General features: G+C 52.0%; 8 protein-coding genes across 12 annotated transcripts in view; 2 read left to right on the forward strand and 6 right to left on the reverse strand.

Moving 5' to 3' along the window:
* The first annotated feature begins 1242 nt into the window (after positions 1 to 1242).
* Positions 1243 to 3679, forward strand: RPS19BP1 (ribosomal protein S19 binding protein 1). Its single transcript, XM_074578521.1, has 4 exons — positions 1243 to 1373; positions 1460 to 1600; positions 1912 to 2009; positions 2999 to 3679. Exons 1-4 carry the CDS (start codon positions 1325 to 1327, stop codon positions 3131 to 3133), a joined length of 423 nt encoding a protein of 140 aa, XP_074434622.1. The 5' UTR covers positions 1243 to 1324; the 3' UTR covers positions 3134 to 3679.
* A 9597-nt stretch (positions 3680 to 13276) lies between these two features.
* On the reverse strand, positions 13277 to 16736 carry ATF4 (activating transcription factor 4). Its single transcript, XM_074578531.1, has 3 exons — positions 16227 to 16736; positions 14755 to 15069; positions 13277 to 14217 (listed from the first exon to the last, which is right to left on the reverse strand). Exons 2-3 carry the CDS (start codon positions 14969 to 14971, stop codon positions 13367 to 13369), a joined length of 1068 nt encoding a protein of 355 aa, XP_074434632.1. The 5' UTR covers positions 14972 to 15069; positions 16227 to 16736; the 3' UTR covers positions 13277 to 13366.
* Positions 16737 to 26095: 9359 nt separating this feature from the next.
* MIEF1 (mitochondrial elongation factor 1) lies at positions 26096 to 35713 on the reverse strand. Of its 2 annotated transcripts, none has more exons than XM_074578563.1 (5): positions 35575 to 35713; positions 34239 to 34387; positions 33899 to 34079; positions 31641 to 31903; positions 26096 to 30488 (listed from the first exon to the last, which is right to left on the reverse strand). In XM_074578563.1, the coding sequence occupies exons 2-5, from the start codon at positions 34380 to 34382 to the stop codon at positions 29682 to 29684; spliced, it is 1395 nt and encodes a 464-aa protein (XP_074434664.1). In that variant the 5' UTR covers positions 34383 to 34387; positions 35575 to 35713; the 3' UTR covers positions 26096 to 29681. The 2 variants fall into 2 exon arrangements, with proteins under 2 accessions (XP_074434664.1, XP_074434673.1); XM_074578572.1 differs by lacking the exon at positions 35575 to 35713 and adding an exon at positions 35455 to 35522.
* A 40-nt stretch (positions 35714 to 35753) lies between these two features.
* Positions 35754 to 35966, reverse strand: MIURF (mitochondrial elongation factor 1 upstream open reading frame). Its single transcript, XM_074578588.1, has one exon. It carries the CDS (start codon positions 35964 to 35966, stop codon positions 35754 to 35756), a length of 213 nt encoding a protein of 70 aa, XP_074434689.1.
* Positions 35967 to 41136: 5170 nt separating this feature from the next.
* On the reverse strand, positions 41137 to 54839 carry MGAT3 (beta-1,4-mannosyl-glycoprotein 4-beta-N-acetylglucosaminyltransferase). 3 transcript variants are annotated; one of them, XM_074578551.1, is made up of 4 exons: positions 53789 to 54837; positions 49881 to 51386; positions 42308 to 42508; positions 41137 to 41715 (listed from the first exon to the last, which is right to left on the reverse strand). In XM_074578551.1, the coding sequence occupies exons 1-4, from the start codon at positions 53854 to 53856 to the stop codon at positions 41667 to 41669; spliced, it is 1824 nt and encodes a 607-aa protein (XP_074434652.1). In that variant the 5' UTR covers positions 53857 to 54837; the 3' UTR covers positions 41137 to 41666. The 3 variants fall into 3 exon arrangements, with proteins under 3 accessions (XP_074434652.1, XP_074434645.1, XP_074434646.1); XM_074578544.1 differs by lacking the exon at positions 41137 to 41715 and having other exon boundaries at positions 41747 to 42508; positions 53789 to 54839; XM_074578545.1 differs by lacking the exons at positions 41137 to 41715; positions 53789 to 54837 and adding an exon at positions 52435 to 52699 and having other exon boundaries at positions 41748 to 42508.
* A 37908-nt stretch (positions 54840 to 92747) lies between these two features.
* TAB1 (TGF-beta activated kinase 1 (MAP3K7) binding protein 1) lies at positions 92748 to 101789 on the reverse strand. Its single transcript, XM_074578603.1, has 11 exons — positions 101645 to 101789; positions 100670 to 100806; positions 100324 to 100477; positions 99606 to 99692; positions 98914 to 99052; positions 98329 to 98442; positions 95846 to 95957; positions 95594 to 95738; positions 94979 to 95201; positions 94515 to 94671; positions 92748 to 93447 (listed from the first exon to the last, which is right to left on the reverse strand). Exons 1-11 carry the CDS (start codon positions 101675 to 101677, stop codon positions 93240 to 93242), a joined length of 1509 nt encoding a protein of 502 aa, XP_074434704.1. The 5' UTR covers positions 101678 to 101789; the 3' UTR covers positions 92748 to 93239.
* Positions 101790 to 111066: 9277 nt separating this feature from the next.
* Positions 111067 to 128065, reverse strand: SYNGR1 (synaptogyrin 1). 2 transcript variants are annotated; one of them, XM_074578611.1, is made up of 4 exons: positions 127807 to 128065; positions 115467 to 115704; positions 113840 to 113985; positions 111067 to 111411 (listed from the first exon to the last, which is right to left on the reverse strand). In XM_074578611.1, exons 1-4 carry the CDS (start codon positions 127903 to 127905, stop codon positions 111193 to 111195), a joined length of 702 nt encoding a protein of 233 aa, XP_074434712.1. In that variant the 5' UTR covers positions 127906 to 128065; the 3' UTR covers positions 111067 to 111192. The 2 variants fall into 2 exon arrangements, with proteins under 2 accessions (XP_074434712.1, XP_074434722.1); XM_074578621.1 differs by having other exon boundaries at positions 111067 to 112649.
* A 4868-nt stretch (positions 128066 to 132933) lies between these two features.
* The window catches only part of RPL3 (ribosomal protein L3), an 8485-nt gene continuing 3492 nt past the window's right edge, over positions 132934 to 137926 (forward strand). Inside the window, exons 1-5 of the mRNA XM_074578635.1 lie at positions 132934 to 133055; positions 134380 to 134572; positions 135179 to 135347; positions 136261 to 136396; positions 137634 to 137820. Of these exons, the coding sequence (XP_074434736.1) occupies positions 133053 to 133055; positions 134380 to 134572; positions 135179 to 135347; positions 136261 to 136396; positions 137634 to 137820 (688 nt within the window). The 5' untranslated portion in view covers positions 132934 to 133052. The remainder of the gene's footprint in view (positions 133056 to 134379; positions 134573 to 135178; positions 135348 to 136260; positions 136397 to 137633; positions 137821 to 137926) is intronic.

Raw genomic sequence — 137926 nt, forward strand, 5'->3', positions numbered from 1 at the left:
AATAACGAATCTTCTGCTGACTAAAATGCTCTCTAGTGCTCTCTTCAATGTCAGCAATAGGCTATTAACTCATTGCTCGTTCAGTTTCTGCTTTGCAAAACTCCAATAACCTCCTTGTAACTTCGTTAGCTTTCACATGACTGGAGGGACAACCCTGGCAGGGAACTAAGAGCTGAGCAAGCTCTGTCTTCCACTAGAGACTAACAGAAAACAAGAAAATGGAGAAGTGCTCTGCATTACACACCCGGTGACTGTCCCTCTGAATCAATCAAAAAATGGTTCAGATTACTGTAAAAAGGAAAATTAAGAGTGAGAAGCAACATGCTGAACAAGCGGTAAATGGTTAACGCTCCCCAGCCCTGAAGCCAGGAATGAGCACCTGTCCAGAAAAATGTATTAGCACCATCTCACCAGCACATCCTGACACAGGATGCCAGGAACCATCCAGGGTGGGATTCGGAAGAGAACGAACAATAAAAAAAGACAGTGATTGAGGTGACATCTGCAGAGGCTGGAGAACAATTTACAGAGAATGAATGTCTTTTAATGAACCGAGGTTTAACTGTTATCCGGCCCCGCTAGAGATCATTACTATGAGAAACAATGAGCGCCGCTTGTATCGCTTTCTCCCTGCAGGACATGTCTGAGGGAGAAAAAACCTCCCTCCTTCCTCTCCAGCGTCAGCTTGTTACTGCCAGTGCTGGCTATAATTGAATAAGCTTTATTCAGATGGTAGCTAAATTTAGCAGATATTAGCATCGAGTCTCTAGAGGGGCGAAAAAGGGGGAGAAAAGCTTTAAATAAATAGACTAAATAATACTGAATAACAAATGAAATTTATGGCAGACTGAACCTCTGCGCCAGAGGAGTCTGGCACAGAGTTGCACCTGGGGTTTGGGGCCTTGCCGAGAAAAAACATGAAACCGCTGCTGCAATTCCCTTTCCTCCCGGCCTGTTATTATTATTATCCCTGCGATGGCAGGAGCCCCTCAGGAGCCCTGGCCCCACTGCAACAGCTCCATGCGGGTGTAACACAGAAGGCTTAAGGGCCGGCTGCCGGCCCACAGGCCGCAAAGGCAGGAGAGAAGGGCGATGAGGAAGGGCCACCAGCAAGGAGGCGGCACACCCGCCGGGGGCAACACCAGCTCGGGAGAGCTCTGAGGGTATCTCCTCACAACATGGCGCCACAACCCTTCCCGCCCAATACCCCACGCGGCGCCGGAAGTGCGGCACAGCGGAGGCGGAAGTGGCGTCACGCGCGGGCGGAAGTGTGGCGGCGAGGCAGAAGTTGGCCACCGGCGTTGAGGGGCCGGGGTGCGCGGTCATGTCGGCCTCCCTGCTGCGGCGCGGCCTGGAGCTGCTGGAGGCGCCGGGTGGGCCCGCGGGGACCGGGGGCTGTGGGGGCGGGGGTTATTCCCGGCGTACGGCTTGAGTAACCCCGTCCCTCTTCCCGCTGCAGGCCGGGGAGAGGCCCCGCCGGGGCTCCAGCGGGAGCGGGACGGCCCCGGGGCGGCGGGCGCTGCGAGGCGGAGGAAGGCGGCGCCGCAGGCAGGGAGGAATAAGGCCACGGTCAAGGGCAGAGTCGTGAAGTCGGCGATAGGTGAGGCCCCGCCCGGCTCCGGGGAGAGCGGGGGAAAGCAGCGTTGCCGCTCTCCGGAGCCCTCGCACCGGCTCCTCTTGAAATGTCTCATAGACCCCCTCCCCGGTCACTTGTGTCCATCTTTTCCTGGCCTCCTGGGTGCCCTTCTGGTGTCCCCCGCTTAAACACAGCTTGATCTGTGGAAGCACCCCTATCCCTGGGCTGTAACGGTGTCTCTTTCTTACAGAGCCTTGCTGATCCCCCTTTCTCTCTCCTTGCGTGTTGCTTGGATGAGCCACTGATGTGTTTTCTCCCATTCTGCTCTGACCTAGAGGAGTATCACAAGAAGAAGCCCGTGAATCACTTGACAGCAAACCTGAAGTACATGTTGAAGGGACGATTTGTTGCGAACAAAGCCATCACAGAACAAGTAAGACTCTCACTTTTCTTTCTTTGGGGGTCTGCTTCCACTGAGGAACATGGGTGAATGGGAATTGTCCCTAGGTCTTCCAGCCAAGGTCCTGTGCAAAGGCGTAAAGTCAAGTTTCTATCTGGAAGTGGCCCTGAGGAATTTCTGTGTGCACCAGCAAAGCAACTTACAAAGCTTTAAACTCTTGTTGATATGTTGTCCCCTACTTTGTTCTCTGACATGAGTTAAAATCTCCTGACACCTGTTGGCTTTTCTTAATTACCAAAGATATTTCATAGTTTCAGCTGGCAAAGAAACCCTGGTTCAGACCTTATCCTTACTGTTGATTGATTTGTCCTTCTCTGTAGCTGGAGGCTGTTTAGCAAGGAACCACATGTGCTGCTGGCTCATGTAATAAGAATTTCATAGCATCTTGAATGATGTTTCTCATAACCTGAGAATTTAATGAATGGTCTTCCCCAAAAGGTAGTCCCGTGTCATGATTTGAAGAGGAGAATAGCTGACACTGCTAAAATCTTGGGCTGTTTTTATGAAGTATGGGCTTTTAACTTACATAAACAAACCAAGTGGTTTAGGCCACTGTTTCTTAGGCTGGAGGTTGTGAAAGGAGGTAACAGTGTATAAGAAAATGCTGAGGGAATTCCACCAACTTGGGTTTTCAGGTTGTCTCATGCAGAGACAGGATAAAAGAGGGTCTCAATTTCAGAAATGTCTGAATTGAAATCAGTGTTTCTATCTCTGTGACAGTTACTAGAGAGTTGTCATAGAGATATTTAGCTCCAAATAGTAGGTTGGTGTTTGCTGTTGTCCCAGTGACCTGCTTTGGTTAACATCAGTGATTGCCTCTCACTTTTCTTTGGAGGCATTCCAGGATATAGCAGGGTACCAGCAGAATAGGAGAGATGCTGCAGGTAAGCTTGAAAATCACCATTTTGTGGTTTGGTCTGGATAACAACAACTGTTATTTTTTCCATTTTTGTTGTTTGAAGGTTCTTGCTCAGAACAGAGGCAGGAAGTCCAAAGATCAGCCTCCAAAGAAGGAAGCAAAGAAGAAACCCGAGGGCACTGTCTTTACTGAGGAAGATTTCCGTAAATTTGAGAGAGAATACTTTGGGAGACCGTAAACAACGTGACAGGGATTCTTGCAGCTCCAGTATTTCTGCAGCTGAGTGCTCAGCACGCAGCACTGGCCACTTCCTCGACATGTTTGAGATGGGACACAGGAGGTGTGCCTCTGTCAGCAAGTGCTTTAATGTCACACTTGCATCTGTGCAGAACTTGTTACTGGCCAAATAGAGCCATGAAGGTTCTCTTGGCTCTGAGATGTGTTGTCCTTGTAATTATCTCCCTCCAGCCAGCATGTCTTGCATTCTTAATGTAGAAGGGTGGACAAAGCCAAATATAAATCTTGTTCCCTTTCATCAGGATGTAAAGCTTCTGCTACCTGTGCTATTTGGCAGGGAGCATTTAAAATACTGTATCTGAATGGAGAAATGTTTTGGATGAGCAGTAATGAATCATAGGAAGGGGAGGATGCTTTGAAAGACTGTTAAGCCTGAGTAGCCCTGCAGGTTTTGTTCTTTTTACAGCCTCTGTCAGGTTTCTCAGTTACTGTAAAAACTTTTTATATGTCGTTTGATTAAATAATTGTTGCAGACGCTGCCACTCTTTACCTTTGTAATAGCGATTATTATGACAGGCTACGATTAATGAAGACAGACCGTGTCACTGTTCTGATCCAAGCATCCATCTCTTTAGGATGACTCAGATGTGTGAATGGCCTCTCTCCGATTCATGTTGACACATGTGTTTAATCTTCTCTCTGACATGATCAGGCCTTCAGAGAGCGCAGGTTGGAATGGAGATGACTCCTCTGTTCTGCCTGCTCGCGGTTTCCCCTGTCCAAGGAAGAGCCCTTACGTAGAGAAAGTTGTCTTTTGGATTGCCTGTACCTGAGCCTCACGCTGGGGCTCAGCCACGCCAGGAGGGCTTGGCACTGTCACCTCCTGTAGCCAGGAGGGCTTGTGACCCAGATGTTAGCTTTGGCATAAAGTTAAAAACAAGCCAGAGGCTGTGGTACTGGGTTGAAGGGAAGTTTGTTTGTTTTTTTTTCTATCAGACTACTCCTAAATTCCCGGCTGCAACAAATAGAGGGCCCAGCAGGTGGGAGTGTTGTTCCAGACACCTCCTCACTAAACCACTGTAAATGTCCTCCTGGGGTGCTCCTGCCCTTTACCTAAGAAGATGGGTAGAAAAAAAAAAAAAAAAAAAAGGAGAAGGACTGATGCCAAGCTTTGCTAAGCCTCAGGAGTCGATTACAAGGGGCTTGGCTGACCTGAGCGGTAGCTGCTTAGATGGCAGGACTGGCAGTACCTTTTCCCTGCCCTCTGATTATAATTCCTGGTGCCGTCCTCTTAAGTCTGTGCTTCCTCTGTTGTGTTCTTTCCCTCTTGCCTGCATGGGAGGGAAGGTCACCCAGATGTACAAGGTCCAGACAGGGGAAATAGTGAACATAATGCGGTGTGCGTACTGGAAATTGTGTAATAGCACATGGGAAGGGATTGCTTGTAGTGGGATCAAGTTCAACTATCTGCAGCCAAAAGTGGTAAATATAGAATGGTTCAAAGACCAGTTCCCTTTTTTTTTCAGTTTGCTGTTGCTCCCGAAATAAAAAAAAAAAGTGTTAGCTTCTTAAAAGCATGGAAACACTATTGTTTGAAAAAGCAGTTTGAGCAAAATGTGTATGTAGCACGTGTCTCCTTAAAACGTCTGCACTCAGTGCCTGCTGCAGTGCGTGTGAGCTGGTCTAACACACGCAGCTCTGTGTGGAGCTGTCATGGAGACAATTAACCCTGTGAAAGAGCAGGCTGTGCCACAGCTTGGAGTTTGAAAGAGGTAGATTTCCAGGATGTTACTGTGTTTCAAGCCCTCATCTTCAGTATCTGGCAGTTCCTTTACAGAGGTCCTTCACATCACCCCCTGCACCTCCTCTACCAGTTTCTCCTACGGACCCTTGTTTCTGTGGTGGTTCAGCTCCTGGGCCCTTCTGCAGGCTGAGGAAAGCAAAACCATCCTTTGTTGCTCCAGAAAGGATCACTAGGGTAATGCGGGTCACTCTCTTTGTACAAACCCCGGCTTGTTTGCTTGCAAATGTAAGCAAACAGGGAAGCTGATCTTTCAAAGTTAATGAGGAACTTTAAAGTGGGGCCCAGAGCGGTTTCCTCCAAGGATAATAACACCCAGATCTGTGGACTTTTAAAGTTGGATGGGAGCTGTCATTACTGGCTGGAAAGATTATTAGGGCCAACACAAGTAATCAACATACTTCTTGTGGCTGTATGCAATGATGCGTTGTATTGTTGAAGGGGGTAAAGCTACCTGACTGGATTTACCATCTGAAATCAAACTTGGTTGTACAGCCAACACTATCCTTAAATAAATTAAACTATTTTGCGGGAGGAAGGAAAAGCAAGGAGAAGTGAATGGGTGGCTCTAGATAAAGGGCTTTGCCCTTTGCGAGGGCGAAGATCTGACATGTTCTAGCCTTGATTTCCCCCGCTCTAGCAGAGCAGGAGCTCCTAGAAAGGACAGCAGTGCCACCCGCACACTGGGTAGATAAGGACTGGAGTTGGAAAGTCTTCAAGCTAGGGGGTTAAATAGGTACCAGCCTGTTGCATGTCCCTGGTGGTAACCTAAAGCTAAGCATCTTCTTACACTCACAACTGTCTTATGTTATGGTCTAGTCATGCCTAGAGCTTGCCAGTTCCTTGGTGGTGCTGGGACCCCAGGAGATGACTATCCTGGAGCAACTTGTGCCATCTCTCTGTTTCTTGCAGCCACGCTCTGCTGCTCCACAAAAGAGCGAAGAGGGAGGTGAGGGAAGGAGCAGCTGCTATAGCTGCTTTTCCTACCTTTTCCTCCAACCTCAAGTTCACAGAATCACAGAATGGCAGGGGTTGGAAGAGACCTCTGGAGATCACCTAGTACAACTCCCCCTGCCAGAGCAGGGTCACCTAGAGCAGGTTGCACAGGAAGGCATCCAGGCAGGTTTTGAATGTCTCCAGAGATGGAGACTCCACCACCTCTCTGGGCAGCCTGTTCCAGTGCTCTGTCACCCTCAAAGTAAAGAAGTTCCTCCTCATGTTTAGGTGGAACTTCCTATGCTCAAGTCTGTGCCCATTACCTGTTGTGCTGTCGCTGGGCACCACTGAAAAGAGCCTGGCCCCATCCTCCTGACACCCACCCTTTAAGTATTTATAAGCATTGATAAGATCCCCTCCCAGTCATCTTTTTTCCAGAGTAAAAAGACCCAAGTCCCTCAGCCTTTCTTCATAAGAGAGATATCCCTGTCCCCTAATCATCTTGGTAGCCCTTTGCTGCACCCTTTCCAGCAGTTCCCTGTCCTTCTTGAACTGGGAAGCCCAGAACTGGACACAGTACTCCAGATGCAGCCTCGCCAGGGCAGAGTAGAGGGGGAGGATGACTTCCCTCGATCCGCTCGCCACACTCTTGTTCCCACGCTGGAAGCTGCAGCCCGCAACCCTCGAACCTGCCGGACGGCGTTTCTCTCCCGCGCCGCTGCAAGGGGCGGTGCAGGGAGGTGTCCCGCTGCTGCGGGGCGAGGAACATGTGCTGGCTGAGCTCATCGGGATGCTGGCTCTCTTCCCAGCGCTGCGGCACCGGCTGAGCATCCTGCAGCAGAAAATAGAGGTAGCTGAGCTAAGGGAAGGAGGAGGAGGGTGCCATCTTACAGAGTGTCCCCCACCCACAGGCAGCAGGGAGTCGGAATGGGAGTCAGTGGCGGCAGCTTTAATATAAATGCAAATCAAAGCTCTGGAGTGTCATTAATGTGGTAGAACCTTTCCAGGGAAAGGGTAGAGAGGCGGCAGAATAGTTCCCAGGTGCTCGGTGTTGAGCCAGCTTATTGTGAGTAAGATTCATCAGGCCGGTTAATGGCCTATTGCTCCCTCGTTATGTGAATGGAAAGCAAAGAGGAAAATTTGTTCGGGCGGGCACAAGCTGAGGTAAGCCGACACAGCCTCTGCTGTATCAGCAAGTCTTTACTTCTTCAGCGTAGAAAGAAATAACAGCTAATATCAGTGTTACGCGTGTATCGGGAGAGGGGAGGACTGCAAATATAAACCAAGAAAACGTGTTGGCTCTGGACACTGACCAACTTCTTGCCTCTGAAATGACGTACTAGTAACAAACCTGGCTGCCAATGAACAAAGACAGACTGTAAAACCCACTCAGGCCAACAAGACTTGAAATGCTGGAAAAGCTGTGGGGGAAAACCAGGAGGGGAGGGTCCTAAAAGCCTTTGGGAATCTCAGTGTCTGGTTTCTTTTTCACGCCCAACTTCCATTTCAGTCCTGCTTGACGACCAACATGCTGTGGGCTCCCGAATGCCTTGGGTGAGGGACTGGTTATTGTACAAAAGGCGCACACCCCGAATAACCCACAAAAGAAAAGTTACAGCAAACGGAAGTTTCTCGCTTTGAGGCAAGAAGACCCATCAATTCCATTAAAAATGAGGAGCGTAAAAGACGGCGGGCTGCCTAATGCCTGCTTACAGCTCAAAACATGGAACTCCAGCCAAGCCAGGCTGAAGGGTTAGTAGGTTTGAGACGGATTAAAGGTTTGCGCGTCTATCCATAGTTACACTAAATAGGATTAACAGTGCCGACCACTAACTGGTTGGGGGAAGGAGAGATAAAAAGCATGGAGGTTGCTCTGCAGCTGTCTACAGGGTTACACGCACCTTTTTCTGAACAAATTAGCTGTTGGCAGGGCTAAGCAGTAATCTAGCCAAGCTGGTCTGTCCCGAGCTGCACCGTTTGCGTGCCAGCAAGGTCATTTATGTCCTTTAATGGGAGGCAAAATCTCGGTCTCTTTCTCCGACTGTCCGCACGCTGCGATGGAGATGCAGAGGAGTTACAGACCTGGGAGATTCTCTGCCCTATATAAATTAAGCTGACGCGTCTGCTGCGCTCGGAACTCGCTCCCTGCCATTTTTTAAAAGGGTGTGTACGTGTAAAAGAGAGGAAAAGAACAGCTGAAGGAGAAATGGGAGGCGACTAGCCATTACTCGGAGAACATGCTCCTATGTAATAGGGAAACGGAGCTTGTGGGTAGAGCCAGCTCCATTCGGTGGCTTGTGACACTGCATGACTGCACCGAAAATAATGCAAAGGCAGCATACCTGGGATACCTGAGCAGCCAAAATACCATTGCCCAGGCTGGGGGACCAAAATCCTCTGTTAATTCATGAGGCCCGACTTGTGGGCCTGAAGCATTTCAATGGGAAAGTCAGCAAAGACAGACGAGCTTTTTTTGGCCCAGCAAGGGATGCTCGTGGTGAGACCCCCGGGCCGTCTGTGCACTGGAAATGAAGCGTAACAGGAGTCTGTGTGCCGGGCTGCGAATACAGCAGGAGGACAGAGGGAGGAAGGTTCCAGAACCTACTTGAACAGCATTAAGAAAAAATGAGTATGCACAGGACGGAAATTATGCATACGGGAAGGACAATATAGATCCTGTTGTTTCCGAAGGCCTAAGCCTATGGCAAGATAAAGAAAACTGGTATTATTCTGGCCAAAAATATAGATTTCACACACACACACACACACACACACAAAGGCTTTCTGAATTAGAAACACGTTTAGTAAGTGGAGAAGAAGGGCGGCCACGCAACAGTGAGGGCTGAGAAAGCAAGGGACATCTTATAAGGGAGACCTTATAGCAGCCTTCCAGTACCTAAAGGGGGCCTACGGGAGAGATGGGGAGGGACTCTTTGTGAGGGAGTGCAGTGATAGGACGAGGGGTAATGATTTTAAACTGAAAGAGGGGAAATTTAGATTAGATATTATGAAGAAATTCTTTACTGTGAGGGTGGTGAGACACTGGCACAGGTTGCCCAGAGAGGCTGCGGATGCCCCATCCCTGGAGGTGTTCAAGGCCAGGCTGGATGGGGCTTTGAGCAGCCTGGTCCAGTGGGAGGTGTCCCTGCCCGTGGCAGGGGGGTTGGAACTGATGATCTTTCAGGTCCCTTCCAACCCAAACCATTCCATGATCCCAAAACAGAGAATGTATATGGATATGCCAAGAACAGAAGCTGAACCATACCTGAAAAAAAAAAAAAAGTGAGGCAATACTTACAGGAGGCCGTGGGAAACATGGGCGAGACAAGGGATGTATTTTTTTCCAAGAGGCACGTGACGCCTCTCCGGAGACACCATGGCTTTGGGGACAGGGCAGAGGGGGCTGTGACCGGACCTACCGCTGCGTGAAATTGTTTCGATCAGAATAACCCACATTTTCTTTTCTCCCAGCCCGGCTCTGCAGCGCTGGGGGGAGCATTCCTCTCCCAAAGGACAGCCTGTCCTTGCAGCTATTTCTGGGCTTCCTGCCAGGGCAAAAGCGATTTGGAAGATTTTTATCATCGCTCTTTAGTCATTCTCCAAAGCTGCAGCTGGGGATTTATTTTTGCAGGCGGTGCTGCAAAGGTGCATCTGGTTTCTCCGCACGAAGAAGTTGTCGGGGCGGGGGGTGGGGGTGGTGGTTTCCTCTTCTCGTTTGCAAAGAGAAGTGTGAGCACCTGGGTCTCTCTAAAGGCAGGGCGGAAGGGAAGGCGGTTATAAATACCGTGATAACAGCAGAAACAAGCTCGTGAGAAAGAGCCGCGTGTGTTCCAGAGCGGTTTTGCCAGCAGGGAGTTGTTGGGTTGCGTGTGGGAACGCCACGCTCCTCTCTACCAGGAGGTACAAAACCAGCCCCAAGGGACCGGCAGCCTGGGGGTCATCCGCGCTCTGCCTGGGGAGTCCACTTCCCTGCCCTTCCCTCGGGGGAAAAGTAACCAAGACACAAACCCCACCAGCCCTGCCAACTTCAGATCCAAATAGCTTTTATATATAACATGGATTTGGGGGAATTCTGCTCCTCCGGGGGGGTGGTGGTGGTGGGGGGTGTTAGGTAAAGCCTGCATTTCATGCACCACAATCTATTTCTGGACACAGCATCACGCTGTACGCAAACCGCGAGGATTCGGCTGAAGCACGTCTGTTCTCTGTGAGGAGAAAGAAAAAAAAAAAAAAAAAAAAAGACAGCTCCGGCAGTTTGAAAAATGTAAAAAAAACCAGTCACCAGGCAGGAGGCTGTTGGGCTTTTTCTCCCGCCGGCTGGGGTTTGTAACGCAATGGTGTCCTTGGTGGCCCTCGCCCCCTGCGGCACGCTGGACGAGCTGCTGGGTGTGACGCCAACGCAAGCCTGGAGGAACAAGGCCGAAGGAAAAACGCAGAGGAAGAGGCAGCCCTAATCCCTAGCCAGCCTAAAGCCTTAACTAAGTTACTAATTATGGAAACGCGGCGTCATTGCAGCAGGCGTTGCATAAAGGTTGCCATATTGGCTGCCTCTGCAAAGCTGTGAGCTCGGCGAAGAGTAGCGACGCCAGACGCTCTTTAAGGGCAGGTTTCTGGTTCTCCTGCAAGGAGACCTATAAAACACACACGCATGGACACAGGGCAGGGAGCAAAGGAGCACGGGTGCGTCACGCGTTCCCCGCCTCCCGTGCCAGCTCTGATCCTCCTTCCCTGGAGTGAGTGTAATTTGGTAAATTGGAGCTACATATTCTCCAGGAGAGCCGTGAAAAACAGAATGGTGGATTAACTGGCCAGCACGGCCGCTGCCTCGTCCGCCTGCAGAGCGTGGACTCAGAGGAAAAATACTATTTTAGTCAGGGCTGGCTCAGAGACAGCCTTGCCACGGGATGCGCTGGGGGGCAAAAGGTACTGAGATCTTTCCAGGCTTTGGGTGAGGTGAGTAAGGGCTGTAAATCCAGGCGCTGCCCCCCGCAGCCCGGGCTGCCACCAGGTTTAAGCAGAAGGTTGCAACGGCTGTAAGGGAAGGAGAGGTGGTTGCCTCGTGTTTGGAAAGGGTTTTGAGGAGAGGAGGGGTTTGCCCCGCACAGAGAAGCCACTTGCTCATACCGGTTACCATGCTTCCTGTGGGTCAGGTGAGACCAAGCACATTAAGAGCCACCTCAAGTGCAGATTTGACCCATCCAGGGCAAGACTGTCCTGCTCATTGGGCTTTCCTGCCTCATATCATCCCTGTCGCTAGCCTGGCAGGTCCACCTGATCTGAAAGAAAGCTAGTAGGTTGCTTCAGCTCCCAAAACACAACAGTCCCTCATCCCTGCGGTCACCAGTAAGTTCTGGAGAAGAAAGCAGGAGAGGAACGTGCCTGCCAGTTTGCAGCAGTTCCCGTTTGTGCAGTATATAGTGGTCAGAGCAGTTGGCCCAGGAGGTGTGAGATGAGATTCCCATGAAGGCGAGGAGCCCAGGCTGAGACCACTTAACCAGCAGGCCACTCGCTGTCTCATGAAACCCAAGGTGGGGGTCAGTTACCCCCCCCATCGCTTTCAATGGGGCAGGAGCCTGAACTCCTGACAGGGACACTTTCCCCTGTAATTTAAATAGCATCCACGTCACCCGGGCATCGGCTTCAAGCACAGACAGGTCAAGTCACCACCGAGGGCCTTCACGCAGCACCCATCACTGTGTCATCCATCAGCTAATGGCTTGGGCAACGGATGGGGCTGGAGCACTGCAGCCCGAGCTTGACGCCATGAGGAGCTTCAACAGCAGAAAGCAGGACCCCCACGAGGCTGCAAATCAGACAATTTTCTATTTTAAACAACATTAGGGACTGTCTGGAGCACAGCCACCCAGGCTGGGACATGCAGGTGCCTGGGCTGGGCGGCTCACCAGGTGGTGTAGGTGCAAGCAAGAAGGAACCTGAACTCCTCAGGGAAAGATGTGCAGGTCCACACGCCAAAGCCTGGCTCCAGCAGGCCACGCAGGGATTAGGTGCTGCTAAATCTGGGTATCAGTGGCCAAAAAAAAATAAATGTAAGAATCGCACACCAAATGATTAAAAATGGCTTGTCCTAAATCTTGAAGATTCTGAAGCTTCTGTTAGCAGAGTATGGCCACACCGGATGTGGAACTTCACTGGTGTTCAGAACCTTGTAGAACTAGAACCAACCACCAAAAAAAAAATGTCCTTGCACTGGGTGGCCAGACTATAAATTTACTCACTAACAGAAGGGCACTAATTAATACCTACAGGCAGGACCCACCCTGCTACACAGGCTCCTGCCTTGTCATCTTTGTCTTCTGGTTCTCTGCAGCGTCTCACAGACACCATCCCAGCAGGGCTGGGTTTTCCTTTCCCCGTTGCATCTTTCCTGTTGCCAGGCTCCGGCACCAGCTCATTAACTGGCCCCGCTGAGAAGCACCAGCCCCAGGAGCCCAGCTACAGCTCCATCAACATCCCCCACCCACACTCCAGCACACACCAGTGCTCCAGCACCTCCACCTCACTGGGGCAGGGATGCCTCGGGACTTGGATGATCTTGAAGATCTCTTCCAACCACAACCATTCTATGATTCTGCAATTTTAGGACTGGGGCTGAACCAGCTCTATGGACCAACTCATTTGCCCCCTCAGTAGAAGTCCAATTTATACCTTAAATTTTGCCTCTTCAGGAGGTGTCTGAAGAAACCTCCGAGTTTTTCACACTTTGGTACGCAAGTGTGTTCCACCATTAAGAGCACTAAGAGCAACCCCACCCATTGGGCTCCATTGCCCTACCACCCTGTGAGGGCAGCCCCAACCCCAAACCCACCAGCTTCCCCCAGGAAACACCTGTTCACAATTCAGGTATCTGGGGACCCACAGGGAGACAAGAAACCAGAAACATCAGTTCAACACTGCCGCTACTTGCTCCCGATTTCCTACCAAGCTGCTCATTTCTTAAACCCATGTTCTCAACTGATTTTTCTCCGTGTTTTGTACCCTGAACCCTTTACCTCCTTCAGAAAGGACATCCAGTCTGCCCAGTCTGAACACAAAACTCTCCCACATCAGTCTTTCACCGATCTTCCACATTTTTCACCATCTAGTCTTAGACTTCCATAGACTCTCCAGGTTCAACTCTTTAAATGGGATTATGCCTTTGCTACCAAGACACCTCAATATGACCCTCCTCACTTTAGTGCTTTTATTCACTAGATGTAAATTGTACTGGGTGACAAGCCCCTTGAGTCACCGCATTATTTGACCAGATCCAAAGCACCTTCTCTGCCCTCACCCGTTGGTGCACGACACCGCACTCTCCTCCAACCCAGCAGCTTACGCTGCATTTACGCCCAGGTGTGGTGCAAGTTGAGTTTGTTTTACAGGTACACAGTTACTGCACACCAGAACTGCAAGTTTACTATAAAATAATTTATTAGACAGCAATACACAGCCTTAGCAGCAAGCTTATATACATGCACATAAAAACTGCTGACTACCCTACTCAGGGACTCTAGCTCTTTTGCCCTTGGCCTTGCGGACCTCTTCAATCAGATCTTTTAAGTACTGAATTTCCTTACTAAGGGAATCTGCTTTCTCCTTCAGGGCCTGGTTCTTCTGCTCCAACTCTCTGCACTCCCCAGACAGCGCCTCCTGTTCCGCCCTCTTCTTCTGCCGGTAACGCGTGGCAGCCGTCTTATTCTGCTCCATCTTTTTCAATTTTTTATCTATTTTCTTCTCTCCTTTCATCTTTGCTGACACTACCTTCTCTGCAGGATGATCATAGGGTTTGGCCCGCACAGAGCCACAGCTGGCATCTGCAGGGAACTGGTTGCCATTGGGGGATCCAACTGAATTGGTGGGACTATGCTGGGGTGTTCCCAGGTAGGAGTCTGGGCTCATGCATATTCCACTATCATCGGAATGGTTCTCCTCCTCTTTCTCAGACTTGGTGATCACTACCACAAAGGTGGGGCCCTCCTGTTTTCTTTCTCCTTCCAGAACATCCACTTCACTACCTAATTCTAAACTAAATGAGTGGTCTGGAGTGGAAGTCAGAGACCCTGGGGAGAGGGGAAAAGACCAAAGGGAAGCCAATGGGGCCATTGGATCTGCTCCAATTGGAGATTCGGGGAGATGGGTGATTAGGTCAGTTATCAGTGGAGGTTCTTTGTTGTGAAATTCCTGGATGGTAGGGTTAAATAGGAGATCACACGTGTCTTCCAACGTGGCCATCAGGTCGTCTGGTGAGACGGTGGCTTCCAGATGTTCCATACCTAACAGGGCATCAAAATCAAATTCCTTCAGATCCATCTTCTCCACCATCCACTCCATGCCAGAGAAGGCATCCTCTGCACAATAAAATAAATAGTATTTAAGTAAACCAGCAACCACTGCAACTCAAGCTTCTGAAAACAATCTAGAAACTCATCATTTAATGTCTTCCCTATCTTTTATGTTAGTAGGAAAAAACTTAACCATCAGAAACAAAATCCTGCCATCTAGCTGCAGAAGACTGCAGGGTACAACGTAAGCCATCAGCTGTTCTGACATTCCATCCCTCTGACTCCAAACAACAGAAGAATTCAGGGCCATCTGAAACATATAGCCATGCTTGTTTCTTGGGACCTCTGCCAGGGACTAGTACAATGAACAGCTGGTATGTTATTAGAAGGACAACAGAAGCATCACTTTACCATACACCAGGCCAGTGACCAACTATTCTGTGTTGTGCAAGCAGTGTAGTACACACATTTTTTAAGCAGAGGTACGCGTGGCAGGTTGACTTCACATTTAAGAAAACCTAGCAATTTAATTTTTTAATCAGAATTGTATTAAGTATATTGTGTCCCACTGTAATTGAAGTACTTTATGCAAGTAAGTCTTACCCTGGCTGCTATCTATGGTGTTGCCTAAACTGTCCACAGCAAGCCAATTGGAGGAGACTGCCTTAGCCTTGTCGCTGGAGAACCCATGCGAACTGAGGGGCTCGGCCACCTCCAGGTAGTCATCTAGGAGTCCCAGACTTTCCTCAGCCACCGAACACGGCTGGCTGAAGGGGGATAACGAATCCCCCAACAGCATCTCGTTGTTCAAGAGGCTCATCTTCTTCAGTTTTTAATGCTTTGATGTCAAAGGATGTAGACAAGTAGAGGGTCTTTTTCTCGACTACAGCAATGCTGCTGTGCGGTGCCTTGAAAAACCTGCGAACAGAACTTCAATTCATCAGTATGTGTCCAACCAGCACAGTCGCTTTTTAAAAAGCAGCGCTCCCTCAGAAAGCACGGCAGTGCTCTTACAGATTGGTCTGACCTCGCCATTTTGGGGGCTGCTGCTTGCCTGCAACACCTTTACGCTTTTGGATTTCTTGCCGAAGGCTGGCCAGGGCCGGCCGCGGCTTCCAGGTGCCAGTCTCCCACCCAGGGCCGCCCGACTTCCTCATGCCCAAACATGGCCCCGGCCGCCGCCGGCCCCGCCCACGCCAGCTGCCGCGGCCATTTCGCGATCCCGCCGCCTCCCTCTATCCCCCCACCCCCCCCCCGCTACCACGCCGGCGGCCGCCATTTTGTATCCTGCCACGTTTCCACCGGGCTCCCGGCACTCCCGGGGCTGAGCCGCGGCCAGAACCGAGGGTGCAGCGCTGGAGAGGAGGTGGGGAAGGACCACTACGGACCTCTCCGAAATGAGCTGACTTACAAAACAGGGCGTTTGGGTGAGGAACCGAACCGAGTTTCACACACAGCACCTTTTACGCCCGTTTCCAGCGGGTTATGAAACCCCTCCAGGGGATCAGGGCAGACTTATCGCTACGGTATTAAAAGATTACAGTACTGCTGCCAGCTGATGAACAGCCCCCGTTGATCTACTCGGGACGATACACCGAGTGGTATTTACACCCCCCGAACCCCGATGCCTCCAATACCCCACTTCCCCCCAGCTACAGCAGCTTTTCCCACAGGCGGGGTCAAGAAGCCCCCACGAGGAACGTGCCGCTCTTAACTACCACGAAAACCCCATGAAACGGAAAAAAAAAAAGACCCGTAACTTTTGGGAATCGAGTCTTCCTGAGCGAGGTAAAAGACAGGGATTTCCCGTAACTCCTTGTAGAAATGGCATTTCCTGCCGTTTTTGACACCCGCCGCCCCCAGGGATGTTGAGCTCACACAAGGATGACCCCCCCCCCCCCCCCCCGCACACACACACACCCATCTTATTACCCAGGTATTATATTTTTTTCTCGGGGAGATACCCACCATCACCATGTGATAAACCTACCCCCGAAGCCCATTTAAAAGGGGAGAAGAGGGCGACTAGCCACACACAGGCGAGGGCACGCCTGTCCCTCACACACAATACTCACGCCATGGTTGCAGATGCCGGGGATGTGCTGAGGCCGCCGCCGCTGCTGCTGCCCCTGCTGCACTGGCCGATGCCGCCGCTGGCCCTGCCGCCCTTAAAGAGCCATGGCGGCCAGGGGAGGGGAGGCTGCTCCGGTCCGCGCCGCGCGGGGGAAGGTGCTGCGCACAGAGACCCTCGTACCACCTCACTTCTCTCAGGGACTGACACACAATGAGGTGGCAGCGCCTGCGCGCCGCCTTTATATACGATGCGCCTTAAGCAAAACGAGATCCGGCTCTGAGGTGTCCTTCCGCCAAGCGTTACCTCCCTCTCACCGGCGCCCGCCGGGCTATAGCTTCCCTCTCTTTGGGCTTCCCTCCTTACATTCTCCTACGGGTTAATCGCAGGAGCCGCCGACAAAAGCCACGGCTCCACGACGGAGCAGCGAAGGAGGAAGAGGAGTGGAACTATACAGTGTACGTCCGCTCCGGCCATCTCCCCGCCAGGCGAAGCCGCGTCACGTGACCGGAGCAGCTGAGGACGCTCCCCCCCCCGCGGCGGGGAGCGAATAGCGGGGGGGGGACGCTTTTACCGCCAACAAAGACGGGGCGCTGGCATAGGAGGCATGACGCAGGGCGCCACGTGGGAAGGGGGGGCGCTCATTGGCTGGAGGGGAAGCTGTTCACGTGCAGGGCGAGCTGCCGTTGGCTGGGGCCCGAAGGAGGCCAGATGCTGAGGGGATTGCGGGGGGGAGGCGAGAAGGAGCAGCCGGGCCGGGAAATGGCGGCCGGGGGAGGGAGGGGGAACGGAACGGAACGGTGGCTGCGCCTCTCACCGCAGCCCGGCGCCTTCGCTGGACCCGTCCCTCTCGAAGCACCCTGTGTTTCCCCCCGCGGTTGAATTTCCCACGGCCCTTTTTGTTCTCTACACAAAGTCCTGCCGAGGTCAGGCCTGAGCTGGCGGGTGCTGCTCGGGCTGAGGCGCTGGCATGGCTCCCCTGCAGCGCTGAGGCGGCAGGACGCCATGGCCTGCTACCTCAGATAAGGTGTCAGCCCAGGGCAGTGTCGCCTTCCCTTTCTGCCTGCCCCGCACATGCAGAGCTCAGATTATGGCTGCTTCCGGGCATGGGCTGTGTGTTTACATCAATGATGGCGCCTGCGTCGCTGATCTGAGCCTGCCGGCCTTGCAGTGGCCATGGCGCAGTACCGACCTGGAGTGGTTTGCGTGGGGCTTCGCTGGAGAGCCGCGCTGCTGAGCAGCCAACAGCATGACTCTAATTAGTGCCTTGAACCTATGCAAGAGCTGAAAATGAAGTTGGTTATTCCCCATCTGAAGAATGAGAACTTCCTCTCCCGACCTGCAGTTTCACGCTGACACAGTTGCCTCTCTGTTCTCTGTGCAGGCGTTACTCAGGCTGATGTGAGCATTAATGGATCGCCTACATAGCCTTGCAGCTGCAAAGGGCAGCGTCACCTTGGAAAGTTTTTAAAGTGCAGTTTCACATTATGTTTTATCCGAGCTAAATCGACTTGCTGCTAGGAAAGAAGGCAGCCCTCTTCCCCCACTCTGTTCCTGGCTATACACTTCCACCAGCTGGTCTGGTCCTCAGTAACCCAGCAGGAAACTCACAAGGGTCAACAGTTTTCTGCTGGTTTTAGTCCCTTCATCATTTCACTCAGGTGAGACAAGCGTCAGCCAGCTGTGTGCTTTCCTCACGGTGTCAGGGTTTTCCAGCTTCAAACGGTTGCTTTTCCACGTTGCCAACCTCGCAGGGCGCCATCAGCTCCCAGAGCTGCGGTGGGTCCTTGCTTGTTCAAACACCATCATCCTGCAGGTCAAATTGCTCTCGTCTGCTTCTACAAAAGACTCCACTATTTTCCAGTTAGGGCCTCAGTAGTATTTGTGTAAAGCCACGGCCTTCACCGAGTTTGCCCAGGTGTAACTGCCTGGAACTTATGAAACAACTTGACTGATAATTTGCTAGGACAGGCGCAACCCACTGTCTACTTTTAGCAGTCTGATGTTACCATCATCACTACAAAGCAGAATATATGTCACTCCACATCTGTAAACTGAATATTAGCTGCTGAATGAAAAAGGCAGTTTTCCCTCCATGTTGGTTTGTTGGGGTTTTTCTGTTTTGTTTTGGCTTTTTTTCTAGAAGCGAGCACAGATTTTGGAATGACTCATTAAAATGGAGGAGGCAGAGAAAAGCGTCCTCCAACGCCAGAAAACACCACAGGAGCAGTTGAGCGATCTAAGATTACTGCTTTGATAAACACACCACGGAGCAGGCAGATCTTGCTTCAAAGCAAAATTTAGGAGATGCGACAGCTTTTAAAGAAGCCAAGCGGGCGATTGGCTGGGCGGATGGGTGGACAGCATCTCCATGTCCTTACTGGCTAAAGGAGAGGTCTCGCATCCTCTGCAGTGCCTGCTTGCCCCTCCTTTAAGTGAAAAGGATGATTGCACAACTGTAATCGTAGCTAAATAAACAGAAATGCTATACACACACAATCCTTCATCTTGAAAAGATAATTATAGATTTCTCTGGAAGGACTCTGGGTATGTGTGAGCAAGAATCACGCAAGCAAAAATGAAATATGCAATGAGGAACTTAACCTAGATCTGCCTGTTTCCTAGCTGCCTGGTTTCCATTTTGTGTGGAAATTTATGTGGAAATTTGTCTGCGTTACAAGCTCCAGACAGAAATTTTTTAACGCTCCCCAATCCAAAAATTGAAATCAAGTAACCAGAAGCCAGCCATTTAGTGACCAGCATATTTTTCCCTGTTTCCTGAAGGACTGCGGAATTACTGTCATTACATAATTCCATGAGCTACATCCCCAATTCCTTTATAAATCATCTCTCCACATTTGCACATATTACTTCAGAGGTTTCTCCTTTGTGGCTAGGGTTTTTGACTGAGGTAGAAGGCACTTCTTTAAGCCCAAGTAACAGTTCCTTAGAAATTTTTGTACAAAAGAAATGACAAGTATTTCCCAACCAGAGAACTACTAGGTGCCTGCTCCTAGCTCAAAAGTGTCTAAAAAGCGTTCCTTTCCTGTATCACAGAATACATTTGTGGCTCGGAGATTGAGAAGTCTGTCAGCCCTGAAGAAAATTGAATTTACAGCGCAAAAAGGTGGCTTCTGACTGAAGAGTAATTTGTGTGCATGGTCAATGAACTCCTGCTGACGCGTTAACAGCTTTAGCATGGTGGATGTGATTTTCCTGCCCTGGGTACCAGCACCTCGGCAACAGAGAGCTCCTGTGATAAGTGAGATCCGTCCCCACCCAGAAGTGAGGGGCCAGCCCCCGGCGAAAGGAGCTGCTGGTGCAGAGCTCGCTGCAGGACGGAGGCCACAGTGACCTTGCTGGGGAGTGATGAGCTGCCCTGATAAATACAGCACTGCAGAAAGCCACCTCCGGCCAAAGAGCAGCATCGGGAGGTGGAAAACTAATACTCCTCCGTTCACCCTCCTCCTTCGTTAAGATGGAAGGTCAATATATGTGCGTGCTTGCTTTTTTTATTAATTATTTTTTTAAGTTAACGTTGCAAAGGAAAAGAGGTTTTCTTCTTCCACCAGCAAGTATACAGGAGATAAACACGCAGCATGCTATGTTATTAAGTACACAAAAGACAGTGAGGACGTAAATGTTTCCATGGTGACATCTCCTCGCACAGTCTAGACCGTCATTATAGGATGCTCTCAGGGACTCGGGGGGTGGGGGGGAAGTACTCGTGGGCCCCTGCAGCAAGGGAGCGAGGCGGGGGGGCAAGTACGTGGTGCTGGGGCCAGGAGGGTAACCGACAACAGTAATGGAGATGTTTGCTCCTTCCTGGAGTGCTGGGAGAGCTGCAGCCAGGGAGAAGGGCTGGCAGATGCTGCATCACCACCCCCTTGGTGGCACCGGGCAGGCGGCTTTGGGCCCCCACTGAGGCTCAGTGGCCCGGTGAAGGGTCATATGGGCTTTTGGCTGGCCCTGGGCCCTACTGGGGTGGCTGGGGAGGAGGGGGCATTGCCGGCTTTGCAGAAGGATGAGTGTGAGGGCAAGTCCCCGAGGGGATTCTTGTGATAATTTCTTGTCCTTTGAACCTTCCATCAGAAGGGACAGGAAGCCTTACCCCGGCACTTCAATCAGCAAAGCATTTCCAGAGACCAGCAGGAATTTTTCCTGGAGACAGAGTGCCGAGGGAAGCACAACAGAGGAATGAGGCGAAGCAGCTATACGTTTTGAGCAATTTCGAGGGAGAATTACCTACAGCCTCTATGGCACAGGCTAATTCGCAGTGCTCGGCTGCTTCTCTCCTCATGCGGCACAAACTGATATCTGAAGGATCTTTTCTACCAGATTCTCATCGTAAGCTCTTTAGGAATTGCTTATAGATGTTCCATTTTAAAGCTAGATTGAAAAGCAAATATATGTGATTAAAGACCAGGCTGGGAGGTATTAGCATCCATCTTTTATTACATACAAACAGAAAATAAGTTAGCCATATGCTCTGCCTCATTTGTTTTGGACACTAGCACACCAAATGGAATCTCTAATAAATCATTCATTGCTTACCCACCCCCTCACTGTCTTCTGTTTCCATGCTGTTATGTAAATATCACTGACATTTGAAATGAGACTAATAAAAAAAAGGATTAAATCTGCAATTTACATTTGCAACTTACAGTTCAATTATTTTAGACAGATATGGAAACAATCCTGGTTGTCCACCTACATTTTTCTTACTGAACAAACGTGGGCATGCCAAGCACATGCCGATAGCTCACAAAATATGGCTCTCCAGAGGCTTAGTTACTCAGAAACAGCCAGGCTGTAGCCAGCTGCCACATGTAAAAACATTGTGCAAATCTGGTAAGAGGGAGGTAAGTTTTAACTTGTAACTTGCCCAAGCGTGAATTTCCTGAGCAAAGCTACAACTGGTTGAAAATGATGTTTAGCAAAAAATATGTGTGCAGGGGGGTAGGAGGGGATGCTGACTTTTGTTCAGACCATCGGGGGATTTTTTTTTGGTTTTGTCATTGTCCAGCCTTGTTTTGTTATGACGAAAGTGCTTGGGGGTCAAGAATTATCCCTCGTGTGTATTAGCACATGTGGGAGCAGTTTAGCCCACAAACAAAAGCCTTCCAGTTGTCCAAGCAATAACAGAACAGAAACATGTCTCATGGCAGCTCTTGTTCCTCACGGGGCTGTAGTTAACGTGGCCCCTGCTGCAGACTGTGAGTTCAGTGTCTATCAGAACGTAGGTAGCTGTACCTCACCAGCATTTGCTGGAGTCACACGTACCAGGTGCCTTGTGCCTTCCTGTGCGAAAGGATGAAGATGAGAGTGGCAACGCACATTCCTTCTTTTTCTAGCAGTGCAAAGTTAGCAAGAACCGAGGCCTGAAGAGCGGGTACGGCTTAAGAGACTGCAGCATCTCAGGCAGCCACAGACACCAGTGGGTGAGTTAACAGCCCATCGCTGTTTCAGTGGATTTCTCTTTCACTGTCTCGGTGCCCCTTAGACTTGTCAGAACAAGGACACCTTGCAGCATCAGTCCAACGGCAATTACGCTGCTCTCCTGAACCTGGCATCTAAACTAGCAGCTTTGGCTGAGGCATGTGGAAAAGTTACTTGAGCTTGAGTTATTTCAGCCTCTCTGTTCAGTGAGGGGGGATGCACGATGAAAGGCTCATAATACCAGACTATGCTCTGCGTGCTCCATCTGGGGATTTGTTTTTCACTTCACATAACTTCAGAGTGTCTTGATAAGGCCAGGAAGAGAGACTGTGAATGGGTACACCCTATTAATGAAATCAAACAGGATCCTGGGGATATCTTGTGTGCGTGTGAGATCTCTTTGTCTCTGATGCTGGCAGGCAACTTCAGCAGGAACACTGACAAACCATGTAGTTCAGACGAAGCTCTGAAACTCATTTGGGGATAAATCACCTTTGAGGCTATAGCTCCCCAGGTCCCTGGGGAGGAACACTGCAGACATTATTCAGTAATATTTCTCAGCTCTTTGTAGGCAGCAGCTGCTTGGTGGATGAAATGTACCAGTAGACTTCGATCTGTTTTAATACATACTTGTTTACAGAGGAGGAGAAACTCCTGGCGGTTGTTGACGCAGTAGTGATATCATTCAGTTTATAGCTTTTTCCTGAACGACTGTCATTTTCCCTCCTAAGGTCTCCGTTAGGAGATTTGGCAAAGGATGCCAGATGCTTTCGGAAAAGATGCTTTCAGAGGATGCTTTGAGACTGCTCTGCTCCCTGCACTTGCGCATGGGCTTGCGGGTGGCCTCCAGCAGAGCTTCCTCAGATGTGTTACAGGGGTACCGGCCATTGGCAAGCTGGAGAATAGTCCCCAGAGAGGACTTTGTGGCCAAAGTATCATATTGTGCTGTAGCTTCTCAATCCACTGCGCTCCTTACTGATTCACTGTGGTGCCTGGTGAGGGAGGTTTGCAGTTTTCTTAACAGGAGGAGGTTTCTGTGCTTGACTGCTGAGAGCGCTGGTTTGAGACTAAAGCCAGGTCTGTCTGAGGAACCAGCCACGGCAGCCCACCTCAGCTGGGGAGGTACTACTCCCAGTACAGAGGTACTGGGAGGTATCCCTCAGAGGGTGAGACTTTTTTGACGCCTTGTCCTGGGATTGCAATGACGGTGGACATCTCCTCTGGGTCTGAAGGCAACATAGGCACTGTTAAGGAAGGTACCATTTGAGCCATGCACCTTAGTGGGTGCAGCCATGCTGAGCACTTATCAGAAACAGAGGTCTCCCCCAGGCAGGGCGAGGCTTTTTTGACTACAAAAGGGTGAAGTCTGTCCCAGGCCACAAGGCTTGGGAGTCCAGTCTGCTGGGTGACACCATGTATCTTCATTTGCAGTGCAGAGCGATGCACTGAAGATGGATCACTCTTCTTTTTATTAACTTTCTCTTCTTACATATGAAAGAAATTTTTAAAAAAGAAAGAGGAGAAAGGTTCCTAATCCAAATCACTAGCTCATTGTTCAAGAAAAGACACTGGACTAGATGCTTTCTACTGTCTCTCTGATGGCCACAGGCAGTGATTTGGAAAAGAGAAGGTTTGTGCCTTGGTCACGCGCTTGCCTCAGCAAAAACCAGCCTCCACATGAATGCCAGGCAGCTGGGACCCCTGCCAACGTGCGCTCTAACAAGCAACGTGGGAGCTGCGGCTCTGTGGCCTGTGGGATTACTATGTCTTGTACTACCTTTGCTTCAGCACATCTCAGGCCCTCTGACAGCGTTTCACCACCGCTATAAACAACCAGGAGCTGAACATAATTCAGATTATATTATCTCTATAAGTGGCGGTAGTTATTATGTCCAAGGCCGTAACTATCCTCTGTGCTAAATAAATTCAAGAATCTGAAGGCAAAAATGTCTCTCTGCCATGCTGCTTCCAGGAATGATTGCTTCTCCCCTTTCAAAGGGGGTAAGGAGCCTGCCAGGGCATTACGAGTTTTGAAGTAATGTCTGTCATGGGACAGGTAAAAAGCCAAGGCAGTCCATCATTTGCCATGTGTGCCCTTGTGGCTGTTGCCTGCTAGGGCTCTGTCCTTTGCAATGTTGAGCAGAATGAGACAAGAGACTCTTACATGACAGGGATGATTCCAGCGGGATGTCTGCTGGGACAGTGTATCACCCCCGTGCTTCTGTGGAACAGTGATGATTCCACCACAGTGACAGGCAGGGGAAGGGGTGGGCTTGCGCTCAACCGAGAGAACTCTTGCCTAAAAAAAGGAAAATCCAAAACAAACCCGAAAACTCAAGCAAGCAACTTTTGCCCATTATTTGTATGGAGAAGGCTTTCCATGAAGAATGTGGTTAGAATTGATATATATATATATTTCCCCCGAGAAGCTTAGTGCTGAGTGTTAATAGACAGATCAAAGAACTACTTAACCACTGGAGCCAGGGAAATTGAACCAGGGCAGCAAAATAAAAATCAATCTGACATTTAGTGTGTTTAAAGTGATTTTGTTCAGAACTGACTTCTGCGTGAGTACTTAGGAAAGCTTAAGATCATGAAAAGTTTTGAGTTCTGTGAGCCAAACTCTGTCTCCCACTCTCCTGCTCTTCGTAAAATGACAAGAACGCTTTCTCTGCACTGAATGAGTTCAGCTCTTCCCTGTCTTACCCGTTGGTCCGACCACCTTGCCTTACCATTTGCAAGATAATTTCACAGGATCACACACTATAAAGATATTATTAGGCTGCTCACCACCACATTTCTGTCTCTGTGACTTGTGAATAATGCTGTCCTCCTCTGAGTATGCTAGTAAAACTTTTACGCTGTGCTATCCCTGATTGTGTAGGGGACACATTTACTACATGATAGCTATTTTTAAGAAGGTGTTGAGTCTTAAAAAAAACAAAAAAAGGGAGGGGGAGGATATTTCTTGAATCCCTTAGATCATAAACTCAGATCATAACTTAGCTTGACAAGGATAAAGAAGGTAAAATCCAGGCACGTCCAACAGTTCCCAAGTGTCTAGACTGCAGCAGTCCTCCTAGGGCTGGAAGCCAATCGTGATTTTCACTGGTAGAAGGGAAAATCTCCCATTTCTGGCATCTGTGAGTGAAGCCCAACATTTCAAGATCCAGTCCCAGATCCAGTGAGCCATGCTGGAGCCATTCATGAATCATACCTAGTGTGGGTAGTGGGCCAACATATTTTATCTTATCTGGAAGAGAAACACCTCTTTTGGAAGAGGCTCCTCTTTTTTTTCCTGAGACTAAATTTAAAAAGCAGCAGCTGTTTGCAGCTTTTCTGGAGTTTAGAATATTAAAAATAAACCTTAAAAAAATACAGAGGTGATTAAGTATTTGGGAAAAAAAAAAAGAAACATTCATCATGCCGTTCAACACTTCAGCATGATAATCTCAAATTTGGGGTAGTCATCCTCTCTTCCCCATCTTAAGTGTAGCTACAGAATAGTCAGGCTGGAATTTATTTATTTATTTATTTTAAAAATTAAGGGATGCAGAAATAACTAAGTAAAATGTAAGCTCAGCTATATTCATTTCCAGAACAGGACTGTGGTTGTATAACAAAGCAGGCAAAATATTTTGCTTTTTCCAAAATCCACCTTCCTCCTAAGCTGTTTGCTCCTTAGGCTAAGAACAAAAGAGATGCTGAGTCTTTGCAGCCTGGAGAACCATTTACGCTCCTCTTCTTTGTAGCAACCTTTTCCATGCTTGAAATAATTATCATGACTCCCCAACCCATATCTTTTGATCTTTCCTCCCTATTCATGCTGGGGCAGCTTTTATGGGAAGGTGCAAACCACCACATACATTAAACACTTATTGCGAGCTCTACTTTTCCATGGGGCTCTACTGCAAAGAGCTTTGATAGAGCAGACACAGGCCCCTGCCACAGCAGCTTCCTCACTGCCCCAGGGCTGATGATGGGATAACAGCCGAGTGCATTTGGCAGGGGAGATGACTGGCATGAAGAAACCAAGGTGTGACTGAGCAAGGGTGGGGGAGTCCAAACAAGAAAGTTTTAATATTAAAAGAGGCACGGAAGCCTGTGAAGTCTGGGGAGCCACATGAAAGGCAGGTGCCTGTCCGGGCATGCGGGCTATCGGAGAAAGGATGGGAGGCACAGCGCCATAATTACACATCATCTTGTGACCAGTGCGGACGCTGCCAGGAGCTGGCACGCTGCAGCACCGAGGTGATTGCTCTCTCAAGTTGTAGAGCGCCCAGGGCAGCAAAGGGAAAACGAGTGAATTGGCAAGGGTCGCGTCAGTCCCCAAGCACTGGTGCGGTGCAGAATTATGTCAGCATAAAGGTTGATGCACTGTGACAAAAGCAGAGAGATGCTCCTTTGTTTATAAACACACCAGAGACAGCCAGGTTACTGTGGAAAGTCGTTTTATTTCAGAATTTCACGCACTCTGTCACAGACCATGCACTTAGACTTTCCCCTTTGCAAATCCACAGCCTCCAGGCCTGGGAGAGATGGGGCATCATCTCTTCACTTCTCCCTGCGAGTACCCACATGCTAAGAGCGAATGCCCCGACGGCAGCTCGCCAGGAGGCAGAAAGCAGCCTCTTGTTTCCATAATTGCTTTTAAAAACAAGAAAAGAAATCCATCTGGCTTGGAAGGATTAGCGGTGGAGCTCAGCAGCGGTGAAACCCCACCGCTGAGCAAGTTGGTCCTCGCCCCGTGGTTACAGGGAACAAGACGACAATCTCGTGGGAAGCTCTGGTGAGCTAAGCTATAGCAGAACACACCGAGGCATTCCTGGAGCCCAGGCAGCAACCAACCAAACACACATTCTGGGCCTCTTACAATCAATTTGTCTCTGAGCTGCTCTGCCAGGGAAGGCGGCCGGGAGCTGCCCTTTTCACATTCAGCTTTCGGTCCTCCTGCTCTGTGCTACAGCTTTGACTAGGAAGGAGCCTACCTACAGGTAAGACGGCCCTCCGGGCTGTACATCAGCACATGTACTGCATTTAATACTGAAAGGTGCCAGTTTGAAAGACTCTGCAACAGTCTGTTTGACCCACAGGCTGGGTACAGCATTAGTGTAAACTTCCTGCATATTTACCCTACTTCTTCCCTGCCTCTGTTGCCCCTTATGCCTGACCCTGCTCTTGAAATACTCCTAGTTGCAGTGTCCCTGTGACCCATTACATCTTTGGCCTTTGCCGAGACTGCCACTGCCAGGGCAATCACCTGCTGTGGTGGCTGCCTGTAGGAAGTGAGCATTTGCCTCCCGAGAACGGGCTTGTGGCTAGCTCAGAGGAGGGTGAAATTGAAGGGAAGAAATAATTAAGTGATTCAAGTGAAGTGGAGCAAAGTCTACAGAAAAGGCAAAAAGGCAGCTTCAGTTTCCATTTGATACACAAATTGAGCTCAATAGCAGCAAGAAATGGCCATAAAATATTAATTCATTAGGTTGCCAGGAAGAAGTAAAAACATTCATGTAAATAATTCTACATAGATATGTATGTGGCAACTGTTCTCAAGCCAGCTCAGACAGTGGCTTCCTCCTGTTTACGTCTCACCTTTTTTATATCTATAGTTTTGATCGTTCCAAACCACATTGCTGCTCAATTCTGCGTGAAGACCATGGTACTGGAGTCAGCACCAAGTGAGGGGTGAGATTACACTGAAGAAATGAACTTACGGGGAACTCCTGACAACCCAGATATTTTAATATTTTTGTTGACCTTCAAGTAATTAAAAGAAAGGGGAATTTCCCCCAGTGGCCTATAGGCTCCGAGTCTCACCTGTCAGCTTTTAGGGTAGGGAGGCTGACATCAGAAAGGCAGTGGAGGGCAGGGAAAGGAAGAGGGGAAAAAATCTGGAAACCAGAGTGAAGAGCAATCAACAGCTGACCAACACTGACTGCTGCAAAACTTACAAAACACAAAATCATACAAACGGAATTTCTGTTAACTTTTTATACACTACAGACTTTATATACACACACAAACTTCAATGTACGCACCTGGCAGTCTAGAAAATACCAGTACCCTAAGGATTAAATAATTTAAAATGCAATGTTGCGTTATCACTGTATACGGAATACTATCTGACATGTTGGCTAAAATGGACGGATTGTCTGAGAAAGATGCTCCCTCCCTTATCTCACCAGCACTTGCCTCTAAAAAGAAGACTGAAGACTTCCCTCTGTGGTTCCACTCCTGAAACTCACTTTGAAACTTCTGTCAAAGGTTGTGGGGAGGGCGGGGGGGAAGTCCTGAGAGGAAGGGAGGAGAAAACGATTCCTGCTTCCTCCAAACTCTGCTGCTGCCTCTCCATTGGCTAGACAGGCCGGACAGCAAGTGGGGAAAAGGTGCTAAAGCTAAGAAAAGGCAAGTATGTTTCTGTAACCATAGCTGCACCGGTCTTTTGAGAGACACAGCCCCAGACCCACCCTCCTGTCCCCTTTTTGAAGACAGGAGGCCAGAAGGCTTAATGCAGAGTATACAGAGTCTACGTGGCTAGTTTAGGAGATACACACAGTGCAACAGCTGCCCCCCAAAACCCATACCGCAGTCCAGCAGCAGATGGGAGGGCAGCCAAGGGAGAACGGTCTGACAGTAGTCGCAAAAAAGACTGGGCAGAACTGCATTACCAACAGGTCCAAACTGACAGAATGGGAAGGTGTGCCCTCACCAGCTTTCTGAGAGTAATTGTAAACTGGGAGCACTGGAAAGTCAGCGCATGGGAATGAGGAAGGGCATGGACAGCCTCAGTTCTGAGGTGGGTGGGGAGGGGACTAAAACACACACACAGAGCAGATGGCAAAGCCAACATATCTCTAAATGCCAACTCTGCATATGTACCCTCATATCAGCGTGTGGGACAGAACTTTGCTGATGACACCAGTTCAGTTCTATCACCTTCACGGAGTTAGAGCTGGTGAGAATCTGGCTTACGTGTGCTTATTACAAAGACCTTTGAGGCATGCAGTCTTGCTTCCACCTCCTATAAACCAGAACAGCCATAAGCTCTTGGGGTAAAGAAGAAAAAAAGAAAAAGTAATCCCTGTTCCCCTGTGTGTCTCCCACCCTTCCCCCATAATCAGCCTCTCTTTCTCTAGGCCAGAGACATCTAAGGAGACGCCCTGCTCTCCATTCCCGGGGCCATTCCCACCAGCAACACCCAGCAGATCTGGCTAGGCAGGAATGGCAAGCCCTGGTCCTTTGGCCTCATCACATAGACAGATCACAAAGGTTTTTTCCTCCCCTACGACAGCTTCAGTGAGAATTGCCCATACTGGAGGCTGTGTTCCAGTAGACTGGACAAGCCTCAGCCCTTACTGCTGAACCCAGCTTGCGAAGGATGAGAAGGCTCCGTAGAAGCAGGAGCCATGGGCATTCTCCAAGCTCTACAGCCCTAAATAGTGCTAGTGTAATCATTATCTACTTGGAAATACAAAAAATAACCCTATCCAAAACATCTTGCTCAGTCTGCCCTGCACAACTGGGTCAAAGGGACCAAAAAAAAAAAAAAAGTGAGACTGTAGTACAGCAGAGGAAAAGAAACATGTGGCAAAGACAGACTGGAGGAAAGGAAAGGACCTCAATGCAAGTCTGCTAAAATTGTCACTGGATTTACCAGCCCAGTTCCACCTTCTTCAGACCAAAATGGACTCGCTGCAGTAAGTGTACTACGGGAGAAAGAAGTGCATAGTTTGATTATTTTTTTTTGGTAGACACTTAAACATCAGCAGAATTTATGCACAGATCTTAGAGCTGCAGTTTTAGCCTGTTTTCCCTCGCCAATAGGTACCTGTTGGGGCAGAGATGGTGGAAATGGACCAGTAGCACCAAGAAATTCAGTGGGAGCGCCAACTCCACAGCAGGAAATAATAACAAACCAAAAGGAGACAGAGAGAGAGAGAGAAGTGGAGGAGACACATTTCGCAGTCATCAAAGTCCACCTTGGCTAAACCCTGTCAGCACTTCCCTAGGTAAGGCCCCATTACGTCTGCAGCAAGACCTCTGGCTCTGACAGAGAGCTGTAGAGGGTATAACCCAACTCATCCACTTCTTCGGGGGTGAGCTCTGAAAACAAGTTCACCTTGGGGTTCAGAGCACTAGGGAGGACACCTGCCTCCAAGTAGCGGATCAACCCTTTCAGCGCCTGCAAGAAGCGATCAGCCAGCATGTCCTGGGACCAGTCGGACTCTTCTTGGGCTAGGTGCAGGATGACATTGGTGAGCTGGCTGGCAGTGAGGTGACCCAGGGCCGGGTTTGACTTGCATACCGCTTTGAAGATCTTCAGGCACAAGCAACGGCAGCCGGAATCACACTGGTCCAGGGCCCGGAGGCGAGCTGTTTCTGCTGGCCGCAGGCTCAGTCGCCACAAATTGTCATTCTGGGCCAATCGATGGGGTTTGGCGACAAGGATGATATCACCCAGTGTCAGGGATGGTAGGAAGTCAATAAAAAGACGCCGTTCTGGATCATACTGGACTTCCAGTGTCAAATCTGCTGGGGGAGCTGCTGGACGGATCACATAATCCAAGAGAGACCCAATTGCTGGCCAGTTGATGGAGCCAGCTACAACTTTCTCAAAGGCGTCTGCTACAGCTTTGGGGGAAAGGTAACCTCCCACCACACAGCGGTCCCAGTAGCTGCTCCCACGGGGAAAGTACTCTGGGTTTTCCCGACGCACCAAGTAGAAGCCAGGAATGTTCATGATAGTGTCCTCCCCAGGGATGCATGACCACAGGTTCTGCTCCAGCATCAGAGGCACAATGAGCTGGATGTGGTCAGCTGTCACTACCTTTCACAAGAGAGAAAAGTCGGTAAGAACAAGCTTTCTCTCTCCGCTCTCAGTTTTATTCACCACCTTTAGACAGCCTTCTGTTCAAAGGAACCTGGAATAAGAATTCAGCTGTCTCACTCTCCTCTCTGCGTGGGATTCACAGGCTCCCTTTGTCAAAAGGCATTCTGAAGGACTATTTCCCATAGTCAGTGGGATAACTCCAAGGTATAACCCAAGCTAGTGCTTATACGGTATGCACTATTTAGAGATCTTTAAATACTTCAGGACCTGACATGGACTGCACATAGATGAATCATTCTGCCTCCTACTGCTCTAAGTCCACTCCTTGGAAAAGAGATGCAGCTGGCCCAGGGTACAGCAACACCACATGGTAATTTAAAACAGGAGGCAGAGTATTATGTTTCTAGACAAGCTTAAGCTGCCACGGTTTAATTACCCCATGCTACAACTAGGTACTGCCCTCACCTGGTCTGCCACATTGTTTGGAAAAAGGTCATTAAAGATCCCTTTTCACCAATGTGATAAAGACCCCAGATGTAAGTTTCACTGGAAACTCGACACTCCATTCCAGAGCTCTGACTCAAAAAAAAAAAAAAAAAAAAAAGAGCGTGCCTCTGAATCACTCACTATAGCCATGGGCATCTTGCCATCAAGGAGACATGCAGCAGGGACTGCTGTCCAATCCAGGTCTGTCATGCATTAAAAAAACAAACAAAAAAACAAACAAAAAAAAAAAGAGAGAAAAAGAGCAGGGAAGACCTACATGAATACATAGGAGTTCTAAGGGAATATCATGTGTTTGGAAGGAGACAGAAGGGACAGAGAGAAAACCCAGGTCGACTGGAGAAACAGCAAGAAAAACACAGCTACAGGGAGAGACGGAGGGGAAGGAAAGAAGGGCTGAGATAATCCAGAGAAATAAAGTGACAAAAAGAAATGCTTTGCAGACAACGCCAGAGCAGCCTGGTCATGCCTGTTCAAAGAGTACTGCAGAAATCAACGCCTGGCTTCACAGTGGGAAAGGCGACACCAGGAACCTTATTACAGAGGAATGCTGTGCTGAGCCAGCACTGCCAACAGGGAAGCCTGAAATGCCCCTGCCTAGTCAGCCTTCTGAATTATGACCCATCACGCGGCCCCAGGAATTACCTGCAGATCATCATACAGGCTGCCGCTGAGGTACATGTCACGCAGGGGCATGTCCGGCAGCTTGGCACGTAGGAAGCTGCGTAGCTCAGCACAGATATCCACGGCTGCTTGCTTGGCCCGGGCCTGCTCATCCGCTGGGATAGCTACCTTCCTCCGATAATAAGCAAAGAGCTTTTCTTGCAGAGACAGACGAAGGCGGGATTTTTTCAGCTCCACTTGGCTCCTCTTGGCAGATGGCTTGGGCTTTGTGGGTCGGAAAAAGTCTGCAAGACAGAAGGAAAACTGTTGATCTTCTGCAGTGTTTCACTGTGAACTGATCGGCGGAAGAAAATCTGCATCACTGAAGTGCAGCCTCCTAGGTCTCAAAAAGCTTTCAGCAGACATTTTGCACGCTTCACACAGGTACCAGTCAAAAGGGAGGTGCTGAGAAACTTCAAAAGATAATACTACTAGAATCAAAACGGATGAAAACAAGTTACTAGATTTGGAATTTAGCCAGAACAAGACTAACATCGTGTACAAGGAAGTAATTTTAATGGTTACGTGGGCAGTACCTCAGTTCAATTTCATCAAAAATTCAGCACCGTTACCGGTTCAGAAGCTTTCAACATGATGCCAGACCAGCAGATAAAACGCTCTTGAACAACCATCATGACTTCATTAAGTTTTTAACGTTATGATGGATTTTTACAAATTATTAGCAAAACCCAGCCCTGACTAGGGTGTGAGATCAGAGAAGATCATGCCGCCTGGAAACGAAATAGTTGTTAGGAGTCTGATCAACACCTACCAGGATGGCGAGCTGACAGATCTTGGGGCTAGCAGAACTCAGGCAATCATAGCCCCAGTGAAAACCTCCCTCAGACTTTCATCAACCAAAGAACAGAGAGCACACCCTTAGGCACAGTACAGCAAAACAACGCTTTACGCTGTCTGTGTTATTAAGCAATGTCTAACCTTCACAGATTCTCTAAACCCCGTTCTTTCAAACTGGTTTCCTAAAGAAATAAGTCACTGCTTCCCATCTATCTTCCAGGCTTCTCTTAACAGGCACCAAGAGTTTCAGGAGTTACCAATGAGAATTAAGGAAGAATTACAGAGTCCTTTGGAAAGCCTGTGGTACTTAAGGCAATCAGCTGTTGCACATTTGTTTGGCAACACGCACTTGGACATGAAGCATGTGCAAAACGGCTGACCACGCTGCACACAGACGCATCTCGCCCAACCTCAGCAGCTGCTGCCTCTTGTCCCACAGGGGTCTTTTGGACAGATTTGAGGTTTTGTGTGAAAAGGAAATAGCCTTTAAAACCATAGGGAACTAGACTTCATTGCCTATTCATGAAAAAACTTACTTTCCCATTTTAAGTTTTAATTTATTTTAAGTCTTAATTTATTTTAAGTCAAGAATGCAAAATGCTACCATCAATGGTTTTATTCCTCAAGCCTCATCTTTGGGGACTCCAATCAAATGATCTAGACCCCATTTAACACAGTTGTCTAGTTATTTAACATTTCCTCAGTAGAAAATCCATTGCCATCCTGAAGCTGAGTATTTTTGCAGAGAATCTGGAAATCAAGTTAAAAGCTTGATCCTGATTTTTATTTTAAATCTTCAAGTGTAAATCTCCTGAAGTGACCAGGGACCGAAAGTAAAACCAGTGAGAAAAAACAACCAAACACACATAAAAAACACGGACAGACTCTAAATTACTCATTACCTCACTCAGAAAGACGACTGCACATCGCTTTTTATAGTCTGATGAAGACTAACTCAGTGATAAGCAGCGCTAAACAGGCAAACAGCATTACAGAAACTATTAGGAAAATGGCAGAACTACTACAGGAAATACTGTTATAAATTGCTAGGACATTCCCAATTTGAATATTACCCTCTTAAAAAGGCACAAACAAACTAGAACGGTCCAACGAAGGCAACAAAAAGCTTGAAAGGAATGGAATGGTTATCGGGAAAGACTGCACAGGTAAGTATTCAGCTTGAAAGAGAAAAGACTGAGGGAGAATAAAGCTTAAGACCATGAAGTCATGAGAGGAATGAAGAACGCAAACGGATTACTATTATTCACTAGTTCCCAATCTGACCTCTAATCCTTGAAGTTACCAGTAGACCTTCTTAAAAGAAAAACATCAAAATCCTGGGCTAGACAGACTATTTTCTTTTTTCTGCATTCCTTTAAATGAATACAGGGTTTATGGGCCTGGATGATTCTGTAATACAGGAGTATCACCCTGCTCCTTACCTGTTTCTGTGGCCGAAGGATCAGTGGGAAGGGTCTGCAGGGAACGGCTGAGGCTAGTCTTCATGTCTTGGGTCAATAAGCGTGAGGAGGAGCCCAGCCAGTTCGGCTCTTCCCAGCTTCTCTTTCCTGACTGGCTCAAGCGAGTGGGGCTGCTGGGAGCGCTTATGGCCCGGTCGTACATCTAAAGCGACATCACCAGGCACAGTTTGAGTTGTTAAGGGCCCAACATTTGCATTCTACCCAGCCTAGTGCCAGCATCCCCTTTCTTTTTGTTTCCCACTCTTCCTTTCCAGTGTCCCTGTGCTCAGGTCCCACCCCGCTGTCCCACATGCTCACTCACCCGTTTGACGGCCAGCGTGGCGATGCCCAGCATAGCGGCTCCACCCACGCCCAGCACGAGCCGGGCGTTGGACAGCACAAAGTCGATGGCTGTGCCGATGCCATTGTCATCTTTTTTCCCTTTGCGCTGCCCAGCGGCTGCCATCTCACCTGGAAGAAGCGGGAGCATTAAACAAACAGGTCAAAACATGCAACCGTAACAGTTCTGTCCCTTCTCCTCCACCCCACAACTCACGGCTCTTGGGGTCTAGCACGGAGCCATAGAAAGGGACCACCTAACCCTGCAGCCTCTTTAATTATCTTCCCTCAAGGAGCTGCTTATTCCCAGACATGCCAGAACAGCACTGACCAAGCTCTGCAATCACAGCATTTCTATGCTTCCAGCTGCGTTTATGACCTGAAGAAAAACAGCCCAAATTTGATGTGGGGCTTCTAATCGTTGAAGCAGGTTTAATTGTGCAATCACCTAACGCTTTTTAAAAAAGAAGGTAAGATTTACGTCAGCAATATTTTGCAACAAAATCCTGTATATTGTGTAAAACTCTGTGACCATTCAGGTCTCTTCTGTTTAATTTGTGCTTCTCGACCAAAGCATGGCTTTTTTATACCAATTTATTTTCTTATTGGCTATTTAATGTGTATAATTTTGCTCACAGACAAGGCGATGCAAGGATGGTCAACTGCTTGTCTGTAACAAATCAGAATCTTCCCAAGAGTTGACAGGGAGTCTCAGAGCATCCACTTGCAGACTTAATTTTTGGACAATGGCTGGTCTCAGATACTTCAAAGACGCACAATAATCAACAGCAGAGACCACAATGCACCACAAAGGAAACAACTCCCTTGCTTTCACCAGGCATTTACTCCTGCCCTCAAGGCTGGTGGGTCTGACTCTCATACAAGTCACCTATAACATAAACGTTAGTGTTTTCTTACACATATACTCTGGTTTCCTCCAATTCCCATATAACCTGATCTTAATATTTAAAGAGTCTCCCTGGCCAACTACATGTGTAAAACATACTTTGCCACCACTGTACCTCTAGGTGGACCTCCAGCAAACCTACCTGAAAACAAAAGGAAACTCTTCCAACCTGACTTCAGATCTGTTTTCTATGTCACTTTCAACGGTTCAGAGCCTGCCTGACTTGTGTGGTTTAAAACTGCCCTTAGGTTTTTTTAAAGCCAAGCTACAAACTCAGGAGGAATGTTCCCACCTTGATGAACCAGGAATCCAGTCACTCTTCATCCCGTGGCAGGAAAAAAAGATGTATTTTCACAAAGCTAACTGTAATAGTAGCATGAAGAACATGATTAAATCATTGTAAATGACGTACCTGTGACCTAATGCATTTGTAAAGAGAACAGGAGAGCCCTCCTGGTGTGCCTGTGGAAGCACCTTCTGGCTTTCTTCAAGACAGTGGTGGGCAGGGAGTGTTCATCATCTCTTTTAATTGGCAAGTTGATTTCGGAAAGAGGGAAATACGCGGGGCCAAAAGGAGCTACAGGGGAACCTCTAAACTAAGCCCCCAAGTTTGTTCTGCAGGAAAGCTTGCCCCTTCTCCAACTGTCTTTCCTTGTCCTCCAGCCGCTGCAACCCCAGGTTCTTGCGGAACTCGCGGCGGATGAAAGCGAGGTAGAAATCCTGGTCAGTGTAGCGCAGCCCACGGCCCTGGCGCAGCAGAGCCCGGTAGAGGGTCAGAACAGCCTCCCGGGACCACGCTGCCATGGGGGACAGGTGCGTGGATGGGCAACCTACAGAGAGGTGACAAAGCGTGGGACCCGAGTCAGCTTTTCCTCCCCCGTGGGACGCACCGGCCGCCGCCCCTACCTCCATGCCTGCCCCCACCTCCATGCCCGGCCCCACAAACCGCCGGGAGGGGACGGGACGGCCTCTCTAACGGCGCACCGCGGACAACGGGCTCTCCAAGGGCGCACGGCCGCACGCCCTGTTGCGGAGGAACCAGCGGGCCCCGCGGCCTGGCCTCTCCCATGAGGGGCCGCCCCAGGGTCGCTCGCAGCGCCCGCTCCCCCCCGGCGTCCCGGCTGGAGTCGAGCCCGCGGAGGCCCCGCGGGGACCGACGGCATCGCACTCACCGTGGAGGCGGAAGGGGAGGCGGTCCGGCCCCCTTACGACAACCGCTTCCCTTCAGCGGACCCCGCCGCCACCTCCCTCCCGGCACCGCTCCCGGGGTCACCCGGCAACATGGCCGATCCGCTTCCGGGTCGTGACCCCGGTCCCCCGCCAATCATAGAGCTGGCTCGGCCGGGGCCAAACCGTCCCTTCGGCGGAGGACTTCCGGCCGGCGCCGGGGCGGGGCGGCGGCGTAGCGCTGGCTCCCCCTGCCGGCGGGGCGGGGCGGGAGGGGGATGCGCCGCTCCGCGCCGGGAGGCTGCCCCCTGCCGGCGGGGAGGGGAACTGCCGCCCCCAGTTGCTCCCAGTTGGGGCTGGGACGGGGAGGGCTGGTCTGAGGCGGCCGTGCCCCTCAAGGGGTGACGGCCGCGGCTTCCTCGTCGGGGAGGGCTGCGGGGAAGAGGCTGTGGCAGGGCGGGGGCCGGGGACACCGTGGAGGGCTGCGGGGCAGGGCTGAGGGGAGCAGGGGGTGAGTGGGACCCCCGCGCTGAGGCCTGGAGGGACCCGGGCTGTGCCTGGATGGCCCAGGGTGGAGCAGATGCTTCGCACCTCGGCCTGAGCCGTCACCGTGGCGGACACAGGAGTCTCCCCTTCCTCCTTAGGCCTGCAGCTGCCTTTGAGGCCGGGGTGGGCCCCAGCGCTGAACCCACCCTTGGCTTGTTCCACCGTGGAAGGTCTCATTAGCAGCCTGGGCTTCATCTGATGTGGTAAAACGGGCTGGGCCATTGGCCTCGGCAGCTCCATGTGCCTGCAAATGCACTGCCTACAGCCTAGAGCAGCTGGAGCGCTAATGGGTATTTCCTTTTGTCATTCTGGCTTTGAGGGGCCTAAATGCCATCGGACGGCGGCTTCGTGTGAGAACGGGGAGAGCTGAGCGTGCTGCAGCAAGTCAGCAGCCACGGCGCGGGCTGTCACCGTCACCTGGGGCTGCGCCTGCTGGCTGCCTAGGGTAACGCGGGGGTAAATGGAGGTTTCTCCGGTGCTTCAGGGTAGGCAGAGGGCGGTGGGTTAATGCTTTGTGTCCAAAGGTACCTCTGACTACCCTGATGCTTTTTACAGAATAATTTATCAAGTTCAGGTTCCTGATCTTTATCTCCAAGGAACTCCAGGGCCTAGTCTGGAAGTTTCAAGGGCTCTGGGAGAAGCACAGTGGCTGGCAGCCTCTCTGGGCTCTGCCTGAGGAGATGGAAGAAGCCTCCCAAAGCCAGGACTTTCTACCCCTCTGCCCGGGTGCAAATTCCCCTTTTCCATTCTTGTCTTCTTTGCTATATGCCTACTGTGGATTCCTCTTTAGCCATCTCCTCCTCCCCAGGTCCTAACAAAATATAAAACATAACCCACGTGTGCCGTGCCTCCCACGGGGAAAAGGGTGAGAGAAAGAGCAAACTGTGTGTGACAGAGGAGAGCCACATCACTTCACACACTTCTCAGCGACACCAGATATGACAGCGATAGAATTGAGCAGGAAGAAAACCAGAAGCTCCAGACTGGCTTGCTCCATGCCAATCTCCTCTTGTTCATTTCCTTTCTGAGATAAACAACCCCAATCGTTTCGATCTCTCTTTGTGAGCGAGTTTGCCATGCCCTTAATCAGCCCTTTCTGAGAAAGGCTTACTTGAACTGCAGACAGTATTCCCAGAGAGGCCATGCTTCTGATTTACATAATAGCATTATCATATTTTCCATATTATTCTCCCCGTCTTCCTTCTGCATGCTAATATTTTGTGTGTGGTTTTTTTTTAACCTGCAGCTACTCACAGAGCCAGGGTTTGTGTGACATCCAGATCCTTTCCTGAGTTCCTAGAGACTGTCTGGAGCTTTGTAATTCTTATGTGCAAGTTGTTTTCTCTTTTCTGACCTTGCAGGTGCCCAGTTAAGCCTTGGCAAAGGCGTCTTGTTGCCCACTTGCCACATTTGCATTTTACTTACGGTCCTTTCTGATCTCCTCAAGAGCCAATAGCTTCGAGTCATCTCTTAAAAATGCTTGGTATATTGCTCATCTTTGTTTCCAGATCATCAGTTCATATACTGAGCTATCCGGGACCTGGGAGGCAGCATTCATATTTCCTACCCTTAACCTTCTGCCAGAATGAAAATTGATCTTTAAACCTTCCTCCCAGCTTCCTGCCTGCTCCTCAGGTTGCTGATCCACAGAAATACTTTGCTCCTCACAACAAGGGCTCTGTCGCTTCTGGGCAGGTGCGCTAATGAGCCTGGGTCCCCGAAACTCTCAAGTCTGGATCGAAATTTGCGCAGCTGAATGCAGCAGACCCGTGATGCGCTTCAAACAACATCTGCCGGATCAGGCTACACAACGGTGCGCTTCCCTTGTGCCCTCCTGCCGTGGCAGACATGGACTTGCAGGCTTCCATAAGGGCCCCCTCCCCAGCCTGGCCCCCTTGGATTTTGCCTGTTTTAGTGTTTCTTTCTGTTTTTTTTTTTTTTCCCCCCAGGCTTGACGCCAGCTCCCGGGCCCCTCGCCAGCAGCCGCATGTGCGTGTTGTGAACTCCTCCGGCCACGCCACACAGCGTGCCTCCAAACTGCCTCGGCCCCCCTCCGGGGAGGCCGCTTACTGGCTCACCGTGGCCGCTGCTTGCCATGGGCTCCCCGCACCACACAGCCACACGCGTTCAACCTGTCCCTTTCTGTCTTGCAAAGAGAAGGGTGAGCGCAACGGCAGAGTGACTCATGACCTGTCGCTATCCCAGCTGCCCTGCGAGGGACAGACCTCTGGTTACGCGCCGGGGGTTGTAAACTTGAACTCTGCCTTGAGACAGTGAAGCAACATCCCCCCGCCTCCTTCCCAGTGTTTCCCAACCCGTCTGATACTCTGCTGACCTGCCACATGCAGCTACCCCGGCAGGAGCCGCCCAAAGGCTTGTGCTGCCCTGATGGGATGCTGCCCCGGCACCCTGTTGCCTGCAAAGCCCTGTTGCCTCGTGTTTTCTTTCCCCATGGACCTGCTGGGAATGGGATGCTTCTCCATGCCTCCAGCCTTGCGTCCCTGCAAGAAAGGGAATTTACTTGCTGCAATGGGGCAAAGTACAGGTGGAGAGGAGGGAGCACACCTCAGCTGTGGGCTTGGAGAACAATAACGACCTTTGTTTCCCCAAATGACTAAGTGAGCTTGTGAAATATCAAAGGCAGGATGGGCGTTGGGGCACAATAACCCATGCTGTTACCCAGGATAAGGCACAGACGTCCCCCACGTCCCCCGCCTCCCTGGGAGTCTCCAGAGCCGCCACTCCTTTGCTGATCTTCTCATGCTTGCAGCCAGTCCTCCCACTGAAGTGGCCAGTGCCACAGGCTCTGATGGCCACCAAAAGCAGTGAACTGCTGCCTCTGAGCCTGGCTTGCAGCCTCTGCTCCTGGGAGTCAAGGGCTTCCCATCACCCGTTTTGCAAGGGCAGGACCATTCCCAGACAGGGACACATCCCAGTGCTGCCTGCCACCACTTGCCAAACCCTCCTTGGGCAGCAGGGAGGTGAACGTGACCCACAGAGCTGCAAATGGCAGCTTGGAGGGGCTCTGCAAGGTCAGGAGGAAAAACTGCGCTTGGAAACAGAAGGCTGAGCTCTTACAGGAGCCAGAAAACAATCCCAAAACGTGGGAGGGAAGATGGGTAGTGACCCATCAATGCCATCTGAGCTTGGGCTTAACATCCTTAATGTCTTCTAGTAAAATGGACCTTGCAAGAGGTCTGTTGGCAGTCTAACTCCACGCAACAGCTCTTTCTTTCATTGCAGCCCTATTTCTTTACTTTTCTTGAGCAACTGTAAGGAATCATGGCATCTGGGCTCCTGCTTTCTGGGTGCAATGAACCAGGTGGGGCAGAGGGCCAAGGGTGGCTTCTTTCCCCGGACCCTCAGCAGCTTTGATGTTGAGCCCATGTGGGAAGGCAAATGGGTGCTGAGGGAGGAGAGACCGCTGGTACGCAGCCGCCTTTGGGAGGGCATTCCCAATTTACATCCGAGACTGAGATTTTAGTAACAGAGAGTAACTAACCACTCCGGGGAGCCACGCTCAGGGTATGTTTTTGCCAGGGGGGTAAAAAGTTCCCAGCCCAGCTGCTGTTGAAGTGGGGCTTTTCAGCTCCCCAACCTCCAGCCCTGCAGCCCAGGGGGCTGCAAGCACTGGCGGTGGCGAGCGGCCTCCTGCGCGACGCAGAGCTGCCGCCTCCGCGAGGGTCTGCACCGACAGTCACTGAGGAAGCTCATTTTTACCACCTAACAAACCGAAAATGCTGCCCTAGTATTTTTGCAATTGGTACGTGCGCACCGTCATTCTCAGCACGACTCACGTTTCTTCAATCAAATTTCCCTGTGGCTGGGTTGGTTGGGGATTTTTTTTATTCCCTGGCTATTAAGAATACACACACACACACACACACATATTTTTCACTTTGCCCCAGCTGCGTGCTGCAGAAGGTTTCCAGAGCCATTCAGAGACCCTGCTTTGGTGAGCGCTGTTATCCTTGCAATTTTGCATCGCTCTGACAGCCTCCTGGGCTTCCTGCGGTGGAGCTGCCAGCGGAGAGCTGAGAGCTTGCAGCTGGTGGCACCAGGCCCCTGGGGCAGGGCTGTGCACGCTGACCCCAGGCTTTTTGTACCTCTCTGCCTGCTGCATGTTGCGGTGAGGTCCTCCCAGCACGAACACGGGATTTTGGGTTGTGTAAGGGGCGCCTGGGCTCCCAGCATTGCTTGGGGTTTGGTCCCATGTACATATATACAACCTGGGGAGGGCAGAGCTGCTATATCCTGCTGCTTCTCTTTTTTTTTTTTCTCGGTGAAGGCACCCATTGTACATCTTGTCCCATTAAGTCATGGGTCCTTAGATAGATTTATTTATGTCCTGTTCGGGGAAATCTGTCTGCTTTTGGTTTTGCAGTAGTTTGACGTTCACTTCTGGGTAACAGTTTGAGTCAAATGCTTTAAAAACACTGGGAACCAAACTGAAGTGGGTAGATGTTTTCTACATTCTTTTATTTTTGCATGTGTGCCTGGTTCTTAGTAAGTGTCTGAGGGGAAAGAAAAAAAAAAAAAAAAGATATGACTGATGATTTGTTGCTCTCTCTTTGGAAAAGGTCCAGACTGTAGAACAGGGCTAAAATGCCAGGAAGGAGTTTGCTGCATAGAGGCAGGCTTATAATATTTGATTTTATGTGTTCTCTGGGTAACATTTTTTCTTTAATTTGAGATCCTGGAGAAGTCATTTTAGATCTTTATTCAGCACAGCTTAGGCGCTCCTCTTCTCAGTTTTCCTTATTTTTAGAAAGGTGAAGTGTGGCTCCCAAATTAAATCGTTACTGGGATGGACTTCAGCCAAGAGGATCCACGGTTCAAGCTGTAAGGCACAGGAAATATAAGAGTAAAACAATGGAGTTTTATTTTGTATTTCATTTGGCAGGGTGAGGAGAGATATGGCCTTGAAAGATTTGTGTTCTTACATAGCTATAATGTATTTCAAAAGACAGTAAGGACTATTTTATCTTCTCACTTTACTTAAAAAAAAAGGCACACCCAGAGATGCTGGAAATGTCGGGATTGCCAAATTTTCCTTCGTTCCAAGTAATGGTTTGTGTTTGGGATTCTCGGAGATGTTTACAGTAACGTCCCAAACCTCAGCTGAAGTGGGCTTATCCTTTACCCTTTCGCTGACCTGCCGGTCCCCGCCGCAGCTACGAAGGCAAAGCTTGCGGCATCCTGGCCCCGAGCCAGGCTCCTCTCCCGAGCATCCATGGGTTATACCCCCTTATGTCAGCCCCTCACTTCAGTGACCCGGAGCTCTTTCTCTGGGTGGGACAGCTTCGCGTGGCTCTCCTGAGGCCGTTTTGCAGCGACAGAGCAAAGCCCCGGTGAAGGTTTGACACGGCTGGGGTACGAGCGTTGCCTGTGAGCCACAGAAACACGTGCCGCTGCCAGGAGCAAGAATATACCTCCCTTCTGCCACGGCTGCGGCCAGATCCTCTCCGCCGCAGTGCTCTGGAAAGCAGGGCACAGCGCCTGCAGCTGGGGGCACGTGAGCATGAAGCCATTTGCTGGTGATGCTCTCCAGGGCCGGGGGTGACCATCTCCCTGGCTGCTCCACGGGCTGCCTGCCGGCCAGCTGGGACCTCACTGCTTCCGCAGCTGGGCCGCTAAAGCAGTGAGATTTAAAAAAGAAAACCAAACAAAAAAACCATAACATAAAATTGGAGTCGTAATTAAAAATTAAGCGTCCCAGCTAAACAGCATATTAAGCTGTGCCCTTACACAGGGAACAAACGTATCTGAGCAACAAAAACAAACAGCCAGCAAGCCAGGCTCTTGGTACCCGCCTTCCAGCTTTCTAAATGCGCTGGTAAGTTCATATCAAAGCCACTGGGTTTCCAAGCACCCCGGTGTTTGGAAACAGCATGTCCATCCCCCGATCAGCAAACGTGCTGCAGGCATCAGTCAGGAACCATCTGGAGCCAGCCCCACCACGAGCCAGAGATGGAGGGTCTGACGCAGCCTCGGTCCCCACCGAGCGGGGTTGCACCAAGCGGCAACCAAGATGAGCACTGGGCATCCCTGACACACAGCGAGAGCTTGGGGAAACAGCCTATTTCCAGGTAGGGCTTGCCAGAGCCTCTCCATGGTGCATCTCTCCATGTAACACCTCTTGGGGTACTGAAAGTCTGCAAAAACACATGGGATTTACTCAACAATGGATGGTTTGCAGGCTCCCGGTTCAATACAGTGCTTCGGGCTCTGTATCCAGGAGGCACGCTGCACGTACCAAGATTCCCTTCCCATATTTCTTGAGGGATGCAGGGGGTTGACTCAAAGAGGGTGTAGAAGGCTTGTGGTGGAGCTGTGTGCCCCCCACACTCGGCTGACGGTCAGTGCTGCTCCTGCAAATGAGGGTCTCCACCATGGACTAGTTTGCAGAAGAGTTAACCCCTCACTCATGGAGGCATTTCGAGCTCCAGCAGCAGAAGCTTGTGTTTTCCAGGGAAAAAGGTCCTGGGTTCTGTCAATGCCTTCTTTTAAAAACTCATAAGAAACGGAAGAAATGCCATTTACATCACTTCTTAAAATAATATAAATGTCAGTGAAAGATTTCGTGTTGGAGGCAAGAAAAATAACATGGGAGAACCTTTGACCTAGTCAACTCTCATTTCTTAAACTGTCTCGCTGAATTGCCATTGGCCTAAGCTTATATACTTCCCCTCTTGAAAAATTGAAAGTTCAGGCATTGTAGCGATCACCTATTTTTAGATTATCCCCTATTCGGGAAAAAAAAAATGTCGATCACCAAGAACGCTAGAAATTCTTAACAGAAAATTTTAATAGTTAATTTTGAGTGGCATGTTTTTTCCAGGCCCTTTTGTTCCCGAGACAGAAGCAGCAGAAAGGCATTAAGCAATGCACAACCCCAGTCTCTAGTCTGATGGAGACCCTTCCACAAGGGCAGAAATGAAAACATCAGACTGATGTGTAAGAGAGATAGAAGAGAGAATATGCCGGATCTAACGATTATAAGAAAACTAAGCTGTGATGTTTCCAGTCACTATCTCTACATGGGAACAGGAATGAACCTGAAGTGCAAGACACTTTAAAAGGTAGAAAGGGATATAGCTGTAAGATGGCACATGAGCTTGCCAAAGGCACTGCTGAGGCCAGATGCTTAGGAGGATTCAGAGCTGGACCGGGCTTTGATACCGAGTAATGGGAACAGCCAAAATTATGTGAGACAGGTTTAAAAATAAGCTAAAACAAGGAGGTCACGTTCTCTCACGCAGCAGGCCGAAAGCGACAGAGAGACATTTCTGCAGTGGGGAAGGTTTCATTTGGGGCTCCAAGGCTTCCAGAGCTTTGCTTGAAAAAACAGATGCGTTTAAGGGAGGGGAGATGATGACAAGGAACCATTTAATGAGCAGTGGTGATGGTTCCCACATCCACCACCTCTTCTGAGGACTGCTTGGCAACCATTGTCACCTGCCTGTGTGCCTGTAGGCGCTCATACTCACCTAACATGCAGAAGATTAGGTCTGACCCAGGCCCACAAAATCAGGAATCACTCGCCAAAACTCCCTTCTCGGGACCAGGGTCCTGCTAAGGTGGGAAGCAACTTCCCTCAGTCTATTTTCCAGTGGCCTCTCTGCCAGACGATCAGAAAGAAAAGCTGCCAGACACACACACATTGGTTTCCTTTCATACTTTGTAAAGTTTTTTATTTTTATTATCTCCTCCTTTTAAGCATCCCTTTAAGGGTGAAATGAAATCCAACCATTTACAGAGAAAATGATTTCAGAATGTACATTTGATTTATCCTTACAAAAAGTTCATTATTACTTGCTGTTTATAAATTACAGAGTGGAAAGGAGCTTTGCAGATGCTCTTATTTTTCTTTTTTTTTTCTTTTTTTTTTTTTCCTTCTTTTATTTTATTTTTTGGCAAGTCCACGCATTCTTTTGCCAAAGCAGAGGGCCATTTCAAGGGCCCTTCAAGGGCCACCCCAGAGGCAACACCACCACTAGGTCCCAGGTGGACCCCAGGCTCAGAAGTGCTGCTGGACCACCTCCAGGATGACACTGCATCATCATCCGCACAGGAAGGAAAAAAACAGTGGTTTGAATTCTTAGTCTCAGAGTATTTCAGATCCCTTCTTAATCCAATATCTGTAGTCCCCAAAGCTTTAAATGTCAGTGTATCACGTTAGAAACGGCTCTTCTTTCTTAGTGCTGGATCCGAGCACCCCCTGCCCCCCCTTACCTCCAGCTCCCCCCATCTCTTTCCAGAATAAATGAGTTTGTCCAACGTCTCAGAAATCAGGAGGAAGGGATTTTTTGGGGGATGGGGAGAATACAACGATGGAAGGATTCAGGATCTATTCTCCCACTCAATTCCCTCCCTTCTCACCAAGGTTTGTGGTCAGTGAAGCCAGGACAAGCCATCCCTTCCCTCTTCACCACCAGTGTTTGCTAGTCGGACCAGGACTGACCCCGGACACGTGTCTTCACAGTGCAGAGGCATAGCAGCCACAGAGATCGCTGGCAGGAGCTGGGAGACAGAGACAGAGCCCAGGGGATGTTTGGGAAGGGAAAAGACACTACGGTCCCACAAGGATACACCAAGGAGGGCAGAGGGGAACAAATGGCCATTCTGCTCTGCCACTCTCCCTCCATCCCGACTCGTACATTACCTGGAGACCAAAAGGTCCCCTCGTTTACCTGCCACAGAGACATGAGGAACAGGTTGGCCTGAGCTGCACGAGAGCAGACACCTCAGCAGGACACAAGGATCAGAGAACGCAACAGCGAGAGTGGACTTGAGCGTATCATCCTTCATACCAACCACACAGGCACAAAACCACCCCACCTTTTCTGTCCATCACTCGGGTACAGCACTACCCCCAGTCCTCCAAAGGCGCAAAGACATCCGACCTGCCCTCTTCCCTCTGCTTTAGCAAGCTCTCCTGCTGCAGGTCCACCAAAGCCCACATCCTTCCCTTCACCTGGGGCAAAGTACAAAGACGAGTTCCCCACTCCAAAGCCATGCATGGGCACACAATCCCTTTTTTATGTGGAAAGCACAGAGAATGACAAGAACAGAGATGGGTAAAGAGAAAGAAGTGCAGAGCTTGGGGATGCCACACACCACCTCACCTACTGCCCGGCCCTCCTTTGCACCACTTAATTTGAAGGTGGAAAAGTTTTGGGCAAGAAAAAGCACAGAGCTGAAGATGACTGCAGGGAAAGGCTGTCCATGCTTTCCCCTCCCTCCACCAGACAAGCTTTGCTCCCAGAGAGGCATTGGGCATGTGGTTTCGCTGCTCATGGCTGCAACAATCAACAGACATGGGGCTCTGGTGGCCTGATCCCAGTTCCAGCCCCAGGGCAGGATGGGATTTTTTTCAGTCCTTCCCTTCTCAGACCTCAGGACCTGGTTCTGCCAAGATCAGGGTGCCTCGATGCTCACCTCAAAGAGTTCAGCACTGGGAAATGAGGATCTGACACAAACCTGCCTCCTCCTTTGCCTCTCTCACCACCTTACACCCCCACATGCTTTTGGGTTTCCTCTTGTGGGGGTTGTCTGGGATGGTGGCTGTCCCCTCTGCGCGCTGGCCGCAGAGGTCCCAGCCCAGCTGTACAGGCAAGGCTAGGCAGAGGGCAAGCCACCACCTTGGGAAATGACGGTGTAAAAATCGGCTTGCTAGTCCCCACCCCCGCCAGGGAGAAGGGAGATTTTTAATGACAAGCACTCTAGCTCCCTAAGGATAACAAACACAGGGTTAGCCAGACAAATTAGACAGAAACATTGACTGGTTTGGCCTTAAATCAAAAAAACGTTCAAGTGATTCTTGAGAAATGAAAAAGAATGCATTTTATCTGTAAAGCCCCTTCCTCCCACCACAACAGAAGTCTGTTTTAAATTTAATTTCCTAAGAATACGGAAGTGATTAAGTCCAGGAGGAGGACAGGGCCAGAGTCCTGCAGAAGAGCCCCAGCACCACTATTACAGCAGGACCTTCTCCTCCTGCCCAAGGGAGCAGAAGTGAGAGGCAACTGAGAGGGAGAGGTGGAAAAGGATGGAGTAAATAACGGAGGAGAGGGGAGAGAAGGCAACAGGCTATACTTCAGGAACAGGAGATCCAGATATTGCAGCTGTGGGCTTATCTGAAACTCCCAAGAGACAAGGGCCACACCTCAGTGATGAAAACGTGACTTGCAGTGCACTAAAAATCCCCAAGGACGCCCATGCACTGGAAGGGCTGGTATGAGAGGAGAGGCTGCTCCCACTGTAGAGGATAAACAAGGTGCAGCCCCAGCATGCACTTTAGCCCCTGCTTCACGGGGCTCTGGTGTTACCAAAGCACCCACGCAAAGACTGACTTCTCTTTCTCTCCTATCTTCAGCACGGCCTGGCACTGGCCTTGTGGTGTTGCCACTGAGATAAGGCAAAGCCAAAGGTCTGCGAGTAGATCAGATCTCGGGTTCCCTTCCAAAGGTAAAAATGAGAAGTAGCTTCTTCCTTCCATACTTTGCTGCTGCTGAATCCCACAGGCTAACACACCTGCTCTCCTCCAGCTGCCCCTGGGGAAATCATGTCCCCTTGTGCTGCAGCCTCAGTGCTACTGCTCTCATCTTGCTCAATGCAAGCTCCTCCCTCTCAGCTGGGTCCCCATCTCTCTATAATCTCTCTATGCCCAAGACCTTCATGTAGCCGCTTGGCACGAGGATGCCGTGACTGTGAGAAGATCCCCTCCTACTGCATCAACAAGTCTGAACTTAGAAAAGCCACAGCTTCCCTTCAGGGGGAAGAACATTTTGCCTACCAAAGCTTCTCCCTCCACTCAGTTCTCAAAGGGGCTTTTCTACCTGTGGGGAAGACACAGCAGAAGTGAGAACAATGATTTAAAAACAAACACAAACAACAAAAAAGAGGGTCCTTCAATTCTTCTAAGCAGGCATTATGGCACATGAGATGTGGAAGGAGCTAAGATGAACTTCATCTCAGTTTGATGAGAAAAAGGTGCTCATCTTCATTCTGTTCCAGTCTCAGTCTTATTAGGCAATCAAGTTATTTTTGTTGATGTTTTTCACTTCTCTAGAGAGGGGAATAGGAAAGAAAAAGCAAAAGAGACAGAGATAGGAATGAGGCACAAGGATGGGCTGGACAACACAGGAATATGGAGCCCTGATGGAGTGAATTAACAGCAATGGAAACCCCCCAGCTTCAGCACAGCTGGCCTAATGTCAGGGTCACTCTTCCTTATGCCAACATTTTCCTCCTCCTCCATATGACCCTCACTTCTCTGCTTAGAACATGAGCCAGTCTTTCCACTGCAAGGCCAATAGACTACATTCACCATGTTTTTCACCCTCTGCCCGCTACAGCCCAGGCTCTGGGCACCCCATCAAGCCATCTGCCAAGGAAGGGTGGGTAAGGGTGGGACGTGGATCTGCTTCCTCAAGGAGCTGAATCAATCCAACACAGTGACAGGCCAGATCCTGACTACCCATCACTGGCAAACTCTGAGCAGACACCGGCTCAACCAGCTGCAACTAGTGTCCTCCTAGATCCCCTCTCCTCTGCACTGTCTTGCCTTCATGGCCTAGGCTGCACATGCTCTCTGGATTGCATGATGGTCCCAAAACAGTCTCTTGGCCCCAGGGGGACTCTGCCCATGGCCCATTTCTCCATGAGCTCCCTCACACCCTAAGAGCAGACAGATGGATCCTGTGCCTTCACAGGCTTTGTGTTTCTCCACAACACCCACTGCTGACGCAGAGCTCTGCCCTTCTCCTCTCCCTTTTACCCTACAGTAAGAAAGAATAGCCAACATGTGTAAGCAGCAGCCCTGCAACAGGCACGGCCTGCAGCGTTGCAGAGGCAGCCAGGGAGGCACACAACAGTCCCACACGTGTAGCACTGCTATGCAGAGCCAATGCTCTCCATGGCCCTCTGAATTCCCCAAAAAGTCATCTGTGCCAAAGACAAAGATCGCAGCTTCCAGATCCCAGCATTTCCACACACACCCAAACCCACCTGTGTCCCCTTCCCCCCCAATACTGCTTACGAATGCCCACGTGCATACCAAAACCATGCATGTTAGCACTCATGCACATAGGAAACCATGCACTTGTAAACATACACTCCCATCATCTGATTAAGTCCCCTGCAGCTTATCCCAGCCCCAACAGAAGCACGTACTGCAGGGAAGATGCTTCAGCTTCTGTGGGCCAAGCCAGTGCAGTGTTGTGGGGGCAGGGGTAACAAAGGAGTTAAAAAAAAAAAATTAAAAAAAAATATCAGCTTTCTCCTCCGCTTCCCATCTGCCTGCTCCAGGACTGGTAGAGCATCAGGCCAAGACACAGCCCAGGACAGATGCATTAAGCCTGCGGGAGGAGGATGCATCTTGGGGAGAAAACCTTGGAAGCAAAGGATTTCCCCTCCCCAAAATATTCTTTGAATATAGAGGTATACAAAAAAATAAATGCACACTGAGATGCTTTTGCACATTCACTCATCCAAAAAATGCCTGTGACACACATCTGCACACGTGACCACTCGCATCGGTTTGTGCCTGCTGACTCACACGCTCACTGAATAGCCCAGGCTCGCATCTGTGCTTGCTCCGATCCACAAAGGACGAGGGTGGATGGGAACAGCTGCCCTCTCTCCCCATGGGACCCTCCCAACCTCCCCCAGAGGAAAATCTGCCAGCTGGCCGCAGAGATCCTCTCCAGCCAGCAGGAGAGGTCCGGGAGACGCAGCAAAGTCTTTATGCTACTGCCAGAGTAGGTCCCCAACATCTCTCCTCCTCCTGCCCTTCACACCACTGAGGAATTCGTATCCCCAGGGTCACCCTGGGATGAAGGGAAGAAGAGAAGGAAGGGAGGGAGGGCAGAGACCCCAGAGAAATGGCACACCCCACCCAGAACCAAACAAAACAAACAAAGAAAGGAACAGATGAAAACATCCGACTCTTTCCCTTTGTTGTGAAGTCCTGATTTTCCACACGAGCCCCGGTAGCCTCACCCAGTGCCCTCTGCTTTTCGGTAGGGGTTCTCCAACAAGTAGCGGAACCGCTGGTAGTTCTTCAGCAGGTACTTGGGAGCGTACATCTGCTCCTTGGGGTCGGCGGGGGGATACTCCTGCGTTGTACCATCAAACCAGCCACCAGTCCGGATCAGCTCCCGGATATAATTGAGGTCTCGTTTATCCTCGTAGTCACCCCAGCGGGGGAAGTCCCCATTCTGGGCTGACACCAGTTTGAAGTAGATCCCCTCCGGGGTGAAACACCAGGAGCAGTGCCAGCCAGCGAAGTGGAGGGGGCTGCCCAGCGACCACTGCACCAGGATGTGTCCTGTGCTGTTCTCGTACTGCCGAAAGCCAGGCATGGTGTAGTACTCACGGCGCCGCAGACGGATCCCGTCGGTAGCATAGACAGCCTGGAGCATCCCCATGGTGCAGCCCGAGACTACCTCCAAGGTGCCTGGTTGCTTCCAGAAGAAGCCGTAGAGCGACTTGCGCATGTGAAAGGCGAAGGGCTCTGTCCAGCCGTCGTAGAGCTTGAGGAAGAGCACACCGTCGCGGGCTGGAATCTCATCAGCATCATCGATGATGAAGACATCATCCGGCCGCAGGTTGCGGAGGCGAGAGATGCCATCCCGGGTGAGAAAGGTGCGCAGGTAGTCGTCAGCGATCCAGCCGTCCTGGCGGCCGCCAGGGGGGAAGTGGTCCAGGAAGACATAGAGTAACTTGTGGCGGATGTAGTCAAAGGAGCCGTTGAGGAGCATCTCGCGGAACTTGAGGGGCCGCGGCTCTCCATAGGCCGTGAAGTTCGACTCGCACACCACGAAGGCGTCCACCACATCTCCCAGCTCATGGAAGCGGACATCCAGCAGGTCAAACTCATGGTTGACGTTGATAGCATTGATGACCCGCCGGGGGATCTCCCGCGGCACGAGGCGGTCCTTGGTGGGCAGATTGGAATACTGGACCACGGTGGGGACCCCACAGCTGGGACCATGCCAGCCCGGCAAGCACACACACTCCACCCACTTGCGCCGTTTGGTCCCGCTGGCGCTCAGCGGCTTGCGAGCCGGCCGTCCCGATGCTGCGCCATCCGCTCGCTCCTCCGGCCGCCCTCCCACGGGTGGCTTCTCCAACACCTTGGTGCCTGGCTTAAAGCAAACGCCACCAGCTTTGGTACGGACAAAATATTCTGTTGTGTCTTCCGGCAGCACAAACTCAACTTTGTGCAGCTCTTCGCTGGCTCTGCTGGGAGGCAGGGGCTGGAGCAAGGGGGAGTGGGAGTACAGGGGTGTGCGGAGGAACTCTGCACCCCCTGGCTCAGGGCTGACCTGAGGTGTGACGGGGGCATTGTTCCAGAAGAAGCTGGAGACGAGGTTGGGACTAAGCGAAGCCAGCTCCCGGGGGAAGGTGACATAGGAAAGGGCCTTGAGGAAGTGCAAGAAGGAGATGAGGCAGAGACCAGCCATGCAGAGAGTCAGAAAGAGCTTATGGCGTCTCATCTTCATCCTGTGGAAAAGCCATGAAAAGGAAAGTCACATTCAATAGTTACTGAGGTGCAAAAAGTTTACCACTGGTAGAAAGACAGGTTGGGAATGGCAGAAAGCTCGTCCAAATTCAGCATGCATCTTTTGAGGCTTGAATCCAGGAACTACTCCCTCCACCCTCTGCCGTCTTCAGTGGGCTTTTTGCCTCAGCTGGGTTACACCAAGCTGAACCTCTTCTAGATCAGTCACAGTCTTATAAACTCAAAGATAAGAAAGGCACTGGTGACAGGGCAAAAAGACGGGAAATCCAGAATAACAGGAATTCATGATCTAGTGAACTCACCGCACTTGGCACATTCGTCCCTATTCATTGATGGAAACAAAATGAACACAGGCCTCCTCGGGTCCTGCATCACCAGAGGATTAGGAGAAGATGAAGAGAGTGCAGAGAGCAGGAGGAACGAGACAGAGTAGGGGGTACGTGGCTGAAACATGACCGGTGTATGAGGTGGTTTTAAAGGACGGAGATCATTAGCCAGGCTGCCAGAACCAGGAAAACACCTACACTCCCCAGATTTTTTCAGTATTTGCTCAACACACGCCCTAAAAACCACCCTCAATCCCAGGAAATGCTACTCAAGTTCACATGGGGGAAAGGAAAAAATAAAACAATTAAGACGCTGTCACTTTTACTCTTCTCCCGTGCTTTTCAAGTCCACTATGCCTCCAAATATTGCCCTTTGCTTTTCATTTTCTGTGGATCAGATGCTGAAGGTTTTTTTGCACCCGAATCAAGGTGGCTAAAATAAATGTCTAGCTGTCTCCAGTGGTAATACTGTGCCATCATGATGGATCTGTGTCAGGCCAGCAAGAAGTCAGCGGTGCAGAGCCCTTCCCTCCAAACAACACGAAATATTGCCTTCATCCTCTCCCTACGCCATCTCCCCTCCTCCAGCCCAGGCAGGGAGCGCAGAGCTGCTGTCAGGCAGAGACGTGATTGAAGACTACAACCCAGAAAAAGGGCCCAAAAAAAAAAAAAAAAGGTAGAGAAAGAAAAAAAACAAGCTCACCCAATGCTTTGCCAAGGAAAAGGAGAAGAGGTGCTCAAATTCTGCTGTTCAGGGAAGGGAACGTTGGGGCGAAGGTGGGCGGGAGAACAAGGTCACCCAAAAGCCCTTTGCAACGCTAGCTGTCCTCTCCTCCCTGGAGCATGAAACCTTCCATGCAGCGGCAAGCGAAGAGGTAGAGACCCCCCCTCAGTCCCCACACATGCACCGCTGTGCCTCCTCCACAACATGCTCCCACATGGCAGATCTCCACCCCGGCACCTTACTCCTCCCAGGGCCAAAGTTTCCGAGAGGCACCGCACACCCCATGCCGTCACTTATAAACCCTCCACCCAGCGCGCAATGGTGCTGGAGACGCCTCCGCAGGAGGCAGTCCCCTATCCTTGGCAGGGAGCACAAGGGAGCCACCCCATGCCACCAGCCCCTGCACAGGGCTGTCCCACGGCCCCTCACGGCCAACACGCGTCCCCATGTGGGAGCAAGGGGAAGAAGCACCCAGCTGGTCCCCACCGCTTCAGAGGGTATTAAGTAAAATACAGCAAAGCGCACCTACTGATTAACCTGGAGAGAATTTAATACTAAAGTGAAAAGCCATAAAGCATTTAGACAGATGGCAACTGCCCAAAGGAAAACATATCTGGCACTCTACAGATGGCTCCGATATGGACTTTGGTAGAGCGGGTGGTTGTCTGTGATTACGCCTTATAGCTCAGCAACAAGCGTTTCTGGACGCTTAGCGGTCACCTTTTCAGTGAGAACCACCAACACCATCCCTCACGCTCGTGTGGCAGGGTGAAGAGTCCCGCGCCAAGCTCTGAAGAGGGGCACTGCAAGCGTGAAGCTGGTGGAAAACTTACAGCATTGCCATGAGAGGGAGAAAAAAAATAAAGAAGGAAATGGCAGCTCTCCTCATGAGACCACACTGGGGCTGTCCCTTGTCTCCTGCACCCACTTGCCACAGCCTCACAGCCTGGCCTCCCTCACAGCCTGGTCTCATGTGGCTGGTCATGGCCTGGCTGGTGGTTGCCCAGCCATGAAGGGGCTGGATGCTCTCCTGTTCAAAGCCATAGAGGACCATCCTGGGGCTCGCTGTCAAGCTTTCTTTATAGGGGCAAAACAAGAGGCCCCTGAGAAGCATTTCATCCTGTCCAGGTTTGGTTTATTTTTGTTCATTTAAGGCTCTGTTAATATCTTGCTGCAGCAGTGAGATCACTTGCAAGGTAGAGGAGTATCCAGTGCCTTTTCCTTACATGTCATCAGTTTTCACTCCGTCTTGAAGCATGGGTAAAAGAAGGCACAAGGAAGCTGAAAACACTAAATTAGCAGCAACTGTCTGTCAGAATAAAGTGTCCCTTACCGGTAAATTAGTACAGCTTCCTCCAGTCGGGTGTCCTGTGCCTTCTCCAAGGCGTTACCTCCAGACATCAGGTTGCTCTTTCAGATGCTGAACCCCAGGCGAGATGAACGGCTGACCTGCTCCAATAAGGCAATCCCAATGGCTGCCAGGTAATGTTGGTTTCACTCCAGTTCCTGCAGGACACACAAATGCAGGGCAGCCAGCTTCCTCTGGGCCAGCCCAGGACAAAGGATAAGTGCTGGAGGAGTCACACAAGGCACATCTCCATCTTCTTCCCAGATGGCTGCCATGCTCCGCGTGCCATGGTAGATTCCCAGACAAAAGGTCGCAACTCTTGACATTCAAACTGCTTCACTTTCTGGGACGCCGTGTCAACAGAGCGGGACACGCGGTTCTAAGGAGTAAAGCATATTTTCCTCGCCTGACATTTGCATGTATGCGTCAGGTTGGGCAGACGGCCCCGCAGCTCTTCACCTGCTGGCAGAACCCGGCCCCTGGGCGGCTGCGTGTCCCCCCTGTTATTGCAGCCTGCGCCTGGGAGTGCCGGGCTGGTGCACGCATCCCTCCCTGCGGCTCTGCCAATGCAAGCTGGCCCTGCAGTACCCTCTGCTGATTTGCTGCCGACATGTCCCGGGAGGCAAGTTTCACCGCTCCGTTGTCTTTGTTAGGGAGTGGGAACGTGAACCCACTTCCTATCCCCTCCTAAAAGGAGGAAAGCAAAGCAGCAAGCCGTGTCCTCTTCAAAAACCTCTTCCCTGGGAACCACCTCCATTCTCACATGCCAGGGATTCCTCTGCTGGGGAGTGGAGAGCGCTCACACACCCTTGGGTGGGCTGAGATGCTAAAAACCATCATATATCCCTTCCCATATTCTCTGATCAGTGCTGTAGTGAAAGATATGTCTTTCGAGTGGCAGCTAATTGGAGACAAAGGCCAGCAGGGGAGGGAGGTGTTATTACCCACCTTCCCCATCCAGAACGTTTACGCATGGTGGAAATGAGAAAGGAGGTACCAGTCAGGGACACATCTCAGCTTGTCATAAAAGAGCGCAGCTGCTCTGTCACAAAGCAGCCATCAGTTACCAGGAACACAGAAAACAGCAAGAAGAGGTATTTCCCTTTTGACAATTTTGAGTTGGGGTGGGGGGGAGGAAGTCAACTTGATCTCAGGGAGAGTGATCAAGTTGCTGTCAGGTTAAAAACAACAGCAAGAAAAGCTTTAATGTTCAAGTAGAAGAAAAAGCCAGAAGGAGAATGGACAGTCAGCTCCATTAAGACAAAGCTCTTTAGGGAACATGCAGTTATAAACCACTTCTGCGACATTCAGACTCAGCAAGAGAAGCTGAAAGCTTCTTTTTGTAAGGAATCCCTTTGATACTTCCTTGCTTGAAGAACTTACGTCTCTGCCATGCAGGGGAAGGGCTTTCAGAGGAGGAACGCTAGAAGTGGTATGCATTTGAGTTATCCCCAGGCACCTGTTACCGTTTTACTTTGCCATTATATCAAGTGACCAGTTGATTTATACCATCCTGAAATCATATCCTGGTTTTCAAGGAGCCAGAAAGAAAGATATGCACCGCTAAGAGCTGGCAATTCACCAGTCTTAATGTTCTCTTCTGGAGGACACTGGCAAGAGGCCATGCAACAGGCTGCTGGATGCATGATATCCCACACTCCGTCCTGTTAGGGCATGGGACTCAAGACTCTGTAGACCTCTCCCATGGTTACAGGAGAAAAGCTGCTGTGGAGGACAAGTCAGAAGCTTCTGTTTTTCCCCTGATACAGAGATGCTCGTCTCCTCTGCCTAAAGTTATCCCATAACACCCATGCAGTAACATATTTGCCCATCACTCAGAGACTTCACCACAAGGCAACAATTCAAATTAGAATCGCTTTCACACAGCAGACTAAAATCCAGCAGGACTTCCATCCCCCACTCCACACCGAGGGCCAAACTCTCTCTCTCTGCTCCAGCTAGAGACAGATGAACAGGCTCCACACTTCTGAAAGTACGAGTCTACCTGCCATCCACAGGGCACAGGCATCACAACACACGCCAGGGTCCCAGTACCTCAAAACACACCAAATTCTCAACTTACTTTTGCCCTACAAACATCCATGAAAGTAAGGAGAAACCATAAAACCTGCTGCTTGTCTACAACTGAAGTGTGACTAGCTCAGGGACAGCAGGACTGTGCTTAAGGATAGGAAGAGAAGATTATCCTACAAAGCTGGAGAGCAGGGAAAGTGGAGAGAAGCGGGATCTACCAGAAGGTAGCTAGGGCTTAGCACTTCTCTCACGTGAAGGATGCTGTGGTGTTCTCAGGGACTGCAAGCTCGGAGGATGTCAGCAGGAAGTTCTGGCGGACTCACAGTACAAGGTGGTTTGAACACAAGCAGGTCCATATCAGCTTCCGTTCAAGTTTCAAGGACAGAAGACAACATTCTTCCATGACCTTCATCAAGAGCTGCTGCCCACAGCGCTAATGCAAAACAGCAATACCTCATGCTACACGTTTCCTTTGCCACTTCGAGGCAACTGACCACAAGGTACCACTGACTGCTGCCAACACAACCAGCTGGAGCAAGCCATCCACTCTCCAAGTAAGGTGAGGCAAAGGGTGACAGAGGCTTTCTCCTGAGCCTCTTCCCTCCCTTTCAACAGGGAGGTGAGCTGAGATAGAAGGTGACCGCTCTCAACAGGGTGCCACCATAGCATCCATTTGACTTCCAGAGCTGCCATCGACACACCATTAATGGGTGTCATCAAGCCAGGAAGAAAACTGGGTGGAGGAAAAAAAAAAATACACGACAGCTAAAGGGTGAATCTACACGAGGCTATGGTGAGGTTGACCAGGGAAGGGTTAGAGCATCAGCTGAGAAACCAAGGCATTGCTTTCCCCTTCCCACTGAAGGCAGACGCATGATGTGCATCATATCAACCACAAACCTCAGGGCTGCGTGTAAGGCCTTGCTAGGCCTCAACTGACCAGACACACCTGCGGTCAAAAAGAAAACAGATGTCTTCTCCTACATGCTCGTGTAGGAAACCAAAGTGCTCCATGCCAGTAGCTACAATCTGCCGCGTACAGAAACCAAGCTGGACACAATACAAAGCCTCCAGCTTTTTAAGTACCATGGCTGCTCACCTCTCAACACCTGGAAGCACATTACTTTTGGACTCCACACTTTTCTCCACACACATGGGCTTTCACTGCCTCCACTGCCTTTTCAAGTGTCTTGTCCTGATCTTTTGGTGGACTAGGCCATGGTTATTTTAGATGCCACAACTCCAGCCACAGCGAGGTAGCTGTACACTCTCACACAAAGCAGCTCTTAACCCTCCCTACAGAGCACATGGGAGATAAAGTGGTCTTTCTAGACAGGATTTTGGCTCAAGACTGATCTTTCAGAAGTCAGCAGAACAGACCAGCATCTGCACACCTTCAGAGTCCATTATAAAACCCTCCACTCGAACAGACTGTTCTTACTGTAACTACCATAATACTAATAGCAGCATAATTATATAATTCTCCAGCCCCCGGTTTAAAAGAAGATCTGCTCAGAGAAGACTAGAAAAGTCTACCGAAATCCAATAATGGCCTATGAGACACCAATATAATTTTATCCAGGAAACACTTGGACATCACAAGAGCACAGTACTGCACGCTAAAGAAAACTTCAAGCTAGATTTTCCAACTCCACTGGAATCTACCAAATATTCTTCTCAGCATCCTTAAGCTGTACTGGGCTCCCTTGTAACTAATCTCCTCTCTCCAGATAAAGCCAGTCTCACCATAGGAATTCCCATGGTTCCAGAGATGCCTCAGCACACTCTGATCCTTCAGATGCTCTCAGAAGCCACGGTTTTAGTTTCTCAGCAACACTAGTCTAAGCGCTCTTTCTGCTAAAGGAGAGACAGCACTTCTCCTATCCTCTTCTCTCCTTATGCCTGATATCCTGGAAGGACTTTTCCTCAACCCTGCTTACTGCCTCCTCAAAACATCTGTTTCCACGAAAACTGCTGTGATGGCCCTGGCAATTGCATCACCACTTGGCTCCAAGATCGGGTCTCTCAAGACATCAGAGGGTGAGCTGAGGCACTGCTCACTGCACTCCACAGTACACACACACACTCCACAGTACACACACACACTCCACAGTACACACACACACACACACACACACACACAAACCCCCCAAGGATGCAAGACCCTTCTCCCAGCTAAATACAGCACTGCAAAGGGGAGCTGGCTGGTTCTTCCGCTTCTTGACTTTGGCGTCTTACAGGGAAGGAATGCTCCATCATGAGACAAGGCCTAGGAAATGAAAAAGGGACAAAACTGCACAAAAAAGCAACTTATGTCCTCAGACGGGCCATGGGGTAATCAGAGAGGTATGCGAGAACTCCCAGCTAGTCTCGGTGTCTTGCAGAGAGGGACAGGACAAAACCATTTTGTTTGAGGATAAAAGAAAAGGATGCTTTCAGAGACCTCAAGTGAGGCGTGTGGTAACACAGGCTGTTGTTTCCTAGGTTCTCTCCCCTCACTCACCACCTTCACAGCTCACCACCCCTCAGTTGTACAAATTCAAGTTGTCAATCGTATGAAAGTCTGCTTTGTAAAGCCAAAGCAGCAGCAGATCTAACTGGGTTAAAAATAAGCTTCAAGAAAAGTGCCTAGGCATGGGAACAAGCAGCTGACCAGCAGAAGCTTTCAAAATCATTTCACCAGTTCACTTCTCACCAAAACTGTGGATCATGTAGATACATCCTCAGAGACTCACAATCACAGAACTTTAAGCACTGTTCAACTACCATGAGCTTGCGAAATCCTCTCAGCAGCATCAGGGAAGGAGCACATCACAAGGAGGGATCTGGAAGAAGCAGCAGAAGGTAACTGCTTTCAAAGCAGAACCTGGCAGGCCATATGCCAAGCAAGGGGAATAGGAGTCACAAATCCTGAGAAGAGCACCAAAATGGGCCACCAAGATTACCCTCGGAGCTGAGGACCCATGGTGAAGAGCACATGGCAGACATGTGCCAGACCATGCACATAAACCCTGTGCAAAGCAGGAGGGTGTCTGCTGGAACGGCTCCAGAGGAGGGCCATGAAGATGATCAGAGGGCTGGAGCACCTCTCCTATGAGGACAGGCTGAGAGAGTTGGAGTTGTTCAGCCTGGAGAAGAGCAGGCTCCGGGCAGACCTTATAGAGGCTTTTTAGTACTTGAAGGGGGCCTACAGGAAAGATGGGGAGGGACCCATCAGGGAGTGTAATGATAGGACAAGGGTTTCAAACTGAGGGAGGGTAGATTTAGATTAGATATTAGGAAGAAATTCTTCACTGTGAGGGTGGTGAGGCACTGGAACAGGTTGCCTGGGAGGTTGTGGATGCCCCATCCCTGGAAGTGTTCAAGGCCAGGCTGGATGGGGCTTTCAGCAGCCTGGTCTCTTGGGAGGTGTCCCTGCCCATGGCAGGGGGGTTGGAACTAGATGATCTTTAAGGTCCCTTCTAACCCAAACCATTCTATGATTCTGGGGACCAGGTGACAGCCCAAGCAACAGGGAGATGCAGGTTGAACAGCCCAGACAAAGGTGAAGTGGGTGCCCTGTGGGCCCGGCGTGAGGCAGTTAGAGGGAGGCAAGAAGTGCTTGATGCCACGGTGATGGGCAGAGTGCACAGACCCACGCAGGCAGGCACCACGTTGCCTCCAGCTATTTTTGAAGCGGGTGGCAGTTGTTTGTGCATCCCCGGGATAAAAGCTCTCCAAGACGGATCAAGGAGGGGAGTAATTAAACCCCAGGAAGACAATAAATAAAGAGAGGCCACGGAATGGCAGTAAGATCCTAGTGGCCACGGGGAAGAGCTGGCCCTCCATCCCCGCCCTCTTTCCTCCCCCATCCATCACCAACCACTTGGGGTTTGGCAGTGCACTCACTTTCCCACAGTAGCCGATCTATTACTGTTTGGAAGAGCCTTCCCAGCCTCTTCCTTCCCCTCCTCCCCTCCTTTCAGGCCACAGGGGTCCCATTTGGCAGCCCCCGGATCCCCCTCTTCTCCGAATGCCTGGTGACCAGCCAATCCCATGCAAAGAGCATTAACCCCTCTTCACCAGGAGCAGCCGGAGAAACCTGACTCCATGCTGAGAGGTTTCTCTAGGGTGTCTCTCACTCCTTCTCTCCTCCCCATCCCCGACACAACCTCCTCCTCATTCTCTTGCCTCTTCCCCTTTTTATTTCTCAAAAACTAACTCCAGCCCTGGGAGTGTCGCATCTTCCCGAGAAATGTTACACGAACCCATGGGAATTTTTCTTGGATCAAGAACAGACCCTTATTTATTTGTCTCTTCTGCCTTTGTTCTTCATTTCCTCTTTCAAGACTTAGGCAAGACCTCGACACAGTGCCGCCTGGATCCCCCGCTGCCACTTCACTTTGTTATTATTTTCGGAAAGAAAGCGCTGATAGGCAGAGCGCGCTCTCCAGTGCCTTGCCCCAAGGCAGAAGTGAATCAGCCTGGACTCCCACCTCTGGGGTGGACAAAGGGCACAGGCTCGGGGGCTCTGTAGAGCACCTCGGGCTCTGGCTAGCAGAGTCAACCCCCTGTTTATGTAATCCTCCTGACTGCAGCATCACAGCCCCTTGGATTAAATCCACACGAATCAAATCTTCGGTCACGGCTCTATGTCGGTAACAGGCATATGGTACCACGAAAAGGGGCAGTTTCCCAGAATGAAATCAAAAGCCTCCTAATGCACTTAACTCAGGGTCACATAAATCTCTCTTCTGCCTCCCACAGACGGCTGGATCTTGTTTACAGGCATTGCAGCAGGCCTGGGTCTCCACAATATGTTTACTTCTTCTGTACAAACACTCCCTTTCACTAAGCAAAGCAGTACCCTGATCTCCAGATTAAACCAAGCGGAAAGGACTGAGAGCAGGTCTATAGGGAAAGAGGCAGAGAGCTAGTCTTCACCAGGGAAATCAAATGCCATCCTGGACATCAGACAGGTTTTGGGACCATTTGTCTTCACATTCTTCCCTTAGATTGCCTTATTTCTTGAGAGGGATGAGGAGGAATCTTGCATTTAGCCAGCTGGGGATGTCCCTGACAAGACGTAAAACCATTCGATGAAAGAATGGGTTTTGTTTCAGGTTGAAGAACCCAAGAACCAGACCAGGGTCAGGTGGGACAGCACAGCTTGTCCAAGGGACATCTGGTGATTGTCTGGCCAACTCTTACACAAATGCAAAAGCCACAAACTGACACGGTGCAGATAAAACCAGGGAAGTTGAGCATTTCTGCTCAAAAGTACAGTAAGACAGAGTCGTTTACTGCCACAATCACTTGATTACCGGCCAAGTTCCTTTCCCTCTCCACTCTCAGCCCTTTCCCTCCCCTTTGAGGTCTTCAGTAATACATTTATATTGAACTCTAACTGTTTCTGAGAAGTCAGCTGCCACAGCCAGGTCAGAAAGGAAGGAGAAGAGGAAGACAAAACTAATGTGTAAGCACACCATGAAAATTGGTAGTGCACGAGAAGGATGTGCAACGCCGGGTGGGGAACCACATTCATGTTGAAGTCACCAGGACACGCGAGGCAGGAGCAGGACAGCCCATGTGCACGGAACAGCAACCTGCCACAGCAAGGCAGAGGGCCAAAGGGCATTAAGCTCATGCATAGCTGGGGTGGGTGCTCCGCTCATCTTCACGATGCTCCTCTGCTGCAAGAGCTGGTAAAGAAACTGCCCCAGTCTCCCTCTGCCCTCAACTGGTTGCTCTGCAGGGTTTAATCACTGAAAAATAATGGGAATTTCAGCTGCACAGTTTGCTGCTCAACCACCTGATCTTTCAAGTCTTCAGGTCCTGATGATCTCTTGTAAAGTCCAATGGACCGTGTCATGCCAAAGCTAAAAAAAAAACATTTCAGCAGGACAAGATGGGCCTTCAAAAGATAAAAAGAAAATACTCTCAAGCATCTGAATATTTTAAGAGAGCAGCGCGGATGATCCCTGCCCTAGATCCACAGCACTGTAATTGAGTCAGGGACCAAATCCAAGCACCAGATTCACTGTCTCCAGCTTGACACCGTCTCTTTACTGCAAAGACAAGGCTCTGAACTCAGGAACCTCTCGCACAGTCCCAAGCCACCGAGATGCTCCACAGCACCTGCGTGATGCACAAACCAGAACTGGATTTCAGGGGCACGTGCGAACAAACATGGGCAGAAAGGAAACCCACAGCACTTCCTCAGCGTCAAGTGATGGACTCTGGATGCCTGACAAACTCCCCTTCCCTTCCCCCCCCCCGCCAGCACTCATGGGAAGTGAGAAGACTCTGTTCCAAAGCACAACTGCACTATAAATAATTCAAGAGATCGCTAAATTATGCAAAAGCAATCCCGTCGTCCCCCTGGCCAAGCTGAATGCAGGTGTGGTCAACCACCCTGGCTCCAAAAGTTGCTGCTAGATAGGGATTTTGAGGCTACAGGGGCTCCGTGCCAACAGCACATATCTGAGAGCACAATGGCCACTTGCTAACAGTCAGGCCCGCACCAAACAACAGCATGACGGGAGGTATTTGGGGACACGGGGCTGATGGGGGAAACGGCGATTTCTTTAACCCACCTCTTCTCCAGAGGCCTCATATGGCCCCCAGGAGAAAAAAAGCAGCGAATCCTGTCCCCCTCCAGCGAGGCTGCTTGGTGCATCTTGCCTCCATTGCTCATGGTAAGCTGGCGAGAGCTGCAGCTGGGCAGTACTGAGACAGCCAGGAGAAGAGGACTTGCAGGGGCAGGTGAGGAGAAAAGGGAACGGAAAAAAAAAAAAAAACAACACACAAAACAAAAAAAAACACACTCTGGAGGCAGTTTTGCTAGCACAAATAACGCTGGGGGAGAATCACAGACAGCTTTTCTGCCCCACTCCTTTGCCTTCGGGAGCTATCGCCTCCCTGAACATCAGGGCTGCCGGGCTCTCCCTCAGCAATGGGGTCATTAAACAACTCCAAGGCCCTCTTCTCCTGATTTACCCTGCCCTTTGCTCTGCCTCAGGGCCGCCCTGGTGCTATGAGCTCCAGGAAAACAGGACTTCCTCGCACGCAGCGAGCGCCATCCGCTCTCAGCCCCTGCGCAGGCAAACCCTCCTCCCCAAAGCACTGCCTCTACCTGGCTCCCGCGGGCTCCGAGACCTCTCCCTGCCCAACATGCTCAGCCTGCACAGGCCTCCGTCCTCCTCCTTTTCCCTGCTGCCCGGCTAGAAGCATTTGTGCCAACGGAAGGAGGAATTGAAAGCACTGCCATAGCCCTCTCTTCAGCCTCGGCGCAACCTGCTTAAAATCTCAGGGCTCTAGCTTACCTTCCCCTTCTTTCTCAAAGGGCTCAGCATGCAGGAGAGAGACTCCCTTTCACGTCTCTTTGCCATGCTGCCTCTTTTGCTTTCTGTTCCAGTGCCTGCATGCCGAAACGGGGGATCCAAACGCAGATAAAGTCAGCGTGGCAGATACCTGCGTTTAGATCACAGGTTTCACAGCTGCCGAAGCCGTTGTGCAGCAGGTCTAATTTGCATTAGTCTTTCGGTACGCTTCAAATCTGCTTGCTGCAGCTTTGGTATCATGCGAGACACATGCAGCGGCATCCCAAAATAAAAATTACCCCCTAAGCCTTAAGAAGAGATGACAAGAGCCTGATTCTGCTCACTAACCCTGGCCCAACCGGTGAGGATTTGCACAGTGAGGGGAAAACAGTACTCCAAGGGAAAGGCAGCAGGGAGCTGGGATTATAGATTAGGCAGCAGATCAAGAAAGAGGCGATATCTGCGGTGAGAAGGGCTGCAGGATCCAAGCAGTGACTAGAAAGTTATCGATAACCCCTGGCTCAGCACCCGCACCCGGCCATTCTCTGGGATTTCCGAGACGGACGGCAGCGAAGTCAGTATGGGAAGTGTCGTGCTCAAGTTGCTGCTCTCCTGCTGAGCCCTGGAGCACGTCCCAACCTTGCTCCGTGCCTCAGTTTCCCTGGGTGGGACACAGGAGAGACACCTTTCTACTCCAGGTAAGGGGCTTGTCTAATTAAAAGCAGGCTAGTGGGCTGCTTCAAGGCCCTTGGAGAGAAACTTTGCCATAAAATGCAAAGCAGATGATCCTCAGAAAGAGGATTTGCCCCCACTGCCTCTCTCCCTCTGGACAGCCACAGCCAACTCTCCTGCTGCCTGCAGCTTGTGTGTTTACGGGCTGAAAAAGCCCGCTGGCAGAGCTCAGTTTGGTCATACCCCACAGCCAAGGCTGATTTTTTGCAAAAAAAAAAAAAACCAAACCCAAAAACCAAACAAACCCAAACCCACAGCTTATTTAGACACAGGCCTGGGCACTCCCCTAGCTGGGGAAACAGGGAACCCTAACTGAGCTCATCAAGCCGCACATGCAACTGGGCAGGGGGGTTATCTCGGTATGAAAGGCCAAGGCCCCCACAGCAAGCAGCTCAGGTAACTTTTGCTATCCTAAAGCTGGGAATAATCACTTCCTAAATGGTGGCTCAAGAACAAGCCCTCGCTTTTTGTAAGGCAGCCAGTCCCCTTCGTGCTTCTTCCCACAGCCTGCCCGATGAACGCTGGGTGTGCAGCACTGCACTCTTTCGCCCGTCTGCTCCACCAGGCAAGTTTCCGAGCACAAAAATACACCCGCCCTGTCCCAGGCATTCAGAGGTTTCAGGAGCAGGAGGTACCTGTTGTGCTTCAGGAGGAGCTTGAGGGAAGCAAAGGGTTTGCACTGCAGGGAGCGCAAAGAAGTCAGAAAAAGAAGGTAAAGAAATCATGTTTCTGCCTTCCCCAGAGCTGCAGCCAGAGGCCATTTCACAGGGATGCTAGCACGGAGTGCTCTTGTGCACCCTACACCACAGCTCCAGGACGTGACATCTCTCCCCACCTCCTCCAGGAGAAGGGGGAACTCGGCAGCTCTGCAATTGCAACTCTGCCCTGGCCCCTAGGACAAGCACCTGGTGCTGGCATCCCGCACAGAGCTGCTACTGCGGCACAGCCCCGTCCTAGCGGCACACTCGCCTAACTCCATCAAAGCACCCCAAACCTGACCTCGAGCTGCCCACGATCTCAGGCTTGCCCCCTCCACACAGCTCTGCCAAGGCTCCTCAAGACCAGCCTGCGGCACCAGCCTGACGGCACCGTCCACGTGTGCACTGCAGATACGTCACCACCTTTCCAAGAGCATCCAGGGTGGGGACCAGCGGGCATCCCTCAGACGTAGCCCCACGTCTCCTTGCATTGCACTGCCCCATGTGCCTACCTTCCCCAGATTTCAGATCCCACTGTAACACTTTGTTGTGGTACTACAAGATGCCATCCTGTCGTCAGGACAGACGCGATGCAACCTGACCTCTTGTTGCAGAACTGATGGGTGACAGTGACGGCAGGGAAAAAGCAGGTGGGGACAACCAGCAGCCACGCTCTTCAACAGTCAGGGCTGATAACATGAACCAGCCCTCTGAGGCACCTTTACACTGACCTAAAGATGTGAAGACGCCTCTTGTGCCAGTCAGTACCCCCTCCGCCTCCCTCTCTGCCAGAGTTATTGTCAGCTGTACCAGCCTTCGTTAGCACCACCTCCTCCAGCTACATCCCACTGATTGGGTCACAGATTCCAACAATGTACAAAGGGCTCATTTCAGAGCAACTAACCCCACCTAAAACCTAATCAGCCTTTAGGAATGAATGCTGGTCAAGCTTGCCACATCCATCCATCACCAAATTCCCCCACTTCCTCCCTCCACCTTTGTGATCCAGTGGCGGGGCTGGGGGGGAAGATGTCAATTCGTGATAGCAGGTCCACCTTAAAAATGCTAATTCTCAAGGCAGGAGGAAGCTCAGACACAGTAAGCTGAAAACCCAGCTACAAACCCTGCCATGAGACAGAGTTTATCTCTGTTTGCTGACAGGTCAAAGCAAGGGAGGGACAGAGAGAGAAATCAGTCTGTCCTAAGGTGTCCCTCGCGCACCACACGTGCACAATAACGTCTACGCGCACTGTCCTGAACAACCGCTGTACCCATGGCTGCTTATACACCCCACATTCATTGCGGGCATAAACGCTACAAGAGTGCATGCGTTGCATGGCAAGTGTGCCCGGCAGGACACCTGTGCATTGCTACACGCACCCAGCAAACACCCGCCCACGGCGGTCACACAAGCATCCCTGCAAGACACGCAATAAACATGTTACGCCAATCTGGCAGGCCACAAAGTCACACCGCACTTAACCGGCTGCACGTGGGAGAAGAAGGAGAAAAGTAAACACAAGGCGTATGGGAAACGCCCGAGCACGCGAACTTCATGGGTACGGTCCCCGGGCAAACACACCGAGCGTATCCGCACTCGCTGCTGTGCGCCTGGCCGAGGTTAAGCAGGTTCTGTGACCACAGCGACCCTCCAGACCAGCTGTCCCTGTCGGGCACAAGTCCTCTGGATAAATGTTTACAGTTGCGAGCATCCCCTGAAGCTCACATCCATGCAAACACACGCACTAAGTTCCACCTCCTCTTCTTGACCTCCTGCGTGCCAGGCAGGCAAGTTCCTTTTTCCAACCTTACCCGCATTTGTGGGGAGGGAGGCGGGCAGCAGCTCAGCCCCTCAGCCCAGTTCAGAAGTGGTCCCTCACCTTCTGGGCACCTCTGATGAAGATGAGCCTCAGCAGCACCTAGGACCAGAAGTGTGCCAGCACAAGAGGCAGCAGCTGGGCCACCGCATTAGGAACAGGGCAAGAAAACTCACCTGCAGCTAGCCAGAATCTCTCCCCTCTCCTAAGGATGTAATTGCCATATCCAGGGCATTAATAAACAAGCTATGCAGGTAGAACAGAGTCCTCGCAGGGAGGGAATGTTGTACCTTGCAGTGGATTTCTTACCACTACTGCAAAACCACCTGAGGGTGTAGAGGAGCTATAAATCTTTGAGGGACTTTTATGACATGCAGTGGCAGAGTCGCAGCTTCGCTCCTCTTCTGCGGTTCGCAATGGCTTTCATTCAAAGCCTGCTTTATAATGCTACAGGGAGGCTGGAGGCTCCCCAGGAATAGCTCAAAGGACTGCTCTTCTCCCACCCCAGTGTGCAGGACGTGTTCCCAGCACTACTACCGAGCCTGAACAAACAGCAGAGGTGCTACAGCTGTGTTTAGGGGGGCTTTATAAACTGGAGGGTGGTGAACTCGCTGGTTTTCCCTCCCCTGTGAGATGGCTCTGCGCTGTCTGAGGGTCAAGCAATGGCAGGTCCTGCTTGATTTCAGCTCTTCTCAGAGGAGCTGGCAGCAACCAGACTTCAGCAACAGGGACTTGCAAGTGCTTCCTAAACCACAGACTCCAGCTGGACTTGAAGACTGCTTCTGCAGGTGGGATCTACAGAGCACGAGAGCCACCCTTTGGGGCTGGGGCCTGAAAAGTCCCTGCTGACTCACTCCCTGCTGGGGTTGGGGGAGACAGGTACAGGAGTAGGCGGGAATTTGAAATTCATTTTGCATAAGGCTGGAGGTTCCTGGTGACTCAAGGCATGCTTGTTAGCAGTGGTGCCACTGAGTGTTTTCACGGGCTTGAACTTCCCACTCAAGGGGAGGGATCTGGAGTTTACTGGAAAGCCGTTCTCTGGGAGGGAGGGCACCCCCACCGTGTGCTGGAGACAGGGGCTGGCTGTCTCCTGACCAGAGCTCTGCCCTGGGGTGGGAGAGAAGTGAGACCCCAGCTTTGGCTCTGGGAAAACAGGCAGGGCTCTCGAACAACCCAGGCGCAGCTCACAGAAACGCAGCCTGCGGAAATCCCCGGAGGAAAACCACGGGCTGAGGCACTGAGAGGAGCCTCTCTCCATCCCGCTCCGCACTCCCTCCCTTGCCGAGCTGTCTGAGCAAGTCTAGAGCTGCAGCAGATGCCGTGTTCCCCCATCACCCTTGTCACGCTCACCCAGGGAGCAAAACTCTCGCAAGGACAGAGCAACGCCAGCCTGTGCCTCTCCAGCAGGACGTACAGCTATTTCCAGCCCACAAACAACCCGACAGCCCTGCACAAGCGGGGACAACTTGGGTACCCGCGTCCCTTTGCGGCCAGCCCCTATCTGACATGCAGAGGGGAGGTCTGATGATGATCATACACATATATTTGTATGTATGTTTTTTTCCCTCCCACGCGCACACTCCTGTTACTCCTTTCTCGCTTGCTGCAGGCTTGGCACGCATCCCCAGCCCGTGCCCTCCTCGCAAGCCCAGCGACGGGCAGCAGATGGGCCTTCGCTGCAGTGCCCCGGCCGGAGGCTGCATCTCCATCCCCGGCCAGCCCCGCATCTGCGGGCAGGGGGCCGGCAGCATCGCCTCCCTCCTCCCCGTCGCCGATGCTCCCTAGCAGGGGATGCCGGGATTATGGGGGGGCGTGGAAGGGGGTGGGGGGGGAAGAGTATAATAAAAAAATAACACTAATATAAATAAATAAGGAGCGGGAAGGCGGGGGAAGCCTCTCCGGCAGTGCCCGCAGGGGATGACGCCGCACCCCCGGGGGCCGGGGCACAACTTGCAGGTGGCGGCAGCGGGGGTGGGGATGGTGGGGGGGAACCGGACCGCGGGGGGGTGGGGGGTGGTGGTGGTGTCCCGCTGCCGCCGCTGCCACCGCCCCCCCGCCCCCAGCCCCGCCGCCCGCCCGATCACTCACCCCCGGCCGGCGCAGCGTCGGTGCCCGCCGGGCCCCCGGCGGGGCGAGGCTGCCGCTCGCCCCCGGCCCGCCCGCTGCCCCCCGGCATGGCTCGGCGCCGGCCGCGGCGAGGCGAGGCGAGGCGAGGCGAGCCCGCAGCCCCCCTCCGCCTTCCTCCTCTTCTTCTTCTTCCTCCTCCGCCGCCGCCGCGGAGCGGAGCGGCCCGGCACCTCCTCCCGGCCGCGGGAAAAGGATGCGATGCAATGCGATGCGGAGCCCGGGCGAGGCGAGCCCCCGCCGGCAGCGGCAGCGGGCAGGGCTGCAGCAGCCCCTTTTGTGCCGCCCTCCGCCTGTCTCCTCCCCCGGCGCACCCGACCGACCGCCCTCCCGGGCCGCCGCCGCCGCCCGCCCCCCCCCCCGGGGCACGGCACGGCCGCCCCCCGCCTCCCCGCCACAAAGGAGCGCCTTGTCGGGGGGGCCCGGCGGTCCGTGGCAAAGACGAGGGGGGGCTTTATTGAGCGGGCTGCGGTAGCGAGTGCAGTCCCCCCCCCCCCATCCCCCCCCCCCAAAGGATGCTGCGGGGTCGAGGCAGAGCCGCGGTGCCGTCTCGCAGCCCTACGGCAGAGCCGGTGCCCCGTCCCCCCTCATCCCGGGAGCATCCCTCCCCGCGTCCCGGAGCATTCGTGGGTTTGGCGGGAGGGAGGCGAGGCGAGGTTGGGGATGGTGGGAGCTGCCCTCGCCCCAGCAGCATCCAGGAAGTTTTGCTGCGGTGCCAGAAATAGAACCTGCGCCTGCTGACTCGCGCCCCAACCGCAAAAGCTGCCTCTTCTTCTTCATCCAACTTTTCCCTGCCGTCTTCCTCATCAGCCCCATCTTTGGAAAGGCGAACAAAGCCAAGCCAAACCAAAACACACACACACACGCACACCCCCGGCTGAAAGGCACCGCTACAAACAGGCTGAAACACAAGCGTGGGACCTCAGCTCTTGCGGCCAAGAGCTAACGAGAGGTCAAAAGGAAGCAGAACCAGAGTACACCCTTCCTCGTGATTTGATGTGAACTTAGAAAAACAGTCCATTGGAAAGAAAGCATCGATGCCAACGCCCTTCCAACCTGCCATTTATCAGATGGACGAGCTGGGCGGCAAGCTGGGGTGAAGGGGAGAAGCGGCTCGGTCAAACTGCCTGTTCTCCTCCAATGGGGATGCACAAGAGTCTGCCCCACGGACTGATCTTCTGCCTGTTCTCCTTGTCTTCCCCGGCCGGCACCAGAGAGGTCTTCCTTGGGAAAGGGCCATTCTGATTTTGAGTTTTAAGGCCAAGATTGAGCCCGTGTCACAGCTCAAGCAACAAGACAGCATAAGTGAAGGGGAATTTTTCCCACTGCAAACTCGGCTAGAAGGATGACTAAAGACAGCCAGAGGTCAGATGGATTCAGAAGTGCCTCGGGAGTATTGCAGAAGTACTGAGGGAAAGGAATGAGGACGGAGGAGGAAGGCAACGATAGAGCAAGTGAAGTTCACACCATATGAGGGAGGTCATTTTGTGGCAGAACACAATACCGCACCAGCACAGGTCCTTGAGGACACTGAAAGGGCTCCATCTTGATGACAGCAATAGCGTATCGGTGGGAGCACGCTGACAAGACAGCAACATCCTCATCTCTGTGGGGCCGGGATGAAGTCGCTCACTCATGGGATGATGCTCTCCCAGGAAGCCGTGGGTCCCTAGCAGAAAACTAGGCTTGAAGGGAGCTCTCAGCTCCTGCATCCCCAGGGGGAATTTGGCAGCCATGATTCAATTTGCATGGAGTCCATGACTGCTTTTTTTTTTTTTTTTGAGAGGGCTGGCAAGTGACGGCATTAGCCTTGCTTGTGTGGGTGATTTCAGTTCTGGGAGTATAAATCCTATTAGGGATGGGCAGCAGTCACCGATTCATTTCCCCCAGCCAGCGAACACCCATCACAGAAGGGCTGGTTGGCACTAATGGGAAGAAAACATCACTATTTCGGACCTCCTTTGCTCGCAAAACATTATCCCTTTGCTTCAAATATTATCCCCAGAGCGGTTTGAAGGTAGCCAACACTTTTCCATGTTAATGTGATAAAACTGAAGGCTTACGGGCTCACCCAGAGACTGCAAATGTTCAGGAACATCAGACCACAAATCTAGAGGCAGAATAACATCCCTGCACAGGGAGCGGCAGCTGCAATACCACAGCTCCCCTGTCCTGTGACAAACAGGGTTTGCCATGCCGAGTACTCCTAACTAGAGACACAGGCTCCCGCAGCCTCCCTGGTGGGGTTTGCCCCTCTATTATAACCTGGAAAGATTGGAGGGAGCATTTTAGCTTCGCCTTTCAATCATTGTGTGAGGAAAGACAAGATTTAGCTCTTCTTCCTCAGGCTAACCCCGCTGCCGAGTGATGCAGAAGGCTGTGATTTCGGTGTGTGCTAGTACGTTTCCAGATGCAATAGCATGCTGGTACCTCCTTTACCCCAGCGCAGCCGTATCTGTACCTCCTCCTGAGTAGGACCTTGTTTCCAAACCCGTGTGGTTCTCGGTTTTGTGGGCCCAGACAACGGAAGTCTATTTTTGCTATTATTTTTTAATTTTTTTTAATGGTATTATATGCTTTGATGGCACCAGGTTGAGGCAATAGGTTTAGATGAAGTATCGAAGCACCTCATGATTTCTAATTTACTTAGCCATCATACCCTCTCCAAAAGGTAAAAAACCCCAACCTTTGTCTCTGTCTTACGTAAAAGGAATAGAGGATTAGAAAAACTATGTGATTTGCTGGAGACCAAATAGAGACCCTGTGGCAGGGGAGAAATTTGGACTGTGGATTTCAAATTAGCACCCTGACCATTGCTGTCTGTGTAGTGTTTTCTCTCTGCTTTGCATACTTCAGTCGGAGACAAGCTGGACGAGCTCCCTTGGGATAAGGAGTCATTTTTAGCCCAATTTCTTACAGAAATGAAGCTCTCACAATCACGTTGTCTGTCTGCCTGTCTATCAGCCGCCCACGATACGGTTTGAATCCACTGGCCAATTTCAACTGAAGCCAGCAGCAAGGAAGGGCTCTTACAGCAAAGCAATTGAGATGAGCTCCGTGATGAGCAGAAAGAGGGAGAGAGAAGAGAGGGAGAAAGCAGAGAGCATCCCTGTGTGCCGTGGGGCGGCCGGACACCGCTCCTGGCATGGCATGTGGTGCTTCCAGCCCCTCTCTGGGGCGAGAGAGAGAGGGATTGAGCTCAGGGCACGACGGTGTGGGGCTGGCAAGGCTGGGAAGGAGCTGAGGACACTGCAGGGATGTCCTGGGCGTGCAGCAACCCCAGGCATGAATGTATCAGAGACCATCCATCCCGCTGCCGGAGCGTGACTTCTGCTCTCCCAGCTCCCAAACGCCCCACCGGCTGCTCCTCCGGGAAAGCAGGCCATTAACATATTGCAATGAGTTAACCTTAAATGGTCTCAAAATCCAAACCTCTGCATGCAAATGAGTTCTGATGGAAGAAGCGAGATAAAACACCGCCCAGCCACCGCCGAGCCCTCGGCTCAGCCTGTTTGCCAACCGAGACACTTCTGCAGGAAGCCAAGGTGGACTCCTCGGTGATGCCCTCAGCCCCGTGACGATTCGCACCTCCCCAACCCCGTGCTGCTGCCTTGCCAGGTACAAGGCTTTGAAGTAAAACCGCTGTGTGGGTTTTTTTAGTTCTTTTTGGTTTTTTTGGTTTTTTTACATTTTGGTGGCCAGGATCTGTGACTTGGCCTTATCTTCTTCCTCTTGGGCAGCGCCAGAGGTGGGTGGTGTGGGCAGGAGCCTCCGGGCAGGGTGTCAGGCGTGTGCTGGGCTTTACCAACCCCAGCGGAGCCGGGTAGCTCTGACCCGCCAGCCAAAGGCAGGGGGTGGAAAAGTACTTCTCCATCACTCCTGGGTGATCCTGGCTCACATCCATCCGAGGGGCTGGGTCTGAGGGTTTGCTGTTGCAGGAAGAGGTGATCACCCTGCCAGTCCCTTTCCTAAGAGGAATTATAACCACTTCCCACTGGGTCACTATCGTGCGATCTTTTCTTTTTTTTCACCATGTAGCTATTGCTGATAAGCGACTCTCGGGCTCCCTGTGTCCCAGTCATTTGACATTTGGTTAACTCCTTCACACTGATTTACAGAGCTGAGTTAATGGTCGCGGAGCCGAACTTTCACTGTCGCCCTTTCCCCAGAAGATCACCAAAAGGTCACCCCTTTTCCCTCTCTTTGGGATTACAGTCCTTTTAACGCCCTTTCGAGCCGGACTCCGCAAACAAAGTCCTCCTTTGAGCCAACCAGTCTTGAAATCCGACGCCCTTGTTCATTTTGCACTGCTGGTGGCGGGGAGGAAAACAACAAAGTGACATTTCTATCCTTGGTCACAAGGCAAACGGCGTAAGACAACGATATTTATCTCCTCCTCAAGCGCTCTGAGGCCTCAGATCTGGAAAAAAATTCTACAGTCCCTGGCAATCACCATTTCCAGCAATCAGACTGCAGTGGAGCAAGTGGGAAGACGAACAAGTGCTGGTACGAATACTCGGGGACTAACCCTAATAACAGGATCGGCCCAGAAAAGATGCCTTGTGTGTAACAGTAACAAACAAATGCCTTTAAACTTCCACTGGTGTTAAGTAACGTAGAACTTTGCCAGATAAGGATTGTTTGCTCTCACTTAGGGGTTTCTGGCAGCCCTGCTCCTTGGATTATTTGCTGAAATGCATTTGGCTTTTTTTCAGCTTGCGATTTTAAAGGCAAAGCGATCGAGTTTCATCCTCATCTCCTACTACAGAGCGATTCTGGGCAGCGTGAAAAATCCGATCTTTCCACCCAGGTCATGCCACTCGTTCCTGCTAAGGCCCTGCCTCTCCAAGCCTGCAAACTCTTCAGTGTGGGGCTGTATTTTGCTGTATGGTTTTAGACCACTTGCTGTACTGGAGCTTCCATCACTTCCTCTAAGAATGACCGGAATATAAATAATAGCAAGTCAGTGGTGGCTTGTCGGAAGAAGCGTGAAGGAAAAGCTGAGCAAAAATTTGGCCTGGCACCAATAGAGTATCTTTCTACATAGATTTGATAAAAAAATCCCACCGCGCAGTGAAGAAAAAGCACGTGCAGAAGTGGCTTCAGAGGCATTTCTGCAGCAAGGCTGGAGAGGTCTCTACCAGCAATCACACATAAGCAGTGGAGGGCACTGGGAGTCACTGGGTGCTCTTCTTCTGAGTTACCTGTTCTGAGCATGACAGCAAACCCCTTCTTGCGGAAGAAACGCTGCCTGGCTGGGAGCTTTCTGGTGTTTTTCCCTCAGGAGCAACGGCGAACAGAAAAGGAGAATGTCGCCTGCCTTCGTTTCTCTAGCTCTTGTCAGCACTCGAGCGCAGGTCAGCCTGCACCCTCCAGACCACAGCGGGGTCAGTACCTGCCAGCTCTCCCCAGTGGTGGATGCACGAGTCAACAAGTCATCACCATTCAGGCTTGGAAACCCCCCAAAAAGGAGGATTTTTTTTTTTCAGTATGAATAATTGGCCAAAACAAAGATAAAGGAGAAGTCAAAAGGAACGCATCCCTAACGAGTGATGTGACGGCAGGGGGTGGAAGGGCTCTGGGCAGATGCTGGGTGCATGGATTTGGGCGCAGCAGCCCTTCTTTGGGGTTACACGGAGCTGTTGCTGCGGTCAAGGAGAAGCAGGTGTCCTCCTGGGGGGAGGCTGTTTGCGCCTTCCTTCCCAGGGCTGAGTTGTGCTCTTCACACTTAAGAGTGTTAATTTGGTCTTGCAAACACAATTATCACAACGTGAGGGGAAAGAAAACCTGGAGAAAAGTGAACCGTGCTTCCCTCTCCCCCTCACACACCGTATCCCTCAGCTGTCACCTGTCACCCCTCCCCGGACCCCAATTCGCGGTGTTGCGGACACCTACACTGTATTTCTCCCCGTTTCATCAGGCCCGGGTCAAACCGACTCACCTCCCCGCTTCTCTGAGCCTGCTGCCTCCCCATCTCCCGTGCCCCTCACATCCGCCTTCCTGCGGTCCTGGCCCGCTGGGAGCTCCCGCGGGAGGGCTGGGAAGTACCGTGGGGAAGGCAGGGGCAGCACCATGCAGCAAAGGGGGTTTTCTCGTTTGCCACTTGAATATGGTTTCCAAATGCCCTAAAATGGAGCTGTGCCGACACATCAGAGAAGGAAGCCCTGGTCCCGGGGATGCTGAGGGGGAAGACAAGACCAGCACGTGCTCTCGTCAGCCTTGCCAGCCTCAATCCTCACCCCAGGGCATCTGCCAGGCCTGAGTTTCAGCATCTCCATGTCACATAACTCACCGGTCACAGTGTCTCCAGGCACATCATTCCCTCCCAGCAGTGTCCCAGGCAATAACCACAGCCAAAACAAGGATATGTTGACAAACACCTTCTTTTTTCAAAGGCCCATCCAGCACAGCAGCAGCCATGTACTGAGATGTGGCTTAGAGTCACTTTACCAGCATGGCAGGGAAGGAAAATGGCACGCTGGTGTGTTTTACCTGGTGGCCGCAGTCTGGAGGGGTTTTATTTTATTGTTTCCATTCACTCTGGAGGAATCTTCGCCTCCATCAACTCCTGGGGTGACCCCCCGTGCTGCTGATGCTTGTCACATCCAGCACCCACAGAGGAGGAAAAGCCCCGGGGCTCTGACCTGCGCCCGGGGATTGATCCTGGTGTTTAACACAGTCAGCAGCTGCTGGGGCTGAAGGAAGAAACCTGGGAAAATGCCGGAAGGTGCCGTCAGACTGGACGTAGCCAAATCCCGGAGCCCACTTCCTCCCTGTTACGTGAAGCCCAAATCGTAGCGAAACCCTTGCGCGTACCTGCAGCTCTGCCGTTGAGCCGCAAAGCCACTCGGGAAGCGGCATGCTCTTCGCCTGCGGTCAGAGGGGTGCGGGGAGCCACTGGGGCAGCGAGCGGGTGAGAAAGCGGTAAAGCGGTGGATGGCACGCAGTGCGAGCAGCCACAGGAAGCTCGCTGTGGCTACAGCGAAGCGACACTTAACTCTGGTGCATGCTGTAGGAAAATAAAGTGCTCGCCAGCGGCACAGAGAGTGGGAGGGAGTTGCCTTGGGGCACCCGGGAAAGGATCCTGGGTGTTTTCTGCAGGAGTTGGGGCTGTTGGCCAAGGACCAGGTGGGCTCACCTCAGCCGGTGGATTTTCTCTGGCTGCCTGTTGTGTGGGGATGGCCACGACGCCTCTGAATTGTAACTTTTCCTCCCACAAGTCAGAGGTGGGGGAGTCACGTTAAACCACAGCCGTCCCCATCCACCTGCAGAACTGCTCCTGGGACGCTGTTTTCTGGACTTTGCTTTGACATATTCCCCATGGCGTGGTTCCCACCACAGCCTCCCTGAAACCACATCCTTGCCCCGGCGCTCTCAGGTGAGGTACCAGTCCGGCTACCCCTTCTGCTTTCCCTTGCCCTCCCCTCTTAGCCCTTGATGCTGATCTGAGGCTCCCCTGATTTGCCATCTTCTTCAGTGTCTTTTCTTGTCTCACCAGGATTACATCTATCGGAAAGCCCCAGGCTGGACTTTAACCCACCCAGCCATGCAGAGACATGGTGAGTGGATTTGGGGAGAGGATGAAAGTACGGCCAGGAGCTCTGTAGCCCTCCGTGAGCACAGCCCAATGCATGGTTCGCATTGTGGCCGACCTCTCCTGAGGGCACAGCGAGTGCTGCCGCCCCTGCCTTCCCTCATCCAACCTCCAACACAGGCAAAGGCACGGTGGGATTTGCAGCCGAACGAGTCAAAACGCTGCTGAGTGAATGCACTTTGACTGGGGCTGGATCGATTTCCCCGGCCCCTGTGACTGAAACAAGCATGTCCAGCCAGGGTGCTGTAAAGAAAACAGGCTTGAAACCGATTTCATTGCAACCAGCACCTGCTACATGCATTGATAAGGCCTTTGATAACATTGCGGAGAGGAGTTATCAATGTTAGATAGGGCTGTCTTGAAGGTACGGGTCCCTCACTGCTTACAGAGGGGAGATGGAGGCAGGTACCAGCAAGTGCTTACAGCACCCAAAAAACATCCCTTGTGAGTAGCGAGCAGCCAGGGCAGCCCTGTGTCCCGTGGCTGGGCTGGGGCAGCAGTCGGGACAAGGGGGGAGACCTCAGCCTGTCCCACACCGTGCTGGTGAGCTGCTTGCCTGATCCCTGCTTGCACCTGGGTTATATTGACTCACTCCTGGCTCTTCCACTGTGGGAGAAGATGGAGACATGGAGCAGAGGGACATCCCAGAAGGACAAATACAGGTTGGGCGGAGAATGGCTTGAGAGCAGCCCTGAGGAGAAGGACTTGGGGGTGCTGGTGGACGAGAAGCTCAACATGAGCCGGCAACGCGCACTTGCAGCCCAGAAAGCCAACCGCATCCTGGGCTGCATCAAAATAAGTGCGGCCAGCAGGGCAAGGGAGGTGATTCTGCCCCTCTACTCTGCTCTGGTGAGACCCACCTGGAGTACTGTGTCCAGCTCTGGAGTCCTCAGCACAAGAAGGACATGGACCTGTTGGAGCAGCTCCAGAGGAGGGCCATGAAGATGATCAGAGGGCTGGAGCACCTCTCCTATGAGGACAGGCTGAGAGAGTTGGAGTTGTTCAGCCTGGAGAAGAGCAGGCTCCGGGCAGACCTTATAGCGGCTTTTTAGTACCTGAAGGGGGCCTACAGGAAAGATGGGGAGGGACCCATCAGGGCGTGGAATGATAGGACAAGGGTTTCAAACTGAGGGAGGGTAGATTTAGATTAGATATTAGGAAGAAATTCTTCACGGTGAGGGTGGTGAGGCACTGGCACAGGTTGCCTGGGAGGTTGTGGATGCCCCATCCCTGGAAGTGTTCAAGGCCAGGCTGGATGGGGCTTCGAGCAACCTGGCCCAGTGGGAGGTGTCCCTGCCCATGGCAGGGGGGTTGGAACTAGATGATCTTTAAGGTCCCTTCCAACCCAAACCATTCTGTGATTCTATGATGCTATGACAACAGCTGCCCGTCCCTTTAAAGGGGACCCTGAGGAGGGGGCGGTTGTCTACGTGTGGCAACTGGCAACTACAACGTGTGCCATTTGCTCTCCCCTCATGTGCCTATCCTGTCAGCCCTTCATCTTATTTTATTGCTCTTTTCTGAGGCACCCTTGAGATACAGAGGCTTATCAGAGCATCCCAGAGAGAACCACTCAGACCGTCTCCAGAGGGGTGACGGGCACAGGTGGGATCACCATCGGCAGGACTGCCCTGACCCTACAGCCTCCTATTTGGCAAAATTTGGCTGCATTGCCATAACCAGGCTCAAACCAGGCCCCCGTGATGCTCAGGTTGTATTGTACACCCAACCTGGGTGACTGGCTGCAGGGGCTGCACCAGGCGGCTGGGCTGTGAACTGGACTGCCTCTCCCAGGCTCATTAATCTAAACTAGACTATTAAACCCTGCTCGGGGTGACAGCTTATCGCAGGGCTAATGTGGTTACGCTGCAGCGAGCTGAGCGGTCTGCCCAGCCCGGCGTGCTTTTGTGGAGACCCGGGGCCCGTCCCTGCATGGGGGCTCTGTGCTCCCCTCTCCAGCTCACTGGGGAGCTGCGAGAGGGCACGGAGTCCTCGGTGGAGATTTACTCATCTTCCAAGCCAGGACAGGCTCCTGATGGCCCAGAAATGCAAAATTAGGATAATACCCTGAAAGCAAAACGAGACCTGGAAAGGAAATGACACCTAAAGGTCTGATTGCATCTGAGCTGCCGGCAGCCGAGTGGGGTTAAAAGGTAACGGAGCCCGACTAGCTGTCACCACCAGCCTTCCCGCCAGCAGGCTCAGCCTCCTCCCGGGCACTTCCAAAATTACTGGCTCAGCCTCTCCATAACCCGTTTTGCTCAAGTGACTCAGGTTAAGTGTAACAGTTCCATCAGCCGCCCTTCGCTCGCCCAGCTCGCTGTGCCAGTGCCGGTGCAGGAAGGGCTTCGCATGGGGTGGGCAGCCAGGAGCATCACCGTCCCGGCCAGGGGACAGGGAGGGATGTGGTGGCTTTTTGTTGGGGCGCAGCTGCCAACAGATCAAGTCCTGTGGGTCAGTTGGGGTTGCAAAGGAGGCTTCGGTAGGTGCTCCAAAGCGCTACACAGGGCTCACCCCTTCTCGCCCCCCTGGGTGCGGCGCCAGAATTAAATGGCATGCTTGGGTGCAGCTCCGTGGGAGCTACAGCTACATGTTACCCCTCTGGCTTCTTCCTGTGGGAGGGATGCCTGGATGGGAGCTGCCGGATCCCCAGCTGGCTCCCTGGTGGGGATGACCTGTGGGTCAGGACAGCAGAAATTTCTCCATGCAGCCACCATGCACCGTCATCGCCGGGCTCCCGCAGGGCCAGAAGTTACACCGAGGCGCTTTCCAAGCCCCAGGTCTAGTTGCCAAAAATCTCCCGAGTTTGCAGAGGGCTGCGTGCTCCCCTTGGTGGTGTTCCTGCCCTGCCTGGAGAAGGGCTTTGAGGTTCCGAGGGGAGCGCAGTGACAGCACCACAGAGGCACGTTGGTGGGGAGCGGGGCCGGTGCTCTGAGCGGGTGTTGGAGCAGAAGAGGGGGTTGTTATCCTCTCCGGATGCAGCGCCCTGTAACTTTAGCTCTGGGCCATTCCTATTTGTCTTTGCTTCTTGCATGTTGTGAATAGATATTAGCTCAAGCTCAATGGGCTCCACGCAGGTCTTGGAACCAGATGATTCAAGCTGGGATTTGTTCCATATCTCGGGTTTCACATGTTTTCTTTAGCTGCATTTTAATTGTGGGGTTTTCCTTTTTGTTTGGTGAGATGTTCTACACGGGTGCCGCTCCTTTGACCCTGTAAATATCCCAAATAAATCCCATTCCTGGATTATGTGAGGGTGAAGAGGAAGTGCCCTACAACATAACAGGTTAGGTTTTTATCACAGCTCTCCATCTGGAAAGCCATTGGGAATGTGTCCACAGAAAATGTCTGGCACTAGTCCGGAAAACAACATACAATGTCAGCAGAGCCCTAGAGAGAGGAGCATAACATGGTTAAACAAAGCCTGGATTGGGTTTAGCTCACCTTTATTTCCACCTTGAACCAACAAACCTCTCCTCTGAATGCAGCCAAGCTCAGGGCCTGCTGGGGACGGGAAACAAAATTCTCCTTGCTTTCCTAGCTGCCTGACTTTTTGCGGGTCAGTCCTGACAGGCTGCAGCAACCCACAGGCTGTTTTATACATCCTGAGCCGCGAGAGGCCAGGAAGAGGCTGGCGGCCAAAGCCAAGGTGGTCTGGTCCTATGTGGACCTGTCAAACCTCATGCAATTAATTCCCATTTCCTGTTGCCTCCTGCCCCGACAGCCGTTTGTCCCCACCGGCTACAGCAGTTGTGTTTGGGTCACGGAGCAGGAGAGGGGCTGGCGGGTACCTCCAAGGGGGTCCCTGTGTTTGGAGGACACCCCCCTCCAAACCAATACCTTTTCCACCCGCATGTTCGTGTTGGGAGCCCTCCTGCCTGGTGAAGGTTCTTCCACCTGGGAGATGAGGATGCTCAGGAGAGTTATTGACTCCTTCCCTTGGCTGTTGTTCTGTGCCAGGGCCAAAACTGCTCTGTCCCTGCTTGCCACAGGGTGGAAAAAGCGGTTATCCAAGTTGTGTGCAGTTCCTGTAGGGAGACAGCAGCGCGTTTGGGCTGCCAGCCCCAGCTCCGCATTGCTGCATGGGGTCTATATCCCATCCCGGAGCCTGCCGACGACATGTCCTGGCACGTAGGGGTGTTACCGGCACCTTTAGGAGGGACTGGTTTGACAGGCCACTCCTGCCTTTTGCTAACTCTCCCTCCCAAACTCATTTGGGGCAACCTGCCACGGGCCGCCCCATCTCGCGGGTGCCCTAGAGCTGGGTTCCCCTGATGTGCGTACGCGCCGTCGGCCGAGGGCCAAACCGCTCAGTGAATTACTGCTCTCCTTGCTGCTGGGCTGTTTTAACGCCATCCGACGTGGCGTCAGTAATGTCACCATCCGGGAGAGTGAAGGATGGTCCCATCCCCACGGGTCAACCCAGAGCCACCCATGCGATGGCGTCCAGCTTGGGAAATCACGGCTGGAGTAGAGGGCGATGCATTTCTGGGGTGCTGGGGGGTATGTGGTCCCCTACTTTGCCTACCCTCAATGCTGTGCCCACCACGTGGAAGAAAACTCCCCCGAGGACAGTGCTGAGCGAGGAGAGCTTGGCATCCCCCCGTGCCCCCAGAACCCTTGTCAGCCCGCTGGATCCCGGCTGATGGATAGCTGCAGGCAGCAAATTTCAGCAGCGTCTCGATGCCAATTTAAATAAATAAATGAGTCCGAATGCTTCGCTTTGCAGAATGGCATCTCATTCAGCCGTTCAAGCATCAAATACCTCCGGGATTCTTTGGGTCTCAATTTGCAGAACTATTTCCCTTTCGAGTGCTCTTTTATTTTTCTTTTTGCTTATTTAAACCTGTTTTTCCTGTAGTGAATAATCCTTGCAGGTGAAAGGAGGCAGGTTTTAGATGTTGACGGAGCTTTCCTCCAGATTTAAGAGGGATCAGCCGACTCTATTTAAAAAAGGTCTTCCCCAGCTCCTGCTTCCCCGATTGTGGCTGATGGGGATGCAGAGGGACGTTCCCGTGGTTCATTTTTAGTTTGGGTCCCCCCCGGGCTGATGAATGGCTCCTGTGAAGCCCGTTGCTCGCAGCCAAGGCTGAGCAGATGTGTCGGTGCCGAGGGCAAGCGCTTGCCCACCCGGGGCCAAGCAGCATCTGTGGGAGCTGCTGCCAGCGGGGGCTGCAGCCCCCTCCCCAGCCCCCTTAGGTGGATGCCGGGAACTGGAGGGTGGGAGGAACATGCATGTGTCCAAAATACCACAGATGCCTTAAGGACAGGACAAGCTCAGGCCTGGTGAAGTTGTCTTCAGCGTCAGTGGGATGGGGGAAAGGGCCGAGCTGGGGAGGAGGGTGAGGAGATGTCCCCCAGCTCCAACCGCCCCCCCCGGCTCTGCCCCTTTGGGTTTCCTGGGAGCTTCTGGCCCATGGGGGTTGCAAAGAACCCCCTGGAGAAGGTACCTGAGGCACCTCAGGGACTGGAAGAGCAGGACACAAGTGGAAAGGAGCTGGTATTATTTTCTTTTTATTTTAAGCCAAATACCAGAATATTAAGGGATCTGATACATGGTGTTTGAACACCTGGGAGTGATACCCAGCAGAGCCTTCTCACAGGCACGAGATTTTCCCTGCATACAATCTAAAACAAATGTCTTCCTAGCCAACCTCTAATCAAGGCCTTATGGATCAGTGAATAAATGTAGGGGCTTAGTTAAATTAGCAAGATCCATGGTGGTAGTGGTGATGGTGGTGGTTTTATGGCTACCTCGTTCCACCCACATACCCCCTTACGCAGACCATCCTCTCCTGCCTTCAGGTATCTGCTTAACGCAGTGGCCGGGTATGGTGTTTTGCAGGTATTTGGGAATAAGCCGTGATGTTTCGGGGCAGGACACGCACGCAGGCATTCTCCGAGAGCGGTTTCCCTTTGCATCCTTGTGCTTTTCCACCAGGCTTTTGTGTGCAGCCGTGCTGCTCTTGTAAGGCTGTCGTGGCCTTTTGCACCGGTGTAGGAGGAGTGTGGCAAGCAGCGGGTTTGGGCCGGCAGCCTTTCCACGGGCTCTCCCTCTAGCAGCAGTCACCGTGGTCAAAATTTAGCACGAGAGCCAGGCCATACATAAATGGCTTGGCCTCATGTTTTAGACTACATGTACTAAACAGTAAATGTAGTGCAAACTCTGCTGCATCCTTTCAGCTCCTCCATCTTCCTGCCAGCTCCCTGCGAGCCCCATCTGCCTTCCCCGTGCTGCGAATAATGGAGAATTGCCTCTATCCCTGTTGCCGATCCTCCCCGGGTCAATGCCGTGGGGAGGATACACTTCCCACGGGACCAATCTCCCCAGGTCCCTCTCATTTCCAGCCAGCCCCCAGGCTCAGCGTGGCTGGAGCAAGGGGGGAGCGAAGGCGTCCCTCTGACATGCCTCGGTCAGTGAACGATGGCGCTGGCTTCCTTGTGGGAACGCCACTGCTGCTGGAGTGATCAGCTAGAGGCATCTGGGGATTCGAGAGGACAGCTAGGGAGCTGGGGATGAGCGAGATGTTGCTGTATGTCTCTGCGAACAGACACAGCCCAGTGCACGGGAGCTGAGAAGTTCAGGAGACCGGGGAGCCCTGTCCTTGGCTCTGCAGAAACAGGGATGCTGCTGATGGCTTGGTCTGCACGTCTTTCCTCGGGTCTCAGCTGTTAGAAGGGGTCTAAATCCATGTTACAGTCCTCGACCTCCCAAGCCCATGCTAGCACACCACAGCCCTCCGTAGCTGCCGGGCAAGAGCTGGCTCTCAGAGCCGTTTGATGGCAGGAAGCTCTGGGCACCTTGGCCACCACCATGAGTGGCCAGGGCCAGGGCAAGCAGCACAGGCAGTCACTCAGGCCCTCCTCTGCTGTCTCTGCCCACGCTATCCCTCTCTACCCTTCCCTCTTCCGCACTTTCCTACCCTCAGGGTAGCAAAATCCAGTTTTGGCCACATCACCACCCTGCCATTACACGTGCTGGCTCCTCTCCAGTTTCCCCAGTCCCCATCTCCTTCAGATGTGTATCTTACTCTCTCTCCTCCTGCTGGTGGTCCCTGCAAGGTCCCAGCTCAGCAAGGTCGAGCAGAGCTTGCTGCGCCTTCCTCATGTTTCCCAGGTTCCCCCTTGCACCCCTCCAGCCTTCCGTCCTCAGTACAACCCCATGGTGGGAACGGCTCCAAAACCATGAGCAGCTCGGCTGCACCTGAGTGCATTCGCTGAACCCAGCTGGGGAACTGATCTTGTTGAAAAAAATCCCTGGTTTCTTTTTTGTTGTTTTTTTTTTATTTTCTTTTTTTTTTCCCTGGGTTATTTTTTAATCCAGCTCAGCTCCTTGGCCTGGTTTCCTCTGGTTCCTCTAAAAGAGCTGAAGGGCAGCCTGGGAGCAGGCGGGAGGACGGGGACGCTGCAGAGTTCAGCCCACCGGCGGTAAAGCTGCAACGCCAGCAGTCCGAGGCCAGTTCATAAACCAAACTCCGGAGCCATTTCCTTCCCCTCTTCCCCACAGACCAGAAGCAGCACCTTCCCGCAGAAGGGCCAGTGCCCAGGGAGCGCGGCCACCGCTCCTGGCTAGCGGGAGCTGGCTTGGAGCAGACATTCCTTCCCCACTACCGCTGTGACCCTTAGAAATGTGTTTACATACCAGGCAGGGATAAAAAGTCAAAATTTGGTTGGTGTTTGTCCAGGGAATCATTCTGATTTCAAAACACTTCCGTGATTTGGTTTTCCAGTCATGCTAGAAGAAATAAATGGAGGGACTGAAACAGGCACGCAGCGAGTGGTGGACCAGGCTGCTTGGACACCCCAACTCTGTAGGGCTTTCCCACCAATGCGCTGTGTCCCACCAAACCCTTTTTGTTTTGATGCCCGTTATATTTTTCCTAACATTTCAGCAGGTTCTCCCCAGCAAATCCACGTGGCACAGCTCGCTTCTCTGCTACCTCCTGGCCACGTCCCTTCTCCAGATCATCTTCTTAATGCTGTTCAGTGAACGTGCCTTCTAATGAGGCCGTCACGACCCCGGCGTTGCTGCCTGGGGGAGTTTCTGCAGCGACGCTGCTGCAGCTCGTGCCTCTCGGAGCCATTTTCCAGCATGGGGGACTTCACCAGCCCCGGATAAGTAGGGAGCCTGGAGCAGCTCCCTTTGCCATCCTCCTTTGAACTCATTAGCGAAGATGCCAAGACTTGACTAGATATTTAGTTCGCTGGCACTTCTTTAGGCCTCCGTGCCCTAAATAGCACTCAGCAGTCATTTATCATTGCAGTCTGGGTCCTCCAGGCAGCGTGCTTTCTCGCGGCTGCATTTACAGCCATGCCAATTTTCTTTGTTTTTCAGAAATACACAAATACTTATGTTCTCCACTGAAATTTCCTATCATGGAAGCTGCCACGCTCCTGTAGTTCAATAAACATCAGCCACCGCTCAAACGAAGTTTGTCACAACATATCTTTCTCTCATCCCTTGATCTCCGCTAGCTGTGGCTGCTCTTCTTCTGGAAACACTCTCATTTCTCTGCTACGGCCACGAAACGCCTGGGCCACACAGTTGGCTTTCCCTTGGAAAAAGGTCCAACACACTTGGACCTCACACCTTCCCCCGCCCCATGTCTTGGTTTGTGTCACGGAGTATTGGCTGTCCTGAGAAGGACAAAACCGGCACGTGTCCGTCCATGGGGCGTGGGAGAGGCTGGAGCGCAGGGCTCGGCGCGGCAGCGTGCCTCCCATCTCCCTGCCATGGGGGGTCCTGCTAAGTCACATCCCTCCCTCACCCGCCGCGGGTTTGGCAAAGGGCCTGCGGAGCCGTCCCTTTCTCCAGGAATCACAGCCCCACCCTCCAACGCCCCAGTTCGAGAAATTGGTCTAATTAGAGGAGAGCGAAACGCTTCTCCTGCTCGGAGAGCCGCAGGTCCCCAGCCTACTTAAAGCTCCGCGTTAAGGCCATTAGCGCGACAACGTGTCTCCCCAGAACTACGCGTTTGCTCACACGCTTGGCAGGCGGCCGACCAGATGTAGCCAGGCTGTCTGGAGGTGCCAAGCATAACAATTAACAGCCGCTTTGTGGTGGGATTGGCAATGGCAACTGCAAATCACAGGCACGTTGCGGCCGCCCACCTTGCTTCCAGGCGCAGCATAGGCCTCTTGAACCCCCCCCAAGGGGCAATGCTGGGGGTCAAGGAGATGACAGCGAGGGTCCCTTGGTGCCCAGCGGCTGTGGGACCTCAGTGACTTACCGAAAATGAAGTCCCATGGTGAAGGGCACCCGCTGATATGCCGATCTCAGCTAAATCACTGAATATTGTACCTTATTTCTGTCAAGGTGCTGTGTCTGCCTGAGTTTTTTCACGCTGACTCAAGCTGCAGTTCTGCAAACAGGGAGTAACCTTATCCGGGTGTGCAGCCCCGCAGAGTTTGGGAGGGATGCTGCCATGTTCCTCGCTTGCAGCGGCAGGCCCAAGCTGCTTTATTAGGTCTTAATTACTTCCTTGCTATCCAAAATTCTTAAATTTGCCACTAAAGGCAGATAGAAATAAAAATGTCGCACTTTTGCGGCTCAGATATTTGCAGCCGTGAATAATACTCTCACACGCTCATTTACTAATGGATACACTTCTCCTCTAATTTCTTTCCCCCTCCAGACATTTGCAAAAGCTCTTTTCATTCCCATCACACCTTTAGCGAGGAGTAAGCCATTCTGTGTTTTGTTGCTCTTATCTCTTCTCTGAAAGCTTTTATTGACTGCATGTTGGTTTTGTCTCCTCACCTTTTCCATTTCCCATCTAGCCTTTTTTTTTTTTCTTTTTTTTTTTCCTGTTGTTGTTTCAAGGCTCTGAGAAGTCCCTTGTGGAGCTGTTTTGGATATTTCTCATCACAGCAGCTGATGGAAGAGCTAACGACAGGAGCAATAAGGAAAAGCAGAATATGCTGGGAGTGGGGGGGGGAGTTCAGTAAATTATTGAACTACCTGGATGAAGAATTCATATCCAAAAGCTATTTCGCCTTGATCCCTGAGTCTCATTTACATTTAAGAGCTGTAAGTGTTCTAGGGATGAGCTCTGAGGCTGCTTCTCTGCTTATTTCTCGCTTCAAGCAGAGGGAAGGGACTCTTCCCTTTTCATACAGCCCATGGCTGCAGGTCAAAGACGCTGTGGGTCGTGGGAGGGCCGCCTGGGGCCAGTCTCCACGCCGAACTGACGAGCAGCGAGTGGCGAGATTGGCTTTCATTTCGCATCCACACCGCGGCGGGCACCCACAGCAAACCTCTAACCGAGGCTAAATGGGGTGACGAGCCGGGTTGCTCCACTTTGCCTCAAACTAGGGGCAGAGGTGGCCCTTTCCTAACAGCTGGTGGCCCTTGCACGAGGACCGCACAGCGGGTCGGGGTGGCATCACCATCCCTGGAAGTACTTAAAAGATGTGCAGATGTAGTACTGAGGGACATGGTTTAGTGGTGGTTTTGGCAGTGCTATGTCAATGGTTGGACTCGATGATCTTAAAGGTCCCTTCCAACCTAGACGATTCTATGATTCAGTGGGGACAAGGCACCGGGGCTCTCCCCCTCCCTCGTATGGTCCCTGTCTGCATGATGGCGATGTGAAATCACTCTCTCCCTGGCCATGGGAGAGGGACCCTTCCCAGCTGCCTCGGAGGTGGTGGATACACCAGCTTTTTGGCTGTTTTGCTGAGCAGGTCTGCAGCCAGGACAGGGGTTGAGCAGCTCGGGCACCGACGAGGGCATGAGGAGCCCACAGGGCACAGGCAAATGAGAGCGGCTACCTGCTTTGCTTTGGCTGCCAGTTGCCCTTGGCTGGAGCAAGGGACTTTCCGAATCGCTGATGCAGGAAACCACTAACTGCTCGGCTTTGATCCCTGCACTTTGAAACCGGTCCTGAATTTTCCAAAGCAACCGGCTCTCATCAGAGGTCGGAGGCGGCCGCGTTTGCCCAAGTTCGCTTCGGTTGGGAGCTCCGCGCTGCGTGTTCGGAAATGCCCAACTACCTCGAAGGAACCTCAGTTTTGGATGAGTGGGGCTTGGGGATGCTTTTGGAAACAAACCACAGCCGCTTTCTGAGGTATTTTGCTGGCTGTTGGCTGCCTTGGTGCCACAGTAACCAGAAGGGCTTCATGCAGAAGTGTTTCCGTAGCTCCCAAATGGAGAGGTGTAGGGTTGGCCACCCTTCTAGAGCCTCTGGCTCTCCAAGCTTTGCCTTTCCTTGCTACCAGTCCTTTGGATATCAAAGCAGCTGGTTTGAGGACCTTGCTCTGCAGAAAGGGGCTGCTGTCACTCCCCACCGTCGCTCGGTTTTTGTAAGGCAGAGAAAAAGCTCTTTGCCCGGCTCAGGCAAAAACTGCAGAAGAAATGCAGAGTTTCTAGGTCACGCTGTTCTTGAGAGATGAGGAAAAAAGAGAAAACAGGTTAGGAAACTCTCGAAACACCTCACAGAGAGGGCCAGGCCCAAGCATTGCACAGCCCAGAAGTCAAAGTCCTCTCTCAGGTGCCTTGGAAACACCTTGTCCGACCAGCCGCCCGCCGTGGCCAGGTCCCTCCTCACGGGGCTCCTGCTGTTGGCAGCCCAGCGAGCCCGTGGTTCAGCCGCTGCTCGTTTCACTGAAGCGGAGAAAGAGTAAGATTCACCTCCGAGCAAGAAGCCGTAACGCTGCATCCATCCTATCCGCCCTGGCTCTGCGGAGCATTCCCAAGCTTTTTCTTTCCATGCTCCACTGGAGTCTAATCCTGCATGCAGAAAATTCCTCATGCTTTTTTTGCTCTTATTCCTCCGGGGCATCTGCTTTCTCTTCCATTCTGTCTGGCTGTTCAACAGCCTGAACTCAGTTACTCTAATCCCTCCATCTTCAGTGATGTTCTCAGCTCCACATAATAAATATTAACAGCTTACACGTATCTGGGGGTTCTTATGCAAGGACTCCAAATAGCTTTATGGTTCATATGCACATGGGGCTCGCTTTATTCGCCAGCAAAATACAGCCACCGATGAGACAGCAGTTGTTTAGCAACCTACAGCGACAACACACAATAGTTAAGACGGGAAGTGAAGATAAATATCGCATCCATTTGAAACTCCAGGAGGGGATTGGAGTTGGCAGAATAGAAGCACTTGTGCTGAATTTTCGCCAGAATACTCCAAAAAGCATTCCTATGCTTACAGAAAGAGCTATAGGATTTAAAATACCTAAGCCATCCCCGGTGGTTTATTTACAACTCACGTTAACGGCACTGACATTTTAGGATGCCAGCGATGCTCTTAACCAGAGAAAGGCGAGTCACTTGAGCAATGAACTATACAGGATTGCTCTAAAACACTTCCTCACAATTTTTAGGGAAGGAAAAATCAGACTATTATATATAAACAACTATCTATTAGCTACCAAATTAAAAAATATTTATATATTTTGGGCAGCTTCACCCTTCAGCTATAGCTATCTCTGCCCCTCGATGACAGGAGGCCAATCGTGGCATTTTTTTTCAGCAGAGCCACAAACCCTTCTGCTACCTCCTAACACTCTCCAAACCTTCATGTGGTGGAAAAAAAAAAAGGGGAGAGGAACACGCTGCTTCCTCTTCAGAGCATGACAGCTGGGGGAGCAGAGACTCTGGTGGAGGATGCTGCAGTTCCCTTGCATGGTCCAGGGAGTGTTGGTGGCACTGAGTAGCACTTGCTCACCACTTGCCTGTTCCCTATTGGAAAGCCCAGGTGTGCCAAGAGCTGCCGAGTGCAAAGTTAAGAGGTGAATGGGACCAAGCCCCAGCCCACCTTAGCTTCAGCGGATGCCTCGGCTGCTGAAGAAAACCCGAGTTCTGGACGACTTGTCCCCAGACCGTGTGCCGGAGCTGAGCACTAACTGCTGTCCGTGACCCTGCCAGGCCATCCTTCCGCTATTTAAAGATTTTGTTATAAATGGGTGTGCTGCTCAGCTAATGGAGAGCTTAAAATAAAAAAGTCCCCGGTGATCCTTCAGTGGCAGAGATGGTGAGGACCTCAGTTTTAGGCGGCATCGAAGGGCCCCTCGTGGCTGCAGACCCCCATATCCCAAGGCAGCCCTGGAGTTCCCAGGTTTCCCTCTGATGGTTTATTTCCACCCCAGGTTGGGGTGGATGTGACCCTGCCAAGCATTTTTTTTTTTTTTTTGGAAACCCACCTTTCCCAGTGCTGCAAAGGCCCCTCTGGTTGTCCTGGGACTACAAAGTGGGCAAAAGGTACAGCCAGCTGCCAGCAAGGGTGTCTCACCAACAGCCGGTGAGCCCCCTCCAGCGGCACTCGGTGCTCCCCACCAGGCTGCCGGAAAGGTTTCTCAGGGGAGGAGAAGCAAGGAGGGACAGAAAATTAAGGATGGGAGGGATGGTGGGGCATCTCCTGTCTCCCACCCAGGCACCTTCACCTGGTGAGATGATAACAGTGGTTTGGGGAGGAACAAGCGTGTAAGCCAAGAGAAGGCTTTTGGGGATGGCTCAGGACAGGGGAACCACTTTGATTCCAGAACAAGGCAAACCCCAGCTCCGTACTGAAACCAGCCCTGACACAGTCTCCTCTTTCAGTCAGCTCTTTCTGGAGGTCCTCTAAGGCAGCAGGGAGTCTGCAAAGCCCTTTCCAGCCTTTGCTGGGTTTTCTCCATGCCCCCAGCGTACAGCGAGGTGCATATGGCTTCAGTCCTCCCCAAGAGCACCTAAAGTCTTTGCATTGTCTTCAGCCCTGCCGCATCCTCAGCACGCCGCTTGAGCTCGGCCATCCGGTCACCTCGCCGCCTGCCCGTGAACGTTGGGACCGGGACCTTCTCCCAGCCTGTCTCACCAGCCACAGTCTGAGCGACTTGAATGACCCTCAGCCAGCGCTCACGCACGGGAACGTGCGGAGCATCCCCGCTGCTCCCGTTCCAGGCGCAGGGCTTCTCATTTCTACCCTTGCCTCGCAGGGGGAGAGCTCTTGAAAGGTAAGATTAGCTGCCTTCACAGCAGACCCGTTAGCCATATCCAGATCTTAATTTGCCAGCTCCGCTCCAGCAGTCTTGTGGTGCATAGCTGCGCTGTTTTTCTCTCTTTCTGCCTAGGACTCTACGTTTCTGGTGGTTTTGAATTTCACTACACTGCAAAAAGGGCCCTGCTCTTGTTTCTCGGGTTCTGTCCTCTTCCATCCACTCCTTCATTTTAAAGGGGCAGGAGAGAGGAGGTTTTTCCACTGTTGTTACAGCCTGCATCTTCCCATCGCTCCCTAAGGACACTATTAAATACCGACATTCGCCTATGAGCCTCTTTCCCCCGTACACAACGTTCAGTCTGTTTCTTTGACCCGGACTCCAAAGCCATGGCTTACATACCATGTACAGAAAACCTGTTTTCCTCTTCTTTTTTTTCCAGTGGCTGTACAGGCACAGCTTAGCGTGATCCACCCGCTCCTACCCACTTTGTTTTTTCGTACTTCACAAACTGGTAATTATGCCAAAGGACAAGTTTGTTTTACGTGATCTGCTTTATATAAGCGCGTTTGGCAATTCTTAAACTTGTATCTGGAGCATCCACATGCTGGAATATTTCCCATTGGAACTGTTCTCGGTATAAGTTAACAAATACCATAGATAAATGGGATGGGGGAATAAGCAAGAAAGACTTGTTTATACAGCTATCGAAATCCGTGCCAGGTTAGGGAACGCAGAATAGGATAAAACCTCTTCAGCTCCATTTTAGTCCGTACCAGGATCACACCATCCTATTAACCAGCCACGCAACAACCTGGAGGAAAGGGCTATGATCCCCAGCTCAAATGACCTTTCAGAGCGGTCCTGGATAACAAGGCCAGGCTGGGCTCAAATACCTGAACTCCCCACTCCTTGCAGGGCAGAGGACACGGGTGAGGGACTGCCAGCCCCTGCCTTGGCCAGCCGCGGGGACGAGGCAACAAACCTCACACAACTCTGCTGCCTTTCCCTCCACGCCACTTCCCTGGCAGGGCTGGAAGGGTCTCGACCGTAGGTGCCTGTGCCGGCACGTTCAGCACACCCAGCCTTCCTGGGAACTACAGGAGGGCAGGGAAACGCGAGCTTCTGCAGGCAGCCCAGCAGCCAAGAGCCCCGCACAATTCACAGAAAACCCCGCAGGGCAAAGCCGTGCCAGCAGGACCGGGAGAGGGCAGTGGCCAAGAGTGACCCACCTACACGCAAGGGCCCCCTGTTGTGCCTTCCATGGGCCCCCTGTTGTGCCTTCCATGGAAAAGCGTGTTTCTCACCGCTCTGGTCCTGCCCACGTATTTCTCAGTGCACTCAGATTTTTCCTCAGGGCACTCAGTGCTACTTCATTTATCCAAAGGGATAAATCCCCCCCGCTCCTTTCTAAGTTGGCATGCCACAAGTGCCTTGAACCTGCACACACCAGGGCTTGGCTACACACTGATCTTGACCACAGCATCCTCTGCTGCTTCAGCCTGATCCCTTCCCATTCTCCTTCTCCTTCCTGAGGTGACCAGCCTGGAAGCAAAAATAAATCCGGGATGGAACCCAGACCGATTCCCTCACTTGCCCTTTCTCCTGTAATCTCTAGCTCGCTCTTGGCTTTACATGATGCCTTATCGCATGTCCCCACGGAGGCACCGGGCACAGCGGTCACCCCTGAGCCCTCCCCATGTTTGTCAGGGAAAGGCTCCTTCCCTGGGGAGCCAGCGAGGCAGGCTGAAGAGGAAGGCTGGAGCAGGGAGGGAAGAGGCTCGCTTGCCACCTGCCGTCAGAAGGCTGCACTGAAGAGGCGAATGGCTGCAATCCCGACGCCTCCGCCAGCCAGCCCAGGCTTGGGCTGACCCGGTGCGCAGCCAGCAGAGCAAGAGCAGCCCTCCTCGCCCCGCTGCCCACCTCTCTGCTCTGACACGAGGGTCCACATCTGCCTCTTCAAGGCAGCCCACATCGCCCTGTAGTTTCAGTTCAATCCACGTGTGACTTCCTGCTGTGCACTAGCAGAAGCCCGTACAGAAAAACTGCGCTACAAACCCCACCTGCCCTCTACAACTCCACAGATGGCCTACATTAAGGTAAATGACGTGCATTTTGCCTACGAAAAACAATAATCTGAACTTCATAGAATCATAGAACAGTTTGGGTCGGAAGGGACCTTAAAGATCATCTAGTTCCAACCCCCCTGCCGTGGGCAGGGACACCTCCCACTAGACCAGGCTGCTCAAAGCCCCATCCAGCCCTTGAACACTTCCAGGGATAGGGCATCCCACAACAGGGGCAACCTGTTCCAGTGCCTCACCACCCTCAGAGTGACAAATTTCTTTCTGATACCTAATCTAAATCTCCCCTCTTCCAGATTGAAGCCATTACCCCTCGTCCTATCACTACATGTCCTTGGAAAAAGTCCCTCTCCAGCTTTCCTGTAGGCGCCCTTCAGATAGTGGAAGGCCACTATAAGGTCTCCTCAGGGTTACAGTTTAACTCCAAGCCATAATCCAGTGCCAAAGCTCAGCAAATAAGTAAGCAGGGGACAAAGGCTTTTAAGTGACCTGCAAGGGCTCAGGCCACTTTTGCAACAGAAGCTTGCCTGCTGCAAGGTGCAACCCCCTATTCTGGAGGAACAGAGGCACCAGGAAGAGCTGTCACACCCACGCGCGACATTGTAAGGAAGAGAGCAAGCCACATAGGTGCCAATGAGTGTAGCTATAAGTTATTTATTCTGCAAAATAGAGGTATCTTCTATGGAGTTGAACACTGGAATCACAGCATTATGAATCGAGTTGTGGAAACATTATGACAGCACACACACACGCAGGCACACACGCGTACACCTACACACGCGCGCACACACACAAGCCTTTGTACAGGCCCCCACTCTTGCATCATCCGGAGGGACCCCTCTCTGCAACTTTTATTTGCAAAAACCTGCAGTGAGGGTTGCATTCAAGACCCCTTCCTCTATTCACAGGGCTTCCAAGGGAACGAGGTCGGTCAGGATCGGGTGCATGGCACCGGCAACACGTGTGCAGGGAGCGCTGCTCACGCTCCCCAGCCCAGTGTTCAGCACATCCCGGATAGGAGTTAACTCTCGGCAGAACACAGCCCTCGGTGGAGCGCTCTCAGTCTTGCCTCAGTCTTTGCTTATGCAGCCGAGCGCAAGGTGTCTGGAGGAGGCACGTTTCCACGTTAGGACACAGTCAGTGCGCCCTGCTCACCATGGTCCATGTTCCAAAGACGGTAAAACTCTGCAAAATCCACGTAGGGCTCCACACGCCCATCTTCATCTGGCTGGAGCGAGTGGGTGGGTCGGGAGCGGAAGAGACCCCCGTCTGAACTTGAGCTGCTGCTCTGTGTGTGAGTATTAGTGGACTGGAGCGTCACGGTTGGGCTTTGGCTATGGAGAGAAAAAGAGACAGAGAGAGAGAGAGAGAGAGAGAGTCAGAGAGAGAGAGAGAGAGAACACAAACATCTTTATTTTTCCCCCATCTGATGTTCTGTACAAGAAAAGTACCAGAACAAGTGCCAGCTTCTTCACAGATTAAGCTATCCTTAGCGAACAGGTAAAAGAAGTTGCAGTCTCTTGCTCTCTCAGAGCACTAGAAGTGTCGAGAACTGCTTGGAACTGAATGCCAAACATATCTGATGCACATTTAACTGGAAGGCCTTAAGTACAACCAGGCATCTGAGGAACAGAGGAGAGGAAACAGGAAAAAAAAAAAAAGGGAGGCATGCACTCTGCAGGCCTCCTCATACCCATGCAGTATGAGCTTTACGGGAAGAGTCTGGCAGCAAGGAAAGCTATTCTTGCGTGACCTGCGTTGCGGCCAAAGCAGCTCTAGTGCGTCAGCCTCATTGTTTTCTGGAGCTACCAGAACACAATAACTAAAGAGCTTCTTCACTTTGCAGTGTGTACACACACCACACCACGCTGAAGGCTGACCCTAAACCAGAGCCACTAACTAGTGCGATCCTGTAAAGCGGGTCCAAATAGGATCCCGTTCTAACCTTCATACTTTTTCCTATCCTGGCCTCTGAGCAAGCCAACTTGTGCAGCGCAGCCTCTCCAGCAGCCTTACAGGTGACGTGCATAGACCTTCATTAAAATGAAAGGCACCCACACTCCCTCCACACACAGCACCCAAAACACTCGGCACACAAGAGCCAAAGAGAAGGGCTGCTGGCTGCCAGAGTGCCCTCTGCAAACAGCAGCAGATGCTGCTCCTGAAGGCATGTTCCCAGAGCTGGCTTCAGAGCTGCTCACTTTACTCATTCCCACTCCTCACAGAACTGCTTTCCAGCTAACACGTTATGCTGGCTGTCAATACTGCAGTAAGGAGGGCAACGCTCCAGATAAGGGAATGACTGACAGGTAACCGACAAGCGTCTCTCTGCTTTTCAACCACTTTACTCAGCGTGAGGTGCTGGGGAAGACTGTGGGTAGCAAGAGAGGAGGACACTTACTTAGTGAGGGTGGGGGTGGCTTCATCCAGAGTTGAGCTGCTGTGGGCACCATTGACCATCTGGCCTTGGGAAGGCATGACAAGAGACAGCGTAACACTCGTCTTGCTTGTGCTTTGGGAGCTGGAATATGGCACCGAGACTGGGTAGACACGGCCTCCTGAGAAGGGAGAAAGCAAGAGTTAGAAACTGCAGTTGAGACATGAGTGACTGGGACTATACAGCAGCAAAGAAAGTCAAAGGAAGGGCCAAAAAACCCCAAGAATTTATATTAAACTGCTTTTTTTAGATGTTGCGCTGTACTCTGTCAAATTACCAGACTCCAGGGCTCAGAAGCCAATAATCCCTTTAATAAGAAAATTCCTTCTACACCGAGTATCTCCTCTCCCAATGTTAGGTCAGTGCTGGATCAAACAAGAGATCTTATCTTTCACTCTGCATTTTGTTTCACTCTCTCCCCAACACACCTTGCGTTGGTGTCAGCGTGGGCTGGCTCATCTCACCCAGGGGGTACCCAAAATTCCTCACAAGCAGCGTCATGTCTTCATGCCGGGGACAGAACTTGGACCGTTCCCCACCACTGGCGAAAGTGTCGCAGTGGATCCGCTTAACCCGATCCACTACTGCTTGTGCCACAGCATCCAGCGATGTTTGCTTGGCAAACTCTGTGGCTATCATGGCCGCAATTTCCTAAGCCGAGAAGGAAAAAGAAGAAAAAGGGGGGGGAGGGGGAGAGGATGTTTAGATTTTGTAGGAAACTTTTGCCAGCCACTGACCTCAGGGTTTTTACAGCAACTCATGTGACTGCATTGCTTGCCAGTCTCAGGTGTTGATATGTGCCCTTGTGCCTTGAATCATCCCGTTCCCTTTAATGGGCTACTCCTAAGGGACGGGCAATTGCCTAGAAAAACTGGCTTGGCAAAGCAGGTCCCATATTATTAGGGACTGGAATGAGGTGGCACAGGCATTCAACCTGGCCAGCACTCACAGGGCAAATGAGGAGGAAAATCTGTACGAGAGCAGGTGACACCGCTGGAACGGGTCAACAGCCAAGGGAACGTTTCCCCTGCGAGCAGGCTCACCTGGTTGGCCTGCCCAGGCCCATGAGCTGCCTCCAGTGCTTTGTAGAGCCCTTCAGACATGAGTACCAAGAAGCCAGTCACCCCATCCAGCGAGTGCCCTCCATGGATCTCAGGTTCTGCTATGATGGGCTTAGATTTAGCAGCACTGGAAAGAGATGGTGTTACTTAGTATTAAACGGTGACACAGTCGGTGAGAATGAAGGATCATGAAGAAAAGGAGGGCTTGAAACCACAAAGTTAAGTCTTTCTGACCTGAGCAGTTCAATATCAGTATAGCCGTATTTGACTTTGTAATCTCCAATGCGCCGAGTGCTTTCCTGGCCACGAATAGTTCCCACTTGCTTTATTTTCCCTGCATCCAAACCTGCCAGATTGAAAAAGAAGTTTAACTGACTGTGGGAAATTTGCAGGACTTCCTCTGTCAGGAGGAGAATGAGAAAAGAAATAACCACATCTAAAGAGAATTATAAGACAAAACAAGATGCCAAAGAATCATCGGGAGCCCAACAAGAAGGAAAGGAAGAGCAATTTGCTCTGCTCCAAGGGACCCCTTCCCATTAATTGTAATCCAAGAAGGAGAGAGGAGGAGAGAGATGCACACAGCCCGATATTCGCACTCTGCAATGGTTGGCCCTAAGACAAAGCCCACGTCCTGGTCCAAAGCCACCAGCAGCAGCTGGCCTGAATGCACAGGCATTCGCTGAAAAGACAGGGGAACATCTGCGCCTGTCAGCTCTGGACTGCACGATGGGAGGAGGAAGGCAGGAAGGGGAAAAACATATGGGAAGGATTCTGCTTTTTCTTCCACCTATTATTGATCCCTGCTCCTGAACTCCACGTGATGATTTCACTAATATGCTTGTTTGCAGAGGGAGAAAAGGAGAACTATCTACAAGAGGCGTGGAATTTGCTCAAGTGCTCAAATCGGTGTTGGCTACTCCTAAAAGAAGGACAATGACCAAACAAGTACTTAAATAAATTTAAGGTGATACACCTCTGCTTCAGTGTACAACTCAAATCTGGAAGGGGCTAGGAAGGAATCCCATCTTGAAGAAGTCCTAACAGGGACTATCTGCGTGTGGCTACTATTTGAGGCAGGACTGAGAGCAGATGAGCTGCTTACCTGGTCTGTTCTGGCAGTTCACCCTTCCTGGTTATACCTAGAGCTAACAGGCAGAAAATGTTATTTTGAGATTTTATCTAGGGATGACTGTCCTCAGTACAAGGTGAAGGCAGGGGTCCAAATGAAACTCTCCCTCTGAGTCAAACCAAGCCTCACTGCACAGATGGCTCCACACCTACCCCAGCAGTAAGACACAACTCTACCATCTGCTGCAGACCAAAGCTGACTCATCAACATGGCCCGGCTCATCTGCCAGCTCCTGGCAGGGGGATACATGCTATCGACAGACACAAACACAGGGAGGCTCGCAGCACACCAGAGAGGTCGTGTCTAAATCACAGCGACTCTCCTGGACCACTGAAAAAGCTGCAATGTTCTGGGTGAAGTGCAACAAAGGCATAAGACCTCTCCCTCTCCTCCCCCAAAGAGGTGTGACACAGGCACCATCACAGCAAACACTATCCCCACTACCTCTTATCACCGTGCTTCAACCTAGCCCTACCACAACCTCCTTTGGGCCCCCAAAACAGCCTGTGTACGCTGTTCACAGGCTCTCTCTTCTGCTGGGACTGCCAGCAGGAGAGCCACTGCTGTGCCAGCGTATCCAGCACATCCCTGTTCCGCTATGGTCCATAGCTAAATTCTGCATTTTTGGCAGTAGAAAGGCAGTCAAAGGGTCTCTTTCCCTGGATTCTTGTATTCAGTCTTCTGTTTCACACTACATACCACTACTGCAGGAATATGGGTAAAAGAGGAAATGGAAGAGAAATGGAACAAAACAAGGCCCGGCAGCAAAAAATTACCACATCAACAGCCTCAACAGATAAGAATATATGTACCAGGTGAACCTAATGAAGAGTGACAAGTTAGATCTACCTAAACAAAGGTATAGAATATAAGTATCTCAATAAGAAGAATTCGGTACTAGCAATCACACAAGTAGTCTGGGCTAGTTCTAGACAAAGAAAGAAAACATGTCAAACACTGCGAAGGAAAAGGGAAATTGCCTAAAGCAAAATGTCAGCATTAAGGGTTACTGATGTGAGAGCAGTAAACGCCAGTGCTTGGCCTGGCTCTGTCTGAAGCGTAGCTGTTTTTTTGGGGTTTTTTTTGCAGCAGCTTGTCCAAAGGCATATTGAAACACACCATCCCAAGGGTGCGGCATCACACAAAACTTAACCCAGCATAACTGTGGTTTGCCTCTAAAGGAGCAGTCATATACCGTCCATTCCACTTCTACCCTCTGGCTGAGTGCTTCCACTCCTGCCTGCCTATTGACTCCAGCAATCACACAGCTGGAGGGCAAATCAATGACAGTTTGGCAGTCGGACACAGAACTAACTCTCAAACCTTGGGGGGGGGGGGGGGGAAAGGAGAAAAGAAAAAAAAAAGAAAAGGACAGTTTTTTGCTGGTTCAGTGAGCTGAACTTAATTTACTCACTCTGTAGCCCCACGATGGCTAGAAAGAAGGCACTGAACTTGCCATCTGAAACCACAGTAAGCTTCTTTTTGTGGTCATTTATTGTTTCCAGTGGCTCAAGTCATTCCTGCTGCCCCAGACAAACAGAGCAATACGGTGTTCTCAGATAAGAACATGAAACTCTACACTCACCCAGCTGGGAGAAGCGAAAAAGTTCATCTTCATTTTCTGTCGTATGGTCCACATTGAGCTGAGTCACCTGCAGCCCATCCACTGTGGACTTGCATAACAGTGCCCGATTGGTACCTGCAGTGGGAGCAGTGAGATGATGCACCAGATAGCTCTGCCATTAAGAGGGAGAACATATCCAAATGGAAAAAGGAACAGGAGCAGGGAATAAAGACAGAAGAGAAAGGCTCGTGTACTGTCTCATCACAATCTCCAAAAAGCAGCCTTGCTAGCAGCATAGCAGGCCTGCTAGGCAGCTCTTCATCCAGGCCTGAGCCAGCACCTCACAAGAAAGCTCTCCATTTCTCAGTGAACTTGCACTACTGCCACTCAACCCATTTTCCCTCTTTTCTTTGGTCATACACACTGCATCAGCCAACATCTGCAGAGATAAAGAGCCAGGCTGATTTCAAGTGCTCCTGTAACTAACAGGCATATTGCTCCTTGACTACAGACCAAAACTGTCCCCCACATTCAAATTTCTTTCACTTTCTAGAACGTAGCCATCCTCAAATGCCTAGACTGAGCTGCTGACGAAAACCAACTCACCCACATTGGCGATATAGAGCTTGTTGTTGAGAACAACAGCCACAATAGCCATGGCTCCTCCAGAGATCTCCTGCTCTACAGCCTTCAATCTCTCCACAATCTTCTGGTACTGAGGCGGCAGTTGGTGGTGAGGGACACCCTGGAACCCAAAATGAGAGGAAAGCTTAAACACACAGTAACACAACAGAGAAACCACAGCCGCAATCAAAATTCTGTAGGAAGAGGACTCATCTTGGTATCTTAGCCTCATGCCAAGACTGTGCAAGATGTACAATTATTTGTTCAATCTAACAATTGACATGGCTCTAATAAAGTTCTGGAGATGACAGGCCAGTTCACATGAAGAACAGAATCCACATCTGCCCAGATGGCATGCAAATTTGAGGCCTTGCCTCTCACCTGCATCATATGGCTTTGTCCTGGAAGAGCCACAGGTACAGGCTGAACTCCTCTCCACGATGTGTTCAGTCCTTACCGACATAACCAATGATGAGTCTAAGTAGTACCAGTATGAACACTGTGAACTCTGGGAAACGGACCAAGACGCTTACTTCACACAAGCTCCCCGAAGAGAACCACAGAAAAAGAGTTTCAATTACAGCCTCCCTTGTACCAGACTAATACGCCCAAACCTCATCCAACAATCTAGAAGGTGGGACCTCCAGCAATCTCTGTTCTTAAGGCCATGTTACCTCTGGCAGCTGGGACTGCAGGCTGGCCTTCTCTGCCAAGGCATCATCAATGGACTCCAGGAAACTTCTTTCTACCACATCAAAAGCCTAAAAAAGGCCATAAAGAGAAATTAAGTTCTTATCCAATACCTACACACCTTTGAGGCTACCCATCCGCACCTCCCTAAAACTGTCTCATAGTGGTTGATCACTGTACATACAGACATTCAAGGATCTCTGCAGCACACTGAAACACAATTATTTTAGCACAACTAGTTAACAGCTTGTAAAAACCATCTGCAACTACTCAAAACAGGAGACAAAACCATAAAAATTACAATCAAAGCAATGTCAGAGACCTATCTGATTTTGTGTGTTGATTGTAAGAACTTGTCTATCACTCAAGAAAGCGCACTCACAAATCCATCTCCCCACAAATTAACTTCCTCCATTCACTCATTGTGATCTCCTTCACAAGCTGACTTGTTCCTACATGTCCAGTGAAGACCAGCTGCAGCTTCCTGGAGAGCTCTCAGCACTGTGCTGACAGAGCCAGAGCGACAGATGGGTATGAGGTGGGAGTGAAACAAAGCACTACAGCTGCTCAGGATGAGTGTGATTGCAACCATTGGCAGATGTTTCCAAGCCCCACAGAAACCAGATGCTGCTCCTCTGGTGGCAAAGAGAGGTGGTGGGTACTGTGAGAAGCAGGAGCCGTTTCCAGCCAAAGCTTCTTTACCTGCAGCAGTACTCGACGCACATCAGCATCACTATGATCTGCGTGTAGCTGGCCCAGCAGCAATTCTGCAGAAAGTCTCTGACCCACGAAGTTGGTGACTCGGTTGCCATCATAGCCGTTGAAGACACCATAGAGGTAGCAGTTGTTCTCACTCCTGTCAAAGAGGGCAGAAGCAAAGAGGTTACAGATGTATTTGAGGCACAGACATACGTAACAAGTTCCTCCAGACACCTCCTGCATGCCCGCACCCCACCCTCTTCTTCCGAGTCCTGTGTGACAAACTAAATACCAATTTTATCTGCCCTTGTGTCTGCAGGAGTCTGTGTCCCAGGCGCAACCCACTTACCTGAATTTTAACCAGTTATCTTCCAAGGGATGACCCTCTGTCCCCTTGCCATCTGCACTGTAGGAACGGTTTGGAGCTGAGCCCACCCCAGAGAGATGGCAGGATGGTAAGTCGTCTGTCCAACTGGGCTGCTGTTCCTGGGAGACAGAAAGAGGAAAGAGATCGTGTAAACCCCAAGCAGCCTGAAGTGAGGATCCCTGTCCAGTGCAGGTCAGAAGTCCATCTTCACCCTCTTCTCAAGCCTTCTCCCTTTGCTAACAGGGTAGCACACCACCCCAGCAAGTAACTTCACATTCCCTGCTGCACAACTGGATCACTCACCACTTCCTTTCCCTCTGAACCTGAGCTCTGGCTGCATCTCTGGCTTTTGCTAGCTATAGACCAGAAGTGAAATTTGAACACGAGTTTTACACTCGATGCAGCACAGTGCTAGCTGTGAATTCAGTGAATCAGACCCTCACACACCCCTGGCACGGGAGCACAGGGCAGGCTCTGGGTCCCTGTTGGGAGCACATTCACCCAGGACAAAGAGACCAGGGCCCTGTCACTGCCAGCAATGAGAGAGGGGGCCCTGGGTCCACCACCTCCCTGGCAGGTGCTCCCTGCACACACACACGGCCTGCAAGCCCCCGCTCCCCCCTCACACAGCACAGGCACGGCCCCCACAGCCACCTGCCGCCCCCCCCAGTCCCACAGCGCTGCAGAGCGACAGCCCAGCCCAGGGTGGGGACCAACGACCAGGCAGGACACTCCCCCACCCAAGCTCAGACCCCCTACCCTCAGGCAGCACAAGGGGCGGGGGGCAGCGACCCAGCTCCCCACTGAGGGGGAACGCTCCCCGCCCTGGCCGGGCCTCCCTCTTCCCACACGGCACTGCGGGGGGGGCAGCCGAGGAGAGAAGGCAGCCCAGGTTTCCCCCTCGCAGCCACCTGGGGGGGGGTGCGTGTACGCGGAGGGGGGGAAGGTGCCACTCACACTCTGCAGCAGACTCCTCCTCTGCGCCGCCATCTTGGAGCAAGAGCGACCTCCTCCCCCTCACCCGCCCTATTCCGCCAGAGCAGTCGAGTCCGCTGGACAGAGCGCCCGCTTCGCAGAAACCCTCCTTCTCCCTCCCCGCCCCGCCCTCGGCTCGCGGCGGCTCCGCCCACCTGCACGGGGATGGCCACGCCCCTCCTGCCCAATGGGCGAGAGCGGTGGGGGGCGCTCGAGCGCAGGCCCGCGCATGCATCCCGCCCCCCCCGCGCTGAGGCGGTGTCGCGCGGGGCAGGGCGGGGCGGGGCGGGGCGGGGCCGGGTGAGGCGGGCTCGGGCCGCGGCAGCCGGGTCTGTGGAAGCCAGAGGTCGCCGATGGCGTCTGAGCTTTGAGGGCACCTGAAGAGGCGGCCTGAGCGATCCCGCGGAGTCCTCTGGGGCTTCCGAGATCATAACTCGGAGGAGCGTGTACCGCCCTCCCCCGGCGGGCCCTGTGGTGTAGGAGAGCCTGCGGTTGTTCCCCAGGGTGATGCCGGCTTGTGGTTGGAGGAGAGAGCGTGGTCAGCTCACCTCCCCGAGGAGAGAGAGCCCACGGAAGTGAAATATATTTTAAAATTTCCCTGTCGTTACCCCTTCCTCTTGTCTAGGGGGAATGGAGAGCTCTCCGTTTCTTACTTTGAGGCCTTCAGTGGTGAGAGAAAACAGCACCTTTTGGCCACATCTGCAAGTGTGTGTGGAGGGGGAGGGAAAAGGGGCAGGGTCATAGAATCATAGGATTTAGCACCATGTTACGTTCTCTGCAGCCTGTAAGGAAGGCTAAACCCGGGAAAGCCCAAGGTACCAGCTCACAGCTGCGCTGCTGCTCCATAGAAACCACAAGAGGCATCCATTTGTCTCAGTTTGGGGCTCCATCTCCTGCAGAGGCGATCCACAGCCCTTTCCTGCCCTCTTTTGCAGGCCGTAACAAGGATGTAGTGGGACCATGCCCTCAGGCCAGCAATGAGAATGTCTCTAGAACAGCTGACGAGTCGTTCTCAATACCCACTGCAGTTTGGAGCAATCCTTGGTAGTCTTGAGTCAAGTACAACAGTAAAATTGCTTGTGTGCCTGCCAGAACGATACAGACAAAACCAGAGATCACTGATTTTGCTCCTCAAGAACCTTTCTAGGCTGAGGTAGGCTGTTTCAGCAGGGACAGTTTCCATTGAACGAACTCAGCTGGAGCAGGAGGGAAGACACAAGAATCATTCCCACTCTTAACATTATAAATCAGCAGAAGAGCCCTCCAGGTGTGTGAGTGATGTGATGTGATGTGAAGTGAGTGATGGCTGGCAGACAGGATGCAGCAGCAGGGGGCTTGGGGAAGAGCATGTTTCTCTGTGTGAATTGAGGCTGAAGGGGCTCCAACATGAGAGACGTGCAGTTTCAGTCATGTGTAGCAGTGTGACTGTGGTGAGGGTGGGAGTGTTAAATAGTCTTGACTTCCAGCAGTGGCTTGATACTCTTTTAATGACATCTTTGTGGCAAATATATTAGATTCAGATGCACTTCAGAAATAATTGCTAGTTAATTAACGTCATTCTATGGAGTGATGTTTTTTGCTACAGGGGATGCCAGAGGATTCCAGCTCCCTTTCCTGTAAATCCTTTGTCTATTGTTTTGTTACATCTCTTTCTTACAAGTATACAAAGATTACAGATCCTTCCCCTTCATGCAAGGCTCACAAATATTCAACCACTCAAGCAGACTTAGGCACGCAGGTAGAACTACTTTTCTAAAGGTTATATTGGCCAAAGATAGAAGAAAATGCTAAATTTAGAATCTCAGTCTACAAACAAGTTTCCACACGTTTAGCTTGATGTATAAGCTTGGTCTCACTGATGTCATTTGGAGTATTCCTGTGAATAAAACTGTGAGTGGGTACAAATAATTACAGGAATGGGGCTTCAGTCTGCGTTAAAATTAAAAGTAGGATGGACAGATTTAGTGCTGATAAAGATTTGTTTTCTTCCCAGTTATCAAGAGGAACTTCTGGTGCTGCAGAAATCAGTGTAGAAAAGCATTGTCCGTGTCATCAAAAAGCAACAGGCAAGTTTCTCTGCTTAAAAACACGATGTCATTTTTTCAGCATTGCAGCAGAAGCTTATGCTTATTTAATGACATTCAAGGTTGCAGTCATGCACCTTGATGAGCACAGGCAGACCCTGTCCTTGCTCAGAGCGCCACCGAAATCAGCAAGACTTCGGGTGTGCTCAGAGACTGCCAGCGTATATCGCATTGCAGGACTGGGAATTTAGGAGTCATTTCTGCCTTCTTTATCCCTAAGTGAGTCCTTTTGAGACTAACAAGAGCGGAGTCTGTGCGTGGGTGCGATAGGGCAGAATGGGATCTCAGTGAGAGAGCAAAACAACTTTCCTAAAGATACGAGGTAGCAAAGCTGCCACTTTCCTTGTTTGTACAATGACTAGTCACCTCTTGCGGTTAATAATGTGCCCTGCTCCTAATTTAAATGTCTGGCTTCAGCACTCATAGTCACTTATCATTGTCATTCTGGTTTATTTTTTTCCTGCCTGTTTGGGCTGGAACACAGACCTGGTGCAAAAGATTTTTTTCTTGGTGAAAATACTTGTGCCGGATTCTGTCTGGATATTCCTATGGTTCTGTCACTGAGCATCTGCCCTAACCTTGAGCAAGGCAATTAACTACTTGGTCGGCAAAAAGTGAATAGCCAGATTTACCAAACGAGGCTGCTTGCACTGCTAAATGAATATTTATCCAGCATTTTGCAGCCCTCCGAAGGAAAGTTGCTACTGAAGCTTGTGAGCTGCTTCATGAATATCTGCTCACAGAGACCAATATCTTTATGCAGCACTCGCAAGATGAAATACTGCACCAACAGAGGTTTTGTTGGCTGTATTGATCAAGCTTGTTTTCTTCTTTGTTTTATTTATGCTTCTTGCCTTTAGCAAATCCTCTCAGAAATGACCCCGCTGTGTTCTCATGCAGCCAAAATCTCCCTGAGAATGGAGGATATCGGTCTCTGAACCTCATCATCCGTGAACCCATAAATGAATTATATGATTCAGTGACTACCAGATCTACTGCTCCCTCTCTCATGTTTAACTCCCATTTTCCTCATTTCTCCCTCTCTCCCTCCCCCTCTCTCTTTGTATATTTATTGTTTCTTATTGCTTCTCTGTCCCCAGTGCTAGGGGTTATACGCACGGAATTTCTGGTGCCAATCTGTACTGCTGCCTTCTTGTTTTTACTAGTGTTTTTTTTCTGTAGAAAAAGAATCGGCATGGTGACTCTGCTGGGCCGCTGCATAAAAGACGAACAGCGTGATTGAACAAGGTGCTGTGGGGAGCAGGGAGCAGAGAGCACAGGGCTTTGTAGGCGCTTGGAAACCATACACAATGGGAAGCAATTACGGGATCGCTGGCAGAAGCCATCACATCATTTAGTTTCTCTTTACTGAACACGTGTGAGATATGCTTAGGGAGATGTATTTCTTTCTGCCTTGTTTTGCTGGTGGTGAAGGCTGGGCCCGGAAAAGAAAGTATTTTTGGCAAGGCTTGCAGGAGGTGATGGGGGTGAGGGGGAAAGGGTCTCTGACAGAGACAGCTTTGCCACACTCACTTTGCTCCTACCACAGGCCATTACAGAAAGGGGTGGTGGAGGGGGGTGGCGTTGCAAGTCCTCACGCAGCTCCACCCCAAGCTCTCCACAGCTGCCTCTACCAACTTCAGCCTGATGCTTCCCACAGGCGCAAATGCCCTGATGCTTCTTGCTCCCCTGCAGGCCACTATTTCCAGGTAGGCTGGAGTGGCAAAGAACTAGAGATGGAGCAGTAGAGAGAACAAGCATTAAGGAAAAAGAGCTGGAAATAGCACCTTCTTTCCCCCAGGACCCTCTGGAGAGTTGGAGAGCCAACGTGGAGAGCTACAGCCAGGGGAGGAGGGAATGGTGAGGGAGTGCCGATCCCCCTGGGAGAGAGCCAAATCCCACTGCAAAAGAGAGCTTGTACAGAGCTTTAGGCCAGTTGGGCTTTTGAGGGAGGGAAATTGTGTTGTTTCAGTTGTGCCAAAGCATCTGATTTTGTCGAATTTCGGGATATGCTAAAAAAAGTCTCATCTCCTGGAGTCCCGGGATTATGTGAACTTTTTTTACAAAAACAACTTGATAATAGAATTATGTTTCTAGATGTCATGGCTGCAGGGAGAAGCTTCAAAACATGACTCATAAGAGCTTAAAATACCAGAAAGCAAAATCAAACGCGATTTGAAATGATTAGAAGAAACAAACAAACTGGTTATGTTGGAGTCTTATTCATCTTAAAGGCTTGCTTTTGGCAACGTTTTGTCTCACCAGTCACCAACTCCACCTGTCACCAACGCAGACATTTGCTTTTCTGTGGGCGTGATACCTCCACACCACTTCCACCCCCAAAGCTGGCACTGTAGGAAGGGTCTTTGTCCTAACAAAGACTAATCAAGAAACGGATGGGTCTATCAACACTTTGCATACAATTTGAGGTGAAGGTACAGTGTGTGTGTGCTCAGTTGTGTCCCAAAGAGGGGTGACAGTCTGGAGGACGGGACAGAGCCCACTCGCCATCATGTGCCTCTGCTCACTGTCCTCAAGCTGCACAGGGGTTGGGAAATGTGATACTTGGGTACTCAGGTGACAGGCTCATTAAAAGGGGATGAGAAGGAAGCTTTACCTAAGCATCATCACGGGAGGGGATTCTGAATTTTTATTGCAGAGCCCATTGAGATGAGATCTTTTTTAATGGTGGGCTACTAATTACTGACACCCGCTCAGTGCCCTCACAGCTATTGTTTCCCGGTATTTATGTTTTGAAAATGCGTACCGTGCCAGACAGCCGAGCGATGGTCACACATAGATGAACAGAGGTACAGACACTTCAAAGTAATGAACAGATCTGCTTCCCTGGGCATGGAAATACTGATGTTTATTTTCATATAGGTTTGTATCCTACGTTTCTCTATGTCCCCCCACCTCCACACCTCCTACAGCCAGATCCCGTTCACAATGAGAGTCCTCTTCCAATATGGCACGTCCAGCTCCTTCTCATTTTCCTACTGATTAGGTAAGAGACACTTGATGGTGTGTGTGATCCGAAACTTAGGCCAAGCGAAGCAAGCAACCATTATCTCCCCCTGAAATACCTATCTCAATAACTTCTTTAGGTCTCTCTCCTCTCTTCAAGCCCCCGATTGCCACCAAACTTGCCGGACGGCTGTGCAGGAACACAGGAGCTGTGCTCTTGTAGCAAACCCATCTTAAAAAAAAGCCATCCCTCCCCAAAGAACAAAATCCAGACCATATTTTTACCTTTTTTTTTTCCATATAGTTTGGTTATTTTGAACGTCATAACTTTATTGAGACACCAGTAGTTACCACCTTCACTTTGTTAACCACAAATATATAGGACATTGTAAACACAGGTGCCGAGGTGGCGGGGTTCACTGTAGTCGGATTTTGGAACAGAGAGGGGCGAGGGGCGGAGGGGTGAAGGGACACTCGGGCTTAGACAAGACCACTCAGGGGATCCTGTATGCGGCAGGCCATCCGTGAGTCATCGTATATACGTATATATGTATAGCTTTATATTATACATCTTTTTAAATATATATATATAATATATATACTATACACAGGCAGTAATGCGGCAGGGGAAGGGGCAGGGCAGCCCAGGTGGTGTTACGGATGCCACGCAAGCAGTTGTCTGGATGGATGGATGGTTTGGACTTGCTGCATGAGGTGGCCTCGCTGGGCTCCTTGCCTTGTACCTGCTCTGGGGACCGGAGCGGAGACTCCTCCTGTGGGAACCACCCCGCCATGCTGCCTTCCCGGGTCCTCCCAAGTGCTCCTCACCAGGGTGCAGGGACAAAGACGCCTCCTCCCCTGAGGGAACTGCCAGGAATAACGCGGAGGGGAAGGGTGTGTGATGAGGTGATGAACAGCGTGGTGGGGGACGTGGGTGAGTCGGGGATGGAGACACGTCAGGAGGCTGAAGCCACAGATGGAATTGGGGCAAAGTTCCATCATCCCTTTGCCCTTCACAGCCCCTGCTTGCACAAAACAGTCCCTTACTTGGGGGCTTCATGAGATAAGAAGACATCAAGGGGCTACTGCTCCCAACAGGGGATGCGTAATCCTCTGTAATCCAGACAAATGGCAGAGGGGGAAGAAAGCCGCCTTATCGTTTTGCTTATACAGCCTTCCCTCTGATCTCCTAATCCCTGGAGTGGGGCTGATCTCACCCACGTTTGGGATCTAAAAGGGACATGTTCCAGCCAGCTGCTCGGGTCTTGCCTGATGATCACCAGAAATAGGCAGCACCTTATCAGAAGCGCCTAAGATAAGATAATCAACCCTTTGGGTAGGTCCCTATCTCTCATCAGCTGCAGAACCAGCCAAATGCCACTGGAAATTGCATTTGAAAGAGCTGCCTGCAAACAAGGAGAGTCCCACCCCCAGGTCTGTCACCACCAACCCTCCACTGCAAAGGCTGAAAGCACATCAACCCAGGGAGAGCATGTCTTCTCCCAGGAGCAAAAGCAAGAAGTTTCCCAAATATCTCCTGTTGTAGAGTCCCCTGCCACGCTAATGCCTTTCCTATGACACAAAGCAAGGAGGAAAGGGACAGAGATGGGCAGTAACTCAGGATGAAGCCACCTGGCTCATGTCTCTCTGAAGTGCTGACGGGGAGGCTCATTCCCACCTCAAGCGCACCGGAGCCCATCAGCTGGTTACACGAGGGAAGCAAGCCAAAGAGGATAAAGAAAAGCTTGCTCATTAGCCAGCCCCAAATGGTGTTTAGCTGTCTACGTAACTCTGATGGGAGAAGCGGCATGTAAGATGCTCCTGTGCTACACCCCAAAACAGAGCCCCGGGTAGACCCCCCAAGTATGGTCCGTACCTCTCCTCATGCGCCTGGTCCCTCACCCCCTCACCGAGGAGTGGGGACAGGTGATGGCAAAAAGTACAACACATTTTTGTGCTGAGGGCTGGTTATTTATAGCCGCCTCCTTGCCTTAGTTTCCCCCACCCACCCACAACAAAAGCACGAAGGATGACACAGATGAGTCTGGGTGAGTACAACTCGTTTTTCTCCTCCACCTCGTCACTCGTTCTTTCCTCTCCCCTGGTGGCAGAGACGGACTGGAGGGAGCTCCCCCCACAGCCACAGACATAACGAACCCCTCTCAATAAAGTAACCCCCTCCCAAGCCTAAATATTAGGCTAAGCCCACAGAAGAAGAAGCCCGAGGGGCTTCCCTCCAAAAAATACCCCTCCTATTTACAGTATTGCTTTCGCTCACAGCCACAGAGCAAGAGATGTGTGCCCAGTCCCTCCTGATGCGCCCACGGGGATAGCTGGTCCCCCTCTCCTGTCCTCCCCAGTGGTTAACCACCAGCAATGCAGGGCAAACCACAGGGAGGACAAGCCACGGGGACAGCCACCGGCAGCACGAGTCTGCTGGTAGGAGCAGGTAGAAACAATGCCTATATACAGCGGAGAACAACTGCCCCCCTTCCCTCTTGGGGCCTGCAGCTCTAGGGCTTCCACCCCTTCCCTATCGCTGTGGGGCAGCTGGAGAGGAGTCACGCTGGGAGGAGGGGAAGGACTGGTAACCTCGGTGTCCTCCAGATGGGATGTTCCCACAGCCACAGGCCAGATCCATGTCCCATCCTCCTGACTCCTAAGGGTGCTACAGGGAATAGGCTGGACTCTCAGGGGGAGCACCTATGGACTTTGGATCTGCTCCTGATCTCTGCTGCTGGGGCCAGTGTTGCATGGAGCAGGGTGGCTGCCTGGGGGATGGAGCTTCTCGCTGCTGCAAGGCATACCCTGCTGCTTGTGCTCTGAGAGATGTCTGTGCTGGGGAGAATTGTCTAGGTGGCTATTGCTGAATTATTTCCTTATTTCCCTTTAGGGACCATCTTCACACATAGACCTTACTTCTGTCCTGGAATAAAGAGTGTGCTTCCACAGCTATGTCTTTACTTGAAGCAAAATCATGAGGAGTGTGGAATGATGTCCATACGAGCTCTATCTGAGAGTCACTACTGCCACCTAGGTGAGGCTTTAAAGACAGCCAGGATCTGAGGTGCTGCAGAAGATGCACTAAGGTATAGTCTACGCAAAGTACAGTAAGACCAGTTTCCAGAGAGCTCTCTGGCCCCAACCAGTTCTCTGCACATCAAGACCTCCTCCCCATCTGAGTAGGAGGTAAAACACAGCCGCGGGGGGCAGGACCCTTCCCTGCTTGGTTGCACCCCTGTGCAGGAGTCAGATGCACACCGGCTGTCCCAGCAGCGGTATTTCTTTCCAGGGGGAGTCCTGCTCCATTCCTGTGTGCCACAAAGATGGTATCAGCAAGACACTTTGCAGTGTGGTAGCAGAGGAACAGAGGAGGGTTCAGCAGGACCTGAGGAGTGAAACGCTTTCTTCTCCTCCTCCTGCCCAGGGTGAAATGGCAAAGTTCTCCTCTCCCCCCTTGAACCAGCCCAGCTGGGGACGAGGGCTCTCAAGGCCCCCTAGAAGCCCACCTCCTCCATCCTTCCTCTCACAGGGACTGCGCCTAGAGGCCAGGGACTGAGCGTGGCATCCTCCTGCATCACCAAACACTGGTCTGAGAAGACTGACTTCTCAGAACAAAGGACGTACAGGTGAGGGGAACCACCTCCGCCACAGTCCGAGGAGGCTGGGGAAGGAATGACTCTCATGGCACTGCCCCTCCGCTCTGCTGAGTCTCTTGCTGCAACCTACAGACCTGCCTGTGGTTTTTTGATTGTACCTGCAAATATTCCTCCCTCCCTTCCCATTTTACCTCTTTGTGCTCCCCCTCCCCAATACAACTTCTTCCCAAACCCTCTAAAAATAAAGCACCCCTCTCTCACTAGTGCATGGCATAGAAAAGCCTCCTTGTCTTTGGATGGGGAACACCATTCCCGTTCCCATCAAGCCCCCCTCCACCCTCGCACGCCTGCATGCTGGCTCCAACACCGTCCCCCTCCCTGAGCCACCAGGCCCTCCAGCCCAATTCGGATGCTGACACACCTACTCCAGCCTTTAGCGACACCGTCTCTCCTAGGAAGGTCCCTGGTCCCTCTCACTCCTTCCTTTCTACCTGCAACACCCTCTCCCCTGCCCTGCTGGTGCCATCGTCCCTCTCCTGCCCACTGGCCAGACCCACCGGCCCTCCGCAGCAAAGCAGGAGGGAGAAGAGGGAAGGAGGGACCTTCCTGTCACAATGCGGTGACAGATTTTGGAAGAATTTGGTTCTGGCAGGTAGTTTTGGGAGGGAGAAGAAGGAAGAGGTGATGGGGAAACCTTTTTTCTCTTTTTTTTTCCTTTTTTAAAAACGATAAATAAAAACAGATGACCCAGAAGGCTGGAGCATAGCTGAGAGCCACCTCTTGTGCCACTACGCACGTGTCTGGTTTGTGCCTCGGCTTTCTGCCGGCAGTGGGAAAGGGGGCAGAAGGGAAAGGGGAAAGGAAAAGGGGCATCGGTGGCTCAGTAGTTCTGCGTTTGGTACCCCTGTGTCTCGGTGTCGAAAGCATCTGCCGGAGGGGGCTGCTGGTAGGTCCCCACCGCATCTGTAGCATCCTCCTCGTTCGTGTAGGGAGCATAAGGCATGCCGGAGTCCTGGCTTGGGTCCATGTAGTCCTGGGAGAAGAGGGCCGAGTCGGCACCCAGCCGGAAACGCTGATACGCCAGGAATGCCTGGCCCACCTTTAAGGGAGGAGGTGGAGGGAAGGGAAGCAAAGAGGGGAGAGGAGAAAGAGATGGGGGGGGGGGAACGTACCGAGAAAGAGAAACAAACAAAAGTGGGGTTAGTAGTGGTTACGGATTAGTGTGCGAGGCCCGCCTGGCAGACTGCTGGTGAAACGCCCCCGAGAGCATGGAGATTCAGGCTGCCCCACAGAAGGCATGATCCCGCCGGCAGAGAAGAGGGCTGGGCAGGGATGGCTGGAAGCCCAGATGGCCGCGTGCAGCCCGCCGGGCCTCCCTGCTGTCTCTGGGGTCTGCTGGGCACCTCCTGCCCGGCGGTGGGGTTTCAGCGACGTGGCACAGGTCGCAAAGGCTCAGCTGGCATGTGGTTATCCCATTCAGCCCCTCCAGATCCTGGGAAGGCAATCTGCCTCAGCATCACCGCAGAAGGTTCATCTGCCAGGCTGGAGAGCAGGATTTGACCCAGCGTAGTGAGGTAGTGGTAACCCCCCATAACCCCTTCACCGACCAACATCCGCATGGTGCAGCACAGACCTTGGGAAGAAGCAGCAGGAGGCAAGGCAGCTGCTTCCCAGACCAGGGGTCGGTTAGCAAGCGTACTGCTGCCTCCTGCCCCAGGCCCTGCAGACAGGACACCCTTCGGTGGACTGCGGGAGGCTGGGCACAGGGTTCAGAATCACAGAACTCCAGCAGGCATGGCTTGTTGTCCCAGAGCATCCCTGATAGAGGTGAGCAGTCTAGCAGGTGACGGGAGGAGAGGGTTTTGGGGAATGAGGGCTGGGAGGAAACGGAGGAGATAAAGTGGTGGGGGCAGAGGGCATCTCCTGGCTGAAGTATTAGGTCTGAGCAGTCATCAAAAGAAAGGCACAGCGGTGTTACGCAGCATTAGTTAGGGTGCGGGCGAGGGAGAGAAGGGAGCAGAGGAGGAGGAGAAGAAATTGCCAGTTCCAACTCCCCACAGGGAGATCCCCCGTTCAGTGGACAACCTCACTCCAGTTCAATGGCCCATGTCTTCCCACCCCGTGCCCTGCAGTGACCACACACCCATGGTCGGTGCGTTGGAACGGTCTCTGCTCGGTAACCTCCTCCAGCTGCCTCCCTCCGCTCCTTCCCCCAAATTCCCCCATCAGCAAGGGGCACTAAGGCAGCAAGGACGGGGAGCTGGGGAACAGGGTGTTGTACTCTTCCTGAAAAGTAATGTCTCTGAGTCTCCGGAAAGCCAGAAAGGTGAGGGAGCCCTGTGAGGAGAGAGAGGGGTGTGGGGAGGAGAATCAGTAAGGAAGAGCAAACCCGAGTGTTTGATTGAAATAAAAACCCCAAGGAAGCTGGGGAGGAGCATCCTATTTAGCCACTCACAAGCCTGCGCATCGGGGAGGACCACTGCAGGTGGTGGCACCTCAGAAAGGGTCCCGAGGGACCTCTTGCAAAAGCCTTGTCACACTTTCTGCTGGAGCTTGCAAGGGGTTTTTGGCAGCACTCGAGTGCAGGACACAGCTAGTGGGGGACACACACACGCTGCTGTCCCTTGCCCCGGCTTGGTGTCACCTTGGCGAGGGTGCTGGTTCCACAACTCTTTGCAGCCCCCCTTCCTCTCTGACAGCTTTGTGGTCTTACAGGACCCTTCCTATCCATCCTCCGCCCAGCGTTAAGGTCTATAGGGAGAGGACAAGACAAAGCCACAAGGACTTACGCATGGAGACTGGCCTAAAATGCTTTGCTGTCTGGCATTATCCTGTCACTTCAGATAAAAATCACTCTGGCTTGGTGCTTTCAGAGATGAGAGGAAATCGTGGGGGATATTTATATTGCACACCACAGTTTTTCCAGGAAACTAGTGATAAAGAACTGCTGGGGAAAGGGCAGTCTTAGGAGATGGCACCATCACCTTCCTAAGAGGCGAGATGCAGTGAGGCAGTGCTGCAGTCATGGGTGCAGAGGGAGGGCCCAGAGGGACAACGATCGATCGCCGCCTCTCGTGGCCACTGATGACATTTCACGTGATGGGAGCAAAGCGGCAAAGCAGGGAGGGAGATGGGTGCAACCCCCTGCCTGGAGCTCCCTTCTCCGCTTAGCGTCTGTGAGCGGAAAATGCTGTTAAAGTCCTCTGACAGACAGGGCAAATGATGCTTGAGGAGCTGGCTTGTCCAAGGTCATATTAGAGGTTTGTCAAGGACAATCCTTACTGGGATATGGGACCGTCTTTCCCATTGTGCTTATTAATGCTCTAGCACCTTCTTCCATGTAAGTTTTTGAGTCCTTGTTTCCCAAGTTTACGTCCCAGCCACGTCCCCTCCTGCTTTTCCTTCTCAGAAGCCACGTCAACTGAGATCTCAGTGGGAATCACTCTTAGCCAGTCACATTCCATTCCCCACGTGCTAATACAGTGCAGAGGACACTTGATCCAACATCATGGCTGCTGTATACTCACCCAGGTGAAGATGGAGAAGAACGAGAACGTGATGGCTGCTCGGGCTGCATCCCCTCCCTCATTCATTGGGTTGTCCTCTTCTTTTGAAGCTTGCCACTGGTTGGTCAGAAAGCAGAAGCCAACGAACCAGAGGAATGCCCAAAAGGCTGGGATGGACCACCACCAGCATGCCAAAGGAGGAGGGAAGAGACATCAAGAAGGTATGTGTGAACAAAACATAAAAACATCACGTTTCTCTGGAAACTTCAACCCTACCAGCGTGTTGCAGACTGGGCCAACTCTGACTGTGCAGCCTGTCTAAGCCAAAGCGAGCTGGCAGGCTCACTGACAGCTAAATTGTCAAGGTGACGATAGGTGTCTGCAGACAGTATCTCAGGAGAGTTCATTTGCTTGTGTTTGGATTGATCACATGACTTGCGTTTGGCCTTGGGAGGGAGCCTGAAGGGCTTCCAGTGCAGGAGCGATCACCTGGGCTCTCTGAAACAGCCACTGCTTCGCAGCCCTGTCCTGCAAGGACAAGCGAAGAGCAATTCCTTCCAAGGGAGCTGCAGAAGAGTGGGAAGCAGCCGGCCTGCAGTTGCACAGAGACCGGGTTTTGCTCAGGACAGCACGGGCTAAAGGGACTCAGACCGAGGAAAGGTGCTGAAGGATCATTAACACGCTGCACCCCCGGGAAAGGGGTGAAGGTAGGGGGGAGCCCCGAGTCCAGACTGGCAGCTGGTGGGGAGGAGTGGGATTCGCCCTCTCTGCCAGGTGCAGCCAGATACCCGGCAGCGAGGGAAATGGGCATTCCTACGTGGCAGCGAAACAGGGCTCAGCCCTTCCCCTTCTCGTTAGCTGTACACAGGACTGCTAGCCAAGGGGCTAACTGTGAACAAACTTGTATGCCAAAAGTCCTAAACAAGTTCACATGCTGCACCTGATTCTGCCCTCGCTCCATTCGTGGCCTCTTTGACAAACTGTGGGGGGACCCTGACGTGGAGAAGTTTGCCTGTATGGCCAGAGTAAGCCAGGAGAGGGACTCGGGGTCACAGCACGAGAGCAAAGCGCCTCCTCATGACGCTGCTGACTGGTGTTATACATGCACGTACACATGCACCGTCACTCTGTCTGTCACTTCTGCACACTACTGGGGATGGAGAGATCTGACTATAAGTTAGAATAAGCCTTGGGGCTGGATGAGTCCTGCACAGCTATTCTCATGGGGAGTGCCAGGTAACCTAGGAGGACTGGTTTAGTCAGCCTGCATGAAACCCTCAACGTTTGTTTTTTTCTATATTAAAATATATAGGGTTCAATGACCTGGAGCTGGAAAAGAAGGAAGTACTATCTCCAGAGGCATCAACACTTGGCCTTAGCAAGCACAAGCATGCAGGGAGGCAAAACCTGCTGGTCCTCAAGGGCTCCCTGAGCTACCCCTATGGCGAACAGCAGAGAGGCATCAGCCAGATTGGCTGAGAAGAAGAGAAAGGGACAGAAAAGGAGAGAGAGAGAAAGTCTGAGAGAGTAAGGAACCCAAAGACCTCCCTGCTAGCAGGGACCTGGCCTGCAAGGTGGCAGAAGCTCCCTCCCTCTCCCTTTCCAGCAGAGGAGAGGGGCACTGTGCCCAACTGTCCAGGAAGCTTACCCGAGACTCCGATGTCCGAGAGCACTGCCTTCTTGCGGTCCTTGACGCTGCTGATCTGCGGGAAGTAGGCATCCAGGGCCAGGTAAAGAAGGCAGCTGAGGAAGGCGAGGACACCCACGGTAATGCCATAGTTGCAGGCATTGCGATTGCGGTTGAAAATGCAGTGCTCTTGTGTCTCGTCCAGGCGGTTCACGTACCCTTCATTGACAATGGAGCCGAACACCACGATGGAGAACACCTGGCGGGGAGGGAGGCAGAAGACACATCAGGGCAAGCCCCATCTCTCTGGACCAGCGTGAAGGAGCAGAGCTTTGCAGGGGTCAGACACCCTTCAGAGGCACCTCTCTGCTCAGCTGAGCTCCTGTCCCGCTGCCTTGCCTGGGCTGAAGCCACAGGGAATTTACTGGGGAGATGGTCTCATTTTATTTCTGAGGATTAACTTAAAATAGGACACTTTTAGACTGAGCCTTTTTATCCATCTGATCTAAAGGAATGTAAAGCAGTTGCAGTCTGGAGTAAGGGTGGGTTCCCACAGGCACACAGGGAGGCGACATGGACGGTAAACTGCGATATGGTTTTGGTGCGGGTGCCTGCGTACAAGGGCTCCAAGTAGTGGAAATCCTCTTAGTCTGCACTTATTCTCCCACCCACTCCTTTCCCTTCTAGGAATTCATTGTCTCTGCCACGCATTTGTTCACTAATTTTATCTATCCAGCTACTACGCTCTTTTCCCCATCTACCCTCCCACAATCCACAGTCCTGCTTGCTCTGCAGCTCCACTCTGCCGGGCTCCCACTCTCCCCACCTCCCCACACGTCACACACCTCTTTCCACCAGTTTTCCATCAGCCCAGCCCATGACACCACTTATCCTTCTGCCCACTCACCCGTACGCTGACACCCTCCAACCTTCCCCACGGATTTCACAGGCAAAATATCCCCTCTTCAGGTCCACCTGGCAGGGCCACCATGAGTCCTCCCTACTTGTCACCGCCACTGCCGCTGCATGTTACTTTAAATCAGGTAGAATTAAGGGTGAGTCCAGGTAGAAATGCCATAATCCGCAGTTGCTGGTCTAATCTTCGCTCACGGGCTTAGCCTTCATCACCTGCCACAAGGCTGTCCCTCTTTGACACAGCAGGTTCACCACAGCAGAGAACTAGTTACAGCAACCCCAGTCCTGCATCTCAAATAAAGAGCTTCCCCTCGCAGCCCCAGGAGAAAGAGAAGAAGACGGAGGCAGCACGTACAGATTTTAATTTGCAGGGCATTTTCAGACCCTCAGTGGGAGCAGCCCATCTACAGGCTGCCTGCGAGGGCCCCAGGCAGACGGGAAATGGGACCTCAAGCATGGGGTGAATATACATATGATGCGCACTAGGACGTCACGGGGACACTCTGCTAGCCTGGGAGTTGTCTGTGCAACAGGAGCCTGGCACCCTTGGAACCACCACCCAGTCCCCGAGGAGAAGCAGCACACAAGAAGATGAGGTGGCCAAGTCTCCTGTGGGAAGTGGAGGTAGGTCGAGGGTTTGCTAGGTGGATCAGAAGGACCCCAGTACCACTTAACCCAACCGAGCAACAGAAGAGGACACGGCAGGCAACCTAGAAAGTGGAGAAACAGCTTTGTGAGTGCAGGAAAGTTAACTGTTTATTAATGCCAACCCAGTACACCATCTGTCATCAGTGGGGTTGGATGTCTGAGACCCAAAGCACAGACCTCTCCTATTTGACCTGTAGCATCAAGAACCAGAGCAAGAACCTTATTCACAGTCCCCAATAGCCCTTGGGTAGATATTCAACGCTGACCTCCTCCGTTGCAGCTGCCAAACTCTAACAAGTATCCACTGACACCAATATTATTTTTTCACCCCAAGGCTCATAATTGGGTCACACTAGGGTTGCTGAGATTTGGCATATTTTTGACACACTAGAGGAAACTAAAAAAGCTTAGGTGCTCCTAAGTGTGGGAACTGTATGGGTTCTCTGCAAGTTCACAAGAGCTTTTTAAGCTTGGAAGTAAAACAACTCAGTTGTCCTCCTCCTTCTTCTTCTTGAAAATGGAGATTGATCATACTTCACAGAAATTGCCCGTGAACATTAAACAAAAATCTCTTCTGCCTAAAGCAAAGGTCTGGTCTTCAAAATTTCATCCTGAGTGGTTTGGAAAGCAGCAAAATTGCACACAATTACAGACAGGCTTTTTCAGCGTGAAGCCTCGCACACCTTCACAACAGGCTGGGCCGCCAGGTCTGCCTAGGACCATTGGCAGTAACACCGTGTTCCTCTAACCTGAGGGGGAGCTGACAGACTCCTGAAGTGACATCCCAATGCGAGGCTGTGACCAGCGCCGACGCTGCCACCTGAGGTACCAACCTCCATGTATTGGGATTACAAAGCGGGTGCCCCGTTTTCCATTAGATAGAAAGCGTATCCTGTCTCCTCTTTGGAAAATGAGAAACAGCCTCAAGAGTGGCGTAGTCTGGTGTTCAGTTTTGGTTTAGGGCTCAAAACTGGCAAAATGTCAATTCCCTGAGTCAGGTCAACCCTTTCAACGCGCTGTATTGCGAGTCTCCGCTTACTCATTTGGGATGAATGAACTTCTGTAATGGCCCCTCCCCAGAGACACCTCTGTTTACTCTGCTCATATCCTGATACGCATCTTCCCTCTGCTCTTATCTTTGGGTTTGCCGCTGGCCTGGAAGAGCTCTCATCTGTGAGCGAAAGAAGCAGAAAAATTGCTTTTTGCATTTGTTCTTTCATACCTTTTTATGCTGGCACACCGTAAAGACACAGCTCAGAGTCATGAAACCAGAGGGACATCTCCCTCTCCCCAGTTTTCATGCAGAGGTGGCATTCCTAACTTCCTTTCTCCATCTTCAGTCAGCCAAGATGCCACAACTCCTCTCCTATGACGAGAAACCTGTTTGGCAGCTTGGAGGTGCCCAAGGTATGATTTACTGGCAAGCATCTGATTTAAGGTATCTTAGGAGTTTTCTTGGGAAGATTCCACTACGGGTACTCTCACTCATGAGATGAACAAGTCACTGCAGATGCTTATCTTCTGTGTGCTAAAACAGTCACCCCAAAGTACTCTCTGTCCTTAGGAAAGCTTTCTACGGACCAAAGCACAGCAGCTTAAGGGATGTCACCTTTTCTCCGTGTTTTCCTCACCACTGGCATCACCTCTGGCCCATGCTCCGCTCCCCGGCGCTGCGGAGAGGGCAAAGTCAGTGGCAGTGGAGAGGGCTTGCTCCCTTTGCCAGCCTACCACCGCCCTCATGGCACAGCAAAACGCCGTGAGGATCCGCCGTGCACAGAGGCCTTGAGCTGGACTGGATAACACCGACCGGGCAAGAACGGGCAGGCTCCAACCAGAGGTTTCAGACTGACAGGCAGGGATGGACAGCAGGAGAAGAGGCAATCACCGCTGCCGCCAACAGCCAGCATCACCCATTTTATCGCCATGATGTCTGAACCCAGAAACTGTTGCAACAGGTGCACAGACAATTTTCTAGAAAAAAAAAATAAAAATAACAATTATGAGAGCCCAGATCTTGCAGCCCTCAAGAGAAACTGTTGCACACTTAATCCACGGCAGCTATTTCTTGTGGGGAAGGGGGCGGGTGGGTGGAAGCTCACTGACGTAGCAAATCATCTTAGAAAGAGCAAGTATTTTGTATTTCCTTGATTTCACAATCCATGCCCGGGCAGAGATGATCCAGGCAGCAGGTGCAGTATGAATGCTGCCTGGATTATAAGCAAAGCACCAAGTTTGCAAGGATGAAGCATTTACGTTCCCATCACATCTGCAGCACTTCTGAAGAAATGCCAGCTACCAGCAGCCCTGGCACAAGCCTCCTGCCCCTCTGCATTACTGCTGCTTGTTCCTTCTGCCCGTTTGGCATGATGAATCCTCGATGAACAAAGTCTTGCCTACAGCCACTGATAAAATGGTCCAACATACACACCCAGCTGCGAAGAGGAGGCGAGGAGAAGATGGCCAGGGACTTCTCCTGACTGAGCACCAAGATGCAGGGAGGTGACCTGTCAGAAGGCAGACAGGAGGTGGGCGCAAAGCGCTGCATCCCGATGGTCCCAAACACAGCCCATCCTTCTGCTCTGCGGAGGGAGATCATTAGCCGCTCTCCTACGCTTGGCGATGAAAACCATCCATCCATCCCCAGCTTTGTGCGGCTCAGTGGCCTCATTTCTTCAGCAAGGCTGTTTAAGTCAGTTCACAGGTCTTGAAGTAACTAGATTTTTAGGTTGAGAGGGTTTCCTTAAGCCTCCAACAGCAACATTAATTGGGCAGGTGTGTGGCCCGTCTGGAGGCATGCATTTAATAAGCAGTAATATATTCGGCTATGCTCAAAAAAAGGGACAGAAAACAGCAGGTGGAGAAGATCTGACCAACCTAGCGTTGCCGCTGGGACCCGGCTTTTCTCAACTTCACCGCTCCTTAAACATCGCACCCACACAGGTTCTTGCAATGATTTTCCGAGACTTTGTTTTCACCAAAGAGCTCCAAGACACCAAGCAAAGACCAGCGCCAGGCACTTTGCAAAGCTGAGAGAGACAGAGCAAGCTGCCGAAAGACGAGCAAAATGCAACGTAATGCTATGCACCGCGGGGAGGAGACGGGGAGAGCCTGAGAGTTTCCCTGTCCGAGTTTCTCAAGGGGCTCCTGCTGGCCATTACGGGCATGCCAGGGCTCAGTACAGCAAGAAAAGTGAAAAACAGGTAAAAGGCTGCATCCCACTATAAAAGACCTTTTGGGTTTTTTTTCTCACTGAACTGGGTGATTGGATTTTGCCAGAGGCAAAGGCGAGAGATGAACCCTCCGGTCCCTCCCCACCTCCCCGCTGCAGGCTCAGCCCCGCAGAAAGCCAAGGCGAAACCTCCTGAGCATCATGTGAGGCTTTCCACCACGCTGCCCATCCCCAGCCCTGCATCAGACGCTCCTGAGCATCATGTGATGGAGCCGCAGCACGGCCAGCCTCCGGTGGTACACCGGGATTTTCCTGCACCTCATCCCAGAAGTCTGTCACGCTGCCTCCTGACTTCATCCCCGAGATCCCCAGGATGGTCATCGCAGCGATGAGGCTGAGGAGGGTTTCTGTCGAGCCGCCTGCTTGGGCTCACTGCGGTGCCCTCCGGTCACAGGCTCTGTCGCACTGCATGTTCCCTCTCCCTCTCACAAACCCCCTTTTTATTCTATTAGAGAGAGGAAATAGTTTGGTCACATAATATTCCTCGCGGGACTTCAAATCAAATCCACCTCGGGCAGAACGAAGCAATAACCTCTTTCTGTGTCTGATCTGGTAATGACCAGGAATAAATCTGTTTAAAAAGAAAGCAAGAGCGAGGGAGAGTGCAAACGATAAACTGGCAGAGATGATCTGGCTTTCATTTTCATTCAGCCACTCGCAAATGGAGTCTCTGGAAAGCTTTGGAGAGCCCTGCACATTATTATTATTATTATTATCATCATTAGATCTACTTGTATTTAGTTCATTTTGAAGGAAACATATGCAGCTTTTGATATGCATGGGACCGGCAGCTTGGAAACAGGCAGTCTCTATTTATTCCCTCCAGCCGGCACCACGCAGGCAGCGAACGACTCCTGCCCACGGTCTCGACGGCGTGTCTGAGCCCTGTGCGGGGGCAGGAGGGGCCCAGCCTCCCCGTACCCATTTGTACCCGATTCCCCTGAGCTTTGGACTGGGGAAGAGCCCAGGTATGCCAGCACCTCCCTCCCAGCTCACCCTCCCTGGCCAGTAGCCACATGGCACCAGCTCCCCAGCCAGGGCTGAGCCGGAGCAGGTGATGGAGGGGAGAAAGGCTCCGCATCCCTAATTCCTGCCACGGGATCTGGGACAGGCCTTCCTGGCCGGTCAGCTTGTTTTTTCACACATGGCTTGGCAGCCGGCAGGCCGACCATTAACCCTTCCGCCTTCCACCAGACCCGTGCTTGGGAGCCTGGGTTGATCTTCCCCATGCAACAGACCAAGCCCTGGGTGATGCTGGAGCACCCCAGAAGCCAGCGGCCGGGAAGCCTCCGATGGCAGCCAGGCTCTGGCTGAGCAGCCACGCGTGCCTCCCCGGAGAGGGAAGAAGAGCTTTCCTGTGGGAAAGGGCCCACTGGTGAAAGAGGTGGCTGTGTCCTAGAGAGTGACTTCAGCAAGCTCCATCCAGTCCTGCAGGTCTCACAGTTTTCCCGTGGTCAAACAGCATCTGCTGTCCCACCGCTACTAGTGACAACTCCCCACGGCCACACCACCATGGTGCTATCCAGGTCCTTCTGTGCTTTCCAGATGGTCCCTACATCACTAGGTCGGTGCTTAGCGAAGTGACCACCCAAAAGTTGCATCTTTTTCCACGAGGAAGTCACACTAGTCCTCTCTGCTGCCTTGTCTTGCCACAAATGTTTGCCTTAGCCATGTCTCATCACCATGCAGTTTCTCCGTTCCTCACCTGTGTGCCTCTCCCGATTTGAAATATCAGATTACATATGATTATCTTATTTGTTTGCTCATATTTCTGACTGCCTTTAGTCCCTGTGGGCTATTTCTCAGATTTTTATCTGCAAATGCCATTAATGAGAGATTTGTTCCTGCTCCAAGATCTTTCCTGGAAATGCTATGCTGGAAACAACACGACCTACTGTATCCAAACCCGAATCACCCCATGTCTCCGCACATCTATTGCTTGTTTTCTGACATGGCCTCTCACCCAATCCCAGTGACAGCGATTCCCAAAAAAACGCTTTGAAGCTAACCCAAGGAAGGGGATCCCACGAAGAACCATACCTAGGCCTTGACTCAAAGCACATGCTTTCAACCGCCGTGTTTCTTTCATCGTGTACCAAAGCATCTCGCAAGCACGCAGCCAGCGAGCATGGTGGCTGGGGCAAAGATCACGCGGGGGAGCAGAGGCAGAGGGCACAAGCTATCGTCCACGAATACAGGGAACATCTCGGCTAAATTTAGCTGGGACAGAAAGAAGGCGGAGGCTGCAGCTGGTTTCAAACTAACATGGCCACTGGCTCTAAGGCTCAGTTTAATTGCCACCACAAGCCCACAATGGGTGCCCCTTCTGTACAGCGAAGGGTGGTGTGGGGGGAAGAGGCAAGGGGTATCGTAAGTCAGACGTCAGCGTGGCGAGCCAGGACCCGCTGGCAAGGCAGGAGACGGGGCTCCCTGCCGCGCTGGGGCTTGTCCCCATCCTCCAGCTTGCAGGCACCAGCCCATCGTGGCGAGGCCAGGGACATGGTTCCTGTCCTTCACCTGCCTTGCCTGCTCAGCTGGAGCTGCCTGGGATGGGACATGCCTGCAGAGACAGAGGACAGCACTTCCCATCCCAGCTGGAATCGTCTGTGTGCTCCCACCAGCCAGGGGACGTGGTGGCAAGGGCAGCCGGTGATGGAGGAGCAGATGGAGGGCAGGCAGCGCCTCTCCTCACTGGGCCTCCCTCCGGAGGGGCAATGCCCTTGGCGTGAGAGAGAGATTTGGTGTCTCAATCTGTGTGGCAAGTTTTAATGAGCAGCTTTGCCTGCGCAGCTGCGGTTGGAAATGCTCTCACCCGAGCCACCTAACTGGGCCTGCTTCCAAAAAGTGAGTTCCTTTTGCCTTGTTAGGCCTTTACATCGAGCAGCGCTTCGCTTTCTCCAGCGAGCAGGTTTCCAAGCAGTCGTGAGCACCTAGAACAACCTGTTTCAATTAGCATTTTACTTATTTATGGAGCCAGTGCGCTACATCCAACGCCCACGGGTCGCAAAAGGAGCCTCCCAGCTCCCCCGCGCCGGCTGCGGAAAGCACCGTGGGTCAGGGTGCGATGGGATTACACAGGGATGTGCCCACGCTCGCCTGCTTTATGGCAAGAAGGATCCCGGAGCCGTGCAGCTCCAGCTCGGTGTGGGTCACCCAGCTCCACCATCTCCAGCTGTAGCTCCACTATCTCCAGCTGTGGGGTCACCTAAGCGGGGTGAAAGCAGGTTTATATGGCAGGGTGGTGTCATGGCTTCAGTTGGGATGGAGCTAACTTTTGTATTAGCAGCTGGTGTAGCGTTATGTTTGGGATTTGGGGTGGGAAATACTTTTGATGGCGCACTGGTGGTGTTAGTTGTTGCTGAGCTCTCAAGGCCTTTTCTGCTCCTCACACCACCCCACCAGCAAGCAAGCTGGGGGGGGGCACAAGAAGTTGGGAGGGGACACAGCTGGGACAGCTGACCCCAACAGACCAAAGGGATATTCCATACCATGTGACGACATGCTCAGTATATAAAGCTGGCGGAAGAAGGAGGAAGGGGGGGATGTTCAGAGTGATGGTGTTTGTCTTCCCAAGTAACCCATTCCACGTGATGGAGTCCTCCCTGCTTTCCTGGAGATGGCTGAACTGCCAATGGGAAGTGGTCAATGAATTCCTTGTCTTGCTTCGTTTGTGCACGCGGCTTTTGTTCTACCTATTAAACTGCCTTTATCTCAACCCACGAGGGGTTTTTCCTCACTTTTACTCTTCCGATTCTCTCCCCCATCCAAACAGGGGGGAGTGAGTGAGCAGCTGCATGGTTCTAAGCTGCTGGCTGGGGTTAAACCATGGCAAAAAACCCACCCGTACACCCATGTCCCATCTACTGTAGGGCACCAGCTGTGCGATGCAGCTCAGCTCAGAGCACATCTCTGTGTTGCAGACGGTGGCAAGTGAAGGGGCATGGCATGGAGCAATGCCATGAAAGACCAGGAGTCAGAGTAAATGCCAGCCACCTGTCATAAACAGGGCAAGATGCTTGTCTTCCCTTGACCGCCACTAGGAATAGGGAGGGAGTTGTTCTGCCCTTCCCCACAGAGAGGTGGGGAAGCCTCCGGGATCTTCCAGCAGTGCATCGCTTTCGTTGTGCATGCCTCAGCCCAGCCAGGCTGGACAAGTCCCTTCACTGCAAGATCTAGATGCCCTTGGAGGCACCCTCAGCAGAGATGCTGAGGAGGGACTGCTCCGTAGGGCTGCCTCCCTGCACTACAAGGTGCTGTTTCCTCCAGGCAAGTGTATCTGGGGCAGGCAGGCAGCAGAGAAATGGCTCACGCTGAGGCTCAACATCCAAAGCTGACATGGGCGCTCCACAGGACCACCACCACTTGCCAGCACCCATGCCAGCCAACCTTTCTGTAGGGAGAAGCATACTTATTCTGCTGCGCCTGACCTCCAAAGCACCCAAGAAACCTGAGCTGCCTCACAACACTGTCACGGTAGACAGACGCTCCAGAATTGCTAACCTCTTTCCATAGCTTAGCATCCTCCTTGTCAAACCCATCCCACCTCCTCCTCAGCAAGGAGCAACATAAATAACCTTCAGTCACCCCGTCTGCTCCTGATCCTGCAGCTCTCCCTGGAGATTTGCTGCCATCTCAGCTGGGTTGCAAACTCCATGGGCAGGAGCCAGTTTTGCTGCCTGTTGGTAGAAAGCCATACGCACCTCCGTGCCATCATAAAGTCTGCTAAAAGGCATCATGACCTGAGTACAAGGTCACCGCCTGGGGAAGCGATCACGAGAATTTCTGCTCTCAGTGAAAGCTCATCACGTGAAATGGTCCGAAAGGAGTCTCCAGCTCGCCATGGGGAGACGATGGACCACCCACGCCCACGAGCAGGATAAAGGCAAATGAGATCTCAGGAGATGGCAGGCAAGGTGCTTCCAGTGCATGCCAGAGGGGGTGAACGGAAGGACTCTCTCAGAGACCATGGGGAGGGAGAGCCCTTCGCCACCAGAAGAGTTTAGAGCCTGGCCATAGAAAAGCTAAGTGCGGATGCGATCGCAGTCTATAAATACACCCAGGGGAAAACACCTGGGAGGGGAAAGCGCCATTTAAACTGAAGGGCACAAGAGCAAAAGGATAAAAACCCAGCCACAAATAGATTTACAGTGGAAGGCCTCGACCATCAGAGTTGCTGAACGCTCTCCCAGAGGGAGTGAGAAGGGCAAAAAAAACATGAATTAGTCTTTTTCCAGCAAAGTTCAACAAATTTATGGAAGGGTCCTTAAAGGGTTCGATGCTTGTGATAGCCTGAGATAGGACTTCAGTGCCCATGAGGACCCCTCTTGCTCTCAAGTTTAGGAAAAAAAAACCCAAACAAAACCACAACTAAATATCTGGAGTGAGCTTGTGGCTCCCTGGCTTTGCAGAGGGAGAAATGCCCAGGAAGAGAGACATGACCAAGCCGGTGTAAAAGCAGAAGGAACTCATATTTCGGGAGAGAAGAGGTGCACGCGTAGCCTTGCGATGGCCAGGCCAGCCTCCCTTGCTGGACACTGACCTGGAGCACCTCCAGCTCCTGCAAAAGGACTTTAATTTCCACGGCCAAGCGAAGTGCCTGGGCTAAATCCCGTCCTGTCCTCTGTCAAGGTCAGACCGGCAGCAGGGAAACAGAGCGGGGTCCCAAGGAGATGACGGTCCCCGGGAAGCGGTCCTTGCCTGGGGAGACCTTGCAGGGCGCAGAGCTGAGCTCGGAGAGCGAGCCAACAGCGTCTGAGATACTCTGAAGCAGAGTAGGTGCCTAATTAAAAAATAAACATATTTCCTGTCCTCTCTCCCTCACCTGGTGCCTTTGGGAAGCCAAAATCCTGCAGTGCTTGGATGAGGGGGGGGGAAGGGAAAAAAAATCACCAGACCGAGAGGGAGAAAGAGGAAATTCTGCCACAGAGATTAGCAGCGGGAGAGCCTTTGTAGGTCACATCACGTCCATCATTCCCAGGCACGCAGGCTGGCTCAGCTCCAGCCGGCCAGGCGCAGGGGGCACCCGTACCCCCTCGCTCGGTGGCCAGCGGCAGCCCCGGCACGGCCAAGCCCGCTCCCGGAGTGATGTGCCGTACTGTAAACAAACCCGGGCAGATGGACGGATGGACAGACAGACCTCCTGCATTAATCACATCCTCAGCTGTCTCGGGGCTCTCCAGCCGCCCTCCGAGTCACGTCACCCAGAGAGGACATCATCCACCCGCCCGGCCAGGAGCACAAGGGCTGCCTCCCCGCTGCCTCCCCACTGCCAACAGCAGCAGGCCACCTTCCCTTTCCCTCCTCATTTCCCCCGCCTGGCACTGCTTTTATTTTATTTTCCCAAAGCCAGCCTGACGCCTCTCCTCCTTGCTCCGGTGCGCATGTGTCTCCTCTGCTCCCTCTCCCTGCCCTCCCTTCCCCGCTCCCAGACGAGACCTCAATCTCTTCCCCGCCGGCTTGGTGCTGCAGCTCTCGCTCCCTTAATCCCAATGACCTTCTTGCAGGGGCAGCCATGGGATCGGCGTCACGGGAAGAGGGAGAGACCTTCCCCCCGGCACCCCGCGCCCTCCCCACCGCCCTCCTGAGACCCCCCCCTTTTCCCCTCACAAATTATGGAGGGGAAAGCATTACAGGGAAAGGAGGTTGTTGGGGGGAGAGGATGAGGATAAAATGCAGAGTGACGTCCAGAGCCCCCACAACTCGCTCCGGCACGGACAGAGCCCAGTACCCCCAAACCCGGACCCGCTGGGGAGCCACACCAGGACTGCAGCATTGCCCCAGCTCCCCTCCCTGTCCCCCCCATCCCGCTGCCTCCCTGCACCCACCATAAACCCACCGGCACAGGACGGGGGGGAAAGACCCACCACCACCCCCCAAACAGCAGATATGGAGACGGGGTCAGGGCCCAACCTGGCTCACCCCGTGCCTCCCCAGGGAAGAAACCCCAAACCAGAGTGCTCTCACCCCATATGGCTCTATATCTATATGGCCCTATGTCCATACACACAGATAATACGTACATATGGCTGTGCATCTGTGTGTGCACACATGTATGTGGATATACATGGAAATATATACATAAGGAGATACATAAACCCAGAGAGAGGTCCGTATATCTGACCATACATGCATACATTTACAGAGATCCAGCCATAAATGCTCATGGAGGCGTATACATATATATATATATCTATCTGTGCGTGCGCAGATCTAGAGGTGTGGAGATGTATCAACGGACGTATATGCATATCTATATGTGCGGACACATATGCGTGCACAAGCATATATAAAATATATAGTAATGAAGATATAATACATAATAACACATCATATATGAAATATAATAGGATGCAGTGGTGTATAATATATAACGTAATGATTTTATATATATTTAAATATATATATATATATGTAGGCAGGTACGTAGAGAGGTCGGGGTCGGGGCCGCTGGCGGCCGCCCGCCCCGCAGGGAGCCCCGCTCCCCCCGCAGCCCGGCGGGACGCCCCCACGCCCCGCTGGCGGTGCCGCTGGCGGTGCCGGTGGCAGCCCCCGGTGCCGGCGGGTCCTTACCCATGAGACGAGCCGCAGGAGGGTGTGCGGCTGCCGGATGAAGGCGTGCGGGTCGAAGGCGCCGCCGGCTTTGCCCGCTCCGAAGGCGCCCCCGTCCATGGCGGCGCGGGGGTGGGCGGGAGGCGGGCGGGGGGCTCGGCGGGCGGTGCCGGGCTGCGCCGAGCCGTGCCGGGCTGCGCCGAGCCGAGCCGAGCCGAGCCGAGCCCTGCCTGGCAGCCCGGCGGCGGCGACGAGCCGCGCGCTTCCGCCCACGGGGACGCGCCGCGGCGGGAGCGCGCACCCCCCCCCCCCACCCCCGACTCCGTCCGCCACCGCCACATCGCGGCGGGGAGGAGCGGGCATGTCTCAGGGGGGAGGTGTGGGGTGTCCGTGGGGCAGGAGTGTGGGGTGCTTGGGTGGGGGGGGGGGAGGTGGAGGGCACGGCGAGTGCAGCATGGGGGGGGCGCTGGGGGGGGGGGGGCGTGGGGTGGGGGAGCACTTCCTCGGCACGAAGCACCCCGCTACAGGGGGCGGGAGGAGGGAGGGCTGCCCTGCTTTGTTGAAACCTGGCAGAAGTGTGGGGCCAGCCCCCCCCACCCCCCCTCCTCAGACCCTCGACCCCCGGCACCCCTCGCCCATACAGCCCAGCACCCCACGGAGGGGTCAGGATGGACACCCATGGGCGAGACCCAGGTGTCCAAGGGGAGCAGAGGTGCCCGGTGAGCCTCAAAATCGCTCCGCAGCAGAGCCTCGCGCTCTCGTTGCCAACATCTCTCACCCTGTGGACACTGCCAACGTCCCTCACCCCTCGGACACCACGTCCCTGGGAAGGGGCATCAGGAAGAAGGCCCTTTGCAAACACGGGGAGCCCAGATTTTGGGGAGATCCCCTGACTCCGGGTGGCAGAGGCTGCAAGATACGCACCTCGTATGCCCGAGGCTGCAGCCTTGAGGGTCACCTGGGCTTCCCTGCTGTCCACCATGGCCACCAGCACAGCCCGGAAGGGATGCCTGGGGAGGAGTCATCCAACCTTAGGAGCAGCTCAAGCTCCTTGGCCTGTGCCTTTTGCGCAGAGTAGCTGCGTACCAGAGGTCCGCTGGCTGCTGCGGAGTCCTCGATCATCTACATGAATAGCATTGAAATTAAAAGCAAGCCCTTGGGTTGTATCGTGGTTCCCTAAGCTCGGCAGCAGAAGCCAAAACTGTTTTGAGCCCGCCTGTCTACTTGAGCCTGAACACAGCAGAGGCCCAACTGCTTCAGCCGAGCAGAGATGCTCTGCACCATGTTTCCACCAGGCACACCACAGGACATCTCTAGCTCTTCATTACGGAGATCCTCAACTGAAACCAGGCTGGAAGCAAGCTGGAAGCAGCTGGCCAAAGGGTGAGGTGGGAACGCTGTGAGCACTCTGTAAGGTCTTACAGCTCCAGGACATCTTCAAAGGGCCCAGAAATACAAAAGTCCCCGTGTTGAAAGCTACATCCCCATGAATTGTGGGAGATGGATGAAAGAGGGGAGATAAGTGAAGAGGGGAGAGGTTTGGTATTGCTAAATAGGTGCCCAAAATGCTCCAATGTTCTGGATGAACGGGGTTTGGACCTGGCCAAACAAGCCAGGTACGCAGCAAAACCAGCTGCTTCTGCTCCAGACCCGGGCGGAGCAATGGTGCTGCACCCAACCATCCACACGGAGGCTGACAAAGCAGAATGACCGGCTGGATGGCTTATGTCCCACTCGCCTCCAGGTCACACCTATGCAGAGAGCCAGGTTAGCAGCAAGGGGGCAAAGGGCAGAGCAGTGGGACGGGGAACGTGCTTGACCCCTCCACTAGCACCATTTCATTCTGCCCGAATCCAAATCCATTTTCTTGGCACAATCTACAAATCAGCTCTGCAGCTCAAGAGCTCAGTGCAGGAGCAAGAGGGAAATATTTGGGGGAGATAGATAAAAAGAAACCATTTAAAGCCCACCTTTGGTCACCCCTTAGGAGTAGCAACCTAAAAAGTGAGTAGCCATCCCTCATCCTTAGTGGGACACCTTCCAAGGGGCAGGCTGGAGGTAGGGGATGGGCACTCCCCCATCGCATCCAGCCATAGCATCACAGAATAGTTTGGGTTGGAAGTTAAAGGTCGTCTAGCCCAACCACCATTGCAATAAGCAGGAACATCCTCAACTAGATCAGCTTGCTCAGAGCCCCAGCCTGACCTTGACAGTTTCCAGGCATGGGGGCAGCTCTGTTGTGGGAAGATGAGCTGCAGTGCCAGCATGGCTGGACCCTCAGCCCTCCAGTTTGTTCTTGGTCCCTTCCCACCATCTGCCAGGTTAGGGCAGGCAACAAAATGTCCTCCAAAGCACCTCTTGGTCTCCACAGGCTTTTTCACACAGATTTGCCCACAGAACCCCTCCAGCAAAGCCTCCAGCCTTGGGTTCTACTTAACCTGCAGGGACCGGAGTTGGGGAGGGGCGGTGGAAGGTCTCTGGGAGTTGATTAAGCATGTTTAACCCTTGGATATGCCCTCCTTAATTATTTCATGGCAGCTGAGTAACCAGCCTCCCCACGCTGAATGGCTTGGCCGTGTTATACCTGCGCAGCTGGCGGCGTGATTTGGCTCTGTAGGTAGGTGTTTGCTTGAACTGTTTAATTAACGTTTGCAGTACCTTGATAGAACTGTAATGTGCAGCACATACATGGCATGTTCAAGTCAGCATCCCCACGGTGGAAATTTGGACGGCTTCCACGTGGTGTTGGGGTCCCCTTCAGGGAAGGAGCCATCCCTGGGCACACCGGTCTCCCCATGGTGCTCTGTTTGTCACACACATCCTTCTCTGTAAGCCCCAGGAGACCCTGAGGGCAAACTCCAGGTGCCCTGTGTGTGGGAATCTCCAGCCCACCCATCTCTGGGTACCATCATCTTCATGGTCTTGGGTTTGCATTCCACTTTTGTACCGCAGGCAGTGGTGGATTAAGGCCATGTTCCTTATAATAACGCAAAATTATCTACTTATTCCAAGTATATTCAGCCTCTGGATGTGGTGGGGGTGGATCTTATTATCCAGCAGTTTGGTTATTTTCCACAGATAACCTCGGGGATGTATCTAACACCATCTCAACCACACAGCGGCTTCCTTGGTTTCCTCACTTTTCTTGTGTCCTGCCTTCTCGCCCCAGAGAGGGGCTGTAGGTAGCAGCACGTGGCCATCAGCAGAGCTGGCCAGGCTCTTAGCTTTAACAGCCACCCGGATGCCGGATGCCATGCCAGTTATCTGAAGATGGGGTTCATCCCATGTTACCTCAGCTGAGGCTCTCAGGCTGACCCAGCGGCAACGTGACACCCCAACATTTTGAGTGAGTGGCCAGGAGTTGTTCCCTCCTCCAAAGGGACCAGTCCTTGGCTGCTGGAGGGTGGGCTGGATGAAGCCCTCGGCTCTCCCAGCCACTGGGTGGACATGGGTCCACTCCAGATCGTTGGGGGTGGTCCTCCTTCCCTCTCCTTGGCCAGGAGGTGTGGGAGGTGGCTGAGCACCAGAGCTGCGTCAGGGGATGTTTCAGCCAGAGCCGTGCGTCACATAGGTTATCCCGCAAACGAGCTCATGCAGTTCCCAATCCAGGGAAGTCCGAGGGACATTCTTCAGCTGGGTCCTATCCGATTTCCCGGCGTGGATGGAGGGAGAGTGAATAATTTATCTCCTGTCCTCCAGCTCCCTCCCCGTTCAGGTTTCACCTCAGCTCTGCTTCGCCCCTACCCTGAAGAGATGCTCCAGTGCCCGCTCCCGTGTGTGCGAGTTTCCGACGTGGGCTGAGACGGCCAACACCTCCCAGAGACCCGGCTGGTCCTGGTGGTGCTTATCCATGTGCTGGAATGGAGCAAGAGAAATAACGGCGTGAACAACAGCAGCTCCAGACGGGTTCCGCAGCAAGCCTTATTTTCAGTTCCTCTCTCACGGCGTAACTCTAGCATCTACATTGGGTTTTATTGTTTATTATGAATTCAACAGCAGCAGAGAGAGGCCCTGATTGAGTTTGGGGCTGCGCTGTACCAAGCGCTGTGGGAATACGCAGCAGGACGCAGCCCCCGAAGAAGACACAGTTGGCTCAAGAACGTGTCCCTGCACGAAAAGCGAGAAGTTACTTGATGTCTTTTTCTATTTTGAGATATATGCAAAAGTAATGGGCGCCGCTGTTGGCAGTGAAACCTACTTTATCTTATGAATTTTTTTTGTTTTTTCTTGTTATTGCGTTTTTGGTGAGGCCACACCTGGAGTACTGTGTCCAGTTCTGGGCTCCCCACTCCAAGAAAGACAAGGAACTACTGGAGAGAGTCCAGCGGAGGGCTATGAAGATCATCAGGGGACTAGAACAAGAGGAAAGGCTGAGAGACCTGCGTCTGTTTATCCTGGAGAACAGAAGGCTGAGAGGGGATGTCATCAATGCTTACAAATATCTAAAGGGCGGGTGTCTAGAGGATGGGGACAGACCCTTTTCAGTGGTGCCCAGGGACAGGAAAAGGGGCAACGGGCGCAAACCGGAACACAGAAAATTCCATCTGAACATGAGGAAAAACTTTATTTTGAGGGTGGCAGAGCACTGGAACAGGCTGCCCAGAGAGGGTGTGGAGTCTCTGTCTCTGGAGACATTCAAAACCCGCCTGGATGTGGTCCTGTGCAACCTGCTCTAGGTGACCCTGCTCTGGCAGGGGGGTTGGACTAGATGATCTCCAGAGGTCCCTTCCAACCCCCACCTCACCACAACCTCCTTTCAGGGAGCTGTAGAGAGCGATCAGGTCTCCCCTCAGCCTCCTTTCCTCCAGGCTGAACCACCCCAGCTCCCGCGGCCGCTCCCCACGGGACTTGCTCTCCAGACCCCTCACTAACCCCTCCATGGGGACGCTCCGCCGAGGCCGGTGCTCGCTCCCAGCCCGGCCCCAGCCCGTTATTTCCGCGGAAAGGGAAGGAAAAGCCTGTTCACGGAGAAGGACTGCGGTGGGACACACGCTTTATGATATGACGTCACACACATCTGAGCAATGGCACGGCGACGTCACGGCTTTGCACAACGGGATCTGTCGCGGGCGGGGGGGGGGGGGGGGGGTTCGCGCCGCCCCTACACCTTTCTGGTCCCGCTCCCCACCCGTAGCGCCACCGGCCTCTCGCGAGACGCCGGCGCGCGGCACGCACTCACGCAAGGCGTCACAGCGGCGGGGGCGGGGCGACTATAAAAGCCGCCCGCGCGGCGGTTTCCGGCCCTTCCGGCCCGGCGTGGGGACGACATGGTGGGTGCTGCCGGCGGTGCCGCCGCACGGGCCTGGCCGCGCCATCCCCCGGGGATCGCCGCCATCCCGCCCCCGGCCGATGCCCGGCCCCTCTCCTGCCGCCCCCAGCCCTTGCGGGGGTCCGACGCGGGGCTTATTTCGGGGCTCGGGCGAGGCGTTGCCTTGGGGAGGGCGGCCGGGCCTGCTGGGTGGCCGGGGTCTGGGCGTCCCGGAGGGCGCTTTGTCCGCGGCGGGGTTTGCCGTCCCTTTTGTCTAGATGGAGAGGCGGCTTTGCTACAGCAGCGTCTGCTGGGCCAGGCGGCCGGGGCAGGGCGCGTGTGGGGGCCGGGAGCGCGGTGGGGGTGAGGCCTGGCGGCTCTCCGCGCTCCCCCAGCGCGGTGGGGCCGTGGCGGGGGGTGCGAGCGGGCGGAGGAGTCCGTCTGACGACGCACTTCGCCCCCTTCCCTCTGCAGGGTCGCGTTTCGTCTTTGATAAGGTCACGCGTGCGCGAGGCCGGGCAGAGGTGTCAAATTTTAGTTCTGCTGGGCCCTGCCACAGGTTTGCAATCTTTGCAAAAAGTCAGTTCGGGGCCTGGTAAACTTTGTCTGCTACAGGCAGCTTGTGTCGAGTAATTTTTTTTAAAGTAAGACCTGTTTCTTAGCTATCGATTGTTAGCTCCGTGCTTATCTTTACAGTATTTTTCTTAAATTTGAGGGTGAGATTAGGTGGGTAATTCTTTGGGCTGAGGGTTTGGATAGAACCCAGCCTTACGTGGCTCTCGGGTTGCGGAGGGAGGCTGCAGGGCTGGTAGTTAAAGAGAACGGCTTAGGAAAAAAAAAACCCCGCATTTCCACCCAAAGTGACTGACTCAAAGGTGGATGTTGAAATACTGTTTTACTGCAGCTTTTCCAACTGAAATTGCTTGTATACTTATGTTTTTAGTGTTACTGGTTTGTTCAAACATTTCCAAGTTATCTGCATCTATTTTCTAGGCTTCTGGGGTGCATTGAAATTCTGGTGGCGTGCTGTGGCCAAACTACAGCTTATGTGGTTCCCTTACTAGAGTGGGATTTGGTGATGTCTTAAAATAAGCTTGAAAGGGAGAGGCCATCAAGGAAATCTAGGAAGGACGTGGTTGGGGCATGAGGATTACTTTCTTGTAACATTATAATGGAATTCAGAAGCCAAATGGCTTGAGACTGAGAAGAATTTCTAGAATGCAAAATGGCCTGTACATACAGAATATTCATGCTTCAAGGCAAGAAGAGAGTTGGCCTTGGCCCTTGAGTTGGTAGAAATGGATCTCTACAGCAAACACTAAGTGTTTTATTTTCTTTCTCTCTAGTCTCACCGCAAGTTCTCAGCTCCGAGGCACGGGTCTCTGGGCTTCCTGCCCCGCAAACGCAGTAGCAGGCACAGGGGCAAGGTGAAGAGCTTTCCCAAAGATGACCCCAGCAAGCCTGTCCATCTCACTGCCTTCTTGGGGTACAAAGCTGGCATGACCCACATTGTCCGTGAAGTCGACAGGCCTGGATCCAGTATGTATTAACTTTCCTCTGAATAGAGGAGGTAGTTCTCTTTTCCTTATGAATGGCAAAAGATGACCTGTTTGTTACTAGCTCTGGACTTTAGTCCTAGCTTGACTTCACCACTTCCAAAGTCATGGAGTGGGTGGGGTATAAAGCACCCAAACCCTTCCGCATGTTCCAGCATCAAGACTGCACATCTAGTGGTGTCTGTCTTGCTAATGGTCCTGTTTCTGAGATGCGCAGTGACCTGATGGTTTGCTTCAGCCGTACTGTAGTAGGTTACTTAGGATAACTTCTTCTCGATAGGTGGACATAAGTAAATTGCCTTTGGTGTTTTTTTCTTGATTGTTAAGTCCTGAATGTGGTTCTGTTATTCGCTACCATCCATTGTGCTTATCGGCCTTTGTCTGTGCTTCCTACTGAGCCAGCCTCAAATCTTTCAAGGCATTAATTTATAAGAGTTGGTTACTTCACCATGCATCATCTTTGCCTTTGTGAAAAGAACTTGAGTCACGTAACCTTTCACGTGAAGGATTTGTGAGTGAGAAAGAACAGACAATATTTAATAGCTCATGCTGGTGCTAATTGTTATGCTGTATTTCTGTCTTCATCCAGAGGTGAACAAGAAGGAGGTGGTCGAGGCGGTCACTATAGTGGAGACTCCTCCCATGGTCATTGTGGGCATCGTGGGGTACGTGCAGACTCCTCGCGGTCTCCGCAGCTTCAAGACCATCTTTGCTGAGCACATCAGCGATGAGTGTAAGCGTCGCTTCTACAAGAACTGGTAAGACAGGAGGGCTTTTGCTTGTTGCCTTAATCTCGTGCCATGGATAATTTTTTCCTGCTGGGTTGCAGATTATGCTGGTACAGCTTTCTGAAGAGGCTTTTCAGCAGTTTCACTGCTTTTTCAGCAGTGTTTAGCCTTGATGAAACAGCCTAATAATGGGATAGGCTGTAGGGATGGCTCTGGGAGGGTGACAGCATAATGTTACTTGGCATACTTCTTGGCATAGGGGAGGCACTGTTAGGCTTTGCCTGGGATCTCCTTAACGGGCTACATGTGATGATACTTCGACGGGCGGACATAAGGAAATCGCCTCTGGCGCTTGTTGTTGAGTGTCGAGTCCTGACTGTAGCCCAGTTTTCTCAGGAAAGGGGAAGACAAGTGTTCCTTCTGATTACTGTTCCAGGCACTGTTGTTGTGATTCAGAGTATGTGCATTTGCCCAAGTGTGGCTCCAGCGTGTCTAGAGCTTACAGCCTGTTTATGAACTTTGCAGGCTGAGAAGACGTCAGAGTAGAGCAATAACGATCTCAAGGGTGTTACAGTAACGACCTTACTGTTGGGCATAGCTTGGGCTTGCAAGGGGGGAAATTACGGTATTCTGAAGCAGATAGCAGTTGACAATTGCTTTAAAGATCTGGTTTTTTCTGTTATTGTTCGACATCTCTCTACAGTCTTTTGTCTTCTGTAACATGAATATTAATGTACTTTGGAATTCATGGCAGCTCCGCTCAGCTCTGGCAACTTTGCCTTTGTCTGATGAGCTCCAGGCTCCGCTTGCCAGTGGAAAAGAGTCCTTAGAAGCTGGCAATGAGCCGAAACCAGCTGAGGTGGCAGCTCCTTCCGCTCATCCCCACTTCGCAGGGGATTGATGAAGGGCTTAGCCAAACCTTGTCTCTGCTCTGCTCCTGAAGGCACAAGTCCAAGAAGAAGGCCTTCACCAAATATTGCAAGAAATGGCAAGACGAGGAAGGCAAAAAGCAGTTGGAGAAAGATTTCAATAGCATGAAGAAATACTGCCAGGTTATTAGAGTCATGGCTCACACTCAGGTAAGTGTCTGCAGGACTGAGGTGTGCAGTAGAAACAACTAAAAGAGCAAACAAAGCTTGATCCATCACTTCAGGGAGATTTCTGCCCTCCCCTGCGCCCTCATGCTATCAGTTAAGCATGATGCAAATACTAGTACTCTTCATTCTGTACAAAACCTGTGCTCACAAGATGCTTCAGGAGCCAAGGTGGCAACCGCTGGCCATCTTCTGAAGCAGTGTTCAAAAGACTGCACCATAATGGGAACTTCTTGGACTCAGTCCTGTAGACTTAGCACCATGTAGACCTGGGCTCTCTTAATTAGCAGGCCGAACATCTAACTCTGGGGTTTATGTGTTCAGCGTCATTTCAGGCTGTGTTCTATAGGGACGCAAACACTCAGAGGCCTTTGGTGGCTTCTGTGGCTCAGCTGGAGGAGGTGTACCGCTGAGTGGTGCAGTGGTGTCTCCCTTAACCATCAATGCCCTGCTAGACTCTTTTGGGAGATGCAGTTAAATCTTTGTAAGTGCAATAAGGTGTCTAGTTATGACGTTACTTACTTTACTAGAATTAATTTCCCATACTAGACAGCAAAGGTAGTGCTGCAGTAGCTGTTCATACTCGTATCAGCCCCTCTGAGCTAAATGCGGTAGAAGTAACTGTAAATGTGGCCTTACCCAAAGTGTCCTTCAGTGTGGCAGGCTTTGTCATAGAATGGTTTGGGTTGGAAGTGGCCTTTAGAGAATCATCTAGTCCACCCCACTGCCATGAGCAGGAACATCTCCCACTAGACCATGTTGCTCAAAGGCCCTTCCAGCCTGGCCTTAAACACTTCCAGGGATGGGGATCCACAGCTTCTCTGGGCAATCTGTGCCAGCATCTCACCACCTTCATCAGAGAAGAAATTCTTATGTCTAATCTGCATCTAACCTCTTTCAGTTTAAAACTGTTGCCCCTTGTTACTTCCTGTCCTTCCTGGATGGAGTTTGGCTAGAGGCTTTGGGGTTAGAAACACTTGTTAATTGTGTGTTCCTGTGGGTGGCATATAACTTCCAGATATTGTGACTTGTCACTTAAACCACAAAACAGCCTTTCCCCTTATTGTAGGGCCTTTTACTTCAGTATGTTGATGTTGTATCTCTTGGAAAAGGATACGGTTAGTTAGAAAAACAGATTAGGCCAGGACTGGAACAATATTGGGCTAGCTAATAATGTCCATCTTGGAAGAGCAGGAGCTAAATTTCATCCTTTGTTTCCTAGATGCGTTTGCTTCCCCTGAGACAGAAGAAGTCTCACCTGATGGAGATCCAGGTGAATGGTGGCACTGTTGCTGAGAAAGTGGATTGGGCCCGGGAGAAGCTGGAACAGCAGGTGCCTGTGTCAACTGTCTTTGGCCAGGATGAGATGATAGATGTCATTGGAGTCACCAAGGGCAAGGGATATAAAGGTAAATGCATGGAAGTTCTCCTTTTTGTGATTAGGATACAGATTTTAATAAAATCCTAGCCTTGAGCTTTCACAAGTGTGCGGGGTAAGAGTTGAGGAGGTAGATC

The sequence above is a fragment of the Larus michahellis genome, chromosome 1 (assembly GCF_964199755.1).
Source record: "Larus michahellis chromosome 1, bLarMic1.1, whole genome shotgun sequence".
In the NCBI taxonomy this organism is placed as follows: Eukaryota; Metazoa; Chordata; class Aves; order Charadriiformes; family Laridae; genus Larus; species Larus michahellis.

What these genes read in the sequence shown, in the direction of transcription:
- TAB1 (XM_074578603.1), bottom strand. Translation starts at nt 101,677, where the DNA reads ATGGCGGCGCAGAGGAGGAGTCTGCTGCAGAGT. An exon ending in TGCGTCGAGTACTGCTGCAG is followed by an intron (nt 99,693 to 100,323) that starts GTAAAGAAGCTT and finishes GGCCTTTTTTAG; the next exon opens with GCTTTTGATGTGGTAGAAAG. An exon ending in GGCCTGGGCAGGCCAACCAG is followed by an intron (nt 95,202 to 95,593) that starts GTGAGCCTGCTC and finishes TTCTCGGCTTAG; the next exon opens with GAAATTGCGGCCATGATAGC.
- MIEF1 (XM_074578563.1), bottom strand. Translation starts at nt 34,382, where the DNA reads ATGGCAGCCGCTGGGCAGCGCAAAGGGAAAAAAGATGACAATGGCATC. An exon ending in TCCTTCGGCCACAGAAACAG is followed by an intron (nt 31,904 to 33,898) that starts GTAAGGAGCAGG and finishes TCTGTCTTGCAG; the next exon opens with ACTTTTTCCGACCCACAAAG. An exon ending in GCCTGTATGATGATCTGCAG is followed by an intron (nt 30,489 to 31,640) that starts GTAATTCCTGGG and finishes CTCTTGTGAAAG; the next exon opens with GTAGTGACAGCTGACCACAT.
- RPS19BP1 (XM_074578521.1), top strand. Translation starts at nt 1,325, where the DNA reads ATGTCGGCCTCCCTGCTGCGGCGCGGCCTGGAGCTGCTGGAGGCGCCG. An exon ending in GGAGCTGCTGGAGGCGCCGG is followed by an intron (nt 1,374 to 1,459) that starts GTGGGCCCGCGG and finishes TTCCCGCTGCAG; the next exon opens with GCCGGGGAGAGGCCCCGCCG. An exon ending in AGTCGTGAAGTCGGCGATAG is followed by an intron (nt 1,601 to 1,911) that starts GTGAGGCCCCGC and finishes GCTCTGACCTAG; the next exon opens with AGGAGTATCACAAGAAGAAG.
- MGAT3 (XM_074578544.1), bottom strand. Translation starts at nt 53,856, where the DNA reads ATGTCTGGAGGTAACGCCTTGGAGAAGGCACAGGACACCCGACTGGAG. An exon ending in GAAGCTGTACTAATTTACCG is followed by an intron (nt 51,387 to 53,788) that starts GTAAGGGACACT and finishes GCTTTTCCACAG; the next exon opens with GATGAAGATGAGACGCCATA. An exon ending in CGAAAAGCAGAGGGCACTGG is followed by an intron (nt 42,509 to 49,880) that starts GTGAGGCTACCG and finishes TCACTGCTTTAG; the next exon opens with CGGCCCAGCTGCGGAAGCAG.
- MIURF (XM_074578588.1), bottom strand. Translation starts at nt 35,966, where the DNA reads ATGGCAGCGTGGTCCCGGGAGGCTGTTCTGACCCTCTACCGGGCTCTG.
- ATF4 (XM_074578531.1), bottom strand. Translation starts at nt 14,971, where the DNA reads ATGAGCCTCTTGAACAACGAGATGCTGTTGGGGGATTCGTTATCCCCC. An exon ending in CACCATAGATAGCAGCCAGG is followed by an intron (nt 14,218 to 14,754) that starts GTAAGACTTACT and finishes TTTATTGTGCAG; the next exon opens with AGGATGCCTTCTCTGGCATG.
- SYNGR1 (XM_074578611.1), bottom strand. Translation starts at nt 127,905, where the DNA reads ATGGACGGGGGCGCCTTCGGAGCGGGCAAAGCCGGCGGCGCCTTCGAC. An exon ending in TCCTGCGGCTCGTCTCATGG is followed by an intron (nt 115,705 to 127,806) that starts GTAAGGACCCGC and finishes CCTCCCCGCCAG; the next exon opens with GTGTTCTCCATCGTGGTGTT. An exon ending in TCTTCTCCATCTTCACCTGG is followed by an intron (nt 111,412 to 113,839) that starts GTGAGTATACAG and finishes CCTCCCTTAAAG; the next exon opens with GTGGGCCAGGCATTCCTGGC.